This window comes from Phaenicophaeus curvirostris, chromosome 3, assembly GCF_032191515.1.
Source record: "Phaenicophaeus curvirostris isolate KB17595 chromosome 3, BPBGC_Pcur_1.0, whole genome shotgun sequence".
In the NCBI taxonomy this organism is placed as follows: Eukaryota; Metazoa; Chordata; class Aves; order Cuculiformes; family Cuculidae; genus Phaenicophaeus; species Phaenicophaeus curvirostris.
Genome location: NC_091394.1, coordinates 79,709 through 201,604, shown reverse-complemented (window position 1 = coordinate 201,604; position 121,896 = coordinate 79,709). Strand labels below are relative to the sequence as shown.

At 55.3% G+C, this 121,896-nt stretch overlaps 3 protein-coding genes across 23 annotated transcripts; all 3 read left to right on the top strand.

Annotated features, from left to right (window-relative positions):
- The first annotated feature begins 12,546 nt into the window (after positions 1-12,546).
- LOC138718726 (uncharacterized) lies at positions 12,547-17,403 on the top strand. Of its 7 annotated transcripts, none has more exons than XM_069853239.1 (7): positions 12,547-12,771; positions 13,260-13,366; positions 14,242-14,331; positions 15,189-15,303; positions 15,750-15,929; positions 16,050-16,133; positions 17,167-17,403. In XM_069853239.1, the coding sequence occupies exons 2-7, from the start codon at positions 13,277-13,279 to the stop codon at positions 17,286-17,288; spliced, it is 681 nt and encodes a 226-aa protein (XP_069709340.1). In that variant the 5' UTR covers positions 12,547-12,771; positions 13,260-13,276; the 3' UTR covers positions 17,289-17,403. The 7 variants fall into 7 exon arrangements, with proteins under 7 accessions (XP_069709340.1, XP_069709341.1, XP_069709339.1 ...); XM_069853240.1 differs by having other exon boundaries at positions 13,257-13,366; positions 16,050-16,130; XM_069853238.1 differs by having other exon boundaries at positions 13,257-13,366.
- Positions 17,404-20,027: 2,624 nt separating this feature from the next.
- Positions 20,028-35,932, top strand: LOC138718722 (uncharacterized). Of its 8 annotated transcripts, XM_069853231.1 has the most exons (8): positions 20,028-20,171; positions 31,279-31,309; positions 31,794-31,903; positions 32,779-32,868; positions 33,726-33,840; positions 34,279-34,458; positions 34,579-34,662; positions 35,696-35,932. In XM_069853231.1, exons 3-8 carry the CDS (start codon positions 31,814-31,816, stop codon positions 35,815-35,817), a joined length of 681 nt encoding a protein of 226 aa, XP_069709332.1. In that variant the 5' UTR covers positions 20,028-20,171; positions 31,279-31,309; positions 31,794-31,813; the 3' UTR covers positions 35,818-35,932. The 8 variants fall into 8 exon arrangements, with proteins under 8 accessions (XP_069709332.1, XP_069709333.1, XP_069709334.1 ...); XM_069853232.1 differs by lacking the exon at positions 20,028-20,171 and having other exon boundaries at positions 31,085-31,309; positions 31,797-31,903; XM_069853233.1 differs by lacking the exon at positions 20,028-20,171 and having other exon boundaries at positions 31,085-31,309; positions 34,579-34,659.
- A 2,624-nt stretch (positions 35,933-38,556) lies between these two features.
- LOC138718720 (uncharacterized) lies at positions 38,557-54,464 on the top strand. 8 transcript variants are annotated; one of them, XM_069853223.1, is made up of 8 exons: positions 38,557-38,700; positions 49,811-49,841; positions 50,326-50,435; positions 51,311-51,400; positions 52,258-52,372; positions 52,811-52,990; positions 53,111-53,194; positions 54,228-54,464. In XM_069853223.1, the coding sequence occupies exons 3-8, from the start codon at positions 50,346-50,348 to the stop codon at positions 54,347-54,349; spliced, it is 681 nt and encodes a 226-aa protein (XP_069709324.1). In that variant the 5' UTR covers positions 38,557-38,700; positions 49,811-49,841; positions 50,326-50,345; the 3' UTR covers positions 54,350-54,464. The 8 variants fall into 8 exon arrangements, with proteins under 8 accessions (XP_069709324.1, XP_069709323.1, XP_069709325.1 ...); XM_069853222.1 differs by lacking the exon at positions 38,557-38,700 and having other exon boundaries at positions 49,617-49,841; positions 50,329-50,435; XM_069853224.1 differs by lacking the exon at positions 38,557-38,700 and having other exon boundaries at positions 49,617-49,841; positions 53,111-53,191.
- Positions 54,465-121,896: the final 67,432 nt, after the last annotated feature.

The window sequence follows — 121,896 nt, the reverse complement described above, 5'->3', positions numbered from 1 at the left end:
GTGACTGAGCTCCTCCCTTATCACCATCCAGGGTCTTGGAGGCCTTTGCTAGCAGACAGTGCCTATTTCAGTGAGCGAAGCCCTCTAAGTTTTTCGAGCTTTTCCCCTGTCTCATATGCCCGCACGTCACACACACCTGCTTCCTAACCCTTAACAAAAACAATAGAAGGGCAAACTGACCCTCTAAGGGCAAATCGACCATATAAGGCAAACCGGGAAAACGCCTTAAAAGGACAAACTGGGCAAATTACCGAAAACTCTTGAGTGAAGAAACGGTGAGAGACTCGGGGCGGGCCCGCCGCCATCTTGAGTGAGGGCAGGGCGTGTCGGTGTCGCCGCCATCTTGAGTGAGGGCACGGGGCCCGCTGCCATCTTGAGTGAGGGCACGGCGTGTCAGTGTGGCCACCATCTTGAGTGAGGGCACGAGGGTATTGCCGCCATCTTGAGTGAGGGCAAGAGGGAGTGAGAATGCGCAGGCTCGGCGCCATCTTGTGTGTGGGTATGGCGTATTGGTGTCGCCGCCATCCTGAGTGAGGGCTTGGTGATTGGTACGGGAGGGTGCGCCGCCATCTTGAGTGAGGGCACGGGGAGAGAGACGGGTGGGCTCGCCACCATCTTCAGTGAGGGCACGGCGTGTTGTATTCTCCGGAATCTTGAGGGCACGGGGGAGGTAGACTGGCAGGCCTACCTCTATCTTTAGTGAGGCCACGACGTTCCGGTGTCGCCGCCCTCTTGAGGGAGGGCACGGTTCCCGCCGCTATCTTGAATGAGGGAAAGCCGTGTCGGTTTCGCCGCCATCTTTAGTAAGGGCAAGGGGGGGGAATATCTCGCCGCCACCTTTAGTGAGGGCACGGGTGTCTCGCCGCCATCTTGAGTGAGGGCACGGCGTGTCGGTGTCGCCGCCATATTTAGTGAGGGCACTGGTGCGGAAGGGGGGGGGTCCTCGTCGCCATCCTGAGTGAGGGCATGGCGTGTCGGTGTCGCCGCCATATTTAGTGAGGGCACGAGGAGGGTAACGAGAGGTCACGACGCCATCTTGAGTGAGGACACTGAGAAGAAGACGGATGGGACCGCCGCCATCTTGAGTGAGGCAACCGCCAATAGAAGGGAAAATTGACCATAAAAGGGCAAATTGACCATAAAGGAAAAATTGACCGTATAAACGCCAATATCCATAAAAAGGCAACTTGACTATAAAAGGGCAAATTCGCCATATAAGGCGATAAGGAGCAACACGGAACGACATGGAAACACGGAACAACACAACACGGAACGACACTCGTGCCCCAACCCCCGCCGCGCACCCTGAGTTATAGAGTTTGATTCCGCAAAACACAGCGAGGGGTTAAAGATCCTCCCCCCCTCCCCGCCCCGTCGGCTTTCAAACGCCGCGCCTCCCCCCGGCTTCCTCCCCCCGTTGGCTGAGCCGCTCGTCACTGTGTGCCCTGACAGCCTCGCGTGCCCCGGCTCCGCGTGTTTCTGCAGCGCTCGGCTCGGTGCGGCGGCGCTCGGCTGCCCCTGGGCAGGGCCCCGCACAGAGCGCTCCCATTGGCTGCGCCGCGCGTCACTCAGCGAGCGGCGGCCAATCAGCGCCGGGAGAGCGCCCGGGGGGCGGGCCGAGGCGGAGCGCGGGCGGGTGGTTCGAGCTCCGCACGGGGCCCGGGCGCCGCCCGCCCTCGCTGCCCGCCGGGGCCCGCGGCCGCAGCGGCACCGCTCGGGAGCGGCTCGAACGGGGCCGGGTCGGGTGAGTCAGAGGCGCCCGGAGAGGCGCGGGGGAGCGCTCTGTGGCCGGCGGCGCCGCTCCGGGCTCGCTGTCCGTGAGCCGCGGCCCTCCCGGGGCCGGCTCGGGCTCAGGGGCGGTCGGGGCCTTCGGGGCTGCGTCTGCGCTCGGCGTGCGGCCCCGCGGGGGAGATCCCCGCTCGGGAGGGGGAGGAGGGAGCGGGGGAAGGGAAGGAGGGGAGAGAGGGGGAAAGCAAGGGGTGAGGATGGGGCACAATGGGAGGAGAAGGGGGGAGAGAAGGAGGTGGGGAGGAGGGGAAGGAGCGGAAAGGGAGGTTTGGAAAGCGCTTTTGTGTTGTCGGTCTAGAGAGAGCGGGGGCGGGTGTCGCTTTTCTGGGGTGTCGTGCGCGGTGGCGAGAGCTGCAGGGGCAGGGGGGGTTCATTTCAAGCACGGTTACTTGGAGTCTTTTGCCCTAACAGCTCGTTCCTTTTGCTTTGATACAGGATTATGGGGAGGAGGGGACTGAGTGCCCGTGGGTTGAAATCAGGGGAGCCCACAAGAAGGCTGATGTTGTGATGGAGTCTGTTACAGACCAGCCAGCCGAGAAGAAGCAGCTGATGAGCTCTTCTATAAACAACTGGGGATAGTCTCAAGATTGCTGCCTCTGGTCCTCGTGGGAGACTTCAATCTTCCAGATATCTGCTGGAAGTACAATACAGCGGAGAGGAAGCAGTCTAGGAGGTTCCTGGAGTGCGTGGAAGACAACTTCCTCACACAGCTGGTGAGTGAACTGACAGGGGAAGGTGCCCTCGTGGACCCGCTGTTCATGAACAGAGAAGGCCTGTGGGGAATGTGGTAGGAGGACGCCTGGGACAAAGCGATCACGAGATGATGGGGTTTTCAGTTCTAGGTGAGGTGAAGAGGGAGATTAGCACAACAGTCACATTAAACTTCCAGAGGGCAGACTTTGGACTGTTCAGAAGGCTGGTTGGGAAAGTCCCGTGGGAGACAGTCCTTAAGGGCAGGGGAGCCCACGAGGGCTGGGAGCTCTTCAAAAAGGAAATCCTAGCAGCTCAGCAGCAAGCCATCGCCATGCTCCGGAAAAGGAGCCGGCAGGGGAGAAAAACAGCTTGGTTGACTAGGGAGATAGTTGATAGGGAGACTTGAGAGACATCAAAAAAAAGAGGAGGGTCTATGAGCTTTGGAAGAAGGGACAGGCATCTTGGGTGAACTACAGGGAGGAAGTGAGATCATGCAGAGGGAAAATGAGGGGGGCTGAGGCCCAACTAGAAATCAAATTGGCTAAGTCTGTGAAAGATAACAGAAAATCTTTCTATAAATACAATGACAATAAAAGGAGGACTAGGGAGAGTGTTCAGTTCCTATTGGGTGCAGAAGGGACAACCGTGACAGGGGACGAGGGCAAGGCTGAGGTACTTAGTGCCTTCTTTGCCTCCATCTTTAATAGTAAGGAAGGTTGTTCCCTCTGTGTACAAACCCAGGAATTAAAGGAGCAGAATGAGGCTCCCATGATCCAAGAGGAGGTGGTCAGAGCCTTGCTTGCCCAGCTAGACACCACAGGTCTATGGGGCCAGATGGGATCCACCCAAGAGTATTAAAGGAGCCGTGGATGTGCTGGCCAAACCCCTTTCCATCATCTTCCAACAGTCCTGGCTGACTGGGGCAGTTCCACTGGACTGGAGGCTGATGTTGTGCCCATCTACAGGAAGGGTTGCAGGGAGGATCCAGGGAACTCCAGGCCTTGTCAGTCTGACCTCAGTGCTGGGAAAAGTCATGGAGCAGGTGATCTTGAGTGCTATCGTGAAGCACATGCAACAGAGCCAGGTGATCAGGCCCAGTCAACATGGGTTCACAAAAGGCAGGTCTTGTCAAACAAACCTGTTAGCCTTCTATGACAAAGTGACTCGGCTGCTGGATGAGGGAAAGGCTGTGGATGTTGCCTTCTTGGACTTCAGTAAAGCCTTTGACACAGTCTCTCGCAGCATTCTGCTTCAAAAACTGTCAGCCTCTGGACTGCACGGGCGCACACTCTCCTAGGTGGAAAACTGGTTGGATGGCCGGGCTCAGAGAGTGGTGGGAAATGGAGTTAACTCCAGCTGGAGGCCAGAGACAAGTGGGGTTCCCCAGGGCTCAGTGCTGGGTCCAGCCCTGTTCAATGTCTTTATCCATGACCTGGATGAAGGGGTTGAGTGCACCCTTAGCAAGTTTGTGGATGACACTAAGCTGAGGTTGTTTAGCCTGGAGAAGAGGAGGCTGAGGGGAGACCTTATTGCTCTCTACAACTACCTGAAGGGAGATTGTGGAGAGGAGGGAGCTGGGCTCTTCTCCCAGGTGACAGGAGACAGGATGAGAGGGAATGGCCTCAAGCTCCACCAGGGGAAGTTCAGGCTGAACATCAGGATAAAATATTACACGGGAAGGGTCATTGGTCCCTGGCAGAGGCTGCCCAGGGCGGGGGTTGAGTCACTTTCCCTGCAGGTGTTTAAAGGACGGGTGGATGAGGTGCTGAGGGGCATCGTTTAGTGGTTGATGGGAATGGTTGGACTCAATGATCCAGTGGGTCCTTTCCAACCTATGGATTCTATGATTCTATGATTCTTTTTGCTTTGTCAGCAGAGACAATCTGACAGAAGTATTGATGATGAGAGAGCTCCTGTGGGATCCCGACGCCTCCTCAGGGAGAGAGGAAGAAGCGACGTGCTGGTGCCCTCCAAGCCAGCAGGATTTGGGTATGTGGCTTCCTCGGGACTCATTACTCTTTGTTAATCACTGTTGATCGAGTTGACGGCACTAGCTGGAGCATTCTCCGCTTTGGGTTAGTATGTGACGGCATCGCGTTTAGTGAACGCTGGATCGAGACAACAATACTAGGGTGGCAGGGGCTTCGCCAGCCGACCCTGTGCACGCCACGCAGCATGAACATGGCACACACATGCCAGGCCCACGCCCCACACATGCAATTCACCCCCGTGCACATTGTGCTGCCCCCATGCACACGCCATGCACGTGCCAGGCTAGCGCCACACCCACCCCATGCACGTGCTTTGAACATGCAAGTGGCATGCCACACACCAGCCAGGCACACGCCATGCACACACCTTGCACACACAAGCAGCAGACCACATACCACACGCATATATTGCACACGCAGGCAACATGCCATGCATGTGTTGTGTACGTGCCACGCACTCCACACACAGGCCACTGCTTCCATGCACATTCCAGGCTCATGCCACAACAGTCAAGCACATGTCACGCACACGCCTTCCACATGCAGCCAACATGCCACGCATGCCACACACTCCATGTGTATGTTATGTACGGGCTGTGTACATACCATACACATGCCATGGACATGCTAGCACATACCATGAAGGTGACATGCCAGCCACACTGCAAGCATGCTGCACACACACGAAGAGGGAAAGGAGGAGAAGGGGAGCTTTGGAAAGCGCTTTTATGTTGTTAGTGTAGAGAGTGCCAGGGGGGAGGTCGCTTCTTTGATTCTCTTCTACAACCAGGCTTCTTTGCATTTAAAACCCTTCCGTGTCACAGGGTTTATAATGGTGCAACATCCGTAACGCTTGCTGCAGATCCTCTTGGTTCAGACGTTTCTCTGTTTCCAGTTACACAGAATACCTGTTCAGCCTTCTCATCTATTTTGAGGCTTAGCATCTTTTTAGACTTCTTTTTAGTGTTTGTGTGAAACTATGTCCCGTAACAGTGGTACGGAAGGGGAGTTGTTGCGTTTTTAACGGTAACTGTAGAGTTAAGGTACCTCAAGTACCTTGGGGAAATGCAGACGCACCTCTTAGAGGTCCCTCATCTTTGCAGAGCGCTGTGGAGCCTTTCCATCTCTCTCATACACTCGCGGCGGAAGAAGAGGAGGGCGCCCATGGGTGAAAGGGAAGCGGTTGCCATTCAGGTGAGAGGAGAAACGTCCGCTTTGCAGCTCTGAGCGAGGGTGACGTTTGTGATGCTGACTCCTGGTTCTGGAAGCAGCTTCTGGCTCCTCCGTTTGTTTCTCTGTGGATGAGGGCTCGGTGTATCGGCCCGGCTTCTGTGCCAGTGGCGTGGTCCTGTCGTTGACCACATCGTTGTTCATCGTGCGTGGGGGTGGGGGGCTTTTTCTGTTTTCTTACTTATGCTCCGATTGTCGCCTGTAACTGGACAAATGACTCTGTTAGCATCGTGATGGTATTCCGAGGTGGCGTTAAAAATTCCTTAACGTATCGTGCACGTCTCTCTTACCTCACAGCCCAAAAAGCCAGTCTGGAGAATGTCCTTACTGCAGAAAACCTGGCAAAAGTCTCGCAGAACTTCCCTGCTTTTTCAAAGCCCGATATTCTTCCACCTTCCATCTCGTCGTGAGGAGTAACGGTGAGTGAGCTGGCACGGCACGGGGGGAGGAGGAGGATGAACTTTATCTGCTCTCCGCTGGCTAAACGAAAGGGCTGTGGGACCATCTTCATGGCATCGTTGCCGAGCGAGGCCTCGTGTTGTTGCCCTTTCGCGTTCCTTTGCACGTGTGTACGTGTGCGCTTACGCACGAGTTGATGTTGCGTCACGGCTGTTGGGTGAAAGCCCCGGGGAAGGCGATGGCCGAGCAGAATGCGTGCAGGCCGTCCGACGCTGTTCAGAAGGTGGTTGGATCCCTGACGAGCCTGCAGAGGCACCTCAGGGCCCCGCAAGGGTGGAACGTTCATGTTCCCTTGGCGTGGAGACGGATGGTGGTGTAACTAAGCGGGTAGCTTCGCTTTTGGGATCTGCAGCTGGAAGCTGTTGTGGGGTCGTCCCGTGGGTCTGAATTTTTCCAGTGCGGAGGCCGTGTGCTGAGACCGCCGATCTGCTTGCTAAGCCAGAGGGTCCAGCTCTAGGGGTGGAAAGGTGACGCGGTGTTGGGCGTCCTCGCCACACGAGAGCCGGCAGCACCGGGAGCCTCCTTAGCATGAGGGTGTCTGCAGCTGAAGTGGCTTCTGTTGCCTCTCTCTGCACAGATTGGGCAGATCTCATCCTTCAAGCGAACGCAGAAGGCTCCGTATGCTCCCAGGTCCCATAGAAAGGGAAGTTTGTGGATTCACCAACTGCAGTAACCTCTGCTGCTGCCTGTGGATTGTTGTGCCAAAGACACCCTTCGTGCAGGGAGGGGACACATGGGAGATGGGTGACGCACTTACGTGAAGAGTGTCCTGCGGGTGGTGTGTCTCCTCGGAGCCGTGTGAAAGCCGCTCTCTGCTTTCTCTTCCCCTCTAGAGCGGGCCGAGGATGGGCTGCAAGGCCGAGAAAACCAGAGCGAGGCAAGCGGCCAGCTAGATTCAAAGTGGGGAGAAACGCTGATGCCTGGTGAACAAAGGAGTTTCCACTGCTGAAAGGGATGAGAACAGACGTCGTGAGCATCCTTCTGTTGGGGGCCGGCAAGGGAACTAGAGCCGCTTCTCTGGCGAGAACTTGCACACGGCTGGAGGGTTCTGTCACGGGAGGTGACTGAAACCCGATTCCCGATCCTGGCTTCGTGAAGGAGAAGAAAGGGCTGTGAGACCTGAAGGCAGGGCTCTGCTTCGAGGCAAAGGTGAGTGCCCCATGCACACGCCATACACATTCTAGGCTCACGCTATGCTCACCCTATGCATACGCCATGCCTTGCGTACTCCACTGCGCCCATGCACACGCTGTGCACGTGCCAGGCTTATGCCATAACCACCCCATCCACATGACACACACACGCCTTGCACACACAAGGAACATGTCACACACACCACACACACCATGTGCTTGTTATGTTTATGCCTCGTACATGCTCACACGCACCACAGACACGGCAGCGCGCTGCCCTCCCGCTGGCTGTGGCCAAGGGGATGCAGGCTGGGACTGGGAGAGGGACAGCGCCCCGTGTCCCTCCCGTCCCCCCGAAACCCTCCTGTCCCTGCCCGGGGTGCCGCATGGGGCTGGGGGGAGTGCGGGGAGACACAGCCTTTCCTCTTATGTCTGCTCTCTTTTTTAGTTTCTCTAAGACAGCTTTATTGGACTTGAGTTTTAGCCTCGTGATTACGCGTAAGACGTGGCTGAATGTGACGGGAAGACTGCTGGGAAAATGGCAAGAAGAGGATCGACCAGAAACAGTGGAACACGCCCTTTAGAGTTTGCTGCTTGTCCCGCTGCTGAGAAATGGGAGTGTCCCTGAATTTGCTACTGCATGAGACAGGTTAAAGAAGTTTAATAGAAGTTCAGTTCTATCTAAACGGCAGATGGGACTGTGCTTATGTAAAGCATATTGTGTGTAACTGTAACCAATACGCTTCCACGCACTGTATCTCAGCAGCTAGAACATGGAAGGAATCTTTTAATCTGTACAGTTTTTTAACAATGATAATTGACGTTTGGTGGCTTAATAACATCTATAATTTTCTATCATTTCTATCAAGCCTGGCTGTCATACATTGAACTTTCAGTAAACCACCAGTATTTTATACTTAGGAGTAATTTCTTATTACCCATCCTAAGTGGGATGCTATAGTTTTGCTGTTAAAAGGGTGGGTCTTGTTCAAAACCTCTGAAGGTCCTAGTTGGGTTGGTTAAGTCTGTGCCACACCTGTGGTCAGCAACTAGGTACAGGTGAAGAGTTTGCCCCTTAAAAGGCCTCTTGATTTAGAGCTGGCTCTCCCCTGCAGCTGGAGCATTCAGTGAAGGAAGGGGCTACAGAAGCCTGCCTTTCTTCCTTTCTTTGCTGGGTTTTGAACAGTCGTGTGGTTTTCTTTGTGGTGCATTTGAGCCTCCAGTCATCGTTTCTTCTGTGAGTTTCAGGTAATGCTTTTGCTTGTGGGTTTGCTTTTTAGTCTTAGAGTAAAATTGGTTTGCAATGTGGCAGCTTCAGAGAAATGTTACCACAAACGTTTGCAGTCAATGTTGTCTTTCTTTGTTCTTGTTTTATTAGTAGAAGTAGGGATTATTTTTTTTAGCTTTTTTTTTTTTTTTTAATCTATTGGGGCCCTAAGGATTTAGGCTCAGCCTAAATAAGATTTCCAGTGTAGTTTTAGCGATAGCTGTTACTGTTTTTGCCAGAGGTGGTTTGTTTAATTTGGGGTTTGTGTCGTAAGCAGTTGAAAATTATGTTTGCCCAGAACTTTTTGACGAAATGCCCAAGAAAACTGTTAGCTTGCCTCTTCCTAGCCAAGCTGGGTTTTTTTTCCATATTTTATGTATTTTATTTCAGACTGTAATGCCGACCAAAACTGCTACAATTTTACTGTAAATAGAGCTCAGCCCTAACTCGGTCTCTGCCGTTTCTAGAAGTTGTTCCAAAACCATCACGTGGCTTGGCACAGTTAAATACAATTGGCAGTCTCTGCTCCGTAAAGGTACTTAATGGAGTCACTGTGCAGGGTGAACTGGTTTTCACATTGGGATGCAGTGAGGTTTATGCGAGTTAGCGCAGAGGGCACTGCCAGCCCTGTCCACGTCGTGTCTCTCTCAGCTGGAGTTGCTGTGTGTTGCTTGGACAATGCCCTCGGTTTGGTTCTGGCTTCTGCAGTACATCCTCACATGGAATTTCACACAGGGAGTAACCGAAACAATTGTATAACTGGAGGGAATGGATAATGCAAGCGCCTTCCCATGGAGCTAGGGAACTCCCTCTGTTAAACAGGCTCTGTTTTCCTCCTCACCATAGTGGGGAGGGCTTGCTGCCGTGCCTGACTCCTTTATTGATGTGAGGCCGGAGATTATCATGAGAACAGAAAGGGACTGTCTGCAGAAGCAAGAATGATAATTAGGACCTGATATGGATCTTGCATCTTTAGTCACTGAGGAAATGCCAATCCAAAAATTCCTAACTCACACACCATATGGTCTAACAAGCAGATATAATTAGATTGGAGAAGCTTCTCCCGTACTTGCGCAGGCGCAGTGTCGTGGTGTGGGGCTCAGGGCTGAAGTCGCCTCCATCTTCCTCGTGAATCGTCCGTGAGCCCAGTCTGTGCGCAGGCGCCTTCTCGTCCAGGTCGAGCTCCGAGTCCGCAGAGCAGGAGGCACTCGGCTTCCCCTTATCAGTGACTGAGCTCCTCCCTTATCACCATCCAGGGTCTTGGAGGCCTTTGCTGGCAGACAGTGCCTATTTCAGTGAGCAAAGCCCTCTAAGTTTTTCGAGCTTTTCCCCTGTCTCATATGCCCGCACGTCACACACACCTGCTTCCTAACCCTTAACAGAGTGAGAGAGGGTGATTCCCCAAAACAACAGAAGGGCGAACTGACCCTCTAAGGGCAAATCGACCATATAAGGCAAACTGGGAAAACGCCTTAAAAGGGCGAACTTGCGAATTACCGAAAACTCTTGAGTGAAGAGACGGTGAGAGAGTCGGGGCGGGTCCCCCGCCGTCTTGAGTGAGAGCAGGGCGTGTCGGTGTCGCCGCCATCTTGAGTGAGGGTATGGCGTATTGGCATCGCCGCCATCTTGAGTGAGGGCAGGGGGAGAGAGAAGGGTGGGCTCGCCACAATCTTCAGTGAGGGCATGGTGTGTTGTATTCTCCGCAATCTTGAGGGTACGGGGGAGGGAGAGTGGCAGACCCACCTCTATCTTTAGTGAGGCCACGATGTTCCGGTGTCACCGCCCTCTTGAGGGAGGGGACGGTTGCCGCCGCCATCTTGAGTGAGGGCAAGGGTGGGGGGGGGGACTCACCGCCATCTTTAGTGAGGGCACGGGGAGTTCTCGCCGCCATCTTGCGTGAGGGCATGGGTGTCGGTGTTGCCGCCTTCTTGAATGAGGGTCCGGCGTGTCTGTATTGCTCCCATCTTTAGTGAGGGGGCGGGGGGGTGTCCTCGCTGCCATCCTGAGTGAGGACGTGACGTGTCGGTGTCGCTGCGATCTTGAGTGAGGGCACGAGGCAACTGCCGCCATCCTGAGTGAGGGCAAGGGCGAGTGAGAATGCGCGGGCACGCCGCCATCTTGAGTGTGGGTATGGCGTATTGGTGTCGCCGCCATTTTGAGTGAGGGCACGAGGGGAGAGACGGGTAGGCACGCCACCATCTTCAGTGAGGGCACGGCGTGTTGTATTCTCCGCAATCTTGAAGGCACGGGGGAGGGAGACTGGCAGGCCCATCTCTATCTTTAGTGAGGCCACGATGTTCCGGTGTCGCCGCCCTCATGAGGTAGGGCACGGTTACCGCCGCCATCTTGAATGAGGTAAAGGCGTGTCGTCTTTGCCGCCATCTTGAGTGAGGGCAAGGGGGGGGGGAATATCTCTCCGCCATCTTTAGTGAGGGCACGGGGGGTTTCCCCGCCATCTTGAGTGAGGGCATGGCGTCTTGGTGCCGCCGCCATCATGACTGAGGGCATGGCGTGTTGGTGTCGCCGCCATATTTAGTGAGGGTACGGGTGCGGAAGGGGGTGTTCTCGCCGCCATCCTGAGTGAGGGCATGGCGTGTCGGTGTCGCCGCCATCTTGAGTGAGGGTAATGAGAGGTCACGACGCCATCTTGAGTGAGGACACTGGGAAGAAGACGGATGGGATCGCCGCCATCTTGAGTGAGGCAACCGCCAATAGAAGGGAAAATTGACCATAAAAGGGCAAATTGACCATAAAGGAAAAATTGACCGTATAAAGGCCAATATCCATAAAAAGGTAACTTGACCATAAAAGGGCAAATTCACCATAAAAGGGTAAATTCGCCATATAAGACGATAAGGAGCGACACGGAAGGACATGGAAACACAGAACAACACAACACGGAGCGACACTCGTGCCCCAACCCCCGCCGCGCACCCTGAGTTATAGAGTTTGATTCCGCAAAACACAGCGAGGGGTTAAAGATCCTCCCCCCCTCCCCGCCCCGTCGGCTTTCAAAGGCCGCGCCTCCCCCCGGCTTCCTCCCCCCGTTGGCTGAGCCGCTCGTCACTCGGAGCGCGGCGGCCAATCAGCGGCGGCAGCGCGGCCGGGGGCGGGATCCCTGCGCTCGGGGAGAACGGGGGGACTCAGTGCTGCCGCGCCGTGGCCGCGGGGCGGTACTGCAGCCGGGGGGATTGGGCGGGCGCACAGGGTCCCTGTCATTGACCGTGTAAGGGCAAACTACTTTAATTGCCATAAAAGAGCAAATTGATCATATAAGGGAAAACTGGGCCAATTGGCATAAAAGGTGACATTAACAGTATAAGGGCAAGTTGAGCGTATAAGGCAAACTGGGAAAATTGCTCTTGAAATGGCAAATTTACCATATAAGACAAACAGGGCAAATTGCCCTAAAAGGACAAATAAATCATAAAAGGGCAAATTGAAAATAAAAGGGCGAATTGATCATACAAGGGCAAACTTGTCCAATTGCCATAAAAGGATAGATTGACCGTTAAAAAGGAAATTGAGACTATAAGGGCAAACCGGGACAATTGCCGTCACAGGGCAATATGACCATAAAAGGGCTAAAGCTAATCCGAAGGCGGCACAGGCAGAGCAGGATCGAGAAGCGACCAATCAGAGCGCGGAACGCACAGCCAATCAGAACACGGCACAGGCAAGGTGGGATCAAGAAAGGACCAATCACAGCGCGGTTCATGCAGCCAATCAGAAGACAGCGCTAGCAAAGTGGCATCGAGAAGTGACCAGTTAGAGTGCGGAATCTACAGCCAATCAGAACACGGCACAGGCAAAGTGGAATCCAGAAAGAACCAATCAGAGCGCGGAACTCACAGCCCTTCGATGCCCTAAGAAATGAATGGGGTGTGCCAAGTGCTGCCGCGCCGTGGCCGCGGAGCGGTACTGCAGCCGGGGGCGGGGGAACGGGACGGCCCCCAGGGGCGGGCGAGCCGGGCGGGGAGCGGGGCGGTTCGCAGAGCGGCTCGGATCCGCTCGGCTGCTGTCGGCTCCGCGCGGCGCCGTTCGGGACGGCTCGGCTCTGCTCTCCGCTGCCCTCCCGCCCGCCGCCGGCTGCGGCCAACGGGGTGCGGGCTGGGGCTGGGAGAGGGACAGCGCCTCGAAGACCCCGTTTTCCCCCCAAGGCCCCGGTGCCCCCCCCAGGTCGGGAGCGGCTCGAACGGGGCCGGGTCGGGTGAGTCAGAGGCGCCCGGAGAGGCGCGGGGGAGCGCTCTGTGGCCGGCGGCGCCGCTCCGGGCTCGCTGTCCGTGAGCCGCGGCCCTCCCGGGGCCGGCTCGGGCTCAGGGGCGGTCGGGGCCTTCGGGGCTGCGTCTGCGCTCGGCGTGCGGCCCCGCGGGGGAGATCCCCGCTCGGGAGGGGGAGGAGGGAGCGGGGGAAGGGAAGGAGGGGAGAGAGGGGGAAAGCAGGGGGGGAGTATGGGGCACAATGGGAGGAGAAGGGGGGAGAGAAGGAGGTGGGGAGGAGGGGAAGAGGGGAAGGAGCGGAAAGGGAGGTTTGGAAAGCGCTTTTGTGTTGTCGGTCTAGAGAGAGCGGGGGCGGGTGTCGCTTTTCTGGGGTGTCGTGCGCGGTGGCGAGAGCTGCAGGGGCAGGGGGGGTTCATTTCAAGCACGGTTACTTGGAGTCTTTTGCTGTAACAGCTCCTTCCTATTGCTCTGTCAGCAGAGAGAGTCTGACAACTCATGATGAGAGAGCCCCTGCGGGATCCCGACCCCTCCCCAGGGCGAGGGGGGAAGCGACGTGGCGGTGCCCTCCAGGCCAGCAGCGTTCAGGTACGTGGCTTTCTCGGGGCTCACTCCTCTTTGCTAATCACTGTTGATCGAGTTGACGGTGCGAGCCAGAGTGTTCTCCACTTTGGGTTAGCAAGCGATGGCATCGGGTTTGTGAATGCCGGATTGAGGTGACAATACCAGGGTGCCGTGGGCTTTGCCAGCCGACCCTGTGCACACCACGCACAAGCCATTGTCCCCACGCACACGCCGTGCACGTGCCAGGCTAGCGCCACAACCACCCCACGCACACTCCACGCGCGTGCTTTGAACATGCAAGCAACACGTCACACAGGCCATGCGTGTTTTGTGCGTGAAGTGTACATGCCATCCCCAGGCAGTGCATACGCTAGCACACACCATGAAGATGAAACATCAGCCACACACACGCCCTGCACACACAAGCAACATGCCATGCATGCCATGCAACGCAACACTGCAAGCACGCCGCACGCGTGCCAAGAGGGGAAAGAGGAGAAGGGGAGCTTTGGAAAGCGCTTTTATGTTGTCAGTATAGAGAGAGCCAGGAGGGAGGTCGCTTCTTTGATTCCCTTCTATAACCAGGCTTCTTTGCATTTAAAACTCTTCTGTGTCACAGAGTTTTACAACACTGCAACATCCGTTACGCTTGCTGCAGATCCTCTCGGTTCAGACATTTCTCTGTTTCCAGTTACACTGAATACCTGTTTAGCCTTCTTGTCTGTTTTGAAGCTTAACGTCTTTTTAGACTTCTTTTTAGTATTTGTGTTAAAATACGTCTGGTAACAGTGGCGTGTAAGGGGAGTTGTCGCATTCTTAATGGTAACTGTAGAGTTAAGGTACCTCGAGTGTCTTGGGGAAATGCAGACGCACCTCTTAGATGTCCCTCGTCCTTGCAGAGCACTATGGAGCCTTCCCATCTCTCTTGTACGCTCGCGGCGGAAGAAGAGGAGGGCGCCCATGGTGAAACAGAAGCGATTGCCATTCAGGTGAGAGCAGAAACATCCAGTCAGCACAGGTTCATGAAAGGCAGGTCTCGCCAAACTAATCTGATCGCCTTCTATGACGAAGTGACTTGCTTACTGGATGAGGGAAAGGCTGTGGATGTGGTCTTCCTGGACTTCAGTAAAGCCTTTGACATGGTTTCTCACAGCATTCTGCTTGAGAAACTGTCACGTCTGGCTTGGACAGGTGTGCACTCTCCTGGGTGGAAAACTGGTTGGATGGCCGGGCCCAGAGAGTGGTGGGAAATGGAGTTAACTCCAGCTGGAGGCCAGTGACAAGTGGGGTTTCCCAGGGCCCAGTCCTGTTCAGTGTCTTTATCAATGACCTGGATGAAGGCATTGAGTTCACCCTTAGCAACTTTTGAGGATGATGCTAAGCTGGGTGGAAGTGTGGATCTGCTGGGAGGTAGGGAGGCTCCAAAGGGATCTGAACAGGCTGGACCGCTGGGCAGAGTCCAATGGCAGTCCAGCGACTGAACCTGAGCCAGCAGTGGCCCAGGTGGCCAAGAAGGCCAATGGCATCTTGGCTTGGATCAGAAACGGCGTGTCCAGCAGGTCCAGGGAGGTTATTCTCCGTCTGTGCTCGGCACAGGTGAGACCTCACCTTGAATCCTGTGTTCAGTTCTGGGCCCCTCGTCACAAGAAGGATGTTGAGGCTCTAGAGCGAGGTTTTTTTTTATGGAAAGGGTCCGTACGGAACAGGCTGCCCAGGGAGGTGGTTGAGTTGTCTTCCCTGAAGGTGTTTAAAGGACGGGTGGGTGAGGTGCTGAGAGGTATGGACTTAATGATCCTGGGGTCTTTTACAACCTAATGATTCTGTGATTCTGTCTCTTTCCTGACAGCCCAAAAAGCCAGTCCAGAGAATGCCCTTGTTGCAGAAAACCTGGCAAAAGTCTCGCAGAACAGCCCTGCTTTTTCAAAGCCCGGTATTCTTCTGTCCCGTCGCGAGGAGTAACGGTGATTTTCTCGTGCTTATTGCTGCCCCCTCAGCGTCTGTCCTCTACTTTAAGTGTGGCTGAACCGGTGCCTCAGGGGGTCACCGAGTGGGAAATAGCGGCTGCTAAAATATTTTTCCTGTTAGCTCAAGGGCTAAGGTATCCCATGGCGCTGAGCTCGGGGTGATGAGATGGAAGCGCGGCCTTTCAGAGGCTGCTGTACCTGGGTCAACCGCAGTACGCCTGCCTCCTTTGAGGAGAGCCTCTGTTTGGAAAACTCGGTCGCTTGTCCTCCGTCCGGCTGCATCGGAGTGGCAGGAAGAGCTAGAGGAGCGTGGTGGGCTCGGGCCCATCTGGCACAGCTCAGAGGATACCGGGTGCTGGGATGTCGTGTGTGGTGGCAAGAGCTGCAGGGGTAGGAGGTGGTTCGTTTCAAGCACGCTTACTTGGAGTACTTTGCTGTAACAGCTCCTTCCTTTTGCTCTGTCAGCAGAGAGAACCTGGCAGAAGTGTTGGCGATGAGAGAGCCCCTGCGGGATCCCGACCCCTGCGGAATGATCTCTGTAAAATCCACAACCTCGAAGCGTGCCTCGCGTCTTCCTGGTGGCTCGCTCCAGTGCCCGAGGCAGCGAGCGCACTTACAGACAGGTGCCTCCTGCCTTCTTCGCACCGATGATCCCCCCCAGTCCCACTCCCCTGCTGCCAGTTTCACCCTCGTCAAAACTGCAAGCGTTTGCTTCCTTTTGGCTTTGATTGCTGTTTTCACAGGTTCATGTGGCAAACCTGGTGTGCGTAGGAGTGAAGCCGGCGACCGGCCACTGACCGTGCCGAAGTCTCCCGACGTCTCAGGTAGTTGCTGGCGTGGATGGGCTTGCATGTGATCATAGGAGGGAGATCTCATTGCTCTCCGCTCTCTTGACAGGCGGAGAGGAGTGGGAGCGGTTGCTTTTGTGTGGCTGCTCAGCCTCAAACCTACACTCGGTTCTGTGCTTGATGTGCGGGTGGGGGTGAGCTGCGTCTGAGGCACGGCACGCGGGCAGTGCCGTGTGGTCTCCATGGCCTCGCTTCGCATCCAGGCATCTTGTCCTCTGGAGGCCAAACCAGGCTTTGTTCCTTCCTACAACTGTCGCGTGCCTGAACTAAACCAAAATGCCTCATCCGATCGCTGCCCGTCTCTGCCGGGCTGAGTCCCTTTCCTGCAGAGGCTTTGGTGACAGGCGCTTGCTGAACGGGCGCCGACGCGTGTGTCTGGAAGAGCTGCCTCGCCGTCGCACCTCTCGCCTCCGCGCGCGTGTTTCTCAGGCCTGTAGTCTGGGCCAAGCTCGAGTTGCGTGCAGTGACGTGGTTCCTGCCAGCCGGCGCGTTGCGGGTCTGACCCCGGCAAGAGAAGAGGCGTGCCGGGGGGAGCCTTCTGTGCCTCAGGAGGAGGATAAATAGCAGGGTGCCCGGGCTGCTTTTCTATGCTGGGCTGTCACGCGGGCGTGATTTAGAACATCTTAGTGTAATGAGTTTACACGGGGTAAGGCTCGGTTTGGTTTTGTTTCTCTTTTTGACCAAGTTCGTCTAACAGAATAACTGTTAAAACGAATCACGTTCTCTATGGACTTCTCTGAAACTTGGTCCGGTGACACTGCTTTCCGTCTGGCGAGTCCTCCCGTTCCTTGCGGTTTCCTTTCGGGGGGGATGAGTGAAACCTTTGGCTGTTCTTTTGAAGGAGATTCTCTTCTCGGCTTGCTTTGTGGGGGCTGTAGAGCAGGGGCTGCGGGAGTTGGAAGGTCAGAGAAGGAAACATGGGTGAAGGAGGAAAGCGTTTTTGTCCTGGGGCCGAGGGCCGCCTCATCTCATCACCCTGCTAACGATCCTTTCTGTGCATTCCCTCCTGCAGGTCTCTCTCCTCTGTGCAGCGTAGGAAGTGGATTCCTCTCCTCCTGCGCACGCCCAGGTGGAAGACGTGGCCTCGTCCAGACCCTCTGTCCCGGTCGCGCTGCCGCCACCTTTGCTGCGTGACTGGGAAGAGCGTGTCTGTCTCCAAGGATCCTTTGGCCTCTTCTGCCCAGGTGTGGGGAAGCCAGAGCAACCCCGTGTAAACCAGTGGTGTCCACATTAAAGCTTTTGATCGGTCGCCGACTGCCGTACGCGTTTTGCTTATTCAGTGTTGGAAATGAAGAAAGAAGGTGGCGGCGGAGGCCGTTCGGGGCACGTGGCGATGGCGCCGCGAGCCACAGTCCGGCACGGGGAGCGCTGTGCTGCGCAGGCTCCGAGTTGGCAGCCGGCTGCACGGGCGGCCGATGGGCTCGGACGGGCTCGCTGGCGGCCGGAGGCACGTGCCGGATCGCGATGGCGTGCGGATGTTCGGCAGGAAAGTGTTCTGACTGTCGATGCGTCTGCCGCTTCCAAAGTCCCCTCGTGTCGGACTGGAATTCCGCGTCCTTTCCCGCAGCGGGTCAGTTGTTCCTTTCCAGCCTGCCCGTATGGCACAGCCGCAGGGCCTCCCGTCGGAACGGCGTCCGTCGTCCGGAGACGGCGTGCGGGAGCAGGGAAAGCCGCGGCCTTTCCCCTGGAGGCGCCACCTCTCCCTTTCAGCCGCCGCTCGGAGGTTTCCCGGCCGCAGAGGGCTCGGAGAGCGGCCCCTCGGCGGGGAGAGCGGAGCCCGCGGCCTCCGCGGTGCCCGTGAGCGCAGCCCTGCTCGCCGCGGGACCGGAGCGAAGGGGCGGCAGGCGCGGTCTGCGCTGCTGCGGAGCCCGGCAGCGGGGGAGGGTGTGCGGGCAGCGCCGCGGGAGCTGCTGCTCCGGGCGGTTCGGCGCCTGTCGGGATCGAACCCGCGACGGGAGAAAACGGTGAAAACGGGAACGACGGCAAAAAGAGCTTCGGCCGGCTCGGTGCTGCCGCGTCGTGGCCGCGGGGCGGTACTGCAGCCCCGGGACGTGTGGCGACTCAGTGCTGCCTTGCCGTGGCCGCGGGCGGTACTGCAGCCCCGGGCGGGGGGGGCGCACAGGGGCCCGATCATTGACCATATAAGGGCAAACCGGGCCAAGTGCCATAAAAACGAAAATTGCCATAAAGGGGCAAATTGAGTATATGAGGGCGAACTTGGCCAACTGCCATAAAAGAGCAAAGTGACCATATACGGGCAAATTGCCATAAGAGAGAAAAGTGGCCCTGTAAGGGAAAACTGGGCCAATTGCCATAAAAGGTCAAATTAACAATATAAGGGCAAATTGAGGACATAAGGCAAACTGGGCCAATTACCATAAAAGGGCAAATTGAGCATATAAGTGCAAACTGGCCAAATTGACAATAAGAGGGCAAATCGTCCATCAAACGGGCACAGGACACGGCACGGGCAAAGCGGGATCCAGAGGCGACCAATCAGAGTGCGGAGTCCCCAGCCAATCGGAACACAAAGCTGGCAAAGTGGGATTGAGAACCGACCAATCAGAGCCGGAGGAACAGCCAATCAGAAGGCAGCGCTGACAAGGTGGGATCGAGAAGCGACCAATCAGAGCGCGGAACGCACAGCCCTTCGATGCCCAAGGTAATGAATGGGGGGTGCCAAGTGCTGCCGCGCCGTGGCCGCGGAGCGGTACTGCAGCCCGGGGCTGAGGGGGACGGGACGGCCCACAGGGGCGGGGCGGGGAGCAGGGCGGGGCGCGGGGAGGGGAGCGGTGCAGAACGGAGAGGGACAACGTCCCGCATCCCCCTCTGAAGCCCCCCCCGCCCCTGTCCGCGGTGCACGAGTCCCCTCGGCTCGGCCCCGCGCGGCTCGCTCAGGCTGCGTTGGGTTCCGCTCGGTGCCGGCAGGCTGCCGTGGAAACGGGCCCCGCGGGGACAGCGGGCGCAGTAGCTCCATGAGGTGCGCCGCCATGTTCTACGGCACGCATGCGCAGTGAGTCCTAAGGGACGTCGTCATGTTGCATGGCACGCATGCGCAGTGACTGCTTATGGGCGCCACCATGTTGTACGGCACGCATGCGCGGTGATTGCATATGGGCGCCACCATGTTGTACGGCACGCATGCGCATTGACTGCACATGGGCGCCGCCATGTTGGACGGCACGCATGCGCATAGACTGCACAAGGGCGCCGCCATGTTGGACTGCACGCATGCGCGGTGATTGCAGATGGGCGCCGCCATGTTGGACTGCACGCATGCGCGGTGATTGCCTGTGGGCGCCGCCATGTTGGACTGCACGCATGCGCAGTGACCGCCTGTGGGCGCCGCCATGTTGGACTGCACGCATGCGCATTGTCTCCTTAAGGGCGCCGCCATGTTGGACTGCACGCATGCGCATTGTCTCCTTACGGGCGCCGCCATGTTGGACGGCACGCATGCGCATTGTCTCCTTACGGGCGCCGCCATGTTTGACTGCACGCATGCGCAGTGACTGTAAATGGGCGCCGCCATGTTGTACACTACGCATGCGCATTGGCTACATTGTAGGTGCCGCCATGTTGTACGGCACGCATGCGCAGTGGCTACATTATACGCACCACCACGTCCTACGGCACGCATGCGCAGTGGATCCTCCGCTCAGCCACCGCCAGCCAATCAACGCCCGTAGAACGGCTGTAGGGCGGGCCCTGCAGCGAGCGCTCCCATTGGCCGGAATCCCTGCGCTCGGGATGAATGGGGCGGGGACTCAGTGCTGCCGCGTCGTGGCCGCGGAGCGGTACTGCAGCCCGGGGCGGGGGAACGGGACGGCCCACAGGGGCGGGCGAGCCGGGAGGGGCGGGGCGGGGAGAGAGGAGAAGAGCGGCTTGCAGCCGCGCGGCGCCGTTCGGGACGTCTCGGCTCTGCTCTCCGCTGCCCTTCCGCCCGCCGCCACTGCGGCCAACGGGGTGCGGGCTGGGGCAGGGACAGCGCCCCCAGGGCCCCCGTGTCCCCCCCAGGTCGTGAACGGCCCGAACGGGGCCGGGCTCGGGTGAGTCAGAGGCGCCCGGAGAGGCGCGGGGGAGCGCTCTGTGGCCGGCGGCGCCGCTCCGGGCTCGCTGTCCGTGAGCCGCGGCCCTCCCGGGGCCGGCTCGGGCTCAGGGGCGGTCGGGGCCTTCGGGGCTGCGTCTGCGCTCGGCGTGCGGCCCCGCGGGGGAGATCCCCGCTCGGGGGGGGGAGGAGGGAGCGGGGGAAGGGAAGGAGGGGAGAGAGGGGGAAAGCAAGGGGTGAGGATGGGGCACAATGGGAGGAGAAGGGGGGAGAGAAGGAGGTGGGGAGGAGGGGAAGAGGGGAAGGAGCGGAAAGGGAGGTTTGGAAAGCGCTTTTGTGTTGTCGGTCTAGAGAGAGCGGGGGCGGGTGTCGCTTTTCTGGGGTGTCGTGCGCGGTGGCGAGAGCTGCAGGGGCAGGGGGGGTTCATTTCAAGCACGGTTACTTGGAGTCTTTTGCCCTAACAGCTCGTTCCTTTTGCTTTGATACAGGATTATGGGGAGGAGGGGACTGAGTGCCCGTGGGTTGAAATCAGGGGAGCCCACAAGAAGGCTGATGTTGTGATGGAGTCTGTTACAGACCAGCCAGCCGAGAAGAAGCAGCTGATGAGCTCTTCTATAAACAACTGGGGATAGTCTCAAGATTGCTGCCTCTGGTCCTCGTGGGAGACTTCAATCTTCCAGATATCTGCTGGAAGTACAATACAGCGGAGAGGAAGCAGTCTAGGAGGTTCCTGGAGTGCGTGGAAGACAACTTCCTCACACAGCTGGTGAGTGAACTGACAGGGGAAGGTGCCCTCGTGGACCCGCTGTTCATGAACAGAGAAGGCCTGTGGGGAATGTGGTAGGAGGACGCCTGGGACAAAGCGATCACGAGATGATGGGGTTTTCAGTTCTAGGTGAGGTGAAGAGGGAGATTAGCACAACAGTCACATTAAACTTCCAGAGGGCAGACTTTGGACTGTTCAGAAGGCTGGTTGGGAAAGTCCCGTGGGAGACAGTCCTTAAGGGCAGGGGAGCCCACGAGGGCTGGGAGCTCTTCAAAAAGGAAATCCTAGCAGCTCAGCAGCAAGCCATCGCCATGCTCCGGAAAAGGAGCCGGCAGGGGAGAAAAACAGCTTGGTTGACTAGGGAGATAGTTGATAGGGAGACTTGAGAGACATCAAAAAAAAGAGGAGGGTCTATGAGCTTTGGAAGAAGGGACAGGCATCTTGGGTGAACTACAGGGAGGAAGTGAGATCATGCAGAGGGAAAATGAGGGGGGCTGAGGCCCAACTAGAAATCAAATTGGCTAAGTCTGTGAAAGATAACAGAAAATCTTTCTATAAATACAATGACAATAAAAGGAGGACTAGGGAGAGTGTTCAGTTCCTATTGGGTGCAGAAGGGACAACCGTGACAGGGGACGAGGGCAAGGCTGAGGTACTTAGTGCCTTCTTTGCCTCCATCTTTAATAGTAAGGAAGGTTGTTCCCTCTGTGTACAAACCCAGGAATTAAAGGAGCAGAATGAGGCTCCCATGATCCAAGAGGAGGTGGTCAGAGCCTTGCTTGCCCAGCTAGACACCACAGGTCTATGGGGCCAGATGGGATCCACCCAAGAGTATTAAAGGAGCCGTGGATGTGCTGGCCAAACCCCTTTCCATCATCTTCCAACAGTCCTGGCTGACTGGGGCAGTTCCACTGGACTGGAGGCTGATGTTGTGCCCATCTACAGGAAGGGTTGCAGGGAGGATCCAGGGAACTCCAGGCCTTGTCAGTCTGACCTCAGTGCTGGGAAAAGTCATGGAGCAGGTGATCTTGAGTGCTATCGTGAAGCACATGCAACAGAGCCAGGTGATCAGGCCCAGTCAACATGGGTTCACAAAAGGCAGGTCTTGTCAAACAAACCTGTTAGCCTTCTATGACAAAGTGACTCGGCTGCTGGATGAGGGAAAGGCTGTGGATGTTGCCTTCTTGGACTTCAGTAAAGCCTTTGACACAGTCTCTCGCAGCATTCTGCTTCAAAAACTGTCAGCCTCTGGGCTGCACGGGCGCACACTCTCCTAGGTGGAAAACTGGTTGGATGGCCGGGCTCAGAGAGTGGTGGGAAATGGAGTTAACTCCAGCTGGAGGCCAGAGACAAGTGGGGTTCCCCAGGGCTCAGTGCTGGGTCCAGCCCTGTTCAATGTCTTTATCAATGACCTGGATGAAGGGGTTGAGTGCACCCTTAGCAAGTTTGTGGATGACACTAAGCTGAGGTTGTTTAGCCTGGAGAAGAGGAGGCTGAGGGGAGACCTTATTGCTCTCTACAACTACCTGAAGGGAGATTGTGGAGAGGAGGGAGCTGGGCTCTTCTCCCAGGTGACAGGAGACAGGATGAGAGGGAATGGCCTCAAGCTCCACCAGGGGAAGTTCAGGCTGAACATCAGGATAAAATATTACACGGGAAGGGTCATTGGTCCCTGGCAGAGGCTGCCCAGGGCGGGGGTTGAGTCACTTTCCCTGCAGGTGTTTAAAGGACGGGTGGATGAGGTGCTGAGGGGCATCGTTTAGTGGTTGATGGGAATGGTTGGACTCAATGATCCAGTGGGTCCTTTCCAACCTATGGATTCTATGATTCTATGATTCTTTTTGCTTTGTCAGCAGAGACAATCTGACAGAAGTATTGATGATGAGAGAGCTCCTGTGGGATCCCGACGCCTCCTCAGGGAGAGAGGAAGAAGCGACGTGCTGGTGCCCTCCAAGCCAGCAGGATTTGGGTATGTGGCTTCCTCGGGACTCATTACTCTTTCTTAATCACTGTTGGTCGTGTTGACGGCGCGAGCCGAAGCATTCTCCGCTTTGGGTTAGCATGTGACGGCATCGCGTTTAGTGAACGCTGGATCGAGACAACAATACTAGGGTGGCAGGGGCTTCGCCAGCCGACCCTGTGCACGCCACGCAGCATGAACATGGCACACACATGCCAGGCCCACGCCCCACACATGCAATTCACCCCCCGTGCACATTGTGCTGCCCCCATGCACACGCCATGCACGTGCCAGGCTAGCGCCACAACCACCCCATGCACGTGCTTTGAACATGCAAGTGGCATGCCACACACCAGCCAGGCACACGCCATGCACACACCTTGCACACACAAGCAGCATACCACATACCACACGCATATATTGCACACGCATATATTGCACACGCAGGCAACATGCCATGCATGTGTTGTGTACGTGCCACGCACTCCACACACAGGCCACTGCTTCCATGCACATTCCAGGCTCATGCCACAACAGTCAAGCACATGTCACGCACACGCCTTCCACATGCAGCCAACATGCCACGCATGCCACACACTCCATGTGTATGTTATGTACGGGCTGTGTACATACCATACACATGCCATGGACATGCTAGCACATACCATGAAGGTGACATGCCAGCCACACTGCAAGCATGCTGCACACACACGAAGAGGGAAAGGAGGAGAAGGGGAGCTTTGGAAAGCGCTTTTATGTTGTTAGTGTAGAGAGTGCCAGGGGGGAGGTCGCTTCTTTGATTCTCTTCTACAACCAGGCTTCTTTGCATTTAAAACCCTTCCGTGTCACAGGGTTTATAATGGTGCAACATCCGTAACGCTTGCTGCAGATCCTCTTGGTTCAGACGTTTCTCTGTTTCCAGTTACACAGAATACCTGTTCAGCCTTCTCATCTATTTTGAGGCTTAGCATCTTTTTAGACTTCTTTTTAGTGTTTGTGTGAAACTATGTCCCGTAACAGTGGTACGGAAGGGGAGTTGTTGCGTTTTTAACGGTAACTGTAGAGTTAAGGTACCTCAAGTACCTTGGGGAAATGCAGACGCACCTCTTAGAGGTCCCTCATCTTTGCAGAGCGCTGTGGAGCCTTTCCATCTCTCTCATACACTCGCGGCGGAAGAAGAGGAGGGCGCCCATGGGTGAAAGGGAAGCGGTTGCCATTCAGGTGAGAGGAGAAACGTCCGCTTTGCAGCTCTGAGCGAGGGTGACGTTTGTGATGCTGACTCCTGGTTCTGGAAGCAGCTTCTGGCTCCTCCGTTTGTTTCTCTGTGGATGAGGGCTCGGTGTATCGGCCCGGCTTCTGTGCCAGTGGCGTGGTCCTGTCGTTGACCACATCGTTGTTCATCGTGCGTGGGGGTGGGGGGCTTTTTCTGTTTTCTTACTTATGCTCCGATTGTCGCCTGTAACTGGACAAATGACTCTGTTAGCATCGTGATGGTATTCCGAGGTGGCGTTAAAAATTCCTTAACGTATCGTGCACGTCTCTCTTACCTCACAGCCCAAAAAGCCAGTCTGGAGAATGTCCTTACTGCAGAAAACCTGGCAAAAGTCTCGCAGAACTTCCCTGCTTTTTCAAAGCCCGATATTCTTCCACCTTCCATCTCGTCGTGAGGAGTAACGGTGAGTGAGCTGGCACGGCACGGGGGGAGGAGGAGGATGAACTTTATCTGCTCTCCGCTGGCTAAACGAAAGGGCTGTGGGACCATCTTCATGGCATCGTTGCCGAGCGAGGCCTCGTGTTGTTGCCCTTTCGCGTTCCTTTGCACGTGTGTACGTGTGCGCTTACGCACGAGTTGATGTTGCGTCACGGCTGTCGGGTGAAAGCCCCGGGGAAGGCGATGGCCGAGCAGAATGCGTGCAGGCCGTCCGACGCTGTTCAGAAGGTGGTTGGATCCCTGACGAGCCTGCAGAGGCACCTCAGGGCCCCGCAAGGGTGGAACGTTCATGTTCCCTTGGCGTGGAGACGGATGGTGGTGTAACTAAGCGGGTAGCTTCGCTTTTGGGATCTGCAGCTGGAAGCTGTTGTGGGGTCGTCCCGTGGGTCTGAATTTTTCCAGTGCGGAGGCCGTGTGCTGAGACCGCCGATCTGCTTGCTAAGCCAGAGGGTCCAGCTCTAGGGGTGGAAAGGTGACGCGGTGTTGGGCGTCCTCGCCACACGAGAGCCGGCAGCACCGGGAGCCTCCTTAGCATGAGGGTGTCTGCAGCTGAAGTGGCTTCTGTTGCCTCTCTCTGCACAGATTGGGCAGATCTCATCCTTCAAGCGAACGCAGAAGGCTCCGTATGCTCCCAGGTCCCATAGAAAGGGAAGTTTGTGGATTCACCAACTGCAGTAACCTCTGCTGCTGCCTGTGGATTGTTGTGCCAAAGACACCCTTCGTGCAGGGAGGGGACACATGGGAGATGGGTGACGCACTTACGTGAAGAGTGTCCTGCGGGTGGTGTGTCTCCTCGGAGCCGTGTGAAAGCCGCTCTCTGCTTTCTCTTCCCCTCTAGAGCGGGCCGAGGATGGGCTGCAAGGCCGAGAAAACCAGAGCGAGGCAAGCGGCCAGCTAGATTCAAAGTGGGGAGAAACGCTGATGCCTGGTGAACAAAGGAGTTTCCACTGCTGAAAGGGATGAGAACAGACGTCGTGAGCATCCTTCTGTTGGGGGCCGGCAAGGGAACTAGAGCCGCTTCTCTGGCGAGAACTTGCACACGGCTGGAGGGTTCTGTCACGGGAGGTGACTGAAACCCGATTCCCGATCCTGGCTTCGTGAAGGAGAAGAAAGGGCTGTGAGACCTGAAGGCAGGGCTCTGCTTCGAGGCAAAGGTGAGTGCCCCATGCACACGCCATACACATTCTAGGCTCACGCTATGCTCACCCTATGCATACGCCATGCCTTGCGTACTCCACTGCGCCCATGCACACGCTGTGCACGTGCCAGGCTTATGCCATAACCACCCCATCCACATGACACACACACGCCTTGCACACACAAGGAACATGTCACACACACCACACACACCATGTGCTTGTTATGTTTATGCCTCGTACATGCTCACACGCACCACAGACACGGCAGCGCGCTGCCCTCCCGCTGGCTGTGGCCAAGGGGATGCAGGCTGGGACTGGGAGAGGGACAGCGCCCCGTGTCCCTCCCGTCCCCCCGAAACCCTCCTGTCCCTGCCCGGGGTGCCGCATGGGGCTGGGGGGAGTGCGGGGAGACACAGCCTTTCCTCTTATGTCTGCTCTCTTTTTTAGTTTCTCTAAGACAGCTTTATTGGACTTGAGTTTTAGCCTCGTGATTACGCGTAAGACGTGGCTGAATGTGACGGGAAGACTGCTGGGAAAATGGCAAGAAGAGGATCGACCAGAAACAGTGGAACACGCCCTTTAGAGTTTGCTGCTTGTCCCGCTGCTGAGAAATGGGAGTGTCCCTGAATTTGCTACTGCATGAGACAGGTTAAAGAAGTTTAATAGAAGTTCAGTTCTATCTAAACGGCAGATGGGACTGTGCTTATGTAAAGCATGTTGTGTGTAACTGTTACCAATACGCTTCAACGCACTGTATCTCAGCAGCCAGAACATGGAAGGAATCTTTTAATCTGTACATTTTTTTAACAATGATAATTGACGTTTGGTGGCTTAATAACATCTATAATTTTATGTCATTTCAATCAAGCCTGGCTGTCATACATTGAACTTCCAGTAAACCACCAACATTTTATACTTAGGAGTAATTTCTTATTACCCATCCTAAGTGGGATGCTATAGTTTTGCTGTTAAAAGGGTGGGTCTTGTTGAAAAACCTCTGAAGGTCATAGTTGGGTTGGTTAAGACTGTGCCACACCTGTGGTCAGCAATTAGGTACAGGTGAAGAGTTTGCCCCTTAAAAGGCCTCTTGATTTAGAGCTGGCTCTCCCCTGCAGCTAGAGCATTCAGTGAAGAAAGGGGCTACAGAAGCCTGCCTTTCTTCCTTTCTTTGCTGGGTTTTGAACAGTGGAGTGGTTTTCTTCGTGGTGCATTTGAGCCTACAGTCATCGTTTCTTCTTTGAGTTTCAGGTAATGCTTTTGCTTGTGGATTTGCTTTTTAGTCTTAGAGTAAAATTGGTTTGCAATGTGGCAGCTTCAGAGAAATGTTACCACAAACGTTTGCAGTCAATGTCGTCTTTCTTTGTTCTTGTTTTATTAGTAGAAGTAGGGATTATTTTTTTTAGCTTTTTTTTTTTTTTTAATCTATTGGGGCCCTAAGGATTTAGGCTCAGCCTAAATAAGATTTCCAGTGTAGTTTTAGCGATAGCTGTTACTGTTTTTGCCAGAGGTGGTTTGTTTAATTTGGGGTTTGTGTCGTAAGCAGTTGAAAATTATGTTTGCCCAGAACTTTTTGACGAAATGCCCAAGAAAACTGTTAGCTTGCCTCTTCCTAGCCAAGCTGGGTTTTTTTTCCATATTTTATGTATTTTATTTCAGACTGTAATGCCGACCAAAACTGCTACAATTTTACTGTAAATAGAGCTCAGCCCTAACTCGGTCTCTGCCGTTTCTAGAAGTTGTTCCAAAACCATCACGTGGCTTGGCACAGTTAAATACAATTGGCAGTCTCTGCTCCGTAAAGGTACTTAATGGAGTCACTGTGCAGGGTGAACTGGTTTTCACATTGGGATGCAGTGAGGTTTATGCGAGTTAGCGCAGAGGGCACTGCCAGCCCTGTCCACGTCGTGTCTCTCTCAGCTGGAGTTGCTGTGTGTTGCTTGGACAATGCCCTCGGTTTGGTTCTGGCTTCTGCAGTACATCCTCACATGGAATTTCACACAGGGAGTAACCGAAACAATTGTATAACTGGAGGGAATGGATAATGCAAGCGCCTTCCCATGGAGCTAGGGAACTCCCTCTGTTAAACAGGCTCTGTTTTCCTCCTCACCATAGTGGGGAGGGCTTGCTGCCGTGCCTGACTCCTTTATTGATGTGAGGCCGGAGATTATCATGAGAACAGAAAGGGACTGTCTGCAGAAGCAAGAATGATAATTAGGACCTGATATGGATCTTGCATCTTTAGTCACTGAGGAAATGCCAATCCAAAAATTCCTAACTCACACACCATATGGTCTAACAAGCAGATATAATTAGATTGGAGAAGCTTCTCCCGTACTTGCGCAGGCGCAGTGTCGTGGTGTGGGGCTCAGGGCTGAAGTCGCCTCCATCTTCCTCGTGAATCGTCCGTGAGCCCAGTCTGTGCGCAGGCGCCTTCTCGTCCAGGTCGAGCTCCGAGTCCGCAGAGCAGGAGGCACTCGGCTTCCCCTTATCAGTGACTGAGCTCCTCCCTTATCACCATCCAGGGTCTTGGAGGCCTTTGCTGGCAGACAGTGCCTATTTCAGTGAGCGAAGCCCTCTAAGTTTTTCGAGCTTTTCCCCTGTCTCATATGCCCGCACGTCACACACACCTGCTTCCTAACCCTTAACAGAGTGAGAGAGGGTGATTCCCCAAAACAACAGAAGGGCGAACTGACCCTCTAAGGGCAAATCGACCATATAAGGCAAACTGGGAAAACGCCTTAAAAGGGCGAACTGGGCGAATTACCGAAAACTCTTGAGTGAAGAGACGGTGAGAGAGTCGGGGCGGGCCCCCCGCCGTCTTGAGTGAGGGCAGGGCGTGTCGGTGTCGCCGCCATCTTGAGTGAGGGTATGGCGTATTGGCATCGCCGCCATCTTGAGTGAGGGCAGGGGGAGAGAGAAGGGTGGGCTCGCCACAATCTTCAGTGAGGGCATGGTGTGTTGTATTCTCCGCAATCTTGAGGGTACGGGGGAGGGAGAGTGGCAGACCCACCTCTATCTTTAGTGAGGCCACGATGTTCCGGTGTCACCGCCCTCTTGAGGGAGGGGACGGTTGCCGCCGCCATCTTGAGTGAGGGCAAGGGTGGGGGGGGACTCACCGCCATCTTTAGTGAGGGCACGGGGAGTTCTCGCCGCCATCTTGCGTGAGGGCATGGGTGTCGGTGTTGCCGCCTTCTTGAATGAGGGTCCGGCGTGTCTGTATTGCTCCCATCTTTAGTGAGGCCGCGGGAGGGGGCGGGGGGGTGTCCTCGCTGCCATCCTGAGTGAGGACGTGACGTGTCGGTGTCGCTGCGATCTTGAGTGAGGGCACGAGGCAACTGCCGCCATCCTGAGTGAGGGCAAGGGAGAGTGAGAATGCGCGGGCACGCCGCCATCTTGAGTGTGGGTATGGCGTATTGGTGTCGCCGCCATTTTGAGTGAGGGCACGAGGGGAGAGACGGGTAGGCACGCCACCATCTTCAGTGAGGGCACGGCGTGTTGTATTCTCCGCAATCTTGAAGGCACGGGGGAGGGAGACTGGCAGGCCCATCTCTATCTTTAGTGAGGCCACGATGTTCCGGTGTCGCCGCCCTCATGAGGTAGGGCACGGTTACCGCCGCCATCTTGAATGAGGTAAAGGCGTGTCGTCTTTGCCGCCATCTTGAGTGAGGGCAAGGGGGGGGGGAATATCTCTCCGCCATCTTTAGTGAGGGCACGGGGGGTTTCCCCGCCATCTTGAGTGAGGGCATGGCGTCTTGGTGCCGCCGCCATCATGACTGAGGGCATGGCGTGTTGGTGTCGCCGCCATATTTAGTGAGGGTACGGGTGCGGAAGGGGGTGTTCTCGCCGCCATCCTGAGTGAGGGCATGGCGTGTCGGTGTCGCCGCCATCTTGAGTGAGGGTAATGAGAGGTCACGACGCCATCTTGAGTGAGGACACTGGGAAGAAGACGGATGGGATCGCCGCCATCTTGAGTGAGGCAACCGCCAATAGAAGGGAAAATTGACCATAAAAGGGCAAATTGACCATAAAGGAAAAATTGACCGTATAAAGGCCAATATCCATAAAAAGGTAACTTGACCATAAAAGGGCAAATTCACCATAAAAGGGTAAATTCGCCATATAAGACGATAAGGAGCGACACGGAAGGACATGGAAACACAGAACAACACAACACGGAGCGACACTCGTGCCCCAACCCCCGCCGCGCACCCTGAGTTATAGAGTTTGATTCCGCAAAACACAGCGAGGGGTTAAAGATCCTCCCCCCCTCCCCGCCCCGTCGGCTTTCAAAGGCCGCGCCTCCCCCCGGCTTCCTCCCCCCGTTGGCTGAGCCGCTCGTCACTCGGAGCGCGGCGGCCAATCAGCGGCGGCAGCGCGGCCGGGGGCGGGATCCCTGCGCTCGGGGAGAACGGGGGGACTCAGTGCTGCCGCGCCGTGGCCGCGGAGCGGTACTGCAGCCGGGGGGATTGGGCGGGCGCACAGGGTCCCTGTCATTGACCGTGTAAGGGCAAACTACTTTAATTGCCATAAAAGAGCAAATTGATCATATAAGGGAAAACTGGGCCAATTGGCATAAAAGGTGACATTAACAGTATAAGGGCAAGTTGAGCGTATAAGGCAAACTGGGAAAATTGCTCTTGAAATGGCAAATTTAGCGTATAAGGCAAACTGGGAAAATTGCTCTTGAAATGGCAAATTTACCATATAAGACAAACAGGGCAAATTGCCCTAAAAGGACAAATAAATCATAAAAGGGCAAATTGAAAATAAAAGGGCGAATTGATCATACAAGGGCAAACTTGTCCAATTGCCATAAAAGGATAGATTGACCGTTAAAAAGGAAATTGAGACTATAAGGGCAAACCGGGACAATTGCCGTCACAGGGCAATATGACCATAAAAGGGCTAAAGCTAATCCGAAGGCGGCACAGGCAGAGCAGGATCGAGAAGCGACCAATCAGAGCGCGGAACGCACAGCCAATCAGAACACGGCACAGGCAAGGTGGGATCAAGAAAGGACCAATCACAGCGCGGTTCATGCAGCCAATCAGAAGACAGCGCTAGCAAAGTGGCATCGAGAAGTGACCAGTTAGAGTGCGGAATCTACAGCCAATCAGAACACGGCACAGGCAAAGTGGAATCCAGAAAGAACCAATCAGAGCGCGGAACTCACAGCCCTTCGATGCCCTAAGAAATGAATGGGGTGTGCCAAGTGCTGCCGCGCCGTGGCCGCGGAGCGGTACTGCAGCCGGGGGCGGGGGAACGGGACGGCCCCCAGGGGCGGGCGAGCCGGGCGGGGAGCGGGGCGGTTCGCAGAGCGGCTCGGATCCGCTCGGCTGCTGTCGGCTCCGCGCGGCGCCGTTCGGGACGGCTCGGCTCTGCTCTCCGCTGCCCTCCCGCCCGCCGCCGGCTGCGGCCAACGGGGTGCGGGCTGGGGCTGGGAGAGGGACAGCGCCTCGAAGACCCCGTTTTCCCCCCAAGGCCCCGGTGCCCCCCCCAGGTCGGGAGCGGCTCGAACGGGGCCGGGTCGGGTGAGTCAGAGGCGCCCGGAGAGGCGCGGGGGAGCGCTCTGTGGCCGGCGGCGCCGCTCCGGGCTCGCTGTCCGTGAGCCGCGGCCCTCCCGGGGCCGGCTCGGGCTCAGGGGCGGTCGGGGCCTTCGGGGCTGCGTCTGCGCTCGGCGTGCGGCCCCGCGGGGGAGATCCCCGCTCGGGAGGGGGAGGAGGGAGCGGGGGAAGGGAAGGAGGGGAGAGAGGGGGAAAGCAGGGGGGGAGTATGGGGCACAATGGGAGGAGAAGGGGGGAGAGAAGGAGGTGGGGAGGAGGGGAAGAGGGGAAGGAGCGGAAAGGGAGGTTTGGAAAGCGCTTTTGTGTTGTCGGTCTAGAGAGAGCGGGGGCGGGTGTCGCTTTTCTGGGGTGTCGTGCGCGGTGGCGAGAGCTGCAGGGGCAGGAGGGGTCATTTCAAGCACGGTTACTTGGAGTCTTTTGCTGTAACAGCTCCTTCCTATTGCTCTGTCAGCAGAGAGAGTCTGACAACTCATGATGAGAGAGCCCCTGCGGGATCCCGACCCCTCCCCAGGGCGAGGGGGGAAGCGACGTGGCGGTGCCCTCCAGGCCAGCAGCGTTCAGGTACGTGGCTTTCTCGGGGCTCACTCCTCTTTGCTAATCACTGTTGATCGAGTTGACGGTGCGAGCCGGACTGTTCTCCACTTTGGGTTAGCAAGCGATGGCATCGGGTTTGTGAATGCCGGATTGAGGTGACAATACCAGGGTGCCGTGGGCTTTGCCAGCCGACCCTGTGCACACCACGCACAAGCCATTGTCCCCACGCACACGCCGTGCACGTGCCAGGCTAGCGCCACAACCACCCCACGCACACTCCACGCGCGTGCTTTGAACATGCAAGCAACACGTCACACAGGCCATGCGTGTTTTGTGCGTGAAGTGTACATGCCATCCCCAGGCAGTGCATACGCTAGCACACACCATGAAGATGAAACATCAGCCACACACACGCCCTGCACACACAAGCAACATGCCATGCATGCCATGCAACGCAACACTGCAAGCACGCCGCACGCGTGCCAAGAGGGGAAAGAGGAGAAGGGGAGCTTTGGAAAGCGCTTTTATGTTGTCAGTATAGAGAGAGCCAGGAGGGAGGTCGCTTCTTTGATTCCCTTCTACAACCAGGCTTCTTTGCATTTAAAACTCTTCTGTGTCACAGAGTTTTACAACACTGCAACATCCGTTACGCTTGCTGCAGATCCTCTCGGTTCAGACATTTCTCTGTTTCCAGTTACACTGAATACCTGTTTAGCCTTCTTGTCTGTTTTGAAGCTTAACGTCTTTTTAGACTTCTTTTTAGTATTTGTGTTAAAATACGTCTGGTAACAGTGGCGTGTAAGGGGAGTTGTCGCATTCTTAATGGTAACTGTAGAGTTAAGGTACCTCGAGTGTCTTGGGGAAATGCAGACGCACCTCTTAGATGTCCCTCGTCCTTGCAGAGCACTATGGAGCCTTCCCATCTCTCTTGTACGCTCGCGGCGGAAGAAGAGGAGGGCGCCCATGGTGAAACAGAAGCGATTGCCATTCAGGTGAGAGCAGAAACATCCAGTCAGCACAGGTTCATGAAAGGCAGGTCTCGCCAAACTAATCTGATCGCCTTCTATGACGAAGTGACTTGCTTACTGGATGAGGGAAAGGCTGTGGATGTGGTCTTCCTGGACTTCAGTAAAGCCTTTGACATGGTTTCTCACAGCATTCTGCTTGAGAAACTGTCACGTCTGGCTTGGACAGGTGTGCACTCTCCTGGGTGGAAAACTGGTTGGATGGCCGGGCCCAGAGAGTGGTGGGAAATGGAGTTAACTCCAGCTGGAGGCCAGTGACAAGTGGGGTTTCCCAGGGCCCAGTCCTGTTCAGTGTCTTTATCAATGACCTGGATGAAGGCATTGAGTTCACCCTTAGCAACTTTTGAGGATGATGCTAAGCTGGGTGGAAGTGTGGATCTGCTGGGAGGTAGGGAGGCTCCAAAGGGATCTGAACAGGCTGGACCGCTGGGCAGAGTCCAATGGCAGTCCAGCGACTGAACCTGAGCCAGCAGTGGCCCAGGTGGCCAAGAAGGCCAATGGCATCTTGGCTTGGATCAGAAACGGCGTGTCCAGCAGGTCCAGGGAGGTTATTCTCCGTCTGTGCTCGGCACAGGTGAGACCTCACCTTGAATCCTGTGTTCAGTTCTGGGCCCCTCGTCACAAGAAGGATGTTGAGGCTCTAGAGCGAGGTTTTTTTTTATGGAAAGGGTCCGTACGGAACAGGCTGCCCAGGGAGGTGGTTGAGTTGTCTTCCCTGAAGGTGTTTAAAGGACGGGTGGGTGAGGTGCTGAGAGGTATGGACTTAATGATCCTGGGGTCTTTTACAACCTAATGATTCTGTGATTCTGTCTCTTTCCTGACAGCCCAAAAAGCCAGTCCAGAGAATGCCCTTGTTGCAGAAAACCTGGCAAAAGTCTCGCAGAACAGCCCTGCTTTTTCAAAGCCCGGTATTCTTCTGTCCCGTCGCGAGGAGTAACGGTGATTTTCTCGTGCTTATTGCTGCCCCCTCAGCGTCTGTCCTCTACTTTAAGTGTGGCTGAACCGGTGCCTCAGGGGGTCACCGAGTGGGAAATAGCGGCTGCTAAAATATTTTTCCTGTTAGCTCAAGGGCTAAGGTATCCCATGGCGCTGAGCTCGGGGTGATGAGATGGAAGCGCGGCCTTTCAGAGGCTGCTGTACCTGGGTCAACCGCAGTACGCCTGCCTCCTTTGAGGAGAGCCTCTGTCTCGGTCGCTTGTCCTCCGTCCGGCTGCATCGGAGTGGCAGGAAGAGCTAGAGGAGCGTGGTGGGCTCGGGCCCATCTGGCACAGCTCAGAGGATACCGGGTGCTGGGATGTCGTGTGTGGTGGCAAGAGCTGCAGGGGTAGGAGGTGGTTCGTTTCAAGCACGCTTACTTGGAGTACTTTGCTGTAACAGCTCCTTCCTTTTGCTCTGTCAGCAGAGAGAACCTGGCAGAAGTGTTGGCGATGAGAGAGCCCCTGCGGGATCCCGACCCCTGCGGAATGATCTCTGTAAAATCCACAACCTCGAAGCGTGCCTCGCGTCTTCCTGGTGGCTCGCTCCAGTGCCCGAGGCAGCGAGCGCACTTACAGACAGGTGCCTCCTGCCTTCTTCGCACCGATGATCCCCCCCAGTCCCACTCCCCTGCTGCCAGTTTCACCCTCGTCAAAACTGCAAGCGTTTGCTTCCTTTTGGCTTTGATTGCTGTTTTCACAGGTTCATGTGGCAAACCTGGTGTGCGTAGGAGTGAAGCCGGCGACCGGCCACTGACCGTGCCGAAGTCTCCCGACGTCTCAGGTAGTTGCTGGCGTGGATGGGCTTGCATGTGATCATAGGAGGGAGATCTCATTGCTCTCCGCTCTCTTGACAGGCGGAGAGGAGTGGGAGCGGTTGCTTTTGTGTGGCTGCTCAGCCTCAAACCTACACTCGGTTCTGTGCTTGATGTGCGGGTGGGGGTGAGCTGCGTCTGAGGCACGGCACGCGGGCAGTGCCGTGTGGTCTCCATGGCCTCGCTTCGCATCCAGGCATCTTGTCCTCTGGAGGCCAAACCAGGCTTTGTTCCTTCCTACAACTGTCGCGTGCCTGAACTAAACCAAAATGCCTCATCCGATCGCTGCCCGTCTCTGCCGGGCTGAGTCCCTTTCCTGCAGAGGCTTTGGTGACAGGCGCTTGCTGAACGGGCGCCGACGCGTGTGTCTGGAAGAGCTGCCTCGCCGTCGCACCTCTCGCCTCCGCGCGCGTGTTTCTCAGGCCTGTAGTCTGGGCCAAGCTCGAGTTGCGTGCAGTGACGTGGTTCCTGCCAGCCGGCGCGTTGCGGGTCTGACCCCGGCAAGAGAAGAGGCGTGCCGGGGGGAGCCTTCTGTGCCTCAGGAGGAGGATAAATAGCAGGGTGCCCGGGCTGCTTTTCTATGCTGGGCTGTCACGCGGGCGTGATTTAGAACATCTTAGTGTAATGAGTTTACACGGGGTAAGGCTCGGTTTGGTTTTGTTTCTCTTTTTGACCAAGTTCGTCTAACAGAATAACTGTTAAAACGAATCACGTTCTCTATGGACTTCTCTGAAACTTGGTCCGGTGACACTGCTTTCCGTCTGGCGAGTCCTCCCGTTCCTTGCGGTTTCCTTTCGGGGGGGATGAGTGAAACCTTTGGCTGTTCTTTTGAAGGAGATTCTCTTCTCGGCTTGCTTTGTGGGGGCTGTAGAGCAGGGGCTGCGGGAGTTGGAAGGTCAGAGAAGGAAACATGGGTGAAGGAGGAAAGCGTTTTTGTCCTGGGGCCGAGGGCCGCCTCATCTCATCACCCTGCTAACGATCCTTTCTGTGCATTCCCTCCTGCAGGTCTCTCTCCTCTGTGCAGCGTAGGAAGTGGATTCCTCTCCTCCTGCGCACGCCCAGGTGGAAGACGTGGCCTCGTCCAGACCCTCTGTCCCGGTCGCGCTGCCGCCACCTTTGCTGCGTGACTGGGAAGAGCGTGTCTGTCTCCAAGGATCCTTTGGCCTCTTCTGCCCAGGTGTGGGGAAGCCAGAGCAACCCCGTGTAAACCAGTGGTGTCCACATTAAAGCTTTTGATCGGTCGCCGACTGCCGTACGCGTTTTGCTTATTCAGTGTTGGAAATGAAGAAAGAAGGTGGCGGCGGAGGCCGTTTGGGGCACGTGGCGATGGCGCCGCGAGCCACAGTCCGGCACGGGGAGCGCTGTGCTGCGCAGGCTCCGAGTTGGCAGCCGGCTGCACGGGCGGCCGATGGGCTCGGACGGGCTCGCTGGCGGCCGGAGGCACGTGCCGGATCGCGATGGCGTGCGGATGTTCGGCAGGAAAGTGTTCTGACTGTCGATGCGTCTGCCGCTTCCAAAGTCCCCTCGTGTCGGACTGGAATTCCGCGTCCTTTCCCGCAGCGGGTCAGTTGTTCCTTTCCAGCCTGCCCGTATGGCACAGCCGCAGGGCCTCCCGTCGGAACGGCGTCCGTCGTCCGGAGACGGCGTGCGGGAGCAGGGAAAGCCGCGGCCTTTCCCCTGGAGGCGCCACCTCTCCCTTTCAGCCGCCGCTCGGAGGTTTCCCGGCCGCAGAGGGCTCGGAGAGCGGCCCCTCGGCGGGGAGAGCGGAGCCCGCGGCCTCCGCGGTGCCCGTGAGCGCAGCCCTGCTCGCCGCGGGACCGGAGCGAAGGGGCGGCAGGCGCGGTCTGCGCTGCTGCGGAGCCCGGCAGCGGGGGAGGGTGTGCGGGCAGCGCCGCGGGAGCTGCTGCTCCGGGCGGTTCGGCGCCTGTCGGGATCGAACCCGCGACGGGAGAAAACGGTGAAAACGGGAACGACGGCAAAAAGAGCTTCGGCCGGCTCGGTGCTGCCGCGTCGTGGCCGCGGGGCGGTACTGCAGCCCCGGGACGTGTGGCGACTCAGTGCTGCCTTGCCGTGGCCGCGGGCGGTACTGCAGCCCCGGGCGGGGGGGGCGCACAGGGGCCCGATCATTGACCATATAAGGGCAAACCGGGCCAAGTGCCATAAAAACGAAAATTGCCATAAAGGGGCAAATTGAGTATATGAGGGCGAACTTGGCCAACTGCCATAAAAGAGCAAAGTGACCATATACGGGCAAATTGCCATAAGAGAGAAAAGTGGCCCTGTAAGGGAAAACTGGGCCAATTGCCATAAAAGGTCAAATTAACAATATAAGGGCAAATTGAGGACATAAGGCAAACTGGGCCAATTACCATAAAAGGGCAAATTGAGCATATAAGTGCAAACTGGCCAAATTGACAATAAGAGGGCAAATCGTCCATCAAACGGGCACAGGACACGGCACGGGCAAAGCGGGATCCAGAGGCGACCAATCAGAGTGCGGAGTCCCCAGCCAATCGGAACACAAAGCTGGCAAAGTGGGATTGAGAACCGACCAATCAGAGCCGGAGGAACAGCCAATCAGAAGGCAGCGCTGACAAGGTGGGATCGAGAAGCGACCAATCAGAGCGCGGAACGCACAGCCCTTCGATGCCCAAGGTAATGAATGGGGGGTGCCAAGTGCTGCCGCGCCGTGGCCGCGGAGCGGTACTGCAGCCCGGGGCTGAGGGGGACGGGACGGCCCACAGGGGCGGGGCGGGGAGCAGGGCGGGGCGCGGGGAGGGGAGCGGTGCAGAACGGAGAGGGACAACGTCCCGCATCCCCCTCTGAAGCCCCCCCCGCCCCTGTCCGCGGTGCACGAGTCCCCTCGGCTCGGCCCCGCGCGGCTCGCTCAGGCTGCGTTGGGTTCCGCTCGGTGCCGGCAGGCTGCCGTGGAAACGGGCCCCGCGGGGACAGCGGGCGCAGTAGCTCCATGAGGTGCGCCGCCATGTTCTACGGCACGCATGCGCAGTGAGTCCTAAGGGACGTCGTCATGTTGCATGGCACGCATGCGCAGTGACTGCTTATGGGCGCCACCATGTTGTACGGCACGCATGCGCGGTGATTGCATATGGGCGCCACCATGTTGTACGGCACGCATGCGCATTGACTGCACATGGGCGCCGCCATGTTGGACGGCACGCATGCGCATAGACTGCACAAGGGCGCCGCCATGTTGGACTGCACGCATGCGCGGTGATTGCAGATGGGCGCCGCCATGTTGGACTGCACGCATGCGCGGTGATTGCCTGTGGGCGCCGCCATGTTGGACTGCACGCATGCGCAGTGACCGCCTGTGGGCGCCGCCATGTTGGACTGCACGCATGCGCATTGTCTCCTTAAGGGCGCCGCCATGTTGGACTGCACGCATGCGCATTGTCTCCTTACGGGCGCCGCCATGTTGGACGGCACGCATGCGCATTGTCTCCTTACGGGCGCCGCCATGTTTGACTGCACGCATGCGCAGTGACTGTAAATGGGCGCCGCCATGTTGTACACTACGCATGCGCATTGGCTACATTGTAGGTGCCGCCATGTTGTACGGCACGCATGCGCAGTGGCTACATTATACGCACCACCACGTCCTACGGCACGCATGCGCAGTGGATCCTCCGCTCAGCCACCGCCAGCCAATCAACGCCCGTAGAACGGCTGTAGGGCGGGCCCTGCAGCGAGCGCTCCCATTGGCCGGAATCCCTGCGCTCGGGATGAATGGGGCGGGGACTCAGTGCTGCCGCGTCGTGGCCGCGGAGCGGTACTGCAGCCCGGGGCGGGGGAACGGGACGGCCCACAGGGGCGGGCGAGCCGGGAGGGGCGGGGCGGGGAGAGAGGAGAAGAGCGGCTTGCAGCCGCGCGGCGCCGTTCGGGACGTCTCGGCTCTGCTCTCCGCTGCCCTTCCGCCCGCCGCCACTGCGGCCAACGGGGTGCGGGCTGGGGCAGGGACAGCGCCCCCAGGGCCCCCGTGTCCCCCCCAGGTCGTGAACGGCCCGAACGGGGCCGGGCTCGGGTGAGTCAGAGGCGCCCGGAGAGGCGCGGGGGAGCGCTCTGTGGCCGGCGGCGCCGCTCCGGGCTCGCTGTCCGTGAGCCGCGGCCCTCCCGGGGCCGGCTCGGGCTCAGGGGCGGTCGGGGCCTTCGGGGCTGCGTCTGCGCTCGGCGTGCGGCCCCGCGGGGGAGATCCCCGCTCGGGGGGGGGAGGAGGGAGCGGGGGAAGGGAAGGAGGGGAGAGAGGGGGAAAGCAAGGGGTGAGGATGGGGCACAATGGGAGGAGAAGGGGGGAGAGAAGGAGGTGGGGAGGAGGGGAAGAGGGGAAGGAGCGGAAAGGGAGGTTTGGAAAGCGCTTTTGTGTTGTCGGTCTAGAGAGAGCGGGGGCGGGTGTCGCTTTTCTGGGGTGTCGTGCGCGGTGGCGAGAGCTGCAGGGGCAGGGGGGGTTCATTTCAAGCACGGTTACTTGGAGTCTTTTGCCCTAACAGCTCGTTCCTTTTGCTTTGATACAGGATTATGGGGAGGAGGGGACTGAGTGCCCGTGGGTTGAAATCAGGGGAGCCCACAAGAAGGCTGATGTTGTGATGGAGTCTGTTACAGACCAGCCAGCCGAGAAGAAGCAGCTGATGAGCTCTTCTATAAACAACTGGGGATAGTCTCAAGATTGCTGCCTCTGGTCCTCGTGGGAGACTTCAATCTTCCAGATATCTGCTGGAAGTACAATACAGCGGAGAGGAAGCAGTCTAGGAGGTTCCTGGAGTGCGTGGAAGACAACTTCCTCACACAGCTGGTGAGTGAACTGACAGGGGAAGGTGCCCTCGTGGACCCGCTGTTCATGAACAGAGAAGGCCTGTGGGGAATGTGGTAGGAGGACGCCTGGGACAAAGCGATCACGAGATGATGGGGTTTTCAGTTCTAGGTGAGGTGAAGAGGGAGATTAGCACAACAGTCACATTAAACTTCCAGAGGGCAGACTTTGGACTGTTCAGAAGGCTGGTTGGGAAAGTCCCGTGGGAGACAGTCCTTAAGGGCAGGGGAGCCCACGAGGGCTGGGAGCTCTTCAAAAAGGAAATCCTAGCAGCTCAGCAGCAAGCCATCGCCATGCTCCGGAAAAGGAGCCGGCAGGGGAGAAAAACAGCTTGGTTGACTAGGGAGATAGTTGATAGGGAGACTTGAGAGACATCAAAAAAAAGAGGAGGGTCTATGAGCTTTGGAAGAAGGGACAGGCATCTTGGGTGAACTACAGGGAGGAAGTGAGATCATGCAGAGGGAAAATGAGGGGGGCTGAGGCCCAACTAGAAATCAAATTGGCTAAGTCTGTGAAAGATAACAGAAAATCTTTCTATAAATACAATGACAATAAAAGGAGGACTAGGGAGAGTGTTCAGTTCCTATTGGGTGCAGAAGGGACAACCGTGACAGGGGACGAGGGCAAGGCTGAGGTACTTAGTGCCTTCTTTGCCTCCATCTTTAATAGTAAGGAAGGTTGTTCCCTCTGTGTACAAACCCAGGAATTAAAGGAGCAGAATGAGGCTCCCATGATCCAAGAGGAGGTGGTCAGAGCCTTGCTTGCCCAGCTAGACACCACAGGTCTATGGGGCCAGATGGGATCCACCCAAGAGTATTAAAGGAGCCGTGGATGTGCTGGCCAAACCCCTTTCCATCATCTTCCAACAGTCCTGGCTGACTGGGGCAGTTCCACTGGACTGGAGGCTGATGTTGTGCCCATCTACAGGAAGGGTTGCAGGGAGGATCCAGGGAACTCCAGGCCTTGTCAGTCTGACCTCAGTGCTGGGAAAAGTCATGGAGCAGGTGATCTTGAGTGCTATCGTGAAGCACATGCAACAGAGCCAGGTGATCAGGCCCAGTCAACATGGGTTCACAAAAGGCAGGTCTTGTCAAACAAACCTGTTAGCCTTCTATGACAAAGTGACTCGGCTGCTGGATGAGGGAAAGGCTGTGGATGTTGCCTTCTTGGACTTCAGTAAAGCCTTTGACACAGTCTCTCGCAGCATTCTGCTTCAAAAACTGTCAGCCTCTGGGCTGCACGGGCGCACACTCTCCTAGGTGGAAAACTGGTTGGATGGCCGGGCTCAGAGAGTGGTGGGAAATGGAGTTAACTCCAGCTGGAGGCCAGAGACAAGTGGGGTTCCCCAGGGCTCAGTGCTGGGTCCAGCCCTGTTCAATGTCTTTATCAATGACCTGGATGAAGGGGTTGAGTGCACCCTTAGCAAGTTTGTGGATGACACTAAGCTGAGGTTGTTTAGCCTGGAGAAGAGGAGGCTGAGGGGAGACCTTATTGCTCTCTACAACTACCTGAAGGGAGATTGTGGAGAGGAGGGAGCTGGGCTCTTCTCCCAGGTGACAGGAGACAGGATGAGAGGGAATGGCCTCAAGCTCCACCAGGGGAAGTTCAGGCTGAACATCAGGATAAAATATTACACGGGAAGGGTCATTGGTCCCTGGCAGAGGCTGCCCAGGGCGGGGGTTGAGTCACTTTCCCTGCAGGTGTTTAAAGGACGGGTGGATGAGGTGCTGAGGGGCATCGTTTAGTGGTTGATGGGAATGGTTGGACTCAATGATCCAGTGGGTCCTTTCCAACCTATGGATTCTATGATTCTATGATTCTTTTTGCTTTGTCAGCAGAGACAATCTGACAGAAGTATTGATGATGAGAGAGCTCCTGTGGGATCCCGACGCCTCCTCAGGGAGAGAGGAAGAAGCGACGTGCTGGTGCCCTCCAAGCCAGCAGGATTTGGGTATGTGGCTTCCTCGGGACTCATTACTCTTTCTTAATCACTGTTGGTCGTGTTGACGGCGCGAGCCGAAGCATTCTCCGCTTTGGGTTAGCATGTGACGGCATCGCGTTTAGTGAACGCTGGATCGAGACAACAATACTAGGGTGGCAGGGGCTTCGCCAGCCGACCCTGTGCACGCCACGCAGCATGAACATGGCACACACATGCCAGGCCCACGCCCCACACATGCAATTCACCCCCCGTGCACATTGTGCTGCCCCCATGGACACGCCATGCACGTGCCAGGCTAGCGCCACAACCACCCCATGCACGTGCTTTGAACATGCAAGTGGCATGCCACACACCAGCCAGGCACACGCCATGCACACACCTTGCACACACAAGCAGCATACCACATACCACACGCATATATTGCACACGCATATATTGCACACGCAGGCAACATGCCATGCATGTGTTGTGTACGTGCCACGCACTCCACACACAGGCCACTGCTTCCATGCACATTCCAGGCTCATGCCACAACAGTCAAGCACATGTCACGCACACGCCTTCCACATGCAGCCAACATGCCACGCATGCCACACACTCCATGTGTATGTTATGTACGGGCTGTGTACATACCATACACATGCCATGGACATGCTAGCACATACCATGAAGGTGACATGCCAGCCACACTGCAAGCATGCTGCACACACACGAAGAGGGAAAGGAGGAGAAGGGGAGCTTTGGAAAGCGCTTTTATGTTGTTAGTGTAGAGAGTGCCAGGGGGGAGGTCGCTTCTTTGATTCTCTTCTACAACCAGGCTTCTTTGCATTTAAAACCCTTCCGTGTCACAGGGTTTATAATGGTGCAACATCCGTAACGCTTGCTGCAGATCCTCTTGGTTCAGACGTTTCTCTGTTTCCAGTTACACAGAATACCTGTTCAGCCTTCTCATCTATTTTGAGGCTTAGCATCTTTTTAGACTTCTTTTTAGTGTTTGTGTGAAACTATGTCCCGTAACAGTGGTACGGAAGGGGAGTTGTTGCGTTTTTAACGGTAACTGTAGAGTTAAGGTACCTCAAGTACCTTGGGGAAATGCAGACGCACCTCTTAGAGGTCCCTCATCTTTGCAGAGCGCTGTGGAGCCTTTCCATCTCTCTCATACACTCGCGGCGGAAGAAGAGGAGGGCGCCCATGGGTGAAAGGGAAGCGGTTGCCATTCAGGTGAGAGGAGAAACGTCCGCTTTGCAGCTCTGAGCGAGGGTGACGTTTGTGATGCTGACTCCTGGTTCTGGAAGCAGCTTCTGGCTCCTCCGTTTGTTTCTCTGTGGATGAGGGCTCGGTGTATCGGCCCGGCTTCTGTGCCAGTGGCGTGGTCCTGTCGTTGACCACATCGTTGTTCATCGTGCGTGGGGGTGGGGGGCTTTTTCTGTTTTCTTACTTATGCTCCGATTGTCGCCTGTAACTGGACAAATGACTCTGTTAGCATCGTGATGGTATTCCGAGGTGGCGTTAAAAATTCCTTAACGTATCGTGCACGTCTCTCTTACCTCACAGCCCAAAAAGCCAGTCTGGAGAATGTCCTTACTGCAGAAAACCTGGCAAAAGTCTCGCAGAACTTCCCTGCTTTTTCAAAGCCCGATATTCTTCCACCTTCCATCTCGTCGTGAGGAGTAACGGTGAGTGAGCTGGCACGGCACGGGGGGAGGAGGAGGATGAACTTTATCTGCTCTCCGCTGGCTAAACGAAAGGGCTGTGGGACCATCTTCATGGCATCGTTGCCGAGCGAGGCCTCGTGTTGTTGCCCTTTCGCGTTCCTTTGCACGTGTGTACGTGTGCGCTTACGCACGAGTTGATGTTGCGTCACGGCTGTCGGGTGAAAGCCCCGGGGAAGGCGATGGCCGAGCAGAATGCGTGCAGGCCGTCCGACGCTGTTCAGAAGGTGGTTGGATCCCTGACGAGCCTGCAGAGGCACCTCAGGGCCCCGCAAGGGTGGAACGTTCATGTTCCCTTGGCGTGGAGACGGATGGTGGTGTAACTAAGCGGGTAGCTTCGCTTTTGGGATCTGCAGCTGGAAGCTGTTGTGGGGTCGTCCCGTGGGTCTGAATTTTTCCAGTGCGGAGGCCGTGTGCTGAGACCGCCGATCTGCTTGCTAAGCCAGAGGGTCCAGCTCTAGGGGTGGAAAGGTGACGCGGTGTTGGGCGTCCTCGCCACACGAGAGCCGGCAGCACCGGGAGCCTCCTTAGCATGAGGGTGTCTGCAGCTGAAGTGGCTTCTGTTGCCTCTCTCTGCACAGATTGGGCAGATCTCATCCTTCAAGCGAACGCAGAAGGCTCCGTATGCTCCCAGGTCCCATAGAAAGGGAAGTTTGTGGATTCACCAACTGCAGTAACCTCTGCTGCTGCCTGTGGATTGTTGTGCCAAAGACACCCTTCGTGCAGGGAGGGGACACATGGGAGATGGGTGACGCACTTACGTGAAGAGTGTCCTGCGGGTGGTGTGTCTCCTCGGAGCCGTGTGAAAGCCGCTCTCTGCTTTCTCTTCCCCTCTAGAGCGGGCCGAGGATGGGCTGCAAGGCCGAGAAAACCAGAGCGAGGCAAGCGGCCAGCTAGATTCAAAGTGGGGAGAAACGCTGATGCCTGGTGAACAAAGGAGTTTCCACTGCTGAAAGGGATGAGAACAGACGTCGTGAGCATCCTTCTGTTGGGGGCCGGCAAGGGAACTAGAGCCGCTTCTCTGGCGAGAACTTGCACACGGCTGGAGGGTTCTGTCACGGGAGGTGACTGAAACCCGATTCCCGATCCTGGCTTCGTGAAGGAGAAGAAAGGGCTGTGAGACCTGAAGGCAGGGCTCTGCTTCGAGGCAAAGGTGAGTGCCCCATGCACACGCCATACACATTCTAGGCTCACGCTATGCTCACCCTATGCATACGCCATGCCTTGCGTACTCCACTGCGCCCATGCACACGCTGTGCACGTGCCAGGCTTATGCCATAACCACCCCATCCACATGACACACACACGCCTTGCACACACAAGGAACATGTCACACACACCACACACACCATGTGCTTGTTATGTTTATGCCTCGTACATGCTCACACGCACCACAGACACGGCAGCGCGCTGCCCTCCCGCTGGCTGTGGCCAAGGGGATGCAGGCTGGGACTGGGAGAGGGACAGCGCCCCGTGTCCCTCCCGTCCCCCCGAAACCCTCCTGTCCCTGCCCGGGGTGCCGCATGGGGCTGGGGGGAGTGCGGGGAGACACAGCCTTTCCTCTTATGTCTGCTCTCTTTTTTAGTTTCTCTAAGACAGCTTTATTGGACTTGAGTTTTAGCCTCGTGATTACGCGTAAGACGTGGCTGAATGTGACGGGAAGACTGCTGGGAAAATGGCAAGAAGAGGATCGACCAGAAACAGTGGAACACGCCCTTTAGAGTTTGCTGCTTGTCCCGCTGCTGAGAAATGGGAGTGTCCCTGAATTTGCTACTGCATGAGACAGGTTAAAGAAGTTTAATAGAAGTTCAGTTCTATCTAAACGGCAGATGGGACTGTGCTTATGTAAAGCATGTTGTGTGTAACTGTTACCAATACGCTTCAACGCACTGTATCTCAGCAGCCAGAACATGGAAGGAATCTTTTAATCTGTACATTTTTTTAACAATGATAATTGACGTTTGGTGGCTTAATAACATCTATAATTTTATGTCATTTCAATCAAGCCTGGCTGTCATACATTGAACTTCCAGTAAACCACCAACATTTTATACTTAGGAGTAATTTCTTATTACCCATCCTAAGTGGGATGCTATAGTTTTGCTGTTAAAAGGGTGGGTCTTGTTGAAAAACCTCTGAAGGTCATAGTTGGGTTGGTTAAGACTGTGCCACACCTGTGGTCAGCAATTAGGTACAGGTGAAGAGTTTGCCCCTTAAAAGGCCTCTTGATTTAGAGCTGGCTCTCCCCTGCAGCTAGAGCATTCAGTGAAGAAAGGGGCTACAGAAGCCTGCCTTTCTTCCTTTCTTTGCTGGGTTTTGAACAGTGGAGTGGTTTTCTTCGTGGTGCATTTGAGCCTACAGTCATCGTTTCTTCTTTGAGTTTCAGGTAATGCTTTTGCTTGTGGATTTGCTTTTTAGTCTTAGAGTAAAACTGGCTTGCCATGTGGCAGCTTCAGAGAAATGTTACCACAAACGTTTGCAGTCAATGTCGTCTTTCTTTGTTCTTGTTTTATTAGTAGAAGTAGGGATTATTTTTTTTTAGCTTTTTTTTTTTTTTTAATCTATTGGGGCCCTAAGGATTTAGGCTCAGCCTAAATAAGATTTCCAGTGTAGTTTTAGCGATAGCTGTTACTGTTTTTGCCAGAGGTGGTTTGTTTAATTTGGGGTTTGTGTCGTAAGCAGTTGAAAATTATGTTTGCCCAGAACTTTTTGACGAAATGCCCAAGAAAACTGTTAGCTTGCCTCTTCCTAGCCAAGCTGGGTTTTTTTTCCATATTTTATGTATTTTATTTCAGACTGTAATGCCGACCAAAACTGCTACAATTTTACTGTAAATAGAGCTCAGCCCTAACTCGGTCTCTGCCGTTTCTAGAAGTTGTTCCAAAACCATCACGTGGCTTGGCACAGTTAAATACAATTGGCAGTCTCTGCTCCGTAAAGGTACTTAATGGAGTCACTGTGCAGGGTGAACTGGTTTTCACATTGGGATGCGGTGAGGTTTATGCGAGTTAGCGCAGAGGGCACTGCCAGCCCTGTCCACGTCGTGTCTCTCTCAGCTGGAGTTGCTGTGTGTTGCTTGGACAATGCCCTCGGTTTGGTTCTGGCTTCTGCAGTACATCCTCACATGGAATTTCACACAGGGAGTAACCGAAACAATTGTATAACTGGAGGGAATGGATAATGCAAGCGCCTTCCCATGGAGCTAGGGAACTCCCTCTGTTAAACAGGCTCTGTTTTCCTCCTCACCATAGTGGGGAGGGCTTGCTGCCGTGCCTGACTCCTTTATTGATGTGAGGCCGGAGATTATCATGAGAACAGAAAGGGACTGTCTGCAGAAGCAAGAATGATAATTAGGACCTGATATGGATCTTGCATCTTTAGTCACTGAGGAAATGCCAATCCAAAAATTCCTAACTCACACACCATATGGTCTAACAAGCAGATATAATTAGATTGGAGAAGCTTCTCCCGTACTTGCGCAGGCGCAGTGTCGTGGTGTGGGGCTCAGGGCTGAAGTCGCCTCCATCTTCCTCGTGAATCGTCCGTGAGCCCAGTCTGTGCGCAGGCGCCTTCTCGTCCAGGTCGAGCTCCGAGTCCGCAGAGCAGGAGGCACTCGGCTTCCCCTTATCAGTGACTGAGCTCCTCCCTTATCACCATCCAGGGTCTTGGAGGCCTTTGCTGGCAGACAGTGCCTATTTCAGTGAGCGAAGCCCTCTAAGTTTTTCGAGCTTTTCCCCTGTCTCATATGCCCGCACGTCACACACACCTGCTTCCTAACCCTTAACAGAGTGAGAGAGGGTGATTCCCCAAAACAACAGAAGGGCGAACTGACCCTCTAAGGGCAAATCGACCATATAAGGCAAACTGGGAAAACGCCTTAAAAGGGCGAACTGGGCGAATTACCGAAAACTCTTGAGTGAAGAGACGGTGAGAGAGTCGGGGCGGGCCCCCCGCCGTCTTGAGTGAGGGCAGGGCGTGTCGGTGTCGCCGCCATCTTGAGTGAGGGTATGGCGTATTGGCATCGCCGCCATCTTGAGTGAGGGCAGGGGGGAGAGAGAAGGGTGGGCTCGCCACAATCTTCAGTGAGGGCATGGTGTGTTGTATTCTCCGCAATCTTGAGGGTACGGGGGAGGGAGAGTGGCAGACCCACCTCTATCTTTAGTGAGGCCACGATGTTCCGGTGTCACCGCCCTCTTGAGGGAGGGGACGGTTGCCGCCGCCATCTTGAGTGAGGGCAAGGGTGGGGGGGGACTCACCGCCATCTTTAGTGAGGGCACGGGGAGTTCTCGCCGCCATCTTGCGTGAGGGCATGGGTGTCGGTGTTGCCGCCTTCTTGAATGAGGGTCCGGCGTGTCTGTATTGCTCCCATCTTTAGTGAGGCCGCGGGAGGGGGCGGGGGGGTGTCCTCGCTGCCATCCTGAGTGAGGACGTGACGTGTCGGTGTCGCTGCGATCTTGAGTGAGGGCACGAGGCAACTGCCGCCATCCTGAGTGAGGGCAAGGGAGAGTGAGAATGCGCGGGCACGCCGCCATCTTGAGTGTGGGTATGGCGTATTGGTGTCGCCGCCATTTTGAGTGAGGGCACGAGGGGAGAGACGGGTAGGCACGCCACCATCTTCAGTGAGGGCACGGCGTGTTGTATTCTCCGCAATCTTGAAGGCACGGGGGAGGGAGACTGGCAGGCCCATCTCTATCTTTAGTGAGGCCACGATGTTCCGGTGTCGCCGCCCTCATGAGGTAGGGCACGGTTACCGCCGCCATCTTGAATGAGGTAAAGGCGTGTCGTCTTTGCCGCCATCTTGAGTGAGGGCAAGGGGGGGGGGAAATATCTCTCCGCCATCTTTAGTGAGGGCACGGGGGGTTTCCCCGCCATCTTGAGTGAGGGCATGGCGTCTTGGTGCCGCCGCCATCATGACTGAGGGCATGGCGTGTTGGTGTCGCCGCCATATTTAGTGAGGGTACGGGTGCGGAAGGGGGTGTTCTCGCCGCCATCCTGAGTGAGGGCATGGCGTGTCGGTGTCGCCGCCATCTTGAGTGAGGGTAATGAGAGGTCACGACGCCATCTTGAGTGAGGACACTGGGAAGAAGACGGATGGGATCGCCGCCATCTTGAGTGAGGCAACCGCCAATAGAAGGGAAAATTGACCATAAAAGGGCAAATTGACCATAAAGGAAAAATTGACCGTATAAAGGCCAATATCCATAAAAAGGTAACTTGACCATAAAAGGGCAAATTCACCATAAAAGGGTAAATTCGCCATATAAGACGATAAGGAGCGACACGGAAGGACATGGAAACACAGAACAACACAACACGGAGCGACACTCGTGCCCCAACCCCCGCCGCGCACCCTGAGTTATAGAGTTTGATTCCGCAAAACACAGCGAGGGGTTAAAGATCCTCCCCCCCTCCCCGCCCCGTCGGCTTTCAAAGGCCGCGCCTCCCCCCGGCTTCCTCCCCCCGTTGGCTGAGCCGCTCGTCACTCGGAGCGCGGCGGCCAATCAGCGGCGGCAGCGCGGCCGGGGGCGGGATCCCTGCGCTCGGGGAGAACGGGGGGACTCAGTGCTGCCGCGCCGTGGCCGCGGAGCGGTACTGCAGCCGGGGGGATTGGGCGGGCGCACAGGGTCCCTGTCATTGACCGTGTAAGGGCAAACTACTTTAATTGCCATAAAAGAGCAAATTGATCATATAAGGGAAAACTGGGCCAATTGGCATAAAAGGTGACATTAACAGTATAAGGGCAAGTTGAGCGTATAAGGCAAACTGGGAAAATTGCTCTTGAAATGGCAAATTTAGCGTATAAGGCAAACTGGGAAAATTGCTCTTGAAATGGCAAATTTACCATATAAGACAAACAGGGCAAATTGCCCTAAAAGGACAAATAAATCATAAAAGGGCAAATTGAAAATAAAAGGGCGAATTGATCATACAAGGGCAAACTTGTCCAATTGCCATAAAAGGATAGATTGACCGTTAAAAAGGAAATTGAGACTATAAGGGCAAACCGGGACAATTGCCGTCACAGGGCAATATGACCATAAAAGGGCTAAAGCTAATCCGAAGGCGGCACAGGCAGAGCAGGATCGAGAAGCGACCAATCAGAGCGCGGAACGCACAGCCAATCAGAACACGGCACAGGCAAGGTGGGATCAAGAAAGGACCAATCACAGCGCGGTTCATGCAGCCAATCAGAAGACAGCGCTAGCAAAGTGGCATCGAGAAGTGACCAGTTAGAGTGCGGAATCTACAGCCAATCAGAACACGGCACAGGCAAAGTGGAATCCAGAAAGAACCAATCAGAGCGCGGAACTCACAGCCCTTCGATGCCCTAAGAAATGAATGGGGTGTGCCAAGTGCTGCCGCGCCGTGGCCGCGGAGCGGTACTGCAGCCGGGGGCGGGGGAACGGGACGGCCCCCAGGGGCGGGCGAGCCGGGCGGGGAGCGGGGCGGTTCGCAGAGCGGCTCGGATCCGCTCGGCTGCTGTCGGCTCCGCGCGGCGCCGTTCGGGACGGCTCGGCTCTGCTCTCCGCTGCCCTCCCGCCCGCCGCCGGCTGCGGCCAACGGGGTGCGGGCTGGGGCTGGGAGAGGGACAGCGCCTCGAAGACCCCGTTTTCCCCCCAAGGCCCCGGTGCCCCCCCCAGGTCGGGAGCGGCTCGAACGGGGCCGGGTCGGGTGAGTCAGAGGCGCCCGGAGAGGCGCGGGGGAGCGCTCTGTGGCCGGCGGCGCCGCTCCGGGCTCGCTGTCCGTGAGCCGCGGCCCTCCCGGGGCCGGCTCGGGCTCAGGGGCGGTCGGGGCCTTCGGGGCTGCGTCTGCGCTCGGCGTGCGGCCCCGCGGGGGAGATCCCCGCTCGGGAGGGGGAGGAGGGAGCGGGGGAAGGGAAGGAGGGGAGAGAGGGGGAAAGCAGGGGGGGAGTATGGGGCACAATGGGAGGAGAAGGGGGGAGAGAAGGAGGTGGGGAGGAGGGGAAGAGGGGAAGGAGCGGAAAGGGAGGTTTGGAAAGCGCTTTTGTGTTGTCGGTCTAGAGAGAGCGGGGGCGGGTGTCGCTTTTCTGGGGTGTCGTGCGCGGTGGCGAGAGCTGCAGGGGCAGGAGGGGTCATTTCAAGCACGGTTACTTGGAGTCTTTTGCTGTAACAGCTCCTTCCTATTGCTCTGTCAGCAGAGAGAGTCTGACAACTCATGATGAGAGAGCCCCTGCGGGATCCCGACCCCTCCCCAGGGCGAGGGGGGAAGCGACGTGGCGGTGCCCTCCAGGCCAGCAGCGTTCAGGTACGTGGCTTTCTCGGGGCTCACTCCTCTTTGCTAATCACTGTTGATCGAGTTGACGGTGCGAGCCGGACTGTTCTCCACTTTGGGTTAGCAAGCGATGGCATCGGGTTTGTGAATGCCGGATTGAGGTGACAATACCAGGGTGCCGTGGGCTTTGCCAGCCGACCCTGTGCACACCACGCACAAGCCATTGTCCCCACGCACACGCCGTGCACGTGCCAGGCTAGCGCCACAACCACCCCACGCACACTCCACGCGCGTGCTTTGAACATGCAAGCAACACGTCACACAGGCCATGCGTGTTTTGTGCGTGAAGTGTACATGCCATCCCCAGGCAGTGCATACGCTAGCACACACCATGAAGATGAAACATCAGCCACACACACGCCCTGCACACACAAGCAACATGCCATGCATGCCATGCAACGCAACACTGCAAGCACGCCGCACGCGTGCCAAGAGGGGAAAGAGGAGAAGGGGAGCTTTGGAAAGCGCTTTTATGTTGTCAGTATAGAGAGAGCCAGGAGGGAGGTCGCTTCTTTGATTCCCTTCTACAACCAGGCTTCTTTGCATTTAAAACTCTTCTGTGTCACAGAGTTTTACAACACTGCAACATCCGTTACGCTTGCTGCAGATCCTCTCGGTTCAGACATTTCTCTGTTTCCAGTTACACTGAATACCTGTTTAGCCTTCTTGTCTGTTTTGAAGCTTAACGTCTTTTTAGACTTCTTTTTAGTATTTGTGTTAAAATACGTCTGGTAACAGTGGCGTGTAAGGGGAGTTGTCGCATTCTTAATGGTAACTGTAGAGTTAAGGTACCTCGAGTGTCTTGGGGAAATGCAGACGCACCTCTTAGATGTCCCTCGTCCTTGCAGAGCACTATGGAGCCTTCCCATCTCTCTTGTACGCTCGCGGCGGAAGAAGAGGAGGGCGCCCATGGTGAAACAGAAGCGATTGCCATTCAGGTGAGAGCAGAAACATCCAGTCAGCACAGGTTCATGAAAGGCAGGTCTCGCCAAACTAATCTGATCGCCTTCTATGACGAAGTGACTTGCTTACTGGATGAGGGAAAGGCTGTGGATGTGGTCTTCCTGGACTTCAGTAAAGCCTTTGACATGGTTTCTCACAGCATTCTGCTTGAGAAACTGTCACGTCTGGCTTGGACAGGTGTGCACTCTCCTGGGTGGAAAACTGGTTGGATGGCCGGGCCCAGAGAGTGGTGGGAAATGGAGTTAACTCCAGCTGGAGGCCAGTGACAAGTGGGGTTTCCCAGGGCCCAGTCCTGTTCAGTGTCTTTATCAATGACCTGGATGAAGGCATTGAGTTCACCCTTAGCAACTTTTGAGGATGATGCTAAGCTGGGTGGAAGTGTGGATCTGCTGGGAGGTAGGGAGGCTCCAAAGGGATCTGAACAGGCTGGACCGCTGGGCAGAGTCCAATGGCAGTCCAGCGACTGAACCTGAGCCAGCAGTGGCCCAGGTGGCCAAGAAGGCCAATGGCATCTTGGCTTGGATCAGAAACGGCGTGTCCAGCAGGTCCAGGGAGGTTATTCTCCGTCTGTGCTCGGCACAGGTGAGACCTCACCTTGAATCCTGTGTTCAGTTCTGGGCCCCTCGTCACAAGAAGGATGTTGAGGCTCTAGAGCGAGGTTTTTTTTTATGGAAAGGGTCCGTACGGAACAGGCTGCCCAGGGAGGTGGTTGAGTTGTCTTCCCTGAAGGTGTTTAAAGGACGGGTGGGTGAGGTGCTGAGAGGTATGGACTTAATGATCCTGGGGTCTTTTACAACCTAATGATTCTGTGATTCTGTCTCTTTCCTGACAGCCCAAAAAGCCAGTCCAGAGAATGCCCTTGTTGCAGAAAACCTGGCAAAAGTCTCGCAGAACAGCCCTGCTTTTTCAAAGCCCGGTATTCTTCTGTCCCGTCGCGAGGAGTAACGGTGATTTTCTCGTGCTTATTGCTGCCCCCTCAGCGTCTGTCCTCTACTTTAAGTGTGGCTGAACCGGTGCCTCAGGGGGTCACCGAGTGGGAAATAGCGGCTGCTAAAATATTTTTCCTGTTAGCTCAAGGGCTAAGGTATCCCATGGCGCTGAGCTCGGGGTGATGAGATGGAAGCGCGGCCTTTCAGAGGCTGCTGTACCTGGGTCAACCGCAGTACGCCTGCCTCCTTTGAGGAGAGCCTCTGTCTCGGTCGCTTGTCCTCCGTCCGGCTGCATCGGAGTGGCAGGAAGAGCTAGAGGAGCGTGGTGGGCTCGGGCCCATCTGGCACAGCTCAGAGGATACCGGGTGCTGGGATGTCGTGTGTGGTGGCAAGAGCTGCAGGGGTAGGAGGTGGTTCGTTTCAAGCACGCTTACTTGGAGTACTTTGCTGTAACAGCTCCTTCCTTTTGCTCTGTCAGCAGAGAGAACCTGGCAGAAGTGTTGGCGATGAGAGAGCCCCTGCGGGATCCCGACCCCTGCGGAATGATCTCTGTAAAATCCACAACCTCGAAGCGTGCCTCGCGTCTTCCTGGTGGCTCGCTCCAGTGCCCGAGGCAGCGAGCGCACTTACAGACAGGTGCCTCCTGCCTTCTTCGCACCGATGATCCCCCCCAGTCCCACTCCCCTGCTGCCAGTTTCACCCTCGTCAAAACTGCAAGCGTTTGCTTCCTTTTGGCTTTGATTGCTGTTTTCACAGGTTCATGTGGCAAACCTGGTGTGCGTAGGAGTGAAGCCGGCGACCGGCCACTGACCGTGCCGAAGTCTCCCGACGTCTCAGGTAGTTGCTGGCGTGGATGGGCTTGCATGTGATCATAGGAGGGAGATCTCATTGCTCTCCGCTCTCTTGACAGGCGGAGAGGAGTGGGAGCGGTTGCTTTTGTGTGGCTGCTCAGCCTCAAACCTACACTCGGTTCTGTGCTTGATGTGCGGGTGGGGGTGAGCTGCGTCTGAGGCACGGCACGCGGGCAGTGCCGTGTGGTCTCCATGGCCTCGCTTCGCATCCAGGCATCTTGTCCTCTGGAGGCCAAACCAGGCTTTGTTCCTTCCTACAACTGTCGCGTGCCTGAACTAAACCAAAATGCCTCATCCGATCGCTGCCCGTCTCTGCCGGGCTGAGTCCCTTTCCTGCAGAGGCTTTGGTGACAGGCGCTTGCTGAACGGGCGCCGACGCGTGTGTCTGGAAGAGCTGCCTCGCCGTCGCACCTCTCGCCTCCGCGCGCGTGTTTCTCAGGCCTGTAGTCTGGGCCAAGCTCGAGTTGCGTGCAGTGACGTGGTTCCTGCCAGCCGGCGCGTTGCGGGTCTGACCCCGGCAAGAGAAGAGGCGTGCCGGGGGGAGCCTTCTGTGCCTCAGGAGGAGGATAAATAGCAGGGTGCCCGGGCTGCTTTTCTATGCTGGGCTGTCACGCGGGCGTGATTTAGAACATCTTAGTGTAATGAGTTTACACGGGGTAAGGCTCGGTTTGGTTTTGTTTCTCTTTTTGACCAAGTTCGTCTAACAGAATAACTGTTAAAACGAATCACGTTCTCTATGGACTTCTCTGAAACTTGGTCCGGTGACACTGCTTTCCGTCTGGCGAGTCCTCCCGTTCCTTGCGGTTTCCTTTCGGGGGGGATGAGTGAAACCTTTGGCTGTTCTTTTGAAGGAGATTCTCTTCTCGGCTTGCTTTGTGGGGGCTGTAGAGCAGGGGCTGCGGGAGTTGGAAGGTCAGAGAAGGAAACATGGGTGAAGGAGGAAAGCGTTTTTGTCCTGGGGCCGAGGGCCGCCTCATCTCATCACCCTGCTAACGATCCTTTCTGTGCATTCCCTCCTGCAGGTCTCTCTCCTCTGTGCAGCGTAGGAAGTGGATTCCTCTCCTCCTGCGCACGCCCAGGTGGAAGACGTGGCCTCGTCCAGACCCTCTGTCCCGGTCGCGCTGCCGCCACCTTTGCTGCGTGACTGGGAAGAGCGTGTCTGTCTCCAAGGATCCTTTGGCCTCTTCTGCCCAGGTGTGGGGAAGCCAGAGCAACCCCGTGTAAACCAGTGGTGTCCACATTAAAGCTTTTGATCGGTCGCCGACTGCCGTACGCGTTTTGCTTATTCAGTGTTGGAAATGAAGAAAGAAGGTGGCGGCGGAGGCCGTTCGGGGCACGTGGCGATGGCGCCGCGAGCCACAGTCCGGCACGGGGAGCGCTGTGCTGCGCAGGCTCCGAGTTGGCAGCCGGCTGCACGGGCGGCCGATGGGCTCGGACGGGCTCGCTGGCGGCCGGAGGCACGTGCCGGATCGCGATGGCGTGCGGATGTTCGGCAGGAAAGTGTTCTGACTGTCGATGCGTCTGCCGCTTCCAAAGTCCCCTCGTGTCGGACTGGAATTCCGCGTCCTTTCCCGCAGCGGGTCAGTTGTTCCTTTCCAGCCTGCCCGTATGGCACAGCCGCAGGGCCTCCCGTCGGAACGGCGTCCGTCGTCCGGAGACGGCGTGCGGGAGCAGGGAAAGCCGCGGCCTTTCCCCTGGAGGCGCCACCTCTCCCTTTCAGCCGCCGCTCGGAGGTTTCCCGGCCGCAGAGGGCTCGGAGAGCGGCCCCTCGGCGGGGAGAGCGGAGCCCGCGGCCTCCGCGGTGCCCGTGAGCGCAGCCCTGCTCGCCGCGGGACCGGAGCGAAGGGGCGGCAGGCGCGGTCTGCGCTGCTGCGGAGCCCGGCAGCGGGGGAGGGTGTGCGGGCAGCGCCGCGGGAGCTGCTGCTCCGGGCGGTTCGGCGCCTGTCGGGATCGAACCCGCGACGGGAGAAAACGGTGAAAACGGGAACGACGGCAAAAAGAGCTTCGGCCGGCTCGGTGCTGCCGCGTCGTGGCCGCGGGGCGGTACTGCAGCCCCGGGACGTGTGGCGACTCAGTGCTGCCTTGCCGTGGCCGCGGGCGGTACTGCAGCCCCGGGCGGGGGGGGCGCACAGGGGCCCGATCATTGACCATATAAGGGCAAACCGGGCCAAGTGCCATAAAAACGAAAATTGCCATAAAGGGGCAAATTGAGTATATGAGGGCGAACTTGGCCAACTGCCATAAAAGAGCAAAGTGACCATATACGGGCAAATTGCCATAAGAGAGAAAAGTGGCCCTGTAAGGGAAAACTGGGCCAATTGCCATAAAAGGTCAAATTAACAATATAAGGGCAAATTGAGGACATAAGGCAAACTGGGCCAATTACCATAAAAGGGCAAATTGAGCATATAAGTGCAAACTGGCCAAATTGACAATAAGAGGGCAAATCGTCCATCAAACGGGCACAGGACACGGCACGGGCAAAGCGGGATCCAGAGGCGACCAATCAGAGTGCGGAGTCCCCAGCCAATCGGAACACAAAGCTGGCAAAGTGGGATTGAGAACCGACCAATCAGAGCCGGAGGAACAGCCAATCAGAAGGCAGCGCTGACAAGGTGGGATCGAGAAGCGACCAATCAGAGCGCGGAACGCACAGCCCTTCGATGCCCAAGGTAATGAATGGGGGGTGCCAAGTGCTGCCGCGCCGTGGCCGCGGAGCGGTACTGCAGCCCGGGGCTGAGGGGGACGGGACGGCCCACAGGGGCGGGGCGGGGAGCAGGGCGGGGCGCGGGGAGGGGAGCGGTGCAGAACGGAGAGGGACAACGTCCCGCATCCCCCTCTGAAGCCCCCCCCGCCCCTGTCCGCGGTGCACGAGTCCCCTCGGCTCGGCCCCGCGCGGCTCGCTCAGGCTGCGTTGGGTTCCGCTCGGTGCCGGCAGGCTGCCGTGGAAACGGGCCCCGCGGGGACAGCGGGCGCAGTAGCTCCATGAGGTGCGCCGCCATGTTCTACGGCACGCATGCGCAGTGAGTCCTAAGGGACGTCGTCATGTTGCATGGCACGCATGCGCAGTGACTGCTTATGGGCGCCACCATGTTGTACGGCACGCATGCGCGGTGATTGCATATGGGCGCCACCATGTTGTACGGCACGCATGCGCATTGACTGCACATGGGCGCCGCCATGTTGGACGGCACGCATGCGCATAGACTGCACAAGGGCGCCGCCATGTTGGACTGCACGCATGCGCGGTGATTGCAGATGGGCGCCGCCATGTTGGACTGCACGCATGCGCGGTGATTGCCTGTGGGCGCCGCCATGTTGGACTGCACGCATGCGCAGTGACCGCCTGTGGGCGCCGCCATGTTGGACTGCACGCATGCGCATTGTCTCCTTAAGGGCGCCGCCATGTTGGACTGCACGCATGCGCATTGTCTCCTTACGGGCGCCGCCATGTTGGACGGCACGCATGCGCATTGTCTCCTTACGGGCGCCGCCATGTTTGACTGCACGCATGCGCAGTGACTGTAAATGGGCGCCGCCATGTTGTACACTACGCATGCGCATTGGCTACATTGTAGGTGCCGCCATGTTGTACGGCACGCATGCGCAGTGGCTACATTATACGCACCACCACGTCCTACGGCACGCATGCGCAGTGGATCCTCCGCTCAGCCACCGCCAGCCAATCAACGCCCGTAGAACGGCTGTAGGGCGGGCCCTGCAGCGAGCGCTCCCATTGGCCGGAATCCCTGCGCTCGGGATGAATGGGGCGGGGACTCAGTGCTGCCGCGTCGTGGCCGCGGAGCGGTACTGCAGCCCGGGGCGGGGGAACGGGACGGCCCACAGGGGCGGGCGAGCCGGGAGGGGCGGGGCGGGGAGAGAGGAGAAGAGCGGCTTGCAGCCGCGCGGCGCCGTTCGGGACGTCTCGGCTCTGCTCTCCGCTGCCCTTCCGCCCGCCGCCACTGCGGCCAACGGGGTGCGGGCTGGGGCAGGGACAGCGCCCCCAGGGCCCCCGTGTCCCCCCCAGGTCGTGAACGGCCCGAACGGGGCCGGGCTCGGGTGAGTCAGAGGCGCCCGGAGAGGCGCGGGGGAGCGCTCTGTGGCCGGCGGCGCCGCTCCGGGCTCGCTGTCCGTGAGCCGCGGCCCTCCCGGGGCCGGCTCGGGCTCAGGGGCGGTCGGGGCCTTCGGGGCTGCGTCTGCGCTCGGCGTGCGGCCCCGCGGGGGAGATCCCCGCTCGGGGGGGGGAGGAGGGAGCGGGGGAAGGGAAGGAGGGGAGAGAGGGGGAAAGCAAGGGGTGAGGATGGGGCACAATGGGAGGAGAAGGGGGGAGAGAAGGAGGTGGGGAGGAGGGGAAGAGGGGAAGGAGCGGAAAGGGAGGTTTGGAAAGCGCTTTTGTGTTGTCGGTCTAGAGAGAGCGGGGGCGGGTGTCGCTTTTCTGGGGTGTCGTGCGCGGTGGCGAGAGCTGCAGGGGCAGGGGGGGTTCATTTCAAGCACGGTTACTTGGAGTCTTTTGCCCTAACAGCTCGTTCCTTTTGCTTTGATACAGGATTATGGGGAGGAGGGGACTGAGTGCCCGTGGGTTGAAATCAGGGGAGCCCACAAGAAGGCTGATGTTGTGATGGAGTCTGTTACAGACCAGCCAGCCGAGAAGAAGCAGCTGATGAGCTCTTCTATAAACAACTGGGGATAGTCTCAAGATTGCTGCCTCTGGTCCTCGTGGGAGACTTCAATCTTCCAGATATCTGCTGGAAGTACAATACAGCGGAGAGGAAGCAGTCTAGGAGGTTCCTGGAGTGCGTGGAAGACAACTTCCTCACACAGCTGGTGAGTGAACTGACAGGGGAAGGTGCCCTCGTGGACCCGCTGTTCATGAACAGAGAAGGCCTGTGGGGAATGTGGTAGGAGGACGCCTGGGACAAAGCGATCACGAGATGATGGGGTTTTCAGTTCTAGGTGAGGTGAAGAGGGAGATTAGCACAACAGTCACATTAAACTTCCAGAGGGCAGACTTTGGACTGTTCAGAAGGCTGGTTGGGAAAGTCCCGTGGGAGACAGTCCTTAAGGGCAGGGGAGCCCACGAGGGCTGGGAGCTCTTCAAAAAGGAAATCCTAGCAGCTCAGCAGCAAGCCATCGCCATGCTCCGGAAAAGGAGCCGGCAGGGGAGAAAAACAGCTTGGTTGACTAGGGAGATAGTTGATAGGGAGACTTGAGAGACATCAAAAAAAAGAGGAGGGTCTATGAGCTTTGGAAGAAGGGACAGGCATCTTGGGTGAACTACAGGGAGGAAGTGAGATCATGCAGAGGGAAAATGAGGGGGGCTGAGGCCCAACTAGAAATCAAATTGGCTAAGTCTGTGAAAGATAACAGAAAATCTTTCTATAAATACAATGACAATAAAAGGAGGACTAGGGAGAGTGTTCAGTTCCTATTGGGTGCAGAAGGGACAACCGTGACAGGGGACGAGGGCAAGGCTGAGGTACTTAGTGCCTTCTTTGCCTCCATCTTTAATAGTAAGGAAGGTTGTTCCCTCTGTGTACAAACCCAGGAATTAAAGGAGCAGAATGAGGCTCCCATGATCCAAGAGGAGGTGGTCAGAGCCTTGCTTGCCCAGCTAGACACCACAGGTCTATGGGGCCAGATGGGATCCACCCAAGAGTATTAAAGGAGCCGTGGATGTGCTGGCCAAACCCCTTTCCATCATCTTCCAACAGTCCTGGCTGACTGGGGCAGTTCCACTGGACTGGAGGCTGATGTTGTGCCCATCTACAGGAAGGGTTGCAGGGAGGATCCAGGGAACTCCAGGCCTTGTCAGTCTGACCTCAGTGCTGGGAAAAGTCATGGAGCAGGTGATCTTGAGTGCTATCGTGAAGCACATGCAACAGAGCCAGGTGATCAGGCCCAGTCAACATGGGTTCACAAAAGGCAGGTCTTGTCAAACAAACCTGTTAGCCTTCTATGACAAAGTGACTCGGCTGCTGGATGAGGGAAAGGCTGTGGATGTTGCCTTCTTGGACTTCAGTAAAGCCTTTGACACAGTCTCTCGCAGCATTCTGCTTCAAAAACTGTCAGCCTCTGGGCTGCACGGGCGCACACTCTCCTAGGTGGAAAACTGGTTGGATGGCCGGGCTCAGAGAGTGGTGGGAAATGGAGTTAACTCCAGCTGGAGGCCAGAGACAAGTGGGGTTCCCCAGGGCTCAGTGCTGGGTCCAGCCCTGTTCAATGTCTTTATCAATGACCTGGATGAAGGGGTTGAGTGCACCCTTAGCAAGTTTGTGGATGACACTAAGCTGAGGTTGTTTAGCCTGGAGAAGAGGAGGCTGAGGGGAGACCTTATTGCTCTCTACAACTACCTGAAGGGAGATTGTGGAGAGGAGGGAGCTGGGCTCTTCTCCCAGGTGACAGGAGACAGGATGAGAGGGAATGGCCTCAAGCTCCACCAGGGGAAGTTCAGGCTGAACATCAGGATAAAATATTACACGGGAAGGGTCATTGGTCCCTGGCAGAGGCTGCCCAGGGCGGGGGTTGAGTCACTTTCCCTGCAGGTGTTTAAAGGACGGGTGGATGAGGTGCTGAGGGGCATCGTTTAGTGGTTGATGGGAATGGTTGGACTCAATGATCCAGTGGGTCCTTTCCAACCTATGGATTCTATGATTCTATGATTCTTTTTGCTTTGTCAGCAGAGACAATCTGACAGAAGTATTGATGATGAGAGAGCTCCTGTGGGATCCCGACGCCTCCTCAGGGAGAGAGGAAGAAGCGACGTGCTGGTGCCCTCCAAGCCAGCAGGATTTGGGTATGTGGCTTCCTCGGGACTCATTACTCTTTCTTAATCACTGTTGGTCGTGTTGACGGCGCGAGCCGAAGCATTCTCCGCTTTGGGTTAGCATGTGACGGCATCGCGTTTAGTGAACGCTGGATCGAGACAACAATACTAGGGTGGCAGGGGCTTCGCCAGCCGACCCTGTGCACGCCACGCAGCATGAACATGGCACACACATGCCAGGCCCACGCCCCACACATGCAATTCACCCCCCGTGCACATTGTGCTGCCCCCATGGACACGCCATGCACGTGCCAGGCTAGCGCCACAACCACCCCATGCACGTGCTTTGAACATGCAAGTGGCATGCCACACACCAGCCAGGCACACGCCATGCACACACCTTGCACACACAAGCAGCATACCACATACCACACGCATATATTGCACACGCATATATTGCACACGCAGGCAACATGCCATGCATGTGTTGTGTACGTGCCACGCACTCCACACACAGGCCACTGCTTCCATGCACATTCCAGGCTCATGCCACAACAGTCAAGCACATGTCACGCACACGCCTTCCACATGCAGCCAACATGCCACGCATGCCACACACTCCATGTGTATGTTATGTACGGGCTGTGTACATACCATACACATGCCATGGACATGCTAGCACATACCATGAAGGTGACATGCCAGCCACACTGCAAGCATGCTGCACACACACGAAGAGGGAAAGGAGGAGAAGGGGAGCTTTGGAAAGCGCTTTTATGTTGTTAGTGTAGAGAGTGCCAGGGGGGAGGTCGCTTCTTTGATTCTCTTCTACAACCAGGCTTCTTTGCATTTAAAACCCTTCCGTGTCACAGGGTTTATAATGGTGCAACATCCGTAACGCTTGCTGCAGATCCTCTTGGTTCAGACGTTTCTCTGTTTCCAGTTACACAGAATACCTGTTCAGCCTTCTCATCTATTTTGAGGCTTAGCATCTTTTTAGACTTCTTTTTAGTGTTTGTGTGAAACTATGTCCCGTAACAGTGGTACGGAAGGGGAGTTGTTGCGTTTTTAACGGTAACTGTAGAGTTAAGGTACCTCAAGTACCTTGGGGAAATGCAGACGCACCTCTTAGAGGTCCCTCATCTTTGCAGAGCGCTGTGGAGCCTTTCCATCTCTCTCATACACTCGCGGCGGAAGAAGAGGAGGGCGCCCATGGGTGAAAGGGAAGCGGTTGCCATTCAGGTGAGAGGAGAAACGTCCGCTTTGCAGCTCTGAGCGAGGGTGACGTTTGTGATGCTGACTCCTGGTTCTGGAAGCAGCTTCTGGCTCCTCCGTTTGTTTCTCTGTGGATGAGGGCTCGGTGTATCGGCCCGGCTTCTGTGCCAGTGGCGTGGTCCTGTCGTTGACCACATCGTTGTTCATCGTGCGTGGGGGTGGGGGGCTTTTTCTGTTTTCTTACTTATGCTCCGATTGTCGCCTGTAACTGGACAAATGACTCTGTTAGCATCGTGATGGTATTCCGAGGTGGCGTTAAAAATTCCTTAACGTATCGTGCACGTCTCTCTTACCTCACAGCCCAAAAAGCCAGTCTGGAGAATGTCCTTACTGCAGAAAACCTGGCAAAAGTCTCGCAGAACTTCCCTGCTTTTTCAAAGCCCGATATTCTTCCACCTTCCATCTCGTCGTGAGGAGTAACGGTGAGTGAGCTGGCACGGCACGGGGGGAGGAGGAGGATGAACTTTATCTGCTCTCCGCTGGCTAAACGAAAGGGCTGTGGGACCATCTTCATGGCATCGTTGCCGAGCGAGGCCTCGTGTTGTTGCCCTTTCGCGTTCCTTTGCACGTGTGTACGTGTGCGCTTACGCACGAGTTGATGTTGCGTCACGGCTGTCGGGTGAAAGCCCCGGGGAAGGCGATGGCCGAGCAGAATGCGTGCAGGCCGTCCGACGCTGTTCAGAAGGTGGTTGGATCCCTGACGAGCCTGCAGAGGCACCTCAGGGCCCCGCAAGGGTGGAACGTTCATGTTCCCTTGGCGTGGAGACGGATGGTGGTGTAACTAAGCGGGTAGCTTCGCTTTTGGGATCTGCAGCTGGAAGCTGTTGTGGGGTCGTCCCGTGGGTCTGAATTTTTCCAGTGCGGAGGCCGTGTGCTGAGACCGCCGATCTGCTTGCTAAGCCAGAGGGTCCAGCTCTAGGGGTGGAAAGGTGACGCGGTGTTGGGCGTCCTCGCCACACGAGAGCCGGCAGCACCGGGAGCCTCCTTAGCATGAGGGTGTCTGCAGCTGAAGTGGCTTCTGTTGCCTCTCTCTGCACAGATTGGGCAGATCTCATCCTTCAAGCGAACGCAGAAGGCTCCGTATGCTCCCAGGTCCCATAGAAAGGGAAGTTTGTGGATTCACCAACTGCAGTAACCTCTGCTGCTGCCTGTGGATTGTTGTGCCAAAGACACCCTTCGTGCAGGGAGGGGACACATGGGAGATGGGTGACGCACTTACGTGAAGAGTGTCCTGCGGGTGGTGTGTCTCCTCGGAGCCGTGTGAAAGCCGCTCTCTGCTTTCTCTTCCCCTCTAGAGCGGGCCGAGGATGGGCTGCAAGGCCGAGAAAACCAGAGCGAGGCAAGCGGCCAGCTAGATTCAAAGTGGGGAGAAACGCTGATGCCTGGTGAACAAAGGAGTTTCCACTGCTGAAAGGGATGAGAACAGACGTCGTGAGCATCCTTCTGTTGGGGGCCGGCAAGGGAACTAGAGCCGCTTCTCTGGCGAGAACTTGCACACGGCTGGAGGGTTCTGTCACGGGAGGTGACTGAAACCCGATTCCCGATCCTGGCTTCGTGAAGGAGAAGAAAGGGCTGTGAGACCTGAAGGCAGGGCTCTGCTTCGAGGCAAAGGTGAGTGCCCCATGCACACGCCATACACATTCTAGGCTCACGCTATGCTCACCCTATGCATACGCCATGCCTTGCGTACTCCACTGCGCCCATGCACACGCTGTGCACGTGCCAGGCTTATGCCATAACCACCCCATCCACATGACACACACACGCCTTGCACACACAAGGAACATGTCACACACACCACACACACCATGTGCTTGTTATGTTTATGCCTCGTACATGCTCACACGCACCACAGACACGGCAGCGCGCTGCCCTCCCGCTGGCTGTGGCCAAGGGGATGCAGGCTGGGACTGGGAGAGGGACAGCGCCCCGTGTCCCTCCCGTCCCCCCGAAACCCTCCTGTCCCTGCCCGGGGTGCCGCATGGGGCTGGGGGGAGTGCGGGGAGACACAGCCTTTCCTCTTATGTCTGCTCTCTTTTTTAGTTTCTCTAAGACAGCTTTATTGGACTTGAGTTTTAGCCTCGTGATTACGCGTAAGACGTGGCTGAATGTGACGGGAAGACTGCTGGGAAAATGGCAAGAAGAGGATCGACCAGAAACAGTGGAACACGCCCTTTAGAGTTTGCTGCTTGTCCCGCTGCTGAGAAATGGGAGTGTCCCTGAATTTGCTACTGCATGAGACAGGTTAAAGAAGTTTAATAGAAGTTCAGTTCTATCTAAACGGCAGATGGGACTGTGCTTATGTAAAGCATGTTGTGTGTAACTGTTACCAATACGCTTCAACGCACTGTATCTCAGCAGCCAGAACATGGAAGGAATCTTTTAATCTGTACATTTTTTTAACAATGATAATTGACGTTTGGTGGCTTAATAACATCTATAATTTTATGTCATTTCAATCAAGCCTGGCTGTCATACATTGAACTTCCAGTAAACCACCAACATTTTATACTTAGGAGTAATTTCTTATTACCCATCCTAAGTGGGATGCTATAGTTTTGCTGTTAAAAGGGTGGGTCTTGTTGAAAAACCTCTGAAGGTCATAGTTGGGTTGGTTAAGACTGTGCCACACCTGTGGTCAGCAATTAGGTACAGGTGAAGAGTTTGCCCCTTAAAAGGCCTCTTGATTTAGAGCTGGCTCTCCCCTGCAGCTAGAGCATTCAGTGAAGAAAGGGGCTACAGAAGCCTGCCTTTCTTCCTTTCTTTGCTGGGTTTTGAACAGTTGAGTGGTTTTCTTCGTGGTGCATTTGAGCCTACAGTCATCGTTTCTTCTTTGAGTTTCAGGTAATGCTTTTGCTTGTGGATTTGCTTTTTAGTCTTAGAGTAAAACTGGCTTGCCATGTGGCAGCTTCAGAGAAATGTTACCACAAACGTTTGCAGTCAATGTCGTCTTTCTTTGTTCTTGTTTTATTAGTAGAAGTAGGGATTATTTTTTTTTAGCTTTTTTTTTTTTTTTAATCTATTGGGGCCCTAAGGATTTAGGCTCAGCCTAAATAAGATTTCCAGATTTCCAGTGTAGTTTTAGCGATAGCTGTTACTGTTTTTCCTAGAGGTGGTTTGTTTAATTTGGGGTTTGTGTCATAAGCAGTTGAAAATTATGTTTGCCCAGAACTTTTTGACGAAATGCCCAAGAAAAGTGTTAGCTTGCCTCTTCCTAGCCAAGCTGGGTTTTTTTTTCATATTTTATGTATTTTATTTCAGACTGTTATGCCGAACAAAACTGCTACAATTTTACTGTAAATAGAGCTCAGCCCTAACTCGGTCTCTGCCGTTTCTAGAAGTTGTTCCAAAACCATCCTGTGGCTTGGCACAGTTAAATACAATTGGCAGTCTCTGCTCCGTAAAGGTACTTAATGGAGCCATTGTGCAGGGTGAGCTGGTTTTCACATTGGGATGCGGTGAGGTTTATGCGAGTTAGTGCAGAGGAAACTGCCAGCCCTGCCCGCGTTGTGTCTCTCTCAGCTGGAGAGCTGGAGTTGCTGTGTGTTGCTTGGACAATGCCCTCGGTTTGGTTCTGGCTTCTGCAGTACATCCTCACATAGAATTTCACACAGTGAGTAACCGAAACAATTGTATAACTGGAGGGAAAGGATAATGCAAGCACCTTCCCATGGAGCTAGGGAACTCCCTCTGTTAAACAGGCTCTGTTTTCCTCCCCCCCATAGTGGGGAGGGCTTGCTGCCGTGCCTGACTCCTTTATTGATGTGAGGCCAGAGATTATCATGAGATCAGAAAGTGACTGTCTGCAGAAGCAAGAATGATAATTAAGACCCGATATTGGTCATCTGCCCGTGTCTTGTGTCTTTAGTCACTGAGGAAATGCCAATCCAAAATTTCCTACTTGCCAGTCCATAGGAAGAAGAGTATTTTCTCCGTAATGATGACAAATTGTGAAGTCTGGAGTTCAGTGGCTGTATTAATATCAAGTGCATCTTTTTTTCTTCATTGATTTTTAAGGCAAAGCTTCTGGAATCCATACAAACAGTTGGGAGGGGAAGGAGCCCTCTGTCTGACCAAATATATGCATCTGCTTGATCTAGGTGTGTTTCAAACTCCTTTTCCACCCAAAGTGCATAAAGGCTCTGTGCATTTCATAACATTTCTCAATATCCCTTTTATGGGTACAGCTTTTTACTGTTTGATTATTCATCAGTTTGGCTTAAATTGCAGGCATTAAAGGGCTTAAGCCAGAAGTTCTCTTCTGGAAGCTTAGTGTAGGGCATCCCCTAGTCCTGTAAGTGCAGTGCAACTTAAAGTAATAGTTATCTGAGTGATGAATGCTGTACAAGGCAGTTATTCTGATGGTGCTTCCCCGTCCCTGGAATGCCATCCACTTCTGGCTTAGGTAAGCAAAGCCCCAACCGTGACTTGCTTTTGTCTTTCTCACTAAGTGCTGTCTTGAAAACGAATCAAAAAAATAATCTTGAGGGGAAAAACCATCTACTGCTATTGATGTTGTTTATGAAATGCTTATGATGCTGAAAAGGCAGCACACGTGAGCGTTAGGCATACCTGAATACTCTAAGCAGTCACTACAGAAGCTTAAAATACTTGAATGTATAAAAGTAGTAGGAGCCACTGGGAAATGTCTATTTTTTAATTGTGTATTTAGATTTGTGAAACTTGTTTTATGGATTTAATGATTCTGTACAGTTCAGTAGATCTTACTCTTATAATGACTTTTGAATGGTGCAAGGTATAGCCCATGTGATTTAAAGAAAGAAGAGGGGAGGGAGAATACATCCACAAAACCCCTAGCACTGAAATATGAACCCATTAAAACTATTTTTGTGAATTAGTCCTTTCTGCAGTGCTTTCTGCGACGGTACTTCTCTAAGGAATGTAATTAATATTATTCCACAGAGAATTAAAGGTCCATCTGATTATTTCTGACCTGATGAACTGTTTTCTGAAGCAATGCTCGCTCAGGGGTCGAGGTTCACAACTTGCAATATGTTAGTAACTCCAGTGGAAAGACAGACTTTATGGTTGTGCACTTCTAGCTGTATAGCATGTTTTATAAACAAAATACTTGCAAATACTGTGGCCTTAACTCTAGTGTGACTAAGTGCAGTGAAGAATATGACTTTGCAATTTCAGTCATGGTATTTCTTGTTTAAAAAACCCAATTATGTCACCATAAAATAAATATTTTCTGTCTGTATTTTCAATGTCTTTTTACTTTTTACTTTATACTCTAACTTACTTCAACATACACAGAAAAAAACCACTTAAGCACTTAGGAAAAGCAAATAAAAATCTTATTTCAAAGGAAAGTCTCAACTGACTTGCAAACTTCAAAGTTCATTACTGTTTTTTTCTCATCATTACTGACATAATGAAAATAAAATAATTGAATTCATATCATAGAATCATTTGGTTGGAAAAAAACCTTTGAGATCAGAGTCCAAATGTACCCATCCACCACTAAACCATATCCCTCAGCACCTCATTTTCCCTGAGTGACTTCTTCTGGTGCCTGATAACCCTTTCCATGAAAGAAGTTTTCCCGATATCTAATCTGAAACTCCCCTGGTGCGACTCGAGGCCATTTCCTCCTGTCCTGTCTCTAGCTACATCTGCCTTGATCCAACCTCCTTTCAGGGAACTGCAGAGCAGGATGAGGTCTCCCCTCAGCCCTCTTTTCTCTAAGCTAAAGAAGTTCCCTTAGCCACCTCTCCTAAGACGAGTTCTCCAGCCCCTTCACCAGCCTCATTGCCCTGCTCTGGACACGCTCCAGCTCCTCAATGCCTGTCTTGTAGCGAGAGGGCCAACACTGACTCTAAGCCCAAGCGTGCCCAAGAAGGCCAATGGCTTCCTGACCTCTATCAGAAACTGCTTGACCAGCAGGACCAGGGAAGCGATTATGCCCCTCTACTCAGCACTGGTGAGGTTGCACCTCAAACACTTTGTTCAGTTTTGGGGCCCAGGAGGGCTGAAGAACCTTAAACAGGAACCATATGATACAAAAACTTAATGTGTAACTTCTATTTTTCTTTATAAACTTCTGCAGGCTCTATAAATTACAGAGCGCCTTCTCACTACTACTTAGAAATTCAGAGGTGTGGACGTAGTAAGATGTATGAGGTAGGAGCTCATCAGTGACACTGAGATCGGGGGCAGCCTGGACTGTGGTGATCGCTCATTGGTGCAGTTCAAAGTGCTGAGGGTTATGGGGCAGGTAATGAGTATAGTCAGGACCCTAAATTTTGGGAAAGCAAACTACCAGCCCTTCAAGGAGTTAGTCAGTAGGACCCCCTGAGATACTGCCCTCAGGAACAAGAAAGAAGAACAGAGCTGGCAAATATTTAAGGATGCTTTCCATAAAGTGCAAGAGTGCTCGTTCCACATTGTAGGAAATTGGGCAGGGAAGGGAAGAGACCAGCATCACTGGGTTGGGACCTGCTGGTCAAACTGAAGAACAAGAGGCAACTGCACTGGCAGTGCCAGCAGGATCGGGGAACTTGGGAAGAGTAGAGGGTTGCTGCCCGTTTGTGTGGGGATGGGGTCAGGAAGGACAAGGCACAGCCGGAGCAGAACGTGGCAAGGGAAGGGGTTCTACAGGTATGTCAACCAGAAAAGGAAGGTTAAAAGAAGCATAACCCCCCGACTGATGGATGAAAATTGTGACTTCATATCAAAAGATGAGGAGAAGGCTGAGGTACTCAACAACTACCCCTCCCACTGTAGGGGATGATGAGATTTGTGACCACCTGAGGAACCTGAACATATCTAAGTCTATGGGACCTGACGAGATGCATCTATATTTAAGATATTGGGCCAGCAGACCCACAACAGTTGTCATCTGTGTAGCTCTGCTATAGTTAATGAAGCTTTCCTGAGATGGCTGACATGTCAATATGTGTGTGCATCTGAGCTGGTATGATGTTTCACTCCTTCCCCAAGTGCAGCTCACGTTCTTCCCTGTCTGCTTGGTTAAGACTAAAAATGTTTTAATAATTGTAAGTTGCAACATGGTTGGGTGTTTTAGGTTCATGAAATAATTACTATACCTTGAGATAAATGAGCTCAAATGCCAAAGGTCAAGGAGTCCATTATCCCAGGATAAAGGTATTACCATATTTAAGAGAACACTGGTAGTTTTTTTCCAAAAGATTATACTTGCGCTCGCCATCTTCCTCTGTTAGCTACTAAAACTTTTCTACTCTGCGTGTGGACAGGTTTTAAAAAACTCCTTATCCATATTTCTTCAAATATGGCTTTACCTAAGTTCACCTTGTCTTTCTGCTTTGTCAGTTCAGCTAATATATATACTTATTTCCTTACCTTTAAATCCTTTTTTTCACGGAGTAAAAAAAAATGCCGTTTCTTCACTTTGAGAACTTAAATTCAATGAAGATTTCAATTGCTTTTGTATCTCAAGAAAGATAATTTCCATATGCTCGCAATATGGGTAGGATGCCCCCTTATTTGTTAGCTTTGACAGATTGACCGCTTGTATGAAGCTTTAGTGCAACTGTTCGGACTTAGACTAACTTCTGGATGCTTTTCAGGTAATGTGATTTTTATCCCTTGGGAATATAGCAGAGTTAACTGAAAGAAGTGACTCAATAGCTTAGCAGAAGAGAAAATAAAAAGCCTTATCTTGCTGTAAGCTGTAAGCAGCCTCTGACAGCAGAGGAAAACTTTTTCTGCAATAGCTAAGTAACTAATTGGGCAATAACATAGTCTCTCAAATACACACAGAGAAATGTTTTCTTCAGTCAATTCATGCCAAAAGATTTTTCTTTCGAAGCTTATGATTTTGATCTAAGCAAAAAGATTTGGATCTAAACAAAAAGATGAACAAAACCCCCTCCAGCTGCTCTGAATTCTCTTGTAATGGTAGATATCCTGCCTATAAATCCACTCTCGAGCCTTGCAGTATATGGCACTTGGTTTCCCATCAGTCTCAAAGTTTTCTGAAATCTCTAGAACATTTCAGGCAGCTGCTGTAGGCCTGGAGCAGTGAAGGTAATCATACCAAGTCACAGCTTGCAGTTTTCAATTCCTTCTTAGTCTGTTTTCCCAGCAGGAAAGATCTCATTGGCTGCTCTTTTTCTTCTCTTTTTTTTTTTTTTCCCTTTAGCTGTTAACTGATGCACTACTTGAACAATCTTTTGCTGCTCGTAGCCCTAAAATGTGGATGTATTATTGAATTATTTGTATGTGGCATCAAGATTCAGTCTGCACTCTAAAATAAATAATCTATTTTGTTAGTATGGTATTAAGTCCACGTACTGAGGGACCCGTACTTTTCCACTTGGCCAATTGCAAATAGCTGTAGCGTTAGACCAGTCCTCGGTACTGGTACTTTGGTTCTTGGCCCAAAGACCTATCAGTTGCAATTCTGGAGCTCAACTGATTCTGGAACGGGTCCTAGTAACTTGGATGCAAGGACCCACTCTGTGAAGCCACGTGGATTCAGCAGCAGTACGTGTGACTGTACCAGTCGACTACTGGAGCCATTTTGTTTACTACTACAGATGTCAACTAGTGAAGGTTTACTCCAAGTTGGGGCTAAAGCCCATTTCTTTCTCACTCTTAGCAGAGACAACTTCAGCTCCGTCTCCGTTGCTAGACTTCAGAAATCACCTAATCATTAGATTCACAGCCAAGCAGTTGCATGAAGGGGGAAGTTCAGGCAACATATTAGTAATATTGGGGTAAGAATTCCTCCAGATTGCTGGGAGATGATACAAAGAGGTTTGGCAAGCACCTCCGCCAGCTCTCATTACCCTTGGGCTGAATCCTAAAGACTGAGGCAAAGGTGGTCTTAAGCACCTTACCCATCCTCATCCTTGGTCACTATTTTTACCCTTGCATCCGGTGAAGGATGGAGATTCTCTTTGGTTCCTTCCTTCATTATCAATATATTTTAAGGATTTTTTATTATCATTCAGAGAATGGGCCAATCTGAATTCTAATTTGTCTTTAATCCTTCAGATTCTTTTCTCTACACGATCCCACTTTGTCTTTGTAGTCCTCAGGAGTTACCTGCCCCTTCTACCAGAGTTTGTATATTTTTCTCTTTTTTTTTTCCTGATTTCCAGCCAGAGCTCTTTACTCAGCCAGGCCTACGATTAATACAGCATGTGGGGGGACACCTGCACAGAGAGCACAAAAATAGGAGTAGAGACACAAAGAAAGAGCACAGACACCCATGAAACAAGGCCAGAGACAACAAAAATGGGCACAGAAATGCCAAAAACAAGTCTGGAGACCCAAACCCCAAACTTAAGACCCCCCAAAATGGGCTCAGAGATCCAAAAAACAAGTCCCCCAAATAGGCACAGACTCAAACAATGGGCACAGAGACTCCCAAGAGAAGCCTCAGGATCCCAAAAATGGGACCACAGCCCCTCCAAATGCACAAAGATGTTGACAGGAGCATGGAATCAAAATGCAGAGATCAATGTGATCAGTGAATGTTCACTTTATTGAGCTTAGCTGTTTCTTTACAAACCTTTTTCGGTTACATAACTGGGTGCCCAGCCCCTTCACCAGCTTTGTTCAGTTCTGGGCCCCTCACCACAAGAAGGATGTTGAGGCTCTGGAGCGAGTCCAGACAAGAGCAACGAAGCTGGTAAGGGGGCTGGAGAACAGGCCTTATGAGGAGCGGCTGAGAGAGCTGGGGGTGTTTAGCCTGGAGAAGAGGAGGCTGAGGGGAGACCTCATTGCTCTCTACAACTACCTGAAAGGACGTTGTAGAGAGGAGGGTGCTGGCCTCTTCTCCCAAGTGACAGGGGACAGGACAAGAGGGAATGGCCTCTAGCTCCGCCAGGGGAGGTTTAGGCTGAACATCAGGAAAAAATTTTTCACAGAAAGGGTCATTGGGCACTGGAACAGGCTGCCCAGGGAGGGGGTTGATTCACCTTCCCTGGAGGGGTTTAAGGCACGGGTGGACAAGGTGCTAAGGGGCATGGTTTAGTGTTTGATAGGAATGGTTGGACTCGATGATCCGGTGGGTCTCTTCCAACCTGGTTATTCTATGATTCTATGATTCTATGATTGTTGCTCTTCTCTGGACTCTCTCCAGAGCCTCAACATCCTTGTGGTGGGGGGCCCAGAACTGAACACAGGATTCGAGGAGTGGTCTCACCAGTGCTGACTACAGAGGGAGAATAACCTCCCTGGATCTGCTGGTCACGCCGTTTCTGATCCAAGCCAAGATGCCATTGGCCTTCTTGGCCACCTGGGCACACTGCTGGCTCATTTTCAGTTGGCTGTCAACCAACACCCCCAGGTCCCTCTCCTCCAGGCAGCTTTCTAGCCAGACTTCTCCTAGTCTGTAGCACTGCATAGGGTTGTTGTGCCCCAAGTGCAGGACCCACCATTTGGCCTTGATAAACCTCATGCCGTTGGACTCAGCCCAGCAGTCCAGCCTGTTCAGATCCCTTTGCAGAGCCTCCCTGCCCTCCAGCAGATCGACACTTCCACCCAGATTAGCATCATCCGCAAAAGTTGCTAAGGGTGCACTCAATGCCTTCATCCAGGTCATTGATAAAGACATTGAACAGGGCTGGACCCAGCACTGAGCCCTGGGGAACCCCACTTGTCCCTGGCCTCCAGCTGGATTTCACACCATTTCCCACCACTCCCTGGGCCCTCCATCCAACCAGTTTTCCACCTAGGAGAGTGTGCGCCTGTCCAGACCAGAGGTGACAGTTTCTCAAGCAGAATGCTGTGAGAAACTGTGTCAAAGGCTTTACTGAAGTCCAGGAAGATCCATCCACAGCCTTTCCCTCATCCAGCAGCCGAGTCACTTTGTCATAGAAGGCGATCAGGTTAGTTTGGCAAGACCTGCCTTTTGTGAACCTGTCTGGACTGGGCCTGATCACCTGGTTCTCTTGCATGTGCTTCATGATAGCACTCAAGATCATCTGTTCCAGTTGGGCACTGGAACAGGCTGCCCAGGGAGGTGGTTGAGTCACCTTCCCTGGAGGTGTTTAAGGCACGGGTGGACAAGGTGCTAAGGGGCATGGTTTAGTGTTTGATAGGAATGGTTGGACTCGATGATCCGGTGGGTCTCTTCCAACCTGGTTATTCTATGATTCTATGGTTCCATGACTTTCCCTGGCACTGAGGTCAGACTGACAGGCCTGTAGTTCCCTGGGTCCTCCCTGCGACCCTTCTTGTAGACGGGCACAACATCAGCCAGCCTCCAGTCCAGTGGGACTTCCCCAGTCTTCCAGGACTGTTGGAAGATTATGGAAAGGGTTTGGCCAGCACATCTGCCAGCTCTTTCAATATCCTTGGGTGGATCCCATCCGGCCGCAGAGACTTGTGGGTGTCTAGTCGGGCTAGCAAGGCTCTGACCACCTCCTCTTGGATCACGGGAGCCTCATTATGCTCCTCTAGCTCCTGGGTTTGTACACAGATGGAACGACCCTCCTTACAACTAAAGACTGAGGCAAAGAAGGCACTAAGTACCTCAGCCTTTTCCTCATCCCCTGTCACTGTTGTTCCTTCTGCGTCCAATAGGGACTGTATGGTCTCCCTAGTCCTCCTTTTATTATTTATGTATTTGTAGAAAGATTTTTTGTTATCTTTCACAGACTTGGCCAATCTGATTTCTAGCTGAGCCTTAGCCCTTCTGATTTTTTCCCTACGCGATCTCACTTCGCTCCTCTAGTCCACCCAAGAGGCCTGTCCCCTCTTCCAGAGCCCATAAACATTTCTCCTCTTCTTGATATCACTCACGATCTCTCTATTCAACCAAGCTGGCTTTCTCCCCTGCTGGCTTTTTTTCTGGAACACAGGGATGGCTTTCTGCTGAGCTGCTAGGACTTCCTTTTTGAAGAGCTTATTGAGCTCATAGAGCTCATCATTATTGATTAAGTATCAATAATCCTTGTTAAAAACTTGTCCAGAGTACAGTGAATATTTTACTCTCTGAGATTCGATTTTAAGAAGCATATCAACAAGTTCCATACAACACAGGTTTACGAAAAGCACGTCTTGCCAAACAAACCTGGTCGCCTTCTATGACAAAGTGACCCGCATACTGGACGAGGGAAAGTCTGTGGATGTATCTTCTTGGACTTCGGTAAAGCCTTTGACACAGTTTCTGACAGCATCCTGCTTGAGAAACTGTCAGCTTCTGGCCTGGACAGGCGAACGCTCTCCTAGGTGGAAAACTGGTTGGATGGAGGGCCCAGGGAGTGGTGGGAAATGGTGTGAAATCCAGCTGGAGGCCAGGGACAAGTGGTGTCCCCAGGGCTCAGTGCTGGGTCCAGCCCTGTTCAATGTCTTTATCAATGACCTGGATGAAGGCATTGAGTGCACCCTTAGCAAGTTTGCGGATGACACTAATCTGGGTGGAAGTGTCGATCTGCTGGAGGGTAGGGAGGCTCTGCAAAGGGATCTGAACAGGCTGGACTGCTGGGCTGAGTCCAACGGCATGAGGTTTATCAAGGCCAAATGGTGGGTCCTGCACTTGGGGCACAACAACCCTATGCAGTGCTACAGACTAGGAGAAGTCTGGCTAGAAAGCTGCCTGGAGGAGAGGGACCTGGGGGTGTTGGTTGACAGCGACTGAACATGAGCCAGCAGTGTGCCCAGGTGGCCAAGAAGGCCGATGGCATCTTGGCTTGGATCAGAAACGGCGTGACCAGCAGATCCAGGGAGGTTATTCTCCCTCTGTAGTCAGCACTGGTGAGACCGCTCCTCGAATCCTGTGTTCAGTTCTGGGCCCCCCACCACAAGGATGTTGAGGCTCTGGACTGAGGCCAGAGAAGAGCAACGAAGCTGGTGAGGGGGCTGGAGAACAGGCCTTATGAGGAACAGCTGAGAGAGCTGGGGTTGTTTAGCCTGGAGAAGAGAAGGCTGAGAGGAGACCTTATTGCTCTCTACAACTACCTGAAAGGAAGTTGTGGAGGGGAGGGAGCTGGGGTCTTCTCCTAAGTGACAGGGGACAGGACAAGAGGGAACGGCCTCAAGGTCCGCCACGGAATGTTTAGGCTGAACATTAGAAAAAAATATTTCACAGAAAGGGTCACTGGGCACTGGCAGAGGCTGCCCAGGGAGGTAGTTGTGTCACATTCCCTGGAGGTGTTTAAAGGATGGGTGGATGAGGTGCTGAGGGACATGGTTTAGTATTTGATAGGAATAGTTGGACTCAATGATCCAATGGGTCTTTCCCAACCTGGTGATTCTATGCATTACATAATCATACTCTCATGCACCATTTAGATAGAATTGAGCATTGATTAAGCATCTTTGATCTGTCTCATACAGTAGCAAAATCACAGAGACTGTGCTATTTCTCAGCAGCCAACGAAGCAACAAACTCTAAAGGGCCTTTTCAACTCTTTGTTATTGATCCTCTTCTTGCCCTTCTCCCAACAGCCTTACCATTGCATACAGCCACATCTTTTGTGTAGTCATCAGGCTAAAATGTCCAGGCCGAGAAGAACAATAAAGCTGTCACAGAGACGCTAACTGTAATAACAGACCCTAGACATAAGAGGAAAGGCTGTGAAACTCCTATATTTACATCAAGGACAGAGACAGCCTGTGCTTTTATCAGCTGAGTTGTGGCCCTTCCTCTCACAGAACTAAGTCAATACAGTCACTGCTGCAACACCATTAGTCAGGCTCCAGTTGCAGGGGTCTGTGAATCCCAGGCACGTACAAAAAGCAAGTCAGCTAGGGTCCCATGCCTCTAAGTTACGGAGCGCTGGGGTGGGGAGAGGGGAAGAAAATGTCCTAAAGCTCTACTACTTCAGACATCTTGAAGATATCAACACACAGATCTTTTCAGCAGCAGTTCTCTGAGCAGGAGCTTAGAGGAACATTTCAGCCTAGGGGTCTTGTAAAGCCACGTGTGTACATAAAGAAGAGCTGACGTGTTTGAGAGGAACTAGGAGCCCTACAGACAGACAGAGGACTATAAAAAAGGGCAGGGACTAGCACAAAGATTCAGAAACAGCAAGAGGAACAAAGAGGAGTGTCAAGATACAGAGTGAATTTAAAAACTGGAACAGCAACAGTGAACAATACAAAGGGATAGAGAAAGAAAGAGAGAGATGAAAAGAGAAAAAAAGAGAGAAAGAAAAACAAGGCATTTGTAGGTGCAAAGAAAGAACAAACTGCAAGGATCAAGCCAGTCAAATTGTGGAGAAAAAGACTGAGGAATGCAAATTAGGACAAAGATGGAAAAGGAGTAAAAATGTATGGGCACAGAACAGATGCTGAAGACTGGGGAAAAAAAAAAGAAAGAGAAAACAGCACAGAAAGATAAAAGAGTACGTGTACAGGGATACCAGAAAACAAAAATTATAGTAGCACAATAAACAAAAGGAACCAAAAAGTCCAGCTCTAAAGTGTTTGCTAATTAGTCCCATTGCTGTCACAACAAGCAATGTCACAGTGAAAGCGCGCATACCATTATTTCTTGTAAAAACACTTTTAAGCATGTAGTAGTGTTGTTCTAGCTGAGAATGTAAAGCAGAGTTAATAAGACACAGCTGCTCCCCAGGACCTATTTATACCTGTGAGGGGGTTTACCACACCCCATTCACAGGTGGTGCGTGGGAAGCCCAGAGTGTATATAAGCCACAGGCCTTGCCTCAGGAGGTCTCTTAGGGTCTGGTTTTCCTTGAGGTTGGAGCTTTGCTGCTGTTTCAATTCATTATAGCTTTTGAGCCGATTAAGCTAGCTTGATAAGCTTTTTTTTTTGTTTGTCTTGTAAAGAAGCAGAGGTATCTGCTGGCAGTATGAGTTTTGGAAGAGTCCGGGCTAAACAGCACATGCAGCTGCAACTATGGGGTTTTTTGTCAGTAATATTTGATTGGGTGTTGGAGGGAGCAAAATGTTTTAACAGTTTGATTTCCTTCTTTGTTTTTTTTTTCTGTGTGTTTTGCTTAGAGTTTCTGGTTATGGAATGATCTGTTTTTGTTCCTCATTCTGTGTGGGATGATGCATTGGTCCTAGGGACTTTGCAGTTTGTAACAGGCACCTTGTGGGTGATAATAATCTGGAGTTAAGTTTGTCGGCTTACGGTAGGAAGTTGAGTTTGTGGGCTGGTGGAAGATAGAAGGGGCCAGGGGAACCTTGGGAAGGGCTCAGAAGCACAGCTCTCAAGGAACAGCAACACAGAAGGGTCAGGAGGGTTAAAATATAGGGCAAGTCCTGTTAGGAAGGGGTAGGGTTCCTTCTTTGATACTTCAGGGGTGGAAAAGGGCTTGAATGATTTGGGGAAAGGCAGATAGGTTCATTAGTCTTTCTTGGGTCAGTTTTGCAGTCAGATGCAAGTGCCATTCAGGTTTCTGTTGTTCTAGTCTCTCTGCAGCAGATGGGAGGTAACGATGAGGTTGAGACACAAGTTGAAAAGTCGTAGTTACCCTAAAAAACGTAGTCTCTAGGGCTCTGAGATCTCTGCTCCCTTATACCTTCCACTTATTGTGTTCCTCAGCTAACTTCTTTGTGTCCATCCTGTCTCCATCCATCTGAATGTCCAGAGAAGAGTAATGTAGCTGGTGAGGGGGATGGCGAACAAGCCTTATGAGGAGTGGCTGAGAGAGCTGGGGGTGTTTAGAGTGAGAGGGAATGGCCTCAAGCTCTGCCAGGAGAGGTTCAGGCTGGACATCAGGAAAAAGTATTTCACTGAAAGGGTTACTGGGGACTGGCAAAGGCTGCCCAAGGAGGTGGTTGAGTCACCTTCCCTGGAGGTGTTTAAAGGATGGATGGGCAAGGTGCTGAGGGGCATTGCTTAGTGATCGATAGAAATGGTGGGACTTACTGATCCAGGGGGTCTTTTCCAATCTGATGAATCTATGAATATCAGAGACCTTGCTACTTAAAGGTATGGACTTGCTGCCTATCTACAGTGCAGGATTCTGCCCTTCGTTTCCCTTGAATTTCTCAGGGAAGAGATTAGATATTATTTTGGCTTGTAACAGTTAGCAGCTGAGCAACTCTTCTTCATCTGGTCTGTGTGTATGACAAGCCTCCCTTATTTAGTAGTTCTGGATTTTTCCTGAACTTACCAATGAGGTTTGCTCTATGATTGCTCACAGCAGTTGTTACCTTGTCCATGTTATCCACTGTGTTTTTTTTACTGTCACTGAGTTTCCAATTTAGGTCTTAGAGTAGTCAAATCCCACTGTTGCAAGTTTTTCATTGGCTGACCGCCTCTGTAATTCCAGTCTCCATTGCTGTGTGGTGAGTGTCCTGTGTTTTTAGGTCTTCTGTGTTAATTATCTTTACTGGTTTTCGATAAGAATATTTTTTCAAGTTCTTTTTGTTCACTCCTGTGACTAAAGTCTGGTAACTTCCTAGAATTTCGACCTCCATGGCTCGTCTTTCTTTTGTCCTGGGTATCACCACTACCGGTCCTACAACCTAAGTGGTGAGGAGGAGAGGAAAGCAGACGGCACAGAATTTTGGGGCACCAGTGCGGTAGTCAGGCTTATTCTCATCACTATGGGGCTGAAGGTGAGCAGGAAGTTAAGTATGTCTAGAAGAGCAAAGTATTATTTGGCAACTTGGTATTTACTTTTGGTTTGGCAGGCACTGTAAGGGCCACTTTGGGAATGGGAAGAGCATTTGAGATCAGCTGGGTAGTAGGGAGAAGGAGCATGGGACAGATGTCTCACAGATGTGACAGTAATTCTCTTAATTTAATTACCCTGCGTGATAACAGCTGCAGCATCTGACATTGGAACTGCTGTGGAGCAAGTGAGTGGAAGAACATGCCAGTTAGGCAGAGCAAGTTGTCATGTAAGATGCTGACATTGATCCGTGCAATGCTGGCTGTTGGCACTATTTTAGTTTTATCTTTGGTTTTCTTGCAGATGGCAAAGCGGAACCTGGCAACTGTAGGATCATCCCGGAGAGCTGATGTTCTTGGAGTTCTTTTTCTGCTGAGGATGTCTCCTGGTGGTCTGAAAGTTAAGTTGAGGGATGGGGGCAGGGGTGGGGTGTGACAGAGGGGAGAAGGCTGGGAATGGCAGGGAGGGGTTTTAAAAGTAGCTTAATGGAGTGGGCTGTGCGGGAAGTGTCCCCTTTGGGCAGGGAGAGCTGGAGGGTGTTACTTCTCAGCCCAAAGCTAGCATGTTCCAGGCAGGGCCGTTCCAGCTTGTCTGTGCCGTGTACTTTATATTCTGTTTCTCTTACGTGTTTCTTAAGCCTTGATGTCCCCTTTGCTTTAAAGGAATGCAGCATATGACTTTAGCAGCAACTCGAGGGCCTTGAATGTGTGCACTCATGGGTAAAATACCAATTAGGCACCGTTCTTCTTGCATCATAACCTGAGTGTGGATTGGCTTCACATTTTCAAAGCTTCTAGTCAGCCATCATTTCCTGTGCCCTTGCAGACTGTGTTGGAAGCCACAATCGCTAGTCGTAAATTTTCAAGGATCCCAGTTAACCAGAGACTTCTTCCATACATCTTGTGTCTTTAGGCATTTAAAAGGTGATTCCTTCATGTAAAACGTCCCAGTTATGGCCACATCCCATTGTAATGAGGAATACGTTATAGTATGCCAGACATGCCTCGAGTGCCATATCTGCGGTCCTGAAATCTTGTACTCATAAATGCAGTGTTGATCAGGCACTGCTTTTCTTGCATCGTGATCCTAAAGCCAGGAACGGTCTTGTGTTTTGGCACTGATTTTCTGTTGGTTTCCTCTTGCAGATGTTAAAGAGGAACCCCGTGACTGCAGGATTATTGCCGTTAGCCACTGTGATTTGAGCGGCTTTGGCCCAGGACAGCTTGAGTCGTGTCCCTCTGCAAGCTAAGTTGAGGGAGCAGAGGTGGGAAGCGGGAGGCGGGTTGGGGCTAGCAGGGAGGGGTTTTGAAGGTAGCCTAGGCGGTGCAGGGAGAGTCGTCTTTGGGCCGGTGAAGGCAGAGGGGCGTACTTCTGAGCCCAAACCCTGCATGGGCAGGGCAGTTCCAGCCTGTATCTGTTGGGGTCTAGTCTGTCTAGTCACCGTGCCGCGTCTGAAATATTCTGCAGGTCTTGATGTCCTCTTTTGTGGTCAAGGCACGCCGGGCTTTTGCTGCGGCCTTGCAGCCGGCCTCGCCATCCGGAAGAGGTACTCTTCCGTTTTCTTGGATCCCTGTTGTGGGACTCGTTCCGCGCATCCTCTGCATCTTTAGGCCTTTAAAAGGGGCTTCTTGCCCGTCCATCTAGCCAGTTGCGGCCACATCTCTTTGGAACCCTGCACGGTTCATGGCTTTTCCAGGGCTGCCGTAGGTTCTCCCTCGGAGCCCTGTCCATTGCCTTGCCCATTGGCAGGGGTGGTCCCGGAGTCCTCTTTGTCGCTGTGAGTCTTCATTTGTCCCCGGTTCGCGACGTTGGTCTTGTGTGCTGGTGTTCTGTGTGTATTTGTGTCTGGTTGGAGCTGCTCTGCCTGGTGCGTAGAGGAATTGCTAAGAGTCAGCCGAGGTAGAGTGGCCTGATTGCGGGCTTAAGGTTTTGACGAGACTAGACGTTGCAGTCTAGGGGCGTCCATTACTTTGCAGTCTTGGGGCGTCCATTACTTTGCAGAAGTAGTAGCCCTTGGTGTGGCGGGTGAGGAGGGTAGTTTCTGCTCTTCTCTGGAGCCACGGAGGGGACGACCAAAACTGCGTGGGAGAAGGCAGTGGGAGCGGTGGCGAAGGGGTTTGTACGTGAAGGGAGCGGCAATTCATGTTTGGGTTTGGTTGTGGACCAGCTTTGCTTGGCTGTAAGGCCCAGTAGAGGCGGCCTCAGTAAAAGCAAGCGAGAGGCTTGGATTTCTTAGGGCGTTGCTGAGCGTCAGGGTGATGTCTTTGCTGTTGTGTTTTTCAGATGTAGAGGCCGGACCTGTGCGCCGAGAGGCACGGACGGAGATGCGTGCGGGTCGAGTGCCATAGCGAGGTGGGTCTGCTGCGGTGTCGGTGGGAAGATGTGGCTGGGGGCTGTGCGAGTAGGTAATGGGTTTTGGTTTTGCTTTGAAGGTACGGGGCCGTGGGCAAAGCAGTAGAGTGGCAGAGGAGCTGGCTTGGGTGAAGAGAGCAACGGTGAGTTGCGTGAAGCAGCAGTTGTTCGTGTGTCCTCGAGTCCGTGAAGGTACAGCCGTCCTTGACGGCTTGTGGATTGCAGGTGGAGCGCGTCCTCGACGTGTCAGCCCAAGGTGATGGAGGTTCGGTGGCCGAGCGCTGAAGGTAACGTAGCGGGAGATGGGATTCGCTGGGAGCTGCCTGTCTATTTGGGTTGTGTCTAAGCAAGTCTCTTCTTCCAGGTTCAGCCTGCGGCTTCAGAGGGGCCCAGCTTGGTGTCAGCAAACGGCATGAGAAGGTGAGGTGGTTGTCCGAGGTGGTGTCTAAGAGCCAAGTGCTATGTAGCAACTCAGCTGAGCGTTTTTGGTTTTGGCAGGTGCTGTTCGGGGAGCGTCTGGAAGAGGGTGAGCGCCTGAGGGGAGACTGGGTCGTCGTGAGGAGGAGCGTGGGAGTGTAGATTTCTCATGGTCACAAAAGGAGCTTTTGGTCTTGGAACTGCAGGTGCCCCAGGCCGTGTCAGCTGCCGGTTCTGACGTTTGAGCGAGCAAGGGGCAGGTGAGCAGAATGCCCGGGTGGTTTTGCGATGGGTGACGGGGCGTAGTAGAAGATGTTGGCGGCGAGCGGTGTGGTTCCGACGGCTGGCACTGTGTTTTCCTCTTTGTTTTTTTCTTGCAGATGCTGAAGAGGAACCCCGTGACTGCAGGATTATTTCCGTTAGCCGCTGTGATTTGAGGTGCTTTGGCCCAGGACAGCTTGAGTCGTGGCCCCCTGCAAGCTAAGTTGAGGGAGCAGAGGTGGGAAGCGGGAGGCGGGTTGGGGCTAGCAGGGAGGGGTTTTGAAGGTAGCCTAGGCTGTGCAGGGAGAGTCATCTTTGGGCCGGTGAAGGCAGAGGGGCGTACTTCTGAGCCCAAACCCTGCATGGGCAGGGCAGTTCCAGCCTGTATCTGTTGGGGTCTAGTCTGTCTAGTCACCGTGCCGCGTCTGAAATTTTCTGCAGGTCTTTTGTGGTCAAGGCACGCCGGGCTTTTCTGCGGCCTTGCAGCCCGCCTCGCCATCTGGAAGAAGTACACTTCTATTTTCTTGGATCCCTGTTGTGGGACTCGTTCCGCGCATCCTCTGCATCTTTAGGCCTTTAAAAGGGGCTTCTTGCCCGTCCATCTAGCCAGTTGCGGCCACATCTCTTTGGAACCCTGCAGGGTTCATGGCTTTTCCAGGGCTGCCGTAGGTTCTCCCTCGGAGCCCTGTCCATTGCCTTGCCCATTGGCAGGGGTGGTCCCGGAGTCCTCTTTGTCGCTGTGAGTCTTCTTTTGTCCCCGGTTTGCGACGTTGCTCTTGTGTGCTGGTGTTCTGTGTGTATTTGTGTCTGGTTGGAGCTGCTCTGCCTGGTGCGTAGAGGAATTGCTAAGAGTCAGCCGAGGTAGAGTGGCCTGATTGCGGGCTTAAGGTTTTGACGAGACTAGACGTTGCAGTCTAGGGGCGTCCATTACTTTGCAGTCTAGGGGCGTCCATTACTTTGCAGTCTAGGGGCGTCCATTACTTTGCAGTCTAGGGGCGTCCATTACTTTGCAGTCTAGGGGCGTCCATTACTTTGCAGTCTTGGGGCGTCCATTACTTTGCAGAAGTAGCAGCCCTTGGTGTGGCGGGTGAGGAGGGTAGTTTCTTCTCTTCTCTGGAGCCACGGAGGGGACGACCAAAACTGCGTGGGAGAAGGCAGTGGGAGCTGTGGCGAAGGGGTTTGTACGTGAAGGGAGCGGCAATTCATGTTTGGGTTTGGTTGTGGACCAGCTTTGCTTGGCTGTAAGGCCCAGTAGAGGCGGCCTCAGTAAAAGCAAGCGAGAGGCTTGGATTTCTTAGGGCGTTGCTGAGCGTCAGGGTGATGTCTTTGCTGTTGTGTTTTTCAGATGTAGAGGCCGGACCTGTGCGCCGAGAGGCACGGACGGAGATGCGTGCGGGTCGAGTGCCATAGCGAGGTGGGTCTGCTGCGGTGTTGGTGGGAAGATGTGGCCGGGGGCTGTGCGAGTAGGTAATGGGTTTTGGTTTTGCTTTGAAGGTACGGGGCCGTGGGCAAAGCAGTAGAGTGGCAGAGGAGCTGGCTTGGGTGAAGAGAGCAACGGTGAGTTGCGTGAAGCAGCAGTTGTTGTTCATGTGTCCTCGAGTCCGTGAAGGTACAGCCGTCCTTGACTGCTTGTGGATTGCAGGTGGAGCGCGTCCTCGACGTGTCAGCCCAAGGTGATGGAGGTTTGGTGGCCGAGCGCTGAAGGTAACGTAGCGGGAGATGGGATTCGCTGGGAGCTGCCTGTCTATTTGGGTTGTGTCTAAGCAGGTCTCTTCTTCCAGGTTCAGCCTGCGGCTTCAGAGGGGCCCAGCTTGGTGTCAGCAAACGGCATGAGAAGGTGAGGTGGTTGTCCGAGGTGGTGTCTAAGAGCCAAGTGCTATGTAGCAACTCAGCTGAGCGTTTTTGGTTTTGGCAGGTGCTGTTCGGGGGGCGTCTGGAAGAGGGTGAGCGCCTGAGGGGAGACTGGGTCGTCGTGAGGAGGAGCGTGGGAGTGTAGATTTCTCATGGTCACAAAAGGAGCTTTTGGTCTTGGAACTGCAGGTGCCCCAGGCCGTGTCAGCTGCCGGTTCTGACGTTTGAGCGAGCAAGGGGCAGGTGAGCAGAATGCCCGGGTGGTTTTGCGATGGGTGACGGGGCGTAGTAGAAGATGTTGGCGGCGAGCGGTGTGGTGCCGACGGCTGGCACTGTGTTTTCCTCTTTGTTTTTTTCTTGCAGATGCTGAAGAGGAACCCCGTGACTGCAGGATTATTTCCGTTAGCCGCTGTGATTTGAGGTGCTTTGGCCCAGGACAGCTTGAGTCGTGGCCCCCTGCAAGCTAAGTTGAGGGAGCAGAGGTGGGAAGCGGGAGGCGGGTTGGGGCTAGCAGGGAGGGGTTTTGAAGGTAGCCTAGGCTGTGCAGGGAGAGTCGTCTTTGGGCCGGTGAAGGCAGAGGGGCGTACTTCTGAGCCCAAACCCTGCATGGGCAGGGCAGTTCCAGCCTGTATCTGTTGGGGTCTAGTCTGTCTAGTCACCGTGCCGCGTCTGAAATTTTCTGCAGGTCTTTTGTGGTCAAGGCACGCCGGGCTTTTGCTGCGGCCTTGCAGCCCGCCTCGCCATCCGGAAGAGGTACTCTTCCGTTTTCTTGGATCCCTGTTGTGGGACTCGTTCCGCGCATCCTCTGCATCTTTAGGCCTTTAAAAGGGGCTTCTTGCCCGTCCATCTAGCCAGTTGCGGCCACATCTCTTTGGAACCCTGCACGGTTCATGGCTTTTCCAGGGCTGCCGTAGGTTCTCCCTCGGAGCCCTGTCCATTGCCTTGCCCATTGGCAGGGGTGGTCCCGGAGTCCTCTTTGTCGCTGTGAGTCTTCATTTGTCCCCGGTTCGCGACGTTGGTCTTGTGTGCTGGTGTTCTGTGTGTATTTGTGTCTGGTTGGAGCTGCTCTGCCTGGTGCGTAGAGGAATTGCTAAGAGTCAGCCGAGGTAGAGTGGCCTGATTGCGGGCTTAAGGTTTTGACGAGACTAGACGTTGCAGTCTAGGGGCGTCCATTACTTTGCAGTCTTGGGGCGTCCATTACTTTGCAGAAGTAGCAGCCCTTGGTGTGGCGGGTGAGGAGGGTAGTTTCTTCTCTTCTCTGGAGCTACGGAGGGGACGACCAAAACTGCGTGGGAGAAGGCAGTGGGAGCTGTGGCGAAGGGGTTTGTACGTGAAGGGAGCGGCAATTCATGTTTGGGTTTGGTTGTGGACCAGCTTTGCTTGGCTGTAAGGCCCAGTAGAGGCGGCCTCAGTAAAAGCAAGCGAGAGGCTTGGATTTCTTAGGGCGTTGCTGAGCGTCAGGGTGATGTCTTTGCTGTTGTGTTTTTCAGATGTAGAGGCCGGACCTGTGCGCCGAGAGGCACGGACGGAGATGCGTGCGGGTCGAGTGCCATAGCGAGGTGGGTCTGCTGCGGTGTCGGTGGGAAGATGTGGCCGGGGGCTGTGCGAGTAGGTAATGGGTTTTGGTTTTGCTTTGAAGGTACGGGGCCGTGGGCAAAGCAGTAGAGTGGCAGAGGAGCTGGCTTGGGTGAAGAGAGCAACGGTGAGTTGCGTGAAGCAGCAGTTGTTGTTCATGTGTCCTCGAGTCCGTGAAGGTACAGCCGTCCTTGACTGCTTGTGGATTGCAGGTGGAGCGCGTCCTCGACGTGTCAGCCCAAGGTGATGGAGGTTTGGTGGCCGAGCGCTGAAGGTAACGTAGCGGGAGATGGGATTCGCTGGGAGCTGCCTGTCTATTTGGGTTGTGTCTAAGCAGGTCTCTTCTTCCAGGTTCAGCCTGCGGCGTCAGAGGGGACCAGCTTGGTGTCAGCAAACGGCATGAGAAGGTGAGGTGGTTGTCTGAGGTGGTGTCTAAGAGCCAAGTGCTATGTAGCAACTCAGCTGAGCGTTTTTGGTTTTGGCAGGTGCTGTTCGGGGAGCGTCTGGAAGAGGGGCGGTGAGCGCCTGAGGGGAGACTGGGTCGTCGTGAGGAGGAGCGTGGGAGTGTAGATTTCTCATGGTCACAAAAGGAGCTTTTGGTCTTGGAACTGCAGGTGCCCCAGGCCGTGTCAGCTGCCGGTTCTGACGTTTGAGCGAGCAAGGGGCAGGTGAGCAGAATGCCCGGGTGGTTTTGCGATGGGTGACGGGGCGTAGTAGAAGATGTTGGCGGCGAGCGGTGTGGTGCCGACGGCTGGCACTGTGTTTTCCTCTTTGTTTTTTTCTTGCAGATGCTGAAGAGGAACCCCGTGACTGCAGGATTATTTCCGTTAGCCGCTGTGATTTGAGGTGCTTTGGCCCAGGACAGCTTGAGTCGTGGCCCCCTGCAAGCTAAGTTGAGGGAGCAGAGGTGGGAAGCGGGAGGCGGGTTGGGGCTAGCAGGGAGGGGTTTTGAAGGTAGCCTAGGCTGTGCAGGGAGAGTCGTCTTTGGGCCGGTGAAGGCAGAGGGGCGTACTTCTGAGCCCAAACCCTGCATGGGCAGGGCAGTTCCAGCCTGTATCTGTTGGGGTCTAGTCTGTCTAGTCACCGTGCCGCGTCTGAAATTTTCTGCAGGTCTTTTGTGGTCAAGGCACGCCGGGCTTTTGCTGCGGCCTTGCAGCCCGCCTCGCCATCTGGAAGAGGTACTCTTCCGTTTTCTTGGATCCCTGTTGTGGGACTCGTTCCGCGCATCCTCTGCATCTTTAGGCCTTTAAAAGGGGCTTCTTGCCCGTCCATCTAGCCAGTTGCGGCCACATCTCTTTGGAACCCTGCACGGTTCATGGCTTTTCCAGGGCTGCCGTAGGTTCTCCCTCGGAGCCCTGTCCATTGCCTTGCCCATTGGCAGGGGTGGTCCCGGCGTCCTCTTTGTCGCTGTGAGTCTTCATTTGTCCCCGGTTCGCGACGTTGGTCTTGTGTGCTGGTGTTCTGTGTGTATTTGTGTCTGGTTGGAGCTGCTCTGCCTGGTGCGTAGAGGAATTGCTAAGAGTCAGCCGAGGTAGAGTGGCCTGATTGCGGGCTTAAGGTTTTGACGAGACTAGACGTTGCAGTCTAGGGGCGTCCATTACTTTGCAGTCTTGGGGCGTCCATTACTTTGCAGAAGTAGTAGCCCTTGGTGTGGCGGGTGAGGAGGGTAGTTTCTTCTCTTCTCTGGAGCCACGGAGGGGACGACCAAAACTGCGTGGGAGAAGGCAGTGGGAGCTGTGGCGAAGGGGTTTGTACGTGAAGGGAGCGGCAATTCATGTTTGGGTTTGGTTGTGGACCAGCTTTGCTTGGCTGTAAGGCCCAGTAGAGGCGGCCTCAGTAAAAGCAAGCGAGAGGCTTGGATTTCTTAGGGCGTTGCTGAGCGTCAGGGTGATGTCTTTGCTGTTGTGTTTTTCAGATGTAGAGGCCGGACCTGTGCGCCGAGAGGCACGGACGGAGATGCGTGCGGGTCGAGTGCCATAGCGAGGTGGGTCTGCTGCGGTGTCGGTGGGAAGATGTGGCCGGGGGCTGTGCGACTAGATAACGGGTTTTGGTTTTGCTTTGAAGGTACGGGGCCGTGGGCAAAGCAGTAGAGTGGCAGAGGAGCTGGCTTGGGTGAAGAGAGCAACGGTGAGTTGCGTGAAGCAGCAGTTGTTGTTCGTGTGTCCTCGAGTCCGTGAAGGTACAGCCGTCCTTGACTGCTTGTGGATTGCAGGTGGAGCGCGTCCTCGACGTGTCAGCCCAAGGTGATGGAGGTTTGGTGGCCGAGCGCTGAAGGTAACGTAGCGGGAGATGGGATTCGCTGGGAGCTGCCTGTCTATTTGGGTTGTGTCTAAGCAGGTCTCTTCTTCCAGGTTCAGCCTGCGGCTTCAGAGGGGCCCAGCTTGGTGTCAGCAAACGGCATGAGAAGGTGAGGTGGTTGTCCGAGGTGGTGTCTAAGAGCCAAGTGCTATGTAGCAACTCAGCTGAGCGTTTTTGGTTTTGGCAGGTGCTGTTCGGGGAGCGTCTGGAAGAGGGTGAGCGCCTGAGGGGAGACTGGGTCGTCGTGAGGAGGAGCGTGGGAGTGTAGATTTCTCATGGTCACAAAAGGAGCTTTTGGTCTTGGAACTGCAGGTGCCCCAGGCCGTGTCAGCTGCCGGTTCTGACGTTTGAGCGAGCAAGGGGCAGGTGAGCAGAATGCCCGTGTGGTTTTGCGATGGGTGACGGGGCGTTGTACAAGATGTTGGCGGCGAGCGGTGTGGTGCCGACGGCTGGCACTGTGTTTTCCTCTTTGTTTTTTTCTTGCAGATGCTGAAGAGGAACCCCGTGACTGCAGGATTATTTCCGTTAGCCGCTGTGATTTGAGGTGCTTTGGCCCAGGACAGCTTGAGTCGTGGCCCCCTGCAAGCTAAGTTGAGGGAGCAGAGGTGGGAAGCGGGAGGCGGGTTGGGGCTAGCAGGGAGGGGTTTTGAAGGTAGCCTAGGCTGTGCAGGGAGAGTCGTCTTTGGGCCGGTGAAGGCAGAGGGGCGTACTTCTGAGCCCAAACCCTGCATGGGCAGGGCAGTTCCAGCCTGTATCTGTTGGGGTCTAGTCTGTCTAGTCACCGTGCCGCGTCTGAAATTTTCTGCAGGTCTTTTGTGGTCAAGGCACGCCGGGCTTTTGCTGCGGCCTTGCAGCCCGCCTCGCCATCTGGAAGAGGTACTCTTCCGTTTTCTTGGATCCCTGTTGTGGGACTCGTTCCGCGCATCCTCTGCATCTTTAGGCCTTTAAAAGGGGCTTCTTGCCCGTCCATCTAGCCAGTTGCGGCCACATCTCTTTGGAACCCTGCACGGTTCATGGCTTTTCCAGGGCTGCCGTAGGTTCTCCCTCGGAGCCCTGTCCATTGCCTTGCCCATTGGCAGGGGTGGTCCCGGAGTCCTCTTTGTCGCTGTGAGTCTTCATTTGTCCCCGGTTCGCGACGTTGGTCTTGTGTGCTGGTGTTCTGTGTGTATTTGTGTCTGGTTGGAGCTGCTCTGCCTGGTGCGTAGAGGAATTGCTAAGAGTCAGCCGAGGTAGAGTGGCCTGATTGCGGGCTTAAGGTTTTGACGAGACTAGACGTTGCAGTCTAGGGGCGTCCATTACTTTGCAGTCTTGGGGCGTCCATTACTTTGCAGAAGTAGCAGCCCTTGGTGTGGCGGGTGAGGAGGGTAGTTTCTTCTCTTCTCTGGAGCTACGGAGGGGACGACCAAAACTGCGTGGGAGAAGGCAGTGGGAGCTGTGGCGAAGGGGTTTGTACGTGAAGGGAGCGGCAATTCATGTTTGGGTTTGGTTGTGGACCAGCTTTGCTTGGCTGTAAGGCCCAGTAGAGGCGGCCTCAGTAAAAGCAAGCGAGAGGCTTGGATTTCTTAGGGCGTTGCTGAGCGTCAGGGTGATGTCTTTGCTGTTGTGTTTTTCAGATGTAGAGGCCGGACCTGTGCGCCGAGAGGCACGGACGGAGATGCGTGCGGGTCGAGTGCCATAGCGAGGTGGGTCTGCTGCGGTGTCGGTGGGAAGATGTGGCCGGGGGCTGTGCGAGTAGGTAATGGGTTTTGGTTTTGCTTTGAAGGTACGGGGCCGTGGGCAAAGCAGTAGAGTGGCAGAGGAGCTGGCTTGGGTGAAGAGAGCAACGGTGAGTTGCGTGAAGCAGCAGTTGTTGTTCATGTGTCCTCGAGTCCGTGAAGGTACAGCCGTCCTTGACTGCTTGTGGATTGCAGGTGGAGCGCGTCCTCGACGTGTCAGCCCAAGGTGATGGAGGTTTGGTGGCCGAGCGCTGAAGGTAACGTAGCGGGAGATGGGATTCGCTGGGAGCTGCCTGTCTATTTGGGTTGTGTCTAAGCAGGTCTCTTCTTGCAGGTTCAGCCTGCGGCGTCAGAGGGGCCCAGCTTGGTGTCAGCAAACGGCATGAGAAGGTGAGGTGGTTGTCTGAGGTGGTGTCTAAGAGCCAAGTGCTATGTAGCAACTCAGCTGAGCGTTTTTGGTTTTGGCAGGTGCTGTTCGGGGAGCGTCTGGAAGAGGGTGAGCGCCTGAGGGGAGACTGGGTCGTCGTGAGGAGGAGCGTGGGAGTGTAGATTTCTCATGGTCACAAAAGGAGCTTTTGGTCTTGGAACTGCAGGTGCCCCAGGCCGTGTCAGCTGCCGGTTCTGACGTTTGAGCGAGCAAGGGGCAGGTGAGCAGAATGCCCGTGTGGTTTTGCGATGGGTGACGGGGCGTTGTACAAGATGTTGGCGGCGAGCGGTGTGGTGCCGACGGCTGGCACTGTGTTTTCCTCTTTGTTTTTTTCTTGCAGATGCTGAAGAGGAACCCCGTGACTGCAGGATTATTTCCGTTAGCCGCTGTGATTTGAGGTGCTTTGGCCCAGGACAGCTTGAGTCGTGGCCCCCTGCAAGCTAAGTTGAGGGAGCAGAGGTGGGAAGCGGGAGGCGGGTTGGGGCTAGCAGGGAGGGGTTTTGAAGGTAGCCTAGGCTGTGCAGGGAGAGTCGTCTTTGGGCCGGTGAAGGCAGAGGGGCGTACTTCTGAGCCCAAACCCTGCATGGGCAGGGCAGTTCCAGCCTGTATCTGTTGGGGTCTAGTCTGTCTAGTCACCGTGCCGCGTCTGAAATTTTCTGCAGGTCTTTTGTGGTCAAGGCACGCCGGGCTTTTGCTGCGGCCTTGCAGCCCGCCTCGCCATCTGGAAGAGGTACTCTTCCGTTTTCTTGGATCCCTGTTGTGGGACTCGTTCCGCGCATCCTCTGCATCTTTAGGCCTTTAAAAGGGGCTTCTTGCCCGTCCATCTAGCCAGTTGCGGCCACATCTCTTTGGAACCCTGCACGGTTCATGGCTTTTCCAGGGCTGCCGTAGGTTCTCCCTCGGAGCCCTGTCCATTGCCTTGCCCATTGGCAGGGGTGGTCCCGGCGTCCTCTTTGTCGCTGTGAGTCTTCATTTGTCCCCGGTTCGCGACGTTGGTCTTGTGTGCTGGTGTTCTGTGTGTATTTGTGTCTGGTTGGAGCTGCTCTGCCTGGTGCGTAGAGGAATTGCTAAGAGTCAGCCGAGGTAGAGTGGCCTGATTGCGGGCTTAAGGTTTTGACGAGACTAGACGTTGCAGTCTAGGGGCGTCCATTACTTTGCAGTCTTGGGGCGTCCATTACTTTGCAGAAGTAGTAGCCCTTGGTGTGGCGGGTGAGGAGGGTAGTTTCTTCTCTTCTCTGGAGCCACGGAGGGGACGACCAAAACTGCGTGGGAGAAGGCAGTGGGAGCTGTGGCGAAGGGGTTTGTACGTGAAGGGAGCGGCAATTCATGTTTGGGTTTGGTTGTGGACCAGCTTTGCTTGGCTGTAAGGCCCAGTAGAGGCGGCCTCAGTAAAAGCAAGCGAGAGGCTTGGATTTCTTAGGGCGTTGCTGAGCGTCAGGGTGATGTCTTTGCTGTTGTGTTTTTCAGATGTAGAGGCCGGACCTGTGCGCCGAGAGGCACGGACGGAGATGCGTGCGGGTCGAGTGCCATAGCGAGGTGGGTCTGCTGCGGTGTCGGTGGGAAGATGTGGCCGGGGGCTGTGCGAGTAGGTAACGGGTTTTGGTTTTGCTTTGAAGGTACGGGGCCGTGGGCAAAGCAGTAGAGTGGCAGAGGAGCTGGCTTGGGTGAAGAGAGCAACGGTGAGTTGCGTGAAGCAGCAGTTGTTGTTCGTGTGTCCTCGAGTCCGTGAAGGTACAGCCGTCCTTGACTGCTTGTGGATTGCAGGTGGAGCGCGTCCTCGACGTGTCAGCCCAAGGTGATGGAGGTTTGGTGGCCGAGCGCTGAAGGTAACGTAGCGGGAGATGGGATTCGCTGGGAGCTGCCTGTCTATTTGGGTTGTGTCTAAGCAGGTCTCTTCTTCCAGGTTCAGCCTGCGGCTTCAGAGGGGCCCAGCTTGGTGTCAGCAAACGGCATGAGAAGGTGAGGTGGTTGTCCGAGGTGGTGTCTAAGAGCCAAGTGCTATGTAGCAACTCAGCTGAGCGTTTTTGGTTTTGGCAGGTGCTGTTCGGGGAGCGTCTGGAAGAGGGTGAGCGCCTGAGGGGAGACTGGGTCGTCGTGAGGAGGAGCGTGGGAGTGTAGATTTCTCATGGTCACAAAAGGAGCTTTTGGTCTTGGAACTGCAGGTGCCCCAGGCCGTGTCAGCTGCCGGTTCTGACGTTTGAGCGAGCAAGGGGCAGGTGAGCAGAATGCCCGTGTGGTTTTGCGATGGGTGACGGGGCGTTGTACAAGATGTTGGCGGCGAGCGGTGTGGTGCCGACGGCTGGCACTGTGTTTTCCTCTTTGTTTTTTTCTTGCAGATGCTGAAGAGGAACCCCGTGACTGCAGGATTATTTCCGTTAGCCGCTGTGATTTGAGGTGCTTTGGCCCAGGACAGCTTGAGTCGTGGCCCCCTGCAAGCTAAGTTGAGGGAGCAGAGGTGGGAAGCGGGAGGCGGGTTGGGGCTAGCAGGGAGGGGTTTTGAAGGTAGCCTAGGCTGTGCAGGGAGAGTCGTCTTTGGGCCGGTGAAGGCAGAGGGGCGTACTTCTGAGCCCAAACCCTGCATGGGCAGGGCAGTTCCAGCCTGTATCTGTTGGGGTCTAGTCTGTCTAGTCACCGTGCCGCGTCTGAAATTTTCTGCAGGTCTTTTGTGGTCAAGGCACGCCGGGCTTTTGCTGCGGCCTTGCAGCCCGCCTCGCCATCTGGAAGAAGTACTCTTCCGTTTTCTTGGATCCCTGTTGTGGGACTCGTTCCGCGCATCCTCTGCATCTTTAGGCCTTTAAAAGGGGCTTCTTGCCCGTCCATCTAGCCAGTTGCGGCCACATCTCTTTGGAACCCTGCACGGTTCATGGCTTTTCCAGGGCTGCCGTAGGTTCTCCCTCGGAGCCCTGTCCATTGCCTTGCCCATTGGCAGGGGTGGTCCCGGCGTCCTCTTTGTCGCTGTGAGTCTTCATTTGTCCCCGGTTCGCGACGTTGGTCTTGTGTGCTGGTGTTCTGTGTGTATTTGTGTCTGGTTGGAGCTGCTCTGCCTGGTGCGTAGAGGAATTGCTAAGAGTCAGCCGAGGTAGAGTGGCCTGATTGCGGGCTTAAGGTTTTGACGAGACTAGACGTTGCAGTCTAGGGGCGTCCATTACTTTGCAGTCTTGGGGCGTCCATTACTTTGCAGAAGTAGCAGCCCTTGGTGTGGCGGGTGAGGAGGGTAGTTTCTTCTCTTCTCTGGAGCCACGGAGAGGACGACCAAAACTGCGTGGGAGAAGGCAGTGGGAGCTGTGGCGAAGGGGTTTGTACGTGAAGGGAGCGGCAATTCATGTTTGGGTTTGGTTGTGGACCAGCTTTGCTTGGCTGTAAGGCCCAGTAGAGGCGGCCTCAGTAAAAGCAAGCGAGAGGCTTGGATTTCTTAGGGCGTTGCTGAGCGTAAGGGTGATGTCTTTGCTGTTGTGTTTTTCAGATGTAGAGGCCGGACCTGTGCGCCGAGAGGCACGGACGGAGATGCGTGCGGGTCGAGTGCCATAGCGAGGTGGGTCTGCTGCGGTGTCGGTGGGAAGATGTGGCCGGGGGCTGTGCGAGTAGGTAACGGGTTTTGGTTTTGCTTTGAAGGTACGGGGCCGTGGGCAAAGCAGTAGAGTGGCAGAGGAGCTGGCTTGGGTGAAGAGAGCAACGGTGAGTTGCGTGAAGCAGCAGTTGTTGTTCGTGTGTCCTCGAGTCCGTGAAGGTACAGCCGTCCTTGACTGCTTGTGGATTGCAGGTGGAGCGCGTCCTCGACGTGTCAGCCCAAGGTGATGGAGGTTCGGTGGCCGAGCGCTGAAGGTAACGTAGCGGGAGATGGGGTTCGCTGGGAGCTGCCTGTCTATTTGGGTTGTGTCTAAGCAGGTCTCTTCTTGCAGGTTCAGCCTGCGGCGTCAGAGGGGACCAGCTTGGTGTCAGCAAACGGCATGAGAAGGTGAGGTGGTTGTCCGAGGTGGTGTCTAAGAGCCAAGTGCTATGTAGCAACTCAGCTGAGCGTTTTTGGTTTTGGCAGGTGCTGTTCGGGGAGCGTCTGGAAGAGGGTGAGCGCCTGAGGGGAGACTGGGTCGTCGTGAGGAGGAGCGTGGGAGTGTAGATTTCTCATGGTCACAAAAGGAGCTTTTGGTCTTGGAACTGCAGGTGCCCCAGGCCGTGTCAGCTGCCGGTTCTGACGTTTGAGCGAGCAAGGGGCAGGTGAGCAGAATGCCCGTGTGGTTTTGCGATGGGTGACGGGGCGTTGTACAAGATGTTGGCGGCGAGCGGTGTGGTGCCGACGGCTGGCACTGTGTTTTCCTCTTTGTTTTTTTCTTGCAGATGCTGAAGAGGAACCCCGTGACTGCAGGATTATTACCGTTAGCCGCTGTGATTTGAGGTGCTTTGGCCCAGGACAGCTTGAGTCGTGTCCCTCTGCAAGCTAAGTTGAGGGAGCAGAGGTGGGAAGCGGGAGGCGGGTTGGGGCTAGCAGGGAGGGGTTTTGAAGGTAGCCTAGGCTGTGCAGGGAGAGTCATCTTTGGGCCGGTGAAGGCAGAGGGGCGTACTTCTGAGCCCAAACCCTGCATGGGCAGGGCAGTTCCAGCCTGTATCTGTTGGGGTCTAGTCTGTCTAGTCACCGTGCCGCGTCTGAAATTTTCTGCAGGTCTTTTGTGGTCAAGGCACGCCGGGCTTTTGCTGCGGCCTTGCAGCCCGCCTCGCCATCTGGAAGAAGTACACTTCCGTTTTCTTGGATCCCTGTTGTGGGACTCGTTCCGCGCATCCTCTGCATCTTTAGGCCTTTAAAAGGGGCTTCTTGCCCGTCCATCTAGCCAGTTGCGGCCACATCTCTTTGGAACCCTGCACGGTTCATGGCTTTTCCAGGGCTGCCGTAGGTTCTCCCTCGGAGCCCTGTCCATTGCCTTGCCCATTGGCAGGGGTGGTCCCGGAGTCCTCTTTGTCGCTGTGAGTCTTCATTTGTCCCCGGTTCGCGACGTTGGTCTTGTGTGCTGGTGTTCTGTGTGTATTTGTGTCTGGTTGGAGCTGCTCTGCCTGGTGCGTAGAGGAATTGCTAAGAGTCAGCCGAGGTAGAGTGGCCTGATTGCGGGCTTAAGGTTTTGACGAGACTAGACGTTGCAGTCTAGGGGCGTCCATTACTTTGCAGTCTAGGGGCGTCCATTACTTTGCAGAAGTAGCAGCCCTTGGTGTGGCGGGTGAGGAGGGTAGTTTCTTCTCTTCTCTGGAGCTACGGAGGGGACGACCAAAACTGCGTGGGAGAAGGCAGTGGGAGCTGTGGCGAAGGGGTTTGTACGTGAAGGGAGCGGCAATTCATGTTTGGGTTTGGTTGTGGACCAGCTTTGCTTGGCTGTAAGGCCCAGTAGAGGCGGCCTCAGTAAAAGCAAGCGAGAGGCTTGGATTTCTTAGGGCGTTGCTGAGCGTCAGGGTGATGTCTTTGCTGTTGTGTTTTTCAGATGTAGAGGCCGGACCTGTGCGCCGAGAGGCACGGACGGAGATGCGTGCGGGTCGAGTGCCATAGCGAGGTGGGTCTGCTGCGGTGTCGGTGGGAAGATGTGGCCGGGGGCTGTGCGAGTAGGTAATGGGTTTTGGTTTTGCTTTGAAGGTACGGGGCCGTGGGCAAAGCAGTAGAGTGGCAGAGGAGCTGGCTTGGGTGAAGAGAGCAATGGTGAGTTGCGTGAAGCAGCAGTTGTTGTTCATGTGTCCTCGAGTCCGTGAAGGTACAGCCGTCCTTGACTGCTTGTGGATTGCAGGTGGAGCGCGTCCTCGACGTGTCAGCCCAAGGTGATGGAGGTTTGGTGGCCGAGCGCTGAAGGTAACGTAGCGGGAGATGGGATTCGCTGGGAGCTGCCTGTCTATTTGGGTTGTGTCTAAGCAGGTCTCTTCTTGCAGGTTCAGCCTGCGGCGTCAGAGGGGACCAGCTTGGTGTCAGCAAACGGCATGAGAAGGTGAGGTGGTTGTCCGAGGTGGTGTCTAAGAGCCAAGTGCTATGTAGCAACTCAGCTGAGCGTTTTTGGTTTTGGCAGGTGCTGTTCGGGGAGCGTCTGGAAGAGGGTGAGCGCCTGAGGGGAGACTGGGTCGTCGTGAGGAGGAGCGTGGGAGTGTAGATTTCTCATGGTCACAAAAGGAGCTTTTGGTCTTGGAACTGCAGGTGCCCCAGGCCGTGTCAGCTGCCGGTTCTGACGTTTGAGCGAGCAAGGGGCAGGTGAGCAGAATGCCCGGGTGGTTTTGCGATGGGTGACGGGGCGTTGTACAAGATGTTGGCGGCGAGCGGTGTGGTGCCGACGGCTGGCACTGTGTTTTCCTCTTTGTTTTTTTCTTGCAGATGCTGAAGAGGAACCCCGTGACTGCAGGATTATTACCGTTAGCCGCTGTGATTTGAGGTGCTTTGGCCCAGGACAGCTTGAGTCGTGTCCCTCTGCAAGCTAAGTTGAGGGAGCAGAGGTGGGAAGCGGGAGGCGGGTTGGGGCTAGCAGGGAGGGGTTTTGAAGGTAGCCTAGGCTGTGCAGGGAGAGTCATCTTTGGGCCGGTGAAGGCAGAGGGGCGTACTTCTGAGCCCAAACCCTGCATGGGCAGGGCAGTTCCAGCCTGTATCTGTTGGGGTCTAGTCTGTCTAGTCACCGTGCCGCGTCTGAAATTTTCTGCAGGTCTTTTGTGGTCAAGGCACGCCAGGCTTTTGCTGCGGCCTTGCAGCCCGCCTCGCCATCTGGAAGAGGTACTCTTCCGTTTTCTTGGATCCCTGTTGTGGGACTCGTTCCGCGCATCCTCTGCATCTTTAGGCCTTTAAAAGGGGCTTCTTGCCCGTCCATCTAGCCAGTTGCGGCCACATCTCTTTGGAACCCTGCACGGTTCATGGCTTTTCCAGGGCTGCCGTAGGTTCTCCCTCGGAGCCCTGTCCATTGCCTTGCCCATTGGCAGGGGTGGTCCCGGAGTCCTCTTTGTCGCTGTGAGTCTTCATTTGTCCCCGGTTCGCGACGTTGGTCTTGTGTGCTGGTGTTCTGTGTGTATTTGTGTCTGGTTGGAGCTGCTCTGCCTGGTGCGTAGAGGAATTGCTAAGAGTCAGCCGAGGTAGAGTGGCCTGATTGCGGGCTTAAGGTTTTGACGAGACTAGACGTTGCAGTCTAGGGGCGTCCATTACTTTGCAGTCTAGGGGCGTCCATTACTTTGCAGTCTTGGGGCGTCCATTACTTTGCAGAAGTAGCAGCCCTTGGTGTGGCGGGTGAGGAGGGTAGTTTCTTCTCTTCTCTGGAGCTACGGAGGGGACGACCAAAACTGCGTGGGAGAAGGCAGTGGGAGCTGTGGTGAAGGGGTTTGTACGTGAAGGGAGCGGCAATTCATGTTTGGGTTTGGTTGTGGACCAGCTTTGCTTGGCTGTAAGGCCCAGTAGAGGCGGCCTCAGTAAAAGCAAGCGAGAGGCTTGGATTTCTTAGGGCGTTGCTGAGCGTCAGGGTGATGTCTTTGCTGTTGTGTTTTTCAGATGTAGAGGCCGGACCTGTGCGCCGAGAGGCACGGACGGAGATGCGTGCGGGTCGAGTGCCATAGCGAGGTGGGTCTGCTGCGGTGTCGGTGGGAAGATGTGGCGGGGGGCTGTGCGAGTAGGTAATGGGTTTTGGTTTTGCTTTGAAGGTACGGGGCCGTGGGCAAAGCAGTAGAGTGGCAGAGGAGCTGGCTTGGGTGAAGAGAGCAACGGTGAGTTGCGTGAAGCAGCAGTTGTTGTTCATGTGTCCTCGAGTCCGTGAAGGTACAGCCGTCCTTGACTGCTTGTGGATTGCAGGTGGAGCGCGTCCTCGACGTTTCAGCCCAAGGTGATGGAGGTTTGGTGGCCGAGCGCTGAAGGTAACGTAGCGGGAGATGGGATTCGCTGGGAGCTGCCTGTCTATTTGGGTTGTGTCTAAGCAGGTCTCTTCTTGCAGGTTCAGCCTGCGGCGTCAGAGGGGACCAGCTTGGTGTCAGCAAACGGCATGAGAAGGTGAGGTGGTTGTCCGAGGTGGTGTCTAAGAGCCAAGTGCTATGTAGCAACTCAGCTGAGCGTTTTTGGTTTTGGCAGGTGCTGTTCGGGGAGCGTCTGGAAGAGGGTGAGCGCCTGAGGGGAGACTGGGTCGTCGTGAGGAGGAGCGTGGGAGTGTAGATTTCTCATGGTCACAAAAGGAGCTTTTGGTCTTGGAACTGCAGGTGCCCCAGGCCGTGTCAGCTGCCGGTTCTGACGTTTGAGCGAGCAAGGGGCAGGTGAGCAGAATGCCCGGGTGGTTTTGCGATGGGTGACGGGGCGTAGTAGAAGATGTTGGCGGCGAGCGGTGTGGTGCCGACGGCTGGCACTGTGTTTTCCTCTTTGTTTTTTTCTTGCAGATGCTGAAGAGGAACCCCGTGACTGCAGGATTATTACCGTTAGCCGCTGTGATTTGAGGTGCTTTGGCCCAGGACAGCTTGAGTCGTGGCCCTCTGCAAGCTAAGTTGAGGGAGCAGAGGTGGGAAGCGGGAGGCGGGTTGGGGCTAGCAGGGAGGGGTTTTGAAGGTAGCCTAGGCTGTGCAGGGAGAGTCATCTTTGGGCCGGTGAAGGCAGAGGGGCGTACTTCTGAGCCCAAACCCTGCATGGGCAGGGCAGTTCCAGCCTGTATCTGTTGGGGTCTAGTCTGTCTAGTCACCGTGCCGCGTCTGAAATTTTCTGCAGGTCTTTTGTGGTCAAGGCACGCCGGGCTTTTGCTGCGGCCTTGCAGCCCGCCTCGCCATCTGGAAGAGGTACTCTTCCGTTTTCTTGGATCCCTGTTGTGGGACTCGTTCCGCGCATCCTCTGCATCTTTAGGCCTTTAAAAGGGGCTTCTTGCCCGTCCATCTAGCCAGTTGCGGCCACATCTCTTTGGAACCCTGCACGGTTCATGGCTTTTCCAGGGCTGCCGTAGGTTCTCCCTCGGAGCCCTGTCCATTGCCTTGCCCATTGGCAGGGGTGGTCCCGGAGTCCTCTTTGTCGCTGTGAGTCTTCTTTTGTCCCCGGTTCGCGACGTTGGTCTTGTGTGCTGGTGTTCTGTGTGTATTTGTGTCTGGTTGGAGCTGCTCTGCCTGGTGCGTAGAGGAATTGCTAAGAGTCAGCCGAGGTAGAGTGGCCTGATTGCAGGCTTAAGGTTTTGACGAGACTAGACGTTGCAGTCTAGGGGCGTCCATTACTTTGCAGAAGTAGCAGCCCTTGGTGTGGCGGGTGAGGAGGGTAGTTTCTTCTCTTCTCTGGAGCCACGGAGGGGACGACCAAAACTGCGTGGGAGAAGGCAGTGGGAGCTGTGGCGAAGGGGTTTGTACGTGAAGGGAGCGGCAATTCATGTTTGGGTTTGGTTGTGGACCAGCTTTGCTTGGCTGTAAGGCCCAGTAGAGGCGGCCTCAGTAAAAGCAAGCGAGAGGCTTGGATTTCTTAGGGCGTTGCTGAGCGTCAGGGTGATGTCTTTGCTGTTGTGTTTTTCAGATGTAGAGGCCGGACCTGTGCGCCGAGAGGCACGGACGGAGATGCGTGCGGGTCGAGTGCCATAGCGAGGTGGGTCTGCTGCGGTGTCGGTGGGAAGATGTGGCCGGGGGCTGTGCGAGTAGGTAATGGGTTTTGGTTTTGCTTTGAAGGTACGGGGCCGTGGGCAAAGCAGTAGAGTGGCAGAGGAGCTGGCTTGGGTGAAGAGAGCAACGGTGAGTTGCGTGAAGCAGCAGTTGTTGTTCATGTGTCCTCGAGTCCGTGAAGGTACAGCCGTCCTTGACTGCTTGTGGATTGCAGGTGGAGCGCGTCCTCGACGTGTCAGCCCAAGGTGATGGAGGTTCGGTGGCCGAGTGCTGAAGGTAACGTAGCGGGAGATGGGATTCGCTGGGAGCTGCCTGTCTATTTGGGTTGTGTCTAAGCAGGTCTCTTCTTGCAGGTTCAGCCTGCGGCGTCAGAGGGGACCAGCTTGGTGTCAGCAAACGGCATGAGAAGGTGAGGTGGTTGTCCGAGGTGGTGTCTAAGAGCCAAGTGCTATGTAGCAACTCAGCTGAGCGTTTTTGGTTTTGGCAGGTGCTGTTCGGGGAGCGTCTGGAAGAGGGTGAGCGCCTGAGGGGAGACTGGGTCGTCGTGAGGAGGAGCGTGGGAGTGTAGATTTCTCATGGTCACAAAAGGAGCTTTTGGTCTTGGAACTGCAGGTGCCCCAGGCCGTGTCAGCTGCCGGTTCTGACGTTTGAGCGAGCAAGGGGCAGGTGAGCAGAATGCCCGTGTGGTTTTGCGATGGGTGACGGGGCGTTGTACAAGATGTTGGCGGCGAGCGGTGTGGTGCCGACGGCTGGCACTGTGTTTTCCTCTTTGTTTTTTTCTTGCAGATGCTGAAGAGGAACCCCGTGACTGCAGGATTATTTCCGTTAGCCGCTGTGATTTGAGGTGCTTTGGCCCAGGACAGCTTGAGTCGTGGCCCTCTGCAAGCTAAGTTGAGGGAGCAGAGGTGGGAAGCGGGAGGCGGGTTGGGGCTAGCAGGGAGGGGTTTTGAAGGTAGCCTAGGCTGTGCAGGGAGAGTCATCTTTGGGCCGGTGAAGGCAGAGGGGCGTACTTCTGAGCCCAAACCCTGCATGGGCAGGGCAGTTCCAGCCTGTATCTGTTGGGGTCTAGTCTGTCTAGTCACCGTGCCGCGTCTGAAATTTTCTGCAGGTCTTTTGTGGTCAAGGCACGCCGGGCTTTTGCTGCGGCCTTGCAGCCCGCCTCGCCATCTGGAAGAGGTACTCTTCCGTTTTCTTGGATCCCTGTTGTGGGACTCGTTCCGCGCATCCTCTGCATCTTTAGGCCTTTAAAAGGGGCTTCTTGCCCGTCCATCTAGCCAGTTGCGGCCACATCTCTTTGGAACCCTGCACGGTTCATGGCTTTTCCAGGGCTGCCGTAGGTTCTCCCTCGGAGCCCTGTCCATTGCCTTGCCCATTGGCAGGGGTGGTCCCGGAGTCCTCTTTGTCGCTGTGAGTCTTCATTTGTCCCCGGTTCGCGACGTTGGTCTTGTGTGCTGGTGTTCTGTGTGTATTTGTGTCTGGTTGGAGCTGCTCTGCCTGGTGCGTAGAGGAATTGCTAAGAGTCAGCCGAGGTAGAGTGGCCTGATTGCGGGCTTAAGGTTTTGACGAGACTAGACGTTGCAGTCTAGGGGCGTCCATTACTTTGCAGTCTTGGGGCGTCCATTACTTTGCAGAAGTAGCAGCCCTTGGTGTGGCGGGTGAGGAGGGTAGTTTCTTCTCTTCTCTGGAGCTACGGAGGGGACGACCAAAACTGCGTGGGAGAAGGCAGTGGGAGCTGTGGCGAAGGGGTTTGTACGTGAAGGGAGCGGCAATTCATGTTTGGGTTTGGTTGTGGACCAGCTTTGCTTGGCTGTAAGGCCCAGTAGAGGCGGCCTCAGTAAAAGCAAGCGAGAGGCTTGGATTTCTTAGGGCGTTGCTGAGCGTCAGGGTGATGTCTTTGCTGTTGTGTTTTTCAGATGTAGAGGCCGGACCTGTGCGCCGAGAGGCACGGACGGAGATGCGTGCGGGTCGAGTGCCATAGCGAGGTGGGTCTGCTGCGGTGTCGGTGGGAAGATGTGGCCGGGGGCTGTGCGAGTAGGTAATGGGTTTTGGTTTTGCTTTGAAGGTACGGGGCCGTGGGCAAAGCAGTAGAGTGGCAGAGGAGCTGGCTTGGGTGAAGAGAGCAACGGTGAGTTGCGTGAAGCAGCAGTTGTTGTTCATGTGTCCTCGAGTCCGTGAAGGTACAGCCGTCCTTGACTGCTTGTGGATTGCAGGTGGAGCGCGTCCTCGACGTGTCAGCCCAAGGTGATGGAGGTTTGGTGGCCGAGCGCTGAAGGTAACGTAGCGGGAGATGGGATTCGCTGGGAGCTGCCTGTCTATTTGGGTTGTGTCTAAGCAGGTCTCTTCTTGCAGGTTCAGCCTGCGGCGTCAGAGGGGACCAGCTTGGTGTCAGCAAACGGCATGAGAAGGTGAGGTGGTTGTCCGAGGTGGTGTCTAAGAGCCAAGTGCTATGTAGCAACTCAGCTGAGCGTTTTTGGTTTTGGCAGGTGCTGTTCGGGGAGCGTCTGGAAGAGAGGCGGTGAGCGCCTGAGGGGAGACTGGGTCGTCGTGAGGAGGAGCGTGGGAGTGTAGATTTCTCATGGTCACAAAAGGAGCTTTTGGTCTTGGAACTGCAGGTGCCCCAGGCCGTGTCAGCTGCCGGTTCTGACGTTTGAGCGAGCAAGGGGCAGGTGAGCAGAATGCCCGGGTGGTTTTGCGATGGGTGACGGGGCGTAGTAGAAGATGTTGGCGGCGAGCGGTGTGGTGCCGACGGCTGGCACTGTGTTTTCCTCTTTGTTTTTTTCTTGCAGATGCTGAAGAGGAACCCCGTGACTGCAGGATTATTACCGTTAGCCGCTGTGATTTGAGGTGCTTTGGCCCAGGACAGCTTGAGTCGTGGCCCTCTGCAAGCTAAGTTGAGGGAGCAGAGGTGGGAAGCGGGAGGCGGGTTGGGGCTAGCAGGGAGGGGTTTTGAAGGTAGCCTAGGCTGTGCAGGGAGAGTCATCTTTGGGCCGGTGAAGGCAGAGGGGCGTACTTCTGAGCCCAAACCCTGCATGGGCAGGGCAGTTCCAGCCTGTATCTGTTGGGGTCTAGTCTGTCTAGTCACCGTGCCGCGTCTGAAATTTTCTGCAGGTCTTTTGTGGTCAAGGCACGCCGGGCTTTTGCTGCGGCCTTGCAGCCCGCCTCGCCATCTGGAAGAGGTACTCTTCCGTTTTCTTGGATCCCTGTTGTGGGACTCGTTCCGCGCATCCTCTGCATCTTTAGGCCTTTAAAAGGGGCTTCTTGCCCGTCCATCTAGCCAGTTGCGGCCACATCTCTTTGGAACCCTGCACGGTTCATGGCTTTTCCAGGGCTGCCGTAGGTTCTCCCTCGGAGCCCTGTCCATTGCCTTGCCCATTGGCAGGGGTGGTCCCGGAGTCCTCTTTGTCGCTGTGAGTCTTCTTTTGTCCCCGGTTCGCGACGTTGGTCTTGTGTGCTGGTGTTCTGTGTGTATTTGTGTCTGGTTGGAGCTGCTCTGCCTGGTGCGTAGAGGAATTGCTAAGAGTCAGCCGAGGTAGAGTGGCCTGATTGCAGGCTTAAGGTTTTGACGAGACTAGACGTTGCAGTCTAGGGGCGTCCATTACTTTGCAGAAGTAGCAGCCCTTGGTGTGGCGGGTGAGGAGGGTAGTTTCTTCTCTTCTCTGGAGCCACGGAGGGGACGACCAAAACTGCGTGGGAGAAGGCAGTGGGAGCTGTGGCGAAGGGGTTTGTACGTGAAGGGAGCGGCAATTCATGTTTGGGTTTGGTTGTGGACCAGCTTTGCTTGGCTGTAAGGCCCAGTAGAGGCGGCCTCAGTAAAAGCAAGCGAGAGGCTTGGATTTCTTAGGGCGTTGCTGAGCGTCAGGGTGATGTCTTTGCTGTTGTGTTTTTCAGATGTAGAGGCCGGACCTGTGCGCCGAGAGGCACGGACGGAGATGCGTGCGGGTCGAGTGCCATAGCGAGGTGGGTCTGCTGCGGTGTCGGTGGGAAGATGTGGCCGGGGGCTGTGCGAGTAGGTAATGGGTTTTGGTTTTGCTTTGAAGGTACGGGGCCGTGGGCAAAGCAGTAGAGTGGCAGAGGAGCTGGCTTGGGTGAAGAGAGCAACGGTGAGTTGCGTGAAGCAGCAGTTGTTGTTCGTGTGTCCTCGAGTCCGTGAAGGTACAGCCGTCCTTGACTGCTTGTGGATTGCAGGTGGAGCGCGTCCTCGACGTGTCAGCCCAAGGTGATGGAGGTTCGGTGGCCGAGTGCTGAAGGTAACGTAGCGGGAGATGGGATTCGCTGGGAGCTGCCTGTCTATTTGGGTTGTGTCTAAGCAGGTCTCTTCTTGCAGGTTCAGCCTGCGGCGTCAGAGGGGACCAGCTTGGTGTCAGCAAACGGCATGAGAAGGTGAGGTGGTTGTCCGAGGTGGTGTCTAAGAGCCAAGTGCTATGTAGCAACTCAGCTGAGCGTTTTTGGTTTTGGCAGGTGCTGTTCGGGGAGCGTCTGGAAGAGGGTGAGCGCCTGAGGGGAGACTGGGTCGTCGTGAGGAGGAGCGTGGGAGTGTAGATTTCTCATGGTCACAAAAGGAGCTTTTGGTCTTGGAACTGCAGGTGCCCCAGGCCGTGTCAGCTGCCGGTTCTGACGTTTGAGCGAGCAAGGGGCAGGTGAGCAGAATGCCCGTGTGGTTTTGCGATGGGTGACGGGGCGTTGTACAAGATGTTGGCGGCGAGCGGTGTGGTGCCGACGGCTGGCACTGTGTTTTCCTCTTTGTTTTTTTCTTGCAGATGCTGAAGAGGAACCCCGTGACTGCAGGATTATTTCCGTTAGCCGCTGTGATTTGAGGTGCTTTGGCCCAGGACAGCTTGAGTCGTGGCCCTCTGCAAGCTAAGTTGAGGGAGCAGAGGTGGGAAGCGGGAGGCGGGTTGGGGCTAGCAGGGAGGGGTTTTGAAGGTAGCCTAGGCTGTGCAGGGAGAGTCATCTTTGGGCCGGTGAAGGCAGAGGGGCGTACTTCTGAGCCCAAACCCTGCATGGGCAGGGCAGTTCCAGCCTGTATCTGTTGGGGTCTAGTCTGTCTAGTCACCGTGCCGCGTCTGAAATTTTCTGCAGGTCTTTTGTGGTCAAGGCACGCCGGGCTTTTGCTGCGGCCTTGCAGCCCGCCTCGCCATCTGGAAGAAGTACTCTTCCGTTTTCTTGGATCCCTGTTGTGGGACTCGTTCCGCGCATCCTCTGCATCTTTAGGCCTTTAAAAGGGGCTTCTTGCCCGTCCATCTAGCCAGTTGCGGCCACATCTCTTTGGAACCCTGCACGGTTCATGGCTTTTCCAGGGCTGCCGTAGGTTCTCCCTCGGAGCCCTGTCCATTGCCTTGCCCATTGGCAGGGGTGGTCCCGGAGTCCTCTTTGTTGCTGTGAGTCTTCATTTGTCCCCGGTTCGCGACGTTGGTCTTGTGTGCTGGTGTTCTGTGTGTATTTGTGTCTGGTTGGAGCTGCTCTGCCTGGTGCGTAGAGGAATTGCTAAGAGTCAGCCGAGGTAGAGTGGCCTGATTGCGGGCTTAAGGTTTTGACGAGACTAGACGTTGCAGTCTAGGGGCGTCCATTACTTTGCAGAAGTAGCAGCCCTTGGTGTGGCGGGTGAGGAGGGTAGTTTCTTCTCTTCTCTGGAGCTACGGAGGGGACGACCAAAACTGCGTGGGAGAAGGCAGTGGGAGCTGTGGCGAAGGGGTTTGTACGTGAAGGGAGCGGCAATTCATGTTTGGGTTTGGTTGTGGACCAGCTTTGCTTGGCTGTAAGGCCCAGTAGAGGCGGCCTCAGTAAAAGCAAGCGAGAGGCTTGGATTTCTTAGGGCGTTGCTGAGCGTCAGGGTGATGTCTTTGCTGTTGTGTTTTTCAGATGTAGAGGCCGGACCTGTGCGCCGAGAGGCATGGACGGAGATGCGTGCGGGTCGAGTGCCATAGCGAGGTGGGTCTGCTGCGGTGTCGGTGGGAAGATGTGGCCGGGGGCTGTGCGACTAGATAATGGGTTTTGGTTTTGCTTTGAAGGTACGGGGCCGTGGGCAAAGCAGTAGAGTGGCAGAGGAGCTGGCTTGGGTGAAGAGAGCAACGGTGAGTTGCGTGAAGCAGCAGTTGTTGTTCGTGTGTCCTCGAGTCCGTGAAGGTACAGCCGTCCTTGACTGCTTGTGGATTGCAGGTGGAGCGCGTCCTCGACGTGTCAGCCCAAGGTGATGGAGGTTCGGTGGCCGAGCGCTGAAGGTAACGTAGCGGGAGATGGGATTCGCTGGGAGCTGCCTGTCTATTTGGGTTGTGTCTAAGCAGGTCTCTTCTTGCAGGTTCAGCCTGCGGCGTCAGAGGGGCCCAGCTTGGTGTCAGCAAACGGCATGAGAAGGTGAGGTGGTTGTCCGAGGTGGTGTCTAAGAGCCAAGTGCTATGTAGCAACTCAGCTGAGCGTTTTTGGTTTTGGCAGGTGCTGTTCGGGGAGCGTCTGGAAGAGGGTGAGCGCCTGAGGGGAGACTGGGTCGTCGTGAGGAGGAGCGTGGGAGTGTAGATTTCTCATGGTCACAAAAGGAGCTTTTGGTCTTGGAACTGCAGGTGCCCCAGGCCGTGTCAGCTGCCGGTTCTGACGTTTGAGCGAGCAAGGGGCAGGTGAGCAGAATGCCCGGGTGGTTTTGCGATGGGTGACGGGGCGTAGTAGAAGATGTTGGCGGCGAGCGGTGTGGTGCCGACGGCTGGCACTGTGTTTTCCTCTTTGTTTTTTTCTTGCAGATGCTGAAGAGGAACCCCGTGACTGCAGGATTATTACCGTTAGCCGCTGTGATTTGAGGTGCTTTGGCCCAGGACAGCTTGAGTCGTGGCCCTCTGCAAGCTAAGTTGAGGGAGCAGAGGTGGGAAGCGGGAGGCGGGTTGGGGCTAGCAGGGAGGGGTTTTGAAGGTAGCCTAGGCTGTGCAGGGAGAGTCATCTTTGGGCCGGTGAAGGCAGAGGGGCGTACTTCTGAGCCCAAACCCTGCATGGGCAGGGCAGTTCCAGCCTGTATCTGTTGGGGTCTAGTCTGTCTAGTCACCGTGCCGCGTCTGAAATTTTCTGCAGGTCTTTTGTGGTCAAGGCACGCCGGGCTTTTGCTGCGGCCTTGCAGCCCGCCTCGCCATCTGGAAGAGGTACTCTTCCGTTTTCTTGGATCCCTGTTGTGGGACTCGTTCCGCGCATCCTCTGCATCTTTAGGCCTTTAAAAGGGGCTTCTTGCCCGTCCATCTAGCCAGTTGCGGCCACATCTCTTTGGAACCCTGCACGGTTCATGGCTTTTCCAGGGCTGCCGTAGGTTCTCCCTCGGAGCCCTGTCCATTGCCTTGCCCATTGGCAGGGGTGGTCCCGGAGTCCTCTTTGTCGCTGTGAGTCTTCTTTTGTCCCCGGTTCGCGACGTTGGTCTTGTGTGCTGGTGTTCTGTGTGTATTTGTGTCTGGTTGGAGCTGCTCTGCCTGGTGCGTAGAGGAATTGCTAAGAGTCAGCCGAGGTAGAGTGGCCTGATTGCAGGCTTAAGGTTTTGACGAGACTAGACGTTGCAGTCTAGGGGCGTCCATTACTTTGCAGAAGTAGCAGCCCTTGGTGTGGCGGGTGAGGAGGGTAGTTTCTTCTCTTCTCTGGAGCCACGGAGGGGACGACCAAAACTGCGTGGGAGAAGGCAGTGGGAGCTGTGGCGAAGGGGTTTGTACGTGAAGGGAGCGGCAATTCATGTTTGGGTTTGGTTGTGGACCAGCTTTGCTTGGCTGTAAGGCCCAGTAGAGAGGCGGCCTCAGTAAAAGCAAGCGAGAGGCTTGGATTTCTTAGGGCGTTGCTGAGCGTCAGGGTGATGTCTTTGCTGTTGTGTTTTTCAGATGTAGAGGCCGGACCTGTGCGCCGAGAGGCACGGACGGAGATGCGTGCGGGTCGAGTGCCATAGCGAGGTGGGTCTGCTGCGGTGTCGGTGGGAAGATGTGGCCGGGGGCTGTGCGAGTAGGTAATGGGTTTTGGTTTTGCTTTGAAGGTACGGGGCCGTGGGCAAAGCAGTAGAGTGGCAGAGGAGCTGGCTTGGGTGAAGAGAGCAACGGTGAGTTGCGTGAAGCAGCAGTTGTTGTTCGTGTGTCCTCGAGTCCGTGAAGGTACAGCCGTCCTTGACTGCTTGTGGATTGCAGGTGGAGCGCGTCCTCGATGTGTCAGCCCAAGGTGATGGAGGTTCGGTGGCCGAGCGCTGAAGGTAACGTAGCGGGAGATGGGATTCGCTGGGAGCTGCCTGTCTATTTGGGTTGTGTCTAAGCAGGTCTCTTCTTGCAGGTTCAGCCTGCGGCGTCAGAGGGGACCAGCTTGGTGTCAGCAAACGGCATGAGAAGGTGAGGTGGTTGTCCGAGGTGGTGTCTAAGAGCCAAGTGCTATGTAGCAACTCAGCTGAGCGTTTTTGGTTTTGGCAGGTGCTGTTCGGGGAGCGTCTGGAAGAGGGTGAGCGCCTGAGGGGAGACTGGGTCGTCGTGAGGAGGAGCGTGGGAGTGTAGATTTCTCATGGTCACAAAAGGAGCTTTTGGTCTTGGAACTGCAGGTGCCCCAGGCCGTGTCAGCTGCCGGTTCTGACGTTTGAGCGAGCAAGGGGCAGGTGAGCAGAATGCCCGTGTGGTTTTGCGATGGGTGACGGGGCGTAGTAGAAGATGTTGGCGGCGAGCGGTGTGGTGCCGACGGCTGGCACTGTGTTTTCCTCTTTGTTTTTTTCTTGCAGATGCTGAAGAGGAACCCCGTGACTGCAGGATTATTACCGTTAGCCGCTGTGATTTGAGGTGCTTTGGCCCAGGACAGCTTGAGTCGTGGCCCTCTGCAAGCTAAGTTGAGGGAGCAGAGGTGGGAAGCGGGAGGCGGGTTGGGGCTAGCAGGGAGGGGTTTTGAAGGTAGCCTAGGCTGTGCAGGGAGAGTCATCTTTGGGCCGGTGAAGGCAGAGGGGCGTACTTCTGAGCCCAAACCCTGCATGGGCAGGGCAGTTCCAGCCTGTATCTGTTGGGGTCTAGTCTGTCTAGTCACCGTGCCGCGTCTGAAATTTTCTGCAGGTCTTTTGTGGTCAAGGCACGCCGGGCTTTTGCTGCGGCCTTGCAGCCGGCCTCGCCATCTGGAAGAAGTACTCTTCCGTTTTCTTGGATCCCTGTTGTGGGACTCGTTCCGCGCATCCTCTGCATCTTTAGGCCTTTAAAAGGGGCTTCTTGCCCGTCCATCTAGCCAGTTGCGGCCACATCTCTTTGGAACCCTGCACGGTTCATGGCTTTTCCAGGGCTGCCGTAGGTTCTCCCTCGGAGCCCTGTCCATTGCCTTGCCCATTGGCAGGGGTGGTCCCGGAGTCCTCTTTGTAGCTGTGAGTCTTCATTTGTCCCCGGTTCGCGACGTTGGTCTTGTGTGCTGGTGTTCTGTGTGTATTTGTGTCTGGTTGGAGCTGCTCTGCCTGGTGCGTAGAGGAATTGCTAAGAGTCAGCCGAGGTAGAGTGGCCTGATTGCGGGCTTAAGGTTTTGACGAGACTAGACGTTGCAGTCTAGGGGCGTCCATTACTTTGCAGAAGTAGCAGCCCTTGGTGTGGCGGGTGAGGAGGGTAGTTTCTTCTCTTCTCTGGAGCCACGGAGGGGATGACCAAAACTGCGTGGGAGAAGGCAGTGGGAGCTGTGGCGAAGGGGTTTGTACGTGAAGGGAGCGGCAATTCATGTTTGGGTTTGGTTGTGGACCAGCTTTGCTTGGCTGTAAGGCCCAGTAGAGGCGGCCTCAGTAAAAGCAAGCGAGAGGCTTGGATTTCTTAGGGCGTTGCTGAGCGTCAGGGTGATGTCTTTGCTGTTGTGTTTTTCAGATGTAGAGGCCGGACCTGTGCGCCGAGAGGCACGGACGGAGATGCGTGCGGGTCGAGTGCCATAGCGAGGTGGGTCTGCTGCGGTGTCGGTGGGAAGATGTGGCCGGGGGCTGTGCGAGTAGGTAATGGGTTTTGGTTTTGCTTTGAAGGTACGGGGCCGTGGGCAAAGCAGTAGAGTGGCAGAGGAGCTGGCTTGGGTGAAGAGAGCAACGGTGAGTTGCGTGAAGCAGCAGTTGTTGTTCATGTGTCCTCGAGTCCGTGAAGGTACAGCCGTCCTTGACTGCTTGTGGATTGCAGGTGGAGCGCGTCCTCGACGTGTCAGCCCAAGGTGATGGAGGTTCGGTGGCCGAGCGCTGAAGGTAACGTAGCGGGAGATGGGATTCGCTGGGAGCTGCCTGTCTATTTGGGTTGTGTCTAAGCAGGTCTCTTCTTCCAGGTTCAGCCTGCGGCGTCAGAGGGGACCAGCTTGGTGTCAGCAAACAGCGTGAGAAGGTGAGGTGGTTGTCCGAGGTGGTGTCTAAGAGCCAAGTGCTATGTAGCAACTCAGCTGAGCGTTTTTGGTTTTGGCAGGTGCTGTTCGGGGAGCGTCTGGAAGAGGGTGAGCGCCTGAGGGGAGACTGGGTCGTCGTGAGGAGGAGCGTGGGAGTGTAGATTTCTCATGGTCACAAAAGGAGCTTTTGGTCTTGGAACTGCAGGTGCCCCAGGCCGTGTCAGCTGCCGGTTCTGACGTTTGAGCGAGCAAGGGGCAGGTGAGCAGAATGCCCGGGTGGTTTTGCGATGGGTGACGGGGCGTAGTAGAAGATGTTGGCGGCGAGCGGTGTGGTGCCGACGGCTGGCACTGTGTTTTCCTCTTTGTTTTTTTCTTGCAGATGCTGAAGAGGAACCCCGTGACTGCAGGATTATTTCCGTTAGCCGCTGTGATTTGAGGTGCTTTGGCCCAGGACAGCTTGAGTCGTGGCCCCCTGCAAGCTAAGTTGAGGGAGCAGAGGTGGGAAGCGGGAGGCGGGTTGGGGCTAGCAGGGAGGGGTTTTGAAGGTAGCCTAGGCTGTGCAGGGAGAGTCGTCTTTGGGCCGGTGAAGGCAGAGGGGCGTACTTCTGAGCCCAAACCCTGCATGGGCAGGGCAGTTCCAGCCTGTATCTGTTGGGGTCTAGTCTGTCTAGTCACCGTGCCGCGTCTGAAATTTTCTGCAGGTCTTTTGTGGTCAAGGCACGCCGGGCTTTTGCTGCGGCCTTGCAGCCCGCCTCGCCATCTGGAAGAAGTACTCTTCCGTTTTCTTGGATCCCTGTTGTGGGACTCGTTCCGCGCATCCTCTGCATCTTTAGGCCTTTAAAAGGGGCTTCTTGCCCGTCCATCTAGCCAGTTGCGGCCACATCTCTTTGGAACCCTGCACGGTTCATGGCTTTTCCAGGGCTGCCGTAGGTTCTCCCTCGGAGCCCTGTCCATTGCCTTGCCCATTGGCAGGGGTGGTCCCGGCGTCCTCTTTGTCGCTGTGAGTCTTCATTTGTCCCCGGTTCGCGACGTTGGTCTTGTGTGCTGGTGTTCTGTGTGTATTTGTGTCTGGTTGGAGCTGCTCTGCCTGGTGCGTAGAGGAATTGCTAAGAGTCAGCCGAGGTAGAGTGGCCTGATTGCGGGCTTAAGGTTTTGACGAGACTAGACGTTGCAGTCTAGGGGCGTCCATTACTTTGCAGTCTTGGGGCGTCCATTACTTTGCAGAAGTAGTAGCCCTTGGTGTGGCGGGTGAGGAGGGTAGTTTCTTCTCTTCTCTGGAGCCACGGAGGGGACGACCAAAACTGCGTGGGAGAAGGCAGTGGGAGCTGTGGCGAAGGGGTTTGTACGTGAAGGGAGCGGCAATTCATGTTTGGGTTTGGTTGTGGACCAGCTTTGCTTGGCTGTAAGGCCCAGTAGAGGCGGCCTCAGTAAAAGCAAGCGAGAGGCTTGGATTTCTTAGGGCGTTGCTGAGCGTCAGGGTGATGTCTTTGCTGTTGTGTTTTTCAGATGTAGAGGCCGGACCTGTGCGCCGAGAGGCACGGACGGAGATGCGTGCGGGTCGAGTGCCATAGCGAGGTGGGTCTGCTGCGGTGTCGGTGGGAAGATGTGGCCGGGGGCTGTGCGACTAGATAACGGGTTTTGGTTTTGCTTTGAAGGTACGGGGCCGTGGGCAAAGCAGTAGAGTGGCAGAGGAGCTGGCTTGGGTGAAGAGAGCAACGGTGAGTTGCGTGAAGCAGCAGTTGTTGTTCGTGTGTCCTCGAGTCCGTGAAGGTACAGCCGTCCTTGACTGCTTGTGGATTGCAGGTGGAGCGCGTCCTCGACGTGTCAGCCCAAGGTGATGGAGGTTCGGTGGCCGAGCGCTGAAGGTAACGTAGCGGGAGATGGGATTCGCTGGGAGCTGCCTGTCTATTTGGGTTGTGTCTAAGCAGGTCTCTTCTTCCAGGTTCAGCCTGCGGCTTCAGAGGGGCCCAGCTTGGTGTCAGCAAACGGCATGAGAAGGTGAGGTGGTTGTCCGAGGTGGTGTCTAAGAGCCAAGTGCTATGTAGCAACTCAGCTGAGCGTTTTTGGTTTTGGCAGGTGCTGTTCGGGGAGCGTCTGGAAGAGGGTGAGCGCCTGAGGGGAGACTGGGTCGTCGTGAGGAGGAGCGTGGGAGTGTAGATTTCTCATGGTCACAAAAGGAGCTTTTGGTCTTGGAACTGCAGGTGCCCCAGGCCGTGTCAGCTGCCGGTTCTGACGTTTGAGCGAGCAAGGGGCAGGTGAGCAGAATGCCCGTGTGGTTTTGCGATGGGTGACGGGGCGTAGTAGAAGATGTTGGCGGCGAGCGGTGTGGTGCCGACGGCTGGCACTGTGTTTTCCTCTTTGTTTTTTTCTTGCAGATGCTGAAGAGGAACCCCGTGACTGCAGGATTATTTCCGTTAGCCGCTGTGATTTGAGGTGCTTTGGCCCAGGACAGCTTGAGTCGTGGCCCCCTGCAAGCTAAGTTGAGGGAGCAGAGGTGGGAAGCGGGAGGCGGGTTGGGGCTAGCAGGGAGGGGTTTTGAAGGTAGCCTAGGCTGTGCAGGGAGAGTCGTCTTTGGGCCGGTGAAGGCAGAGGGGCGTACTTCTGAGCCCAAACCCTGCATGGGCAGGGCAGTTCCAGCCTGTATCTGTTGGGGTCTAGTCTGTCTAGTCACCGTGCCGCGTCTGAAATTTTCTGCAGGTCTTTTGTGGTCAAGGCACGCCGGGCTTTTGCTGCGGCCTTGCAGCCCGCCTCGCCATCTGGAAGAAGTACACTTCCGTTTTCTTGGATCCCTGTTGTGGGACTCGTTCCGCGCATCCTCTGCATCTTTAGGCCTTTAAAAGGGGCTTCTTGCCCGTCCATCTAGCCAGTTGCGGCCACATCTCTTTGGAACCCTGCAGGGTTCATGGCTTTTCCAGGGCTGCCGTAGGTTCTCCCTCGGAGCCCTGTCCATTGCCTTGCCCATTGGCAGGGGTGGTCCCGGAGTCCTCTTTGTCGCTGTGAGTCTTCATTTGTCCCCGGTTCGCGACGTTGGTCTTGTGTGCTGGTGTTCTGTGTGTATTTGTGTCTGGTTGGAGCTGCTCTGCCTGGTGCGTAGAGGAATTGCTAAGAGTCAGCCGAGGTAGAGTGGCCTGATTGCGGGCTTAAGGTTTTGACGAGACTAGACGTTGCAGTCTAGGGGCGTCCATTACTTTGCAGTCTTGGGGCGTCCATTACTTTGCAGAAGTAGCAGCCCTTGGTGTGGCGGGTGAGGAGGGTAGTTTCTTCTCTTCTCTGGAGCCACGGAGGGGACGACCAAAACTGCGTGGGAGAAGGCAGTGGGAGCTGTGGCGAAGGGGTTTGTACGTGAAGGGAGCGGCAATTCATGTTTGGGTTTGGTTGTGGACCAGCTTTGCTTGGCTGTAAGGCCCAGTAGAGGCGGCCTCAGTAAAAGCAAGCGAGAGGCTTGGATTTCTTAGGGCGTTGCTGAGCGTCAGGGTGATGTCTTTGCTGTTGTGTTTTTCAGATGTAGAGGCCGGACCTGTGCGCCGAGAGGCACGGACGGAGATGCGTGCGGGTCGAGTGCCATAGCGAGGTGGGTCTGCTGCGGTGTCGGTGGGAAGATGTGGCCGGGGGCTGTGCGAGTAGGTAACGGGTTTTGGTTTTGCTTTGAAGGTACGGGGCCGTGGGCAAAGCAGTAGAGTGGCAGAGGAGCTGGCTTGGGTGAAGAGAGCAACGGTGAGTTGCGTGAAGCAGCAGTTGTTGTTCATGTGTCCTCGAGTCCGTGAAGGTACAGCCGTCCTTGACTGCTTGTGGATTGCAGGTGGAGCGCGTCCTCGACGTGTCAGCCCAAGGTGATGGAGGTTCGGTGGCCGAGCGCTGAAGGTAACGTAGCGGGAGATGGGATTCGCTGGGAGCTGCCTGTCTATTTGGGTTGTGTCTAAGCAGGTCTCTTCTTCCAGGTTCAGCCTGCGGCTTCAGAGGGGCCCAGCTTGGTGTCAGCAAACGGCATGAGAAGGTGAGGTGGTTGTCCGAGGTGGTGTCTAAGAGCCAAGTGCTATGTAGCAACTCAGCTGAGCGTTTTTGGTTTTGGCAGGTGCTGTTCGGGGAGCGTCTGGAAGAGGGTGAGCGCCTGAGGGGAGACTGGGTCGTCGTGAGGAGGAGCGTGGGAGTGTAGATTTCTCATGGTCACAAAAGGAGCTTTTGGTCTTGGAACTGCAGGTGCCCCAGGCCGTGTCAGCTGCCGGTTCTGACGTTTGAGCGAGCAAGGGGCAGGTGAGCAGAATGCCCGTGTGGTTTTGCGATGGGTGACGGGGCGTAGTAGAAGATGTTGGCGGCGAGCGGTGTGGTGCCGACGGCTGGCACTGTGTTTTCCTCTTTGTTTTTTTCTTGCAGATGCTGAAGAGGAACCCCGTGACTGCAGGATTATTTCCGTTAGCCGCTGTGATTTGAGGTGCTTTGGCCCAGGACAGCTTGAGTCGTGGCCCCCTGCAAGCTAAGTTGAGGGAGCAGAGGTGGGAAGCGGGAGGCGGGTTGGGGCTAGCAGGGAGGGGTTTTGAAGGTAGCCTAGGCTGTGCAGGGAGAGTCGTCTTTGGGCCGGTGAAGGCAGAGGGGCGTACTTCTGAGCCCAAACCCTGCATGGGCAGGGCAGTTCCAGCCTGTATCTGTTGGGGTCTAGTCTGTCTAGTCACCGTGCCGCGTCTGAAATTTTCTGCAGGTCTTGATGTCCTCTTTTGTGGTCAAGGCACGCCGGGCTTTTGCTGCGGCCTTGCAGCCCGCCTCGCCATCCGGAAGAGGTACTCTTCCGTTTTTTTGGATCCCTGTTGTGGGACTCGTTCCGCGCATCCTCTGCATCTTTAGGCTTTTAAAAGGGGCTTCTTGCCCGTCCATCTAGCCAGTTGCGGCCACATCTCTTTGGAACCCTGCACGGTTCATGGCTTTTCCAGGGCTGCCGTAGGTTCTCCCTCGGAGCCCTGTCCATTGCCTTGCCCATTGGCAGGGGTGGTCCCGGAGTCCTCTTTGTCGCTGTGAGTCTTCTTTTGTCCCCGGTTCGCGACGTTGGTCTTGTGTGCTGGTGTTCTGTGTGTATTTGTGTCTGGTTGGAGCTGCTCTGCCTGGTGCGTAGAGGAATTGCTAAGAGTCAGCCGAGGTAGAGTGGCCTGATTGCGGGCTTAAGGTTTTGACGAGACTAGACGTTGCAGTCTAGGGGCGTCCATTACTTTGCAGAAGTAGTAGCCCTTGGTGTGGCGGGTGAGGAGTGTAGTTTCTGCTCTTCTCTGGAGCCACGACCAAAACTGCGTGGGAGAAGGCAGTGGGAGCGGTGGCGAAGGGGTTTGTACGTGAAGGGAGCGGCAATTCATGTTTGGGTTTGGTTGTGGACTAGCTTTGTTTGGATCTAAGGCCCAGTAGAGGCGGCCTCAGTAAAAGCAAGCGAGAGGCTTGGATTTCTTAGGGCGTTGCTGAGCGTCAGGGTGATGTCTTTGCTGTTGTGTTTTTCAGATGTAGAGGCCGGACCTGTGCGCCGAGAGGCACGGACGGAGATGCGTGCGGGTCGAGTGCCATAGCGAGGTGGGTCTGCTGCGGTGTCGGTGGGAAGATGTGGCCGGGGGCTGTGCGACTAGATAACGGGTTTTGGTTTTGCTTTGAAGGTACGGGGCCGTGGGCAAAGCAGTAGAGTGGCAGAGGAGCTGGCTTGGGTGAAGAGAGCAACGGTGAGTTGCGTGAAGCAGCAGTTGTTCGTGTGTCCTCGAGTCCGTGAAGGTACAGCCGTCCTTGACTGCTTGTGGATTGCAGGTGGAGCGCGTCCTCGACGTGTCAGCCCAAGGTGATGGAGGTTCGGTGGCCGAGCGCTGAAGGTAACGTAGCGGGAGATGGGATTCGCTGGGAGCTGCCTGTCTATTTGGGTTGTGTCTAAGCAGGTCTCTTCTTGCAGGTTCAGCCTGCGGCGTCAGAGGGGCCCAGCTTGGTGTCAGGAAACGGCGTGAGAAGGTGAGGTGGTTGTCCGAGGTGGTGTCTAAGAGCCAAGTGCTATGTAGCAACTCAGCTGAGCATTTTTGGTTTTGGCAGGTGCTGTTCGGGGAGCGTCTGGAAGAGGGTGAGCGCCTGAGGGGAGACTGGGTCGTCGTGAGGAGGAGCGTGGGAGTGTAGATTTCTCATGGTCACAAAAGGAGCTTTTGGTCTTGGAACTGCAGGTGCCCCAGGCCGTGTCAGCTGCCGGTTCTGACGTTTGAGCGAGCAAGGGGCAGGTGAGCAGAATGCCCGGGTGGTTTTGCGATGGGTGACGGGGCGTAGTAGAAGATGTTGGCGGCGAGCGGTGTGGTGCCGACGGCTGGCACTGTGTTTTCCTCTTTGTTTTTTTCTTGCAGATGCTGAAGAGGAACCCCGTGACTGCAGGATTATTTCCGTTAGCCGCTGTGATTTGAGGTGCTTTGGCCCAGGACAGCTTGAGTCGTGGCCCCCTGCAAGCTAAGTTGAGGGAGCAGAGGTGGGAAGCGGGAGGCGGGTTGGGGCTAGCAGGGAGGGGTTTTGAAGGTAGCCTAGGCTGTGCAGGGAGAGTCGTTTTTGGGCCGGTGAAGGCAGAGGGGCGTACTTCTGAGCCCAAACCCTGCATGGGCAGGGCAGTTCCAGCCTGTATCTGTTGGGGTCTAGTCTGTCTAGTCACCGTGCCGCGTCTGAAATTTTCTGCAGGTCTTGATGTCCTCTTTTGTGGTCAAGGCACGCCGGGCTTTTGCTGCGGCCTTGCAGCCGGCCTCGCCATCCGGAAGAGGTACTCTTCCGTTTTCTTGGATCCCTGTTGTGGGACTCGTTCTGCGCATCCTTTGCATCTTTAGGCTTTTAAAAGGGGCTTCTTGCCCGTCCATCTAGCCAGTTGCGGCCACATCTCTTTGGAACCCTGCACGGTTCATGGCTTTTCCAGGGCTGCCGTAGGTTCTCCCTCGGAGCCCTGTCCATTGCCTTGCCCATTGGCAGGGGTGGTCCCGGAGTCCTCTTTGTCGCTGTGAGTCTTCTTTTGTCCCCGGTTTGCGACGTTGCTCTTGTGTGCTGGTGTTCTGTGTGTATTTGTGTCTGGTTGGAGCTGCTCTGCCTGGTGCGTAGAGGAATTGCTAAGAGTCAGCCGAGGTAGAGTGGCCTGATTGCGGGCTTAAGGTTTTGACGAGACTAGACGTTGCAGTCTAGGGGCGTCCATTACTTTGCAGAAGTAGTAGCCCTTGGTGTGGCGGGTGAGGAGTGTAGTTTCTGCTCTTCTCTGGAGCCACGACCAAAACTGCGTGGGAGAAGGCAGTGGGAGCTGTGGCGAAGGGGTTTGTACGTGAAGGGAGCGGCAATTCATGTTTGGGTTTGGTTGTGGACCAGCTTTGCTTGGCTGTAAGGCCCAGTAGAGGCGGCCTCAGTAAAAGCAAGCGAGAGGCTTGGATTTCTTAGGGCGTTGCTGAGCGTCAGGGTGATGTCTTTGCTGTTGTGTTTTTCAGATGTAGAGGCCGGACCTGTGCGCCGAGAGGCACGGACGGAGATGCGTGCGGGTCGAGTGCCATAGCGAGGTGGGTCTGCTGCGGTGTCGGTGGGAAGATGTGGCCGGGGGCTGTGCGAGTAGGTAATGGGTTTTGGTTTTGCTTTGAAGGTACGGGGCCGTGGGCAAAGCAGTAGAGTGGCAGAGGAGCTGGCTTGGGTGAAGAGAGCAACGGTGAGTTGCGTGAAGCAGCAGTTGTTGTTCATGTGTCCTCGAGTCCGTGAAGGTACAGCCGTCCTTGACTGCTTGTGGATTGCAGGTGGAGCGCGTCCTCGACGTGTCAGCCCAAGGTGATGGAGGTTCGGTGGCCGAGCGCTGAAGGTAACGTAGCGGGAGATGGGATTCACTGGGAGCTGCCTGTCTATTTGGGTTGTGTCTAAGCAGGTCTCTTCTTGCAGGTTCAGCCTGCGGCGTCAGAGGGGCCCAGCTTGGTGTCAGCAAACGGCGTGAGAAGGTGAGGTGGTTGTCCGAGGTGGTGTCTAAGAGCCAAGTGCTATGTAGCAACTCAGCTGAGCGTTTTTGGTTTTGGCAGGTGCTGTTCGGGGAGCGTCTGGAAGAGGGTGAGCGCCTGAGGGGAGACTGGGTCGTCGTGAGGAGGAGCGTGGGAGTGTAGATTTCTCATGGTCACAAAAGGAGCTTTTGGTCTTGGAACTGCAGGTGCCCCAGGCCGTGTCAGCTGCTGGTTCTGACGTTTGAGCGAGCACGGGGCAGGTGAGCAGAATGCCCGTGTGGTTTTGTGATGGGTGACGGGGCGTTGTACAAGATGTTGGCGGCGAGCGGTGTGGTGCCGACGGCTGGCACTGTGTTTTCCTCTTTGTTTTTTTCTTGCAGATGCTGAAGAGGAACCCCGTGACTGCAGGATTATTTCCGTTAGCCGCTGTGATTTGAGGTGCTTTGGCCCAGGACAGCTTGAGTCGTGGCCCCCTGCAAGCTAAGTTGAGGGAGCAGAGGTGGGAAGCGGGAGGCGGGTTGGGGCTAGCAGGGAGGGGTTTTGAAGGTAGCCTAGGCTGTGCAGGGAGAGTCGTCTTTGGGCCGGTGAAGGCAGAGGGGCATACTTCTGAGCCCAAACCCTGCATGGGCAGGGCAGTTCCAGCCTGTATCTGTTGGGGTCTAGTCTGTCTAGTCACCGTGCCGCGTCTGAAATTTTCTGCAGGTCTTTTGTGGTCAAGGCACGCCGGGCTTTTGCTGCGGCCTTGCAGCCCGCCTCGCCATCTGGAAGAAGTACACTTCCGTTTTCTTGGATCCCTGTTGTGGGACTCGTTCCGCGCATCCTCTGCATCTTTAGGCCTTTAAAAGGGGCTTCTTGCCCGTCCATCTAGCCAGTTGCGGCCACATCTCTTTGGAACCCTGCACGGTTCATGGCTTTTCCAGGGCTGCCGTAGGTTCTCCCTCGGAGCCCTGTCCATTGCCTTGCCCACTGGCAGGGGTGGTCCCGGCGTCCTCTTTGTCGCTGTGAGTCTTCATTTGTCCCCGGTTCGCGACGTTGGTCTTGTGTGCTGGTGTTCTGTGTGTATTTGTGTCTGGTTGGAGCTGCTCTGCCTGGTGCGTAGAGGAATTGCTAAGAGTCAGCCGAGGTAGAGTGGCCTGATTGCGGGCTTAAGGTTTTGACGAGACTAGACGTTGCAGTCTAGGGGCGTCCATTACTTTGCAGTCTTGGGGCGTCCATTACTTTGCAGAAGTAGCAGCCCTTGGTGTGGCGGGTGAGGAGGGTAGTTTCTTCTCTTCTCTGGAGCCACGGAGGGGACGACCAAAACTGCGTGGGAGAAGGCAGTGGGAGCTGTGGCGAAGGGGTTTGTACGTGAAGGGAGCGGCAATTCATGTTTGGGTTTGGTTGTGGACCAGCTTTGCTTGGCTGTAAGGCCCAGTAGAGGCGGCCTCAGTAAAAGCAAGCGAGAGGCTTGGATTTCTTAGGGCGTTGCTGAGCGTCAGGGTGATGTCTTTGCTGTTGTGTTTTTCAGATGTAGAGGCCGGACCTGTGCGCCGAGAGGCACGGACGGAGATGCGTGCGGGTCGAGTGCCATAGCGAGGTGGGTCTGCTGCGGTGTCGGTGGGAAGATGTGGCCGGGGGCTGTGCGAGTAGGTAATGGGTTTTGGTTTTGCTTTGAAGGTACGGGGCCGTGGGCAAAGCAGTAGAGTGGCAGAGGAGCTGGCTTGGGTGAAGAGAGCAACGGTGAGTTGCGTGAAGCAGCAGTTGTTGTTCGTGTGTCCTCGAGTCCGTGAAGGTACAGCCGTCCTTGACTGCTTGTGGATTGCAGGTGGAGCGCGTCCTCGACGTGTCAGCCCAAGGTGATGGAGGTTCGGTGGCCGAGCGCTGAAGGTAACGTAGCGGGAGATGGGATTCGCTGGGAGCTGCCTGTCTATTTGGGTTGTGTCTAAGCAGGTCTCTTCTTCCAGGTTCAGCCTGCGGCTTCAGAGGGGCCCAGCTTGGTGTCAGCAAACGGCATGAGAAGGTGAGGTGGTTGTCCGAGGTGGTGTCTAAGAGCCAAGTGCTATGTAGCAACTCAGCTGAGCGTTTTTGGTTTTGGCAGGTGCTGTTCGGGGAGCGTCTGGAAGAGGGTGAGCGCCTGAGGGGAGACTGGGTCGTCGTGAGGAGGAGCGTGGGAGTGTAGATTTCTCATGGTCACAAAAGGAGCTTTTGGTCTTGGAACTGCAGGTGCCCCAGGCCGTGTCAGCTGCCGGTTCTGACGTTTGAGCGAGCAAGGGGCAGGTGAGCAGAATGCCCGGGTGGTTTTGCGATGGGTGACGGGGCGTAGTAGAAGATGTTGGCGGCGAGCGGTGTGGTGCCGACGGCTGGCACTGTGTTTTCCTCTTTGTTTTTTTCTTGCAGATGCTGAAGAGGAACCCCGTGACTGCAGGATTATTTCCGTTAGCCGCTGTGATTTGAGGTGCTTTGGCCCAGGACAGCTTGAGTCGTGGCCCCCTGCAAGCTAAGTTGAGGGAGCAGAGGTGGGAAGCGGGAGGCGGGTTGGGGCTAGCAGGGAGGGGTTTTGAAGGTAGCCTAGGCTGTGCAGGGAGAGTCGTCTTTGGGCCGGTGAAGGCAGAGGGGCGTACTTCTGAGCCCAAACCCTGCATGGGCAGGGCAGTTCCAGCCTGTATCTGTTGGGGTCTAGTCTGTCTAGTCACCGTGCCGCGTCTGAAATTTTCTGCAGGTCTTGATGTCCTCTTTTGTGGTCAAGGCACGCCGGGCTTTTGCTGCGGCCTTGCAGCCCGCCTCGCCATCCGGAAGAGGTACTCTTCCGTTTTCTTGGATCCCTGTTGTGGGACTCGTTCCGCGCATCCTCTGCATCTTTAGGCTTTTAAAAGGGGCTTCTTGCCCGTCCATCTAGCCAGTTGCGGCCACATCTCTTTGGAACCCTGCACGGTTCATGGCTTTTCCAGGGCTGCCGTAGGTTCTCCCTCGGAGCCCTGTCCATTGCCTTGCCCATTGGCAGGGGTGGTCCCGGAGTCCTCTTTGTCGCTGTGAGTCTTCTTTTGTCCCCGGTTCGCGACGTTGGTCTTGTGTGCTGGTGTTCTGTGTGTATTTGTGTCTGGTTGGAGCTGCTCTGCCTGGTGCGTAGAGGAATTGCTAAGAGTCAGCCGAGGTAGAGTGGCCTGATTGCGGGCTTAAGGTTTTGACGAGACTAGACGTTGCAGTCTAGGGGCGTCCATTACTTTGCAGAAGTAGTAGCCCTTGGTGTGGCGGGTGAGGAGTGTAGTTTCTGCTCTTCTCTGGAGCCACGACCAAAACTGCGTGGGAGAAGGCAGTGGGAGCGGTGGCGAAGGGGTTTGTACGTGAAGGGAGCGGCAATTCATGTTTGGGTTTGGTTGTGGACTAGCTTTGTTTGGCTCTAAGGCCCAGTAGAGGCGGCCTCAGTAAAAGCAAGCGAGAGGCTTGGATTTCTTAGGGCGTTGCTGAGCGTCAGGGTGATGTCTTTGCTGTTGTGTTTTTCAGATGTAGAGGCCGGACCTGTGCGCCGAGAGGCACGGACGGAGATGCGTGCGGGTCGAGTGCCATAGCGAGGTGGGTCTGCTGCGGTGTCGGTGGGAAGATGTGGCCGGGGGCTGTGCGAGTAGGTAACGGGTTTTGGTTTTGCTTTGAAGGTACGGGGCCGTGGGCAAAGCAGTAGAGTGGCAGAGGAGCTGGCTTGGGTGAAGAGAGCAACGGTGAGTTGCGTGAAGCAGCAGTTGTTGTTCGTGTGTCCTCGAGTCCGTGAAGGTACAGCCGTCCTTGACTGCTTGTGGATTGCAGGTGGAGCGTGTCCTCGACGTGTCAGCCCAAGGTGATGCAGGTTCGGTGGCCGAGCGCTGAAGGTAACGTAGCGGGAGATGGGATTCGCTGGGAGCTGCCTGTCTATTTGGGTTGTGTCTAAGCAGGTCTCTTCTTCCAGGTTCAGCCTGCGGCGTCAGAGGGGACCAGCTTGGTGTCAGCAAACGGCATGAGAAGGTGAGGTGGTTGTCCGAGGTGGTGTCTAAGAGCCAAGTGCTATGTAGCAACTCAGCTGAGCGTTTTTGGTTTTGGCAGGTGCTGTTCGGGGAGCGTCTGGAAGAGGGTGAGCGCCTGAGGGGAGACTGGGTCGTCGTGAGGAGGAGCGTGGGAGTGTAGATTTCTCATGGTCACAAAAGGAGCTTTTGGTCTTGGAACTGCAGGTGCCCCAGGCCGTGTCAGCTGCCGGTTCTGACGTTTGAGCGAGCAAGGGGCAGGTGAGCAGAATGCCCGGGTGGTTTTGCGATGGGTGACGGGGCGTAGTAGAAGATGTTGGCGGCGAGCGGTGTGGTGCCGACGGCTGGCACTGTGTTTTCCTCTTTGTTTTTTTCTTGCAGATGCTGAAGAGGAACCCCGTGACTGCAGGATTATTTCCGTTAGCCGCTGTGATTTGAGGTGCTTTGGCCCAGGACAGCTTGAGTCGTGGCCCCCTGCAAGCTAAGTTGAGGGAGCAGAGGTGGGAAGCGGGAGGCGGGTTGGGGCTAGCAGGGAGGGGTTTTGAAGGTAGCCTAGGCTGTGCAGGGAGAGTCGTCTTTGGGCCGGTGAAGGCAGAGGGGCGTACTTCTGAGCCCAAACCCTGCATGGGCAGGGCAGTTCCAGCCTGTATCTGTTGGGGTCTAGTCTGTCTAGTCACCGTGCCGCGTCTGAAATTTTCTGCAGGTCTTTTGTGGTCAAGGCACGCCGGGCTTTTGCTGCGGCCTTGCAGCCGGCCTCGCCATCCGGAAGAGGTACTCTTCCGTTTTCTTGGATCCCTGTTGTGGGACTCGTTCCGCGCATCCTCTGCATCTTTAGGCCTTTAAAAGGGGCTTCTTGCCCGTCCATCTAGCCAGTTGCGGCCACATCTCTTTGGAACCCTGCACGGTTCATGGCTTTTCCAGGGCTGCCGTAGGTTCTCCCTCGGAGCCCTGTCCATTGCCTTGCCCATTGGCAGGGGTGGTCCCGGAGTCCTCTTTGTCGCTGTGAGTCTTCTTTTGTCCCCGGTTCGCGACGTTGGTCTTGTGTGCTGGTGTTCTGTGTGTATTTGTGTCTGGTTGGAGCTGCTCTGCCTGGTGCGTAGAGGAATTGCTAAGAGTCAGCCGAGGTAGAGTGGCCTGATTGCGGGCTTAAGGTTTTGACGAGACTAGACGTTGCAGTCTAGGGGCGTCCATTACTTTGCAGAAGTAGCAGCCCTTGGTGTGGCGGGTGAGGAGGGTAGTTTCTTCTCTTCTGTGGATCCACGGAGGGGACGTCCAAAACTGCGTGGGAGAAGGCAGTGGGAGCTGTGGCGAAGGGGTTTGTACGTGAAGGGAGCGGCAATTCATGTTTGGGTTTGGTTGTGGACCAGCTTTGCTTGGCTGTAAGGCCCAGTAGAGGCGGCCTCAGTAAAAGCAAGCGAGAGGCTTGGATTTCTTAGGGCGTTGCTGAGCGTCAGGGTGATGTCTTTGCTGTT

Bases quoted from the DNA above. Each gene is read 5' to 3' on its own strand.
- LOC138718720 (XM_069853223.1), top strand. From the start codon at position 50,346: ATGATGAGAGAGCCCCTGCGGGATCCCGACCCCTCCCCAGGGCGAGGG. The intron at 50,436-51,310 runs GTACGTGGCTTT...TCGTCCTTGCAG, and splicing joins TCCAGGCCAGCAGCGTTCAG to AGCACTATGGAGCCTTCCCA. The intron at 52,373-52,810 runs GTGATTTTCTCG...TTGCTGTAACAG, and splicing joins TCCCGTCGCGAGGAGTAACG to CTCCTTCCTTTTGCTCTGTC.
- LOC138718726 (XM_069853239.1), top strand. From the start codon at position 13,277: ATGATGAGAGAGCCCCTGCGGGATCCCGACCCCTCCCCAGGGCGAGGG. The intron at 15,304-15,749 runs GTGATTTTCTCG...TTGCTGTAACAG, and splicing joins TCCCGTCGCGAGGAGTAACG to CTCCTTCCTTTTGCTCTGTC. The intron at 16,134-17,166 runs GTTGCTGGCGTG...TCCCTCCTGCAG, and splicing joins GTCTCCCGACGTCTCAGGTA to GTCTCTCTCCTCTGTGCAGC.
- LOC138718722 (XM_069853231.1), top strand. From the start codon at position 31,814: ATGATGAGAGAGCCCCTGCGGGATCCCGACCCCTCCCCAGGGCGAGGG. The intron at 32,869-33,725 runs GTGAGAGCAGAA...CTTTCCTGACAG, and splicing joins CAGAAGCGATTGCCATTCAG to CCCAAAAAGCCAGTCCAGAG. The intron at 34,663-35,695 runs GTTGCTGGCGTG...TCCCTCCTGCAG, and splicing joins GTCTCCCGACGTCTCAGGTA to GTCTCTCTCCTCTGTGCAGC.